This window comes from Haliotis asinina, chromosome 8 (assembly GCF_037392515.1).
Source record: "Haliotis asinina isolate JCU_RB_2024 chromosome 8, JCU_Hal_asi_v2, whole genome shotgun sequence".
Classification (NCBI taxonomy): Eukaryota; Metazoa; Mollusca; class Gastropoda; order Lepetellida; family Haliotidae; genus Haliotis; species Haliotis asinina.
Window position 1 is genome coordinate 42,305,450 of NC_090287.1, and position 129,496 is coordinate 42,434,945.

Below are 129,496 nucleotides of genomic sequence, written 5' to 3' on the forward strand. Positions count from 1 at the left end.
TCTCTATATAAACAAAATACTTTTGTCTCTCTGCGTATTCTGAAAAAGTATATGGAAACAAATCATTCTTTTGGTCATTTCAAAATATCATTTATGGAAGTTGCTTCACAAATTTGGTTTTCGTTACAAAAACGTAGGCTCAGAAAATAGATGTGCACTGTGCGAGAGGTCTGATATTGTTCGACTAAGAAACCAGTACTTACGCACAAATCGAAAGAAACGTACAGAGGGTTACGAGCCTGTATATTTGGACGAAACATGGGTAAATGCTTCCCATACCACAGGGACACAATGGTTCGCTAGCTCCTCTTCAGAGTCCTGTGCCAGAAAATTGCCACTTTTTCGATTGCCACCCTATCATTGCTATTTAAACCCAATAGAACTCATTTGGGGTATCATGAAATCAGATGTTGATTCGGACAACAGCGTTTTCTGAAAGTGGCAACACTGACTCCCATTGCACATCTCAAGTGGTAACCAGATAACGGCTTTTGAGATGACCCCATCTTCACAACAGACGCTTGTTGATTACCTGTCTGTACTACTAGCAAGTGCCCCCAACCCCACCCCCCACCCTTACTTTGGGAAGACGCCATCTCTACCACAATTGTTTGGTCCGGCTTGGCCCGAGCTCTCAAAAGCAACTTGACCCGGGCTAAAAACCTAACACGCGTATACTGTTTTGCGTTTACATTTACAGATGACTATTCTATATACGTAAATACCTCTTACTCAGTCACAAAACGTAGTATTTGAAGCAAGCACGTTGCTTAAAGTCAACCCTATTTTCTAGACATTCTCAGTAAAGGCACAGTATCACAAGATTTCGGTCAGACTTGGTCAAAGCTCTCAAAAGCCGCTTAAACCTAACTCATCTATGTAGAAATGTATTTATATCCTTAGATTGGTATCACATCCACCTAAATATTACTTTATCATGTTATCAAATGCAACATGTAAAGAAAACTGGTCCTTTAAAGAGAAGCCCCTTTCTCACTCCATCCTCAACATAGCCTCTATCAAAAGTGTCAAGTCTCTGTTCGGCACGACATACCTCGGCCTCTCAGAAACAACTGAAACCAGCTTGTGGAATGCCTATTAAACAATCGGTTTATAGGTATGCATTTGGAGAAGGTTAGGGGAGACACTGGGGGGTTAATGAAAACATACTTCTTCCACTGCTCTCTATAACTTAGTGTGAATTTAGAAAAAAAACGAAGGTTGTTATATTTTCAGAAGGATATTGAAATACACTTTTACGTTAAAAGTACAACTACTGACATCTCAAATGAATCTCTCTATCTTGGTGTACCTCTCACTGGTAATGGTCGGTTCGTTAGAGCAATCAAACGCCTTTGAGTACAAGCTAACAAGGCAATGTTTGTTATCTTCAAACGCATTCGTCAACTTGATATTCCGATAGACTGCCATTTGAAATTGTTTGATAATATTGTTGAACCAATTCTTCTCTATGGCGCCGAAGTGTGGTGGTTTGAAAATGTTGTCATCATCGAACGTGTCCATCTTAAACTTTGTCAGTATATTTTGAATGTGAAACAACTCCAGATTTTATGATATACGTTGAATTAGGTAGATACCCCATCAGTATATCCGTGAAAGTTAGAATTATATCAAACTGGGCCAAAATGTTATGTCTTAAAAACAAATTAAATACCATTTTTCGAATGTCATGTAAAATCTATATTCTTCAAATGCTTATTTTAATGTTCCATTGTTATCAAGTGTCAAGCGTATCATCCACGATACGGGACTGTATTATATTTGGCTCAGCCAGTCTGTACCTAAAATTGTTTGGCTTAAGAATAATGTACGGTTCACACTAATTGATCAGTTTAAGCAGGTATGGTAGGGCTCTGCTGTCGACTCATCGAACGGTTATTACTACGTAATGTATAAGCATTCCTTATTTTTAGAACCTTATTTGTGACAGTTACCTTATTGCTGCAGACACTGTTTAACTAAAATAAGAGTTTCAAACCACAGGTTTCCCATTGCAACAGGACTTTGGTACGGCATCGAACGATGTAATAGAACCAGCCAGCTCTGTACATCATCCGTATGCGATGAACTTCACCTTCTATTATACTGCCCAGCACTCAATGCCCTCAGACATCAGTTTCTTTCTCAATATTTCAATAAACATCCTACGATCTGTGTATCTAATGAAATGTGACTATTCACCACTTAACTCTAAAAATGCCATATTCATCAAAACTGGACTTTGCTCAATGTTTTTAATGTACATGTATATCAGATTGCTGTATGGTCTCTTTGTCACGATGTGTGATATTTGAGAATAAAATTTCTGTTCTGTTCTTTGATGCTTCTATTATCTGCATGTGTGTTCAGGAAAACAGGATTATCTGAAAGGCTTGAAGTTTATAGAAAAGCACCTCCAAGTAGCCTTTGCGTGGCAAAACTCATACGGTGAAAACAAGGTTCTCCCGATCCTGAGCTGGACAACCCAGTGACACTGTCGTGAGCGGGTTTTCATACTGTCGCACGTTCAAATTATGCAACCATAACATGTCACAGCCAATTCCGTAAGATGTCTCGTATTAGCTAACATCTTCTGATATTTATTACGTTACTGATATGTTTAAATCATGCCATGAATAACTCCAGTCGACTGTCTATATCGGTACTATTAATCATTGATATCTATGGTATGGAAAATGTACGGAAAACATCCTATATTCTGAACCACTAGAAAAACAATTCTTTCAAGTATTTCATGTAAATGGGTATAATATCTTCTGATAATTATTATGTTCATTATATGTTTTATTATACATATATCGATATCATGAAACAAACGTCTCATCTCAATTTAGCATTTCTAATTTAGTCAGTCATTGCATAGGTGTCCTCTCGTTAGCAAGACATCCCATTAGCCAGACACTTTATAACAACAATGTCAAAACTGAGTACACTCATTAAAGAAGTAATTAACCCCCCTCCTGAAAATGGAGTTGTCTTACTATGAACCGATCCAGAACAAAGGAAATAGAACAAGGACTCAAATACATTTGACCAATCCTTTATAATAATAATTGATAATGATTTTACACACATTCAGTTACAATTCATAATTCAGTCCATTTATCACACAGCAGCAGACTTTAGCCCATCTGTATCAGTTTGCCAGCAGCATCCAAGAACTGGAGTGGAGTCTTGACACTCTGGGAAAGCTGATCCTTGAGCCTGGAGAGCCGGTTATCAATGTCCTTGTACACTCGTTTCCTTGCTGGTGGAGCTGCACCTAGGTCTAACTGTGTTGCATGTCCATCTTTAACAAGAGTCATCAGAAGATGACATATCCCCCGGCCCCCACATGTTTGAAAGGACAAATCATCTCACAGTTACTCATTGTCTTTTTTAGACTAAGTTTGAATTGTTTCCATGGCATTCATGAAAATTATAAATACCGTATATCTGTGATCAGCAAAGTCACAATTTCAAGATCTGTCTCATATATCTGCCAAGATCTGTTGAAAGATATGAAATGGTTTTCGGGAACGAAGCCCATCCCTCCATTTTGAAACGTTTCCATGGAAACCAAGAAAATAATACGTCACAAAAACCTTTAAAAACCAAAAGGCACCACTTTGGGGTTTGCCACACATACCTGCCAAGTTTTACTGACAGATATTAAGAAGTTTCTGAGGTCTGCTCTGGAAATGAAACACACCTCTCACTTTTCAGACTAGGTCCAAAACGTTTCAATGGAAACCGAGAAAATAATAAATCGCAAGATCCTGTACATAGCAAAAGGCACCACTGTAGGTTCAGATTGATATATCTACCAAGTTTTGCAGAAAAATGTTGAATGGTTTTTGAGTTCTGCTCCGGAAACGAAGCCCATCCCTCCATTTTGAGACTAGGTCTGAAACGTTTCCATGGAAACCGAGAAAATAATAAATCACAAAAACCTGTACATAGCAAAAGGCACCACTTTGGGGTGTGCAACACATATCTGCCAAGTTTTACCAACAGATATTAAGAGGTTTTTGCATTCTGCCCGGGAAGCGAAACACACCTCTCACTTTTGAGAGTAAGTCAAAAACGTTTCCATGAAAACTGAGAAAAAACGTTAAAAAGAACGGTGGAGTAATCAATAACACTGGCGGCCCTGACAGGTCATTAAGGGCAACATTATGTTGATTGAATCACAACACCTATCTGATTGCAAAGAGACAAGGGCAAATTAAGCAAGCAGGATACAGGTGTAATTAGCAGGTGTATCAATTTCAGTAGCCTGCGCAATGCCAGACCGAACTCTGGGCTTCTTTCTCAGCAACGTGTTTGTTTCAAATGTACTATGTTTTGAGACTCTATAAATAACTAGTTAGGTAGATATAATACTATTCTTTGGATATATAGATACTTAACACTTAGCACTTTTGGGCGAGGCTATGTTGAGAATGGAGAGCGAAAAAGGCTTCACTTTAAGGGACCGGTTATCTTTACATGTTGCATTTTGTAACATTAAAAGGCGATATTTAGGTACAATTTAGGTACAATTTAATTACAATTGAAGATACTTAGGTTAGGTTCAAGCTGCTTTTGAGAGCCTGGGCCAAGCCGGACCGAAAGCTTGTGTTACTGTGCCTTTAGTGAGAATGTATGGAAAATAGGTTTCACTTTAAGCAACGTGTTTGTTTCAAATACAACGCTTTGAAACTCTCTAAAGCCGTATTTAGGTAGATATGATACTAAAGAATGGATTTAAATAGAATTTAAGATACATCTGTGAGGCGTAAGGTGCTTTTAAGAGCTCGGGCCAAGTCGGGCCGAAGAGAGACTTAACACTTTTGATCAAGGCTATGTTGGAAATTGTGAAAGACAGGTGCTTCACTTTAACGGACCAGTTATCTTTACATGTGGCATTCTGTAACACTACAAAGTGATGCTTATGTAGGTATGATACCAATCTATGGATTTAAATACACTTCAAGATACATTTGAGAGGTCAAAGATGCTTCTGGCGGAACGTGCCAAGCCGAACCGAACGCTTGTGATAGTGTCTCTGTTGAGACTATACAGAAGAGAGTGCTGCGCTTTGAGCAAACGTGTTTGCACATGCTCTACTAAGTGTTATTTAGGTAAATATAATTGCATTTTGTCTGTCATGTATACATGTAAATTTAAGCATTTGCGTACTCGCGGGCTTTCGGATTTGGGCTGAATTTATGCTTTTTTAGAATTCAGTGAAAATACATACGATTTTTGTGCGTGCGAATGCATGCTTGGTTTGATCCTTTATAACATAGTACAAAATGTTGTGATTTGATATATTTGCTTATTGTGTTATATCATAGTACAAAATGTTGTGATTTGATATATTTGCTTATTGTGTTACTGACAAATCTATACACACCGGAGGAATCGCAACACCTACATTTTTCAACCCATTCCTACACGTGTGTATGAATGACCAACATAATTATGCTAAAAACAAACAAATTTCAAAGTAGCGCAAAGTATATGTGATATCCAAAAGCCGTTTGGAAAATTGGACAATCTTTAAGCTATACTTAACCATTGCACACTGTACTCAGGGACAGACTGTAACATGTGCGTTGCCGGAGGCATTATTATTGTCTGTAGATTATGTCGGACACTTCGAAATATTAATGACCGTGAGTGGTCAACACAGTCTGTAACCACTAAATACCTGCAAAACATTTGACGTGTGGATACTGCTACAATATCACCAAAAATAAGTAATTCAGAGAGTCTACAGAAGGCCTATCTACATGTATATGCAAAGTCAAATAACAGATAACAAATAACACTCTGCCACTAATAAAGATTCAGAGAGACTCAGCAGTCCTACGTCTGTTTGAAGGAAAGATTACAATATTTTACTCGTAAAACTCTTCAACCTCAGGCGCTGGCCGTCAGGAAGTACTTCGGTATCAGCGGAATTACATCTTGGGGATGAGCCGACCGACTGTTGAGAAGATGTATATCAGCTCTTTAGCTCACGTAGAAGTAGCTAGTCCTGACGTCATCTTTTCCAAGGACAGCAAAGGTAACTAGTTTACCAGACTTCATTATCCCCCAAAGCGTGGCGAATGTACAGGGTTGAATCACTCCTCGGTTTGCCATGGAACATTCGTTTAGGTCTTTCACGGGAATGAAAACAGCTTGTTTCATTGTCCTATATGGCTGTTTGTAGTAGGTCTCTTAGATTTACCATTCTGTAGAAATCATTCAGGAACGCACTTCTGTCGAGGCTGTACGCCATATCCAGCTCATGCAGTTCAACAGATGAACAGACACGAATAACAGCTTTGGTTTTCCTTGTCCTGCATTGTGATTAAAGGCCCAGCATAAACATTTCTCTTGTTTAGAGAATGCACGGAGAGACTACTGGAGTCATGGTTTTGGTAACGTTACCATCAGTGAACAGGCAAGTGGAAAGCCTTGTTCCAAGTGGCACCAGTCACCTTGCCGTCCACTCAGTCTCCTATCTCCACTTTATCAAGTTGTGGTGTTAATGTTAAGAGGATGCTACTGGAAGGCCATATCTTCCCTAATAGTGAAGGTGCATTTAGGATAAATACGGGTAAGGATTCTGTGTCTTCTGTTTCTTATGTCGTAAGTTCACCCTTCAGTTGAAATCATCTGAAGTTGATCAGGAATCTGTACATCCAGGCTTTGATACGTGTTTGTTTCCTCCATGTGAAGCTCAAAGGATCAAGTCTCCACGTTTCAAAAAGAGGTTTCTGAATTGCTCGAATATTGTTAGCTTTTATGTATTTGCAGTGAATGTCCACAGCTACAATGCTTTGTTTGATGGCCATACATATTCTACTCTTTGCTCTTGGGTCCAGAACACCATAGCTAGTTGTGCACGTGACAAGAAACTAGCTCACCGCTTGTGAAGAGATCAGAGATAATCTCAGTTGAAGGTACATATGTCGGTCTACAACTCTGTTAGCAACAGGCAGTTTGAAGTCTGAGGATTGTTACAGTATATTCATTCAGTACAGGACAGTGATGCTGTCTCACCAGAAGGTAACTGTTTCAGTTGACAAACTCTTTCATCGAAACGAAAACATCTGGATACCTTAACACGCAATTGCAACAACCATTTTTCTCTTGCAGGAATTGAAGTACATCATGCCAATAATTTCTTGTACAAGTATCTTTGTAGTGATAATGGATGCCGAAATAACACGTCACATATCTTTACTGAAGTCAAACAGCCATCACACACTAGCATAAGTATGGTGCTCAGGAGGAAAACAAATCGTGGGCTTGGCGAATATGTGATTTGAACACTAGTACCCATAACGCAAAGTTAGCATACACTGGAGAACGATCCTAGCAAAAGTAGGGGATGATACACTGCATAGACAATTATGATGCCGCAGGGTATTCTACATTCACAACAATTAGACAACTTTCTGGAAGCAATTCATGCAAGGGAAAATTATTTTTAAGGTTCCAAAGTTTGCCCAGTAGTTTATCAGATTAGTTCCACTAGATACCAGAAACATAACCGTAATGTAGACGTTACAGGTGCAGAAGGAGACACAGACACGGTGTATATTTCAAAAGCATTTATTTCAGTCACTAGCCTGTAACACGTGGATCTAAACTGTTTTCTATGAAGTTGAGAGTCTGTGACGGCACACTCTTGTTGCTAGATAGCATACGACAATAACAACATGGAAACACATCAGTAGCAGGACACCAATTTCAATAAAGATCGAGTAAATGAGTAAATATCACCTCATTGTAAGTTCACCTCTGAATAGCAGAGTCATCTACCTTACATAATCGCCCACCTGAGGGGTTGGACACACAGTGGGAAATACTCCCTCTGAGAGCCACAATAATGTCCTTGCATGCATGTCAGCTTTAGATCTCGGTATCCATTGACAAGCATTAACATATATATTATTCATATTTATTTATAAGTATATATTTTAAAGTTGCTCAACGTTCAGTATAAACATTTTAAATTATATCTTTAGATAAATATTGTAACTTTTAAAAAAGATTTAAAACAAAATATAAGTTTCAGACATCATCCAATCAGGATGAGGACATACAAGTATTACAAACAACATCAAAATATCCGACAAAAATGTTGCCATGTAACTGCCAAATTTAAGCCATTTCTGTTCTATCAGTAAACTTAGAATGAGGCAAATGCAGAAGGAACAAAATTAGTGAAGACTGGTGGTGTTGATCAAGGCAATGTCTTTATCCAGCTGGTTAGATGATCTTCAGACAAGTAATGAAAGCATTTGAGATCTGAATCATTATGGATACCGTAAATAGCACTTTGGTTATGTAGGCCTTGAAGTACTTGGACAGTTGGTGTGGTTTCCCCCTGCTCAACACCCCAGTCTTCCAACACTGAACCTTATGGGGAGCATTGTGGTACCCATTATACAGGCACCCCAGAATACTCAAGTTCAGATCTGTAGTCACATGGAGACAATTTTATTTTAGATAATTGATCAAGTCAGCATTTAGGAAAAGTCAAATGGACACATGATGAATAGTTACTGTACTCCTCCTCCAGTGAGAGTTCAGCCTCACGCGCCTGAGCAAGTACTTGAGTGAAACTGGGGTGCACTGTTGAGAACCCTGTCTCCCACTGCAACCAGGTCAGATCAAAGCACATATGCAATTTCAGAGATTCTTCCGAACAAAACCATGGCCAAATTTTTTATGTTGATGGAAACAGAAATAAGCAAGCTCTTTTGCTCAAGCCTGTTAAAATCTGCACTGTTATACAGAAACATATTATTAAGGAACAACAAATAGGCTTTCGGTCTGGCATACTGTGTAGTATTGTGCAAAGTACACTCCAACAAGCAACAATCTTTTTTTGGAGGGCTATGCTTGCTGCAAGGAAGTGGAGAGATGTCTTCAGGTAAATATTAACACTGTACGTACGCACTTCCTTATGTCTCACATGCCCCATCACACAACTTTATTTCTCAACAGAAAAAATGGCTCTGACATAATTTCATGCCAGGTTAGTTGATGAAGGCTGACTGTTGACATTGTCCCTTTGTGCACAGAGTAAAATGAACCATCAAAATAAATGTGGAGTTAAAACAGGACAATGTTATGTCAAGATAAAATAATTGAAGACATTGTATGCACAGTCACAATTTATACTACTTTAAAAATTGACTAAAATTATTGTATTGTATTATCACATTTGGCTTGCTGCGAGGCAGTACAACAATGTTATCAGATCTTACAGGATGAAAGGCTGATGATGATGCATGTCGTCCTACTGAGTGCTCCAGCACAGCACATTACCTACCCACTGTATGTACGCTGGTGTGTACCTGCCCCTTAGCAATCTCAGTCACTAATAGTACACATTCTACCCATCAAGGCGATCTCATCTCTTTGGCAAGCGAAAGGGAGTGCCAAAAGTTTCACCAAGTCATTGCTGACCAAGTGGCAAAAGGTTCCCTCCAATGTCCTAGGCTGATCCTGACAGGCATACAATATAACACAACTGAAAGAAACAGCTGAAATGTTATGAAATCTATCTGATGTACAGCAGCTTGTGTTCATGAGGACAAGCTGTCAGCATGGCATGTGTGAAAGGTGGCTCATGGGCATTGGTCTCATGGTGGTGGTGTGTGAAGGAGATGAGACAGGGCGAGACCACACAGTGCAGGCGACTGAGCATGTATGCCAACTGTGGTGGTGGTAGGATACCAAGAGACAGGGAGAGATGCACCGACATGCAAGAATGCTGCGTATGGTAAGCAGGGTTGTGGTAATAGGGTCAATAACAGTTTAATGTTGCTTCAAGATTATTTCACTTACATGTTGTTTCAATTGTTTCTTGCTCACATCTTGTACATAAGACTGACCACTTCAGTTCTTGCTGTATCCTGCTAATGCCGCTCCCAAATAACATTCTGCAACATCCTTGACTAACATGGTCGGTAATTGAACCACATACTTTCTGCTCTCATTACAAGATATCCCATCAGCTGAACCATGAAGACGGTCTGTTGTGAATCCAAGAGAGAGAGAGAGAGATGCATCACTACAAATACACTGCAATGTAGAATATGTCCGTGGGGTTTGCTGTTGTGGTTGAGAGGGAGAGATATCTCCAGGCAGGGAGCAATGGTGGTTGTGACTGTTGTAGTGGTCAAAAAGCGTTGTCAAGAGACAGTGAGAGGTCCACCACCCCAGAGACTGCTGCAGGATGATGTGGAAAGTTGGGCTGAGGATGTGCTTGTGCTCCTGTAAAGGTATTCATCATCCTGGAAAAAAAAACACACACACACAGACACACACGCACGCACGCACAAAAAAAGGGTGTGACCACTGCAGAGATGGGACAAAGAGAGGAAGTTGTACCACCACCAAGTTGCCATGGGGGTGCACAGCAAGCAGATGTCATGCAGAACAAGCAGACGTTGTGCAGAGCAAGCAGACGGCATGCAGTCCTAGGGGGTAGGGGAGAGAGAGATTGCTGCATCAGTTCTAGACAGAGTGATGGTACTGAAAAATGAGTGTTATGGTAGGGAGAAGAAAGACTGTTGCACCAGCTGTTGACGGAGTGATAGAACTGAAGAATGGGTGTTTTGGTGGGGAGAAGAAAGCCTGTTGCACCAGCTGTTGACGGAGTGATGGAACTGAAGAATGGGTGCTATGGTGAGGAGAAGATAGCCTGTTGCACCAGCTCTACCATGTGATTCCTTCTTCTATGACAATGAAAACAGAAACTGGCTCAACTCAAGACAGAAGCAATACACTTGTCACTTATACAGTGTGCTGGGAACTTAACAAAGAAATACAGTACAGTTCAGTCTCTGGCTCTCCTTGTTGATTAAACCAGGAAAATACATTCAACTTTTAGTGCATTCATGGTTTTAACATTAAATACTGTTCTTTGAGCAAGCCAATATGATATAGAAGTACCCTCTGTATGCTAGCTTTATTGGAAATACATCTCATATTGCACAAATTGGGATTATTCCCACCAGAAATAGCTGCAGGATTCGATTTCATTTCTGATTATTGAAATAGTTGACTAGAAGTTGAGCTCCAACAGAACAAAGTGTTTCAAACAGCAAATATCAAATGTCATCTACCTGGTTTAAGGTTTCTCTGGAAACATTCACACTTATAACAAGAACATGAAATACTGAGCTCCTCACTTAGCAAATGTTGTCTACATCAAATGAGACTATCACATCCTGATAGTCTGAGATTAAGAACCCTTCAAGAACTGCATTTTCTTCTTTCTCAATGTAAGCCATATTTATCACTCACAACTGTAACTACATTTTGGCCAGTAGAAAATAGTTCATTCATGAACAAACAATTTGAAAACATGAAAACTTATCTTTGATCCTGTTTAACTGACATGATCTCAGCATGTTGTTTTTTCCATTAACTCTTTATGCTGGTTAATTATTCTATTATTCTTTTCCTGGTTTAATGCTATAGTAGCAGATACTACAATTAACTCTACACAGAAGACAAAAACCACATTTGCTTAACTTCTGACCATCAGTACATAACCTACCGTTTGGGTGCAAAACATTTTCTTTCAGAAGTTATGAATGTATTCAGCATCTTCGCTCCAAGATACAGAAATAAATCACACTTAGTCTTAATATCAGCAATATTGACCCCACAACAATGAGTATCCCATATCGAGACTAATGCCCTGACTGGGATTCACTACAATCCTACATCTGGTTGGCCTCTGCACAACGACCATGTTGAACATGCACGCAAAGTTCCTGTGAGTATAAAACAATACTGTTACAAGTTGTTGATAGTCATACCCCTACTCAGTGTATGTGAGAGAGTCAGAGAGAGGAGAGAGGAGAGCATGGGACCAGGTTCAGTCTGTGAGAACACATGCCTAACAACACAATGCAGATTGGATATGCCTAGGTTATCTGTGGCCACTTGTATCAGGTGTATCATACCAAACATTTTTACAAATATTCATAATTTACACATAAAAAATCAACAGTCAAGGCCTGCCTAAAAGCCATTGTATTCACAAATATATTATATATAATAGAGAAATGGAAAAGATAGTGCACTCCTGTGAAAAACTTATTTCTCATGGCATGCCAAATGCACATTAAAGAGAAGATCAATATTTCAAGGAATAGCATAAAATAATGTTTAGCCCAATAATCTGACTTTTAAGTAACCATTAGTCAACAAATGTTTGCAGAACTAGACAGTACATACATATATATGGGCCTGGAGTATGATGTTAAAGTTGTAACATCTTTAGTCTCTTTCCATGAAATATTGGTCCGAGTCTTTAATATGCATGTAGCTACAGCTTTCATAAACAATTATTAATAATAATAATAACAGGAACACAACTGTCTCGATGCTAAAATACCCATATTGCACATGAAAAGTCAGTACTCTGACAATGCATTTAGATGAAGGACATCTTGCAACAATATGACAATACTAGCCCTGGACTTGATGGCAAAGCACAATTCATATGAATAGTCATCACCTTCTATGAAATATGTTTTTTCACAAATAACAATTTACCTATAGAGTACTGAATTACATCTAAATGTGTAGTAATTGGTAGTCACTGAATGGATAAAAAATCCTTGTCAGAAGATGACTGGCGTTGCTTTCAGCTGCATGGTTACAGCAGTAACTTCGTTCATTTGGGAGGTTTGTCCACCATCTTTGTCAACAAGACCAGGGGAGAGTTGTTGAGATAACAGTATTAAATGTAAAAAATAGGTCACATTGCAAGATGGCCACCACATTGATATGTAGCCCACAGGTCTGCCATGCAGGCAGGGACACTGAACAACAGACTGTATATTATGATTTGGCAAATTAATCAGGCTTTCCACCAACTTTCATTAACAATGGAGAAATGAGAGATTTTTAATGACGGTTGTCAGGCAAACTTGCACAAAAAATTGGACTTAGCATAAAAGAGGTTAGCTGACATTTTATGCCATAATAGAACATTCAAATGCAAAGCTCCTAACATCACTGGATTTGTACAGCTTTAAGAATAACATTCTCATATACAACAGAACACTATTGATTTACACCTTCCTGGAGAATAAATATATTGGGTAGGGGACAAGTAGAGGATATAATTATGCATTTTCTTCAATTATTTGAGGGGTATTTTATTATAAAATGCTGCCTCAGATTTCTCTGATAGCTCATTATCAAATCTAAGAGGCTCAACACCAAGGTTAAGAAAAGAGGAAAACCATCTGAAGGCAACAAAAGATGCTAGTGAATGGAGGGAGCTGAGTCATCTAGCTTCCAGGAGTCAGAAACTGCTTTGTTTTCACTGACTCCGGAACCAAGATAAACTTCATGGTAAGTCATTCACCAACTTAGTTAACAATCACTGCTCCGCTGTGAATCGCATTATTCCATGATTCTTAGACATCTGGCAGATACAGGCCAGCCTTCCATGCAGCCTCTTTATAAACAAATGTAGAAGAAATGCTGAGCATGTATTATGACGAGTAATACTTGATACCTTAGAGGAATCAGTCATAACAAAATGAACACAGGCTTAGAGTCAGCACAAACTCAATATCATCATGGGTAACAACAAAAGCCTTAACTATCAAGTGGTCAACGGGATCAAAACGTCTCATTCTCACTCAGGAAGAAAAACCCAAAACAAAGAAGACTTGATTTGAATAAATAAACATGTTATGTGGTGGAGCTGTCCAACAGTTGATAGACAATAAACCAAAGTTAAAACTGTTCCATCTTTGCCTCCATACCTCCTACACAGCATGAAGATATCTGGAGTGATTCTGGGGCCGTGGAATCAATAAATACAGGAGAGAGTGCCATCTGTAGCGGCTGAAGGACAGAGTGGCTGGATTTGTCCATCCTTCAGTGAGACGGCTTCACAGTTCAAACATACATCTCAAGATCACCAATGCTCAGAGTGAACTGGGATCCAATAAATAACTATGTAGGGCCATTGTGTGTCCATCTGTCTGTCCGTCTGTCTGTGGGAAGGGGTGCTGGTAGATGGGGGTGGGAGACACTAGTGCCCTGTCCCAACAGCTGAGGCAGCAGCACATGTGCCTGCAGCGCCCTCTATGTCCAGCTTGCCGTAATCGGGGTTGATGAAGGAGAATCCTCGGAACTCCTCCTGGTTGATGGACTTCACCATGGTAGGATCCATCGGTGTCAACACAGGCTCCTCCGATGTGAAGTCCCTGTCAAAGTTGTTGGCGTCTGTTTTGTTTCTCTGTCACACACAAAAACATTTCATGTAGAAAAACATTCAGAAGGTGGGGCACAAAGGTAGGAATAAAGGGCATCAATAAAAAAGCACCCCCCCTAAAATGCTTGAAAAATACTTCCTTGAAAATATTTTGTATTCAAAATTGCCTGTGAGTGAGTTTAGTTTTATGCCACACTCGGCAATATTCCAGTTATATGATGGTGGTGGTCTGTAAATAATTGAATCTGGACTAGACAACCCAGTGATCAACAGCATGAGCATCAATCTGTGCCATTGGTTGACACTTGTCATCAGTTGACCAAGTCAGCGTGCCTGACAAGCCAATCCCGTTAGTCACCTCTTACGACAAGCATAGTTGCCCTTGGTGGCAAGCTTGGGTATTTGTTGCAATTCTGTCTATTCCTGTCATTATCATGTAAGTCATACTTACAATTCTTGGTCTGAAGGGCGGTTTCACCTTCCGCTGTTCTAATGCCTCCCAGTCTATTTTCTCATGGAAAAACGGGTGAATGAGAATAGCTTTCTCACAGCCCTGGGTTTTAACACAGCCTAGTCGCTTTGCTGGGTTCTTTGTCATAAACTAGAACAAGAGAATTATTAAAATCTAAATATTTTAGATATTTAAATACTTACCTTACCATAGGTCTTATGCATATTACCTCAAGCTTCGCTAGAAGAGATCAGACAGTCGTTGATTCGCCATTCCCTAGATGGCTACCTCATGTAATCTACGAATGTAGTCACGGAAGTGACGTGATCTCCCCACTCGCGCAAGCGCGAACAATCCAAAAATCACTTTTACTGGCAACAGGAAGGTCCGAAGAGTCCAGAGTGGGGAGGAGCATCCAGCGTTGGGAGGGAGTCACCGCCCTATGGTAAGGTAAGTATTTAAATATCTAAAATATTTAGATTTTAATAAATTTTTAACTTACCTTACCATAGGTCTTATGCATATGGCTTCGACAGATGGATGGTGGTGTGGACTCCAGAGGACCATCCCTCAGCAACCAGTGCACATGCATTAGGAGAACCTGGGAGACCCATGTCAACAGTCACAGGACAAACCTGGAAGCAGGACAAAGAGTAACCCTAGGGAACTCCAAAGAAAAAACCGACGCACCCTGAAGGTGAGGTTAATCTTAAGACCAACGGTAAGAAACAGTGTTATTACCTAAAGGGCGGCCGGCCGGGTAAGTTGCTGGGCAACCACCAACGGACTGTAGTCCCTCCATGTCCTCAACTGCCAAGTCCCCCAGGTAGTGGGAAGCGAAGACAGTAGACCACTTCCAAAAGCAGCCTTCCATAGTTCGTGGCACTGTGCAATTACTATGGAGGGCCAAGGTAGATGCCAACGCTCTGATCTCGTGTGGGTTGTTCGCCACCGGATGAGGTAGATGCTTGGCATCAAAAACCGTCAGGATCGTAGATCGAAGCCATAAGTCGACTGTGTTCCTGTTCACCTCCCCTTGCAGGTAGTCGAAAGTGGGATGAACATTCTTTTACGGGAACGTCTCTTAGAAGCCAACTTCCGGATGTAACATCTGAGGGCTCGAACGAGACACAGTCGCACCTCCTCTAAGGCATGTTGTCCCAAGACTGAAGATGCAGGAGGAATGGAGAACAGCCTGTCTGGCTGTCCAGGAAGCTGATTCTTGGCCACAAAATCCCATAGGAGACCCAAGGAGGCTTGTCCATGCCTTGACTGCTCAAAGCGAACATGTGTGACGTCCAGGGCATGAATTTCACTAACTCTAGCCGCAGTAGCCAACGCTAGAAGGAAGACCGTCTTTTAGACGAAATACATGAAGGAGGCTTCCTCTCATACGGCTCATACGGAGGTCCTCTAAGATGTTGTAGGACGATGTTGAGGTCCCAAGCTGGAGGATGAAGCTTAACTTTCTGGTCCTCCAATTTGAAAGGCTTGAGTAGCGCAATAAGCTGTGGTATCTTGGAAATCTGTTTATCCGCTTTAATCGCCAAGAAGGAGTTCAAAGCCGACAGATAAGTCCCCAAAGTACTGCCTCTAAGATGCTTGCAGTTATGCAGGAACAGGAGGAAGTTCGCTAAAAACTGTGGAGAAGCTGTCATAGGATCTTGCGGTCTTGAACACAAAAACTCTCCAATGAGCGTCACTTGTCGTCATATAAGGACCTAGCGGACATACGATGCACACAAGCTAGGACGCTTGCCACTCACTAGCCCTTAACTCTCAATGCCTTCTGCAGATGACCCAACCGTGAAGATGAAATCTCAGCGGGTCCAGATGAAGCTGCCGACTGTGCGGATGTCAAAGCAGACGTAACTAATCTGGAAGCTGGTACGACTCTCTGCTGGTGAGAAGACGCAGGTCGGGGAAGCATGGCCTGGCTGGCCACCAAGGCGCGACCAAAGGCAGTCGCAGGTTCTGAGTCTGCTTGACCTTGGTCACCACTTCTGTGAGAAGGGCTGATGGTGGAAATGAGTAAGCGTCCAGACCTTCCCACGACAGGGACATCACATCAATCGTCCACGCCTGCAGGTCCACTGAGTGGAAATCCTGTGCTCCAGGGCGATTAACTTCGCCACTTGAGATGAGTACCCCTTGGCCCTCAAGACTTCACAGATGGTCCAGGCACAAAGATGAAATTGCGGCGGATCCAGGTGCAGTGTCCGATTGTGAGGATGGTACAGCAATTGGTCCCACTCTAGAAGCTGATTATTTGAAAGTGTTTCGACACACAATATTCTCTGTTGGTGATATACGTAGGGGGCGAGATAAGGCGTCTGCCATGAAGATGCAGGCTCCTGGTATGAGAGATACTTTAATTTGGAGGATCTGACTCGACCACGTCGAAGGGTAGAAACGACAAGAAGTGTAGTAGAGGTCGAGGCCTCCTTGACCCTTGATTACCTAGAAGGCTACCATAGAGTTGTCCGTAAGGATCATCAGTAGCTTGTCTCTCGGTGCTGTCAACCAATGATAGACATGCATCACCGCTTTCATCTTTAACTGGGTGATGTGAAGAGATAGATCTCCACTCTTCCAGAATCCTGCTGCAACCTCCTTGACTAGATAGGCACTCCTCCTTGACTAGATAGGCACTCAATCCTTGGAGAGACGTGTCTACCTAAAGATGGTTGTTGAATGACGGCTCAAATGTGTAAGTTCCTACGCAAACATTGACCAGCGCGTCTACCACGGGTGTGGTGTCGAGACGTCCAATGTCGTAAACCTGTCTTGAAATCATGATCCCTGTCATAGACGTAATAGTGGACGTCTACGTCTGATCATATCCTGAGGTGAAGTGAGCAAATCGAGTAGACATTATCACTGACACAGTGACAACGGGCAGAGTACAGCTTGTGTATAACATCGTCTTGAACTTTGACTCCCGAACCTGGGACGGCGATGTGATGAATTAAATCCCGCGGAGTTAGATCCTCAAGTCATCCAAGCTGACTTAACAGCCTGATAATGAAGTCCATCTCTCTCAAGAAAAGCTTGTATGCCGTGAAGAATGCGTCATTATTTGACTTCAGAACGACCACACTGTTTATTATGAATGTGTTGACATTTCAATGAAGTCTATTTAAAGCTGGCTGTCTGTCCGATCAGAAACTGCCATACATCGCTGCATGCCTCCTGACAGGCAGCGTTCAGACTAATGTTAGAGGATCTCTATGCCGACTAGAGGCATCCAATGCTGCTGTAGACTGCTAGTCTAGAGTGTAAACGACATCTTCCCATCGTAAAATGACTGTAAGTCACTGCAGACAACTTGCTAACACTAGAATAAAACAACACATTCTGCGCAGGGCGTTGTCCCTCGATGACCAATCAGATAGTAGATGTAACGACCCTGGGATCCTTTGCAGGGCGTTGTCTCTCGGGGACCAATCAAAATGTAGACGTGACGTCACCGGTGTAGCACATAACTGATCATCATGAAATCTTGTAAACGGTGTTTCCTTGCTAGCCTGTAGGCTTGACCGTAACCATGCTGTTTGGCGAGCACGTGTGTAAATGAGTAAAGCGTGCGAAAACTGTTCCGCCGCTTGAAACTGAAGTAGACAATAGCTTTCCAGGTAGATGTGTTGGCAATTTTTCCCCGAGGATAAATGCCGTCCTCTCTTGTAATCACGAGGTGTAGTTAGACGTGGCACTTAGTTGTTGTCTCGAAGAATCTTCGTGACCAAATGAGTAAAGCAAGTGAAAGAAAACTTTCTCCGCTTGAGGCTTATGTAGACAAACTGTAACGTAAGGATCTTCGAGGATGCGACCAGTCCCTCCAAAGGACACCCAGTCTCCCGCCTACCGGCATAGGAATACCTGGTAAGGTGATTGATCCTCGAGGCGTTGTCTTCAGACCAGTCCATCGCCGCCGCCGATGTAGCTGACGCCAGCGCAGAAAACGGCTTAAACATTTGCTTGAGTTCAGTCTTCAATGCCACCCGCTTAGAATCCTGCACTCTGTAAGAGTGCTGCGAGGAGCCCAATAACTGCTACAGAGATTCACCCAGGACAGCCACGCTGTTCGCGAAAACCAGGCTGTGTATCTTGTAATCTGACTTCCTGGACTTACACGCTTGAAATTCGGATTAGATGACAATTTCGCAAAGACCGCATTTAACAACAGCGGGATGAGTAGCTCCGGCGATAAATGAATTGCTGCAAGGTTGCTGGAATCAACCGAAGGCGAAGGGCAGTCCACTCGAAGACAACTGATAAGGGTAGTTAAGTGCCATCACCGTCGCCGTCGTCTCCTGCCTCCTCGTCGAAGTCCGGGCAAAAAAATCTGTTCCTCCCGGTCCTCCCAGGACACGGGATTCGAATCACGCCACAGTGTAGAAGACGAAGTCGATGCATGAGCAGCAGATTCCTTGGACGGGATTCAAGGTGGTTCCGGCTACCGCAAACGCCGAGATCTGGAGGAGCACCGAGGTGATATGGACTGGGATTGCAAGCAACGTCTTCACCTGGTAGTAAAGCGAGAGTCCTCATTCAAAAGGGCGACGCGGGGACCGTGAGCTTGACCGAGAGCGCCGACAAAGACTACTGTGGAGGGTACAGGATCACCAACTCCCAGGGAACCTGGAGCGTGATCTGCGCCGAGATCGCCCTTCATCCAGCTGTCGTGCAAAACCTCTTCCCTGGACAACGTATGCAACACCCTGGGTGTACGGTAAGGCGCAGGCGCTGGCGCTGGCACAGGGTCCGGCGTCGGCATAGGCGCTGGTGTCGGGATAAGCGCTGACGTCCGGATAGGCACTGGCGTAAGCACAGGCGATGGTGTAGACATAAACGCTGGTGACGGGATAAGCGCTGACGTCAGGATAGGCGCTGGCGCAGGCATAGGTGCTGGAGTAAGTACAGGCGATGGTGTAGACATAAACGCTGGTGTTGGGATAGGCGCTGACGTAGGCATAGGCGCTGGCGCAGGCATAGGTGCTGGCGGAAGCACAGGCGATGGTGTAGACATAAACGCTGGTGTCGGGATAGGCGCTGACGTAGGTATAGGCACTGGCGTAAGCACAGGCGCTGGTGTCGGCATAGGTGCTGGTGTCGGGATAGACGCTGGCATCGCAGCAGCACCGGGCGTCAGCAGGGAGCGCAGGAACCTCTGGACTTCCGGATGAGACAAGGCATCTGGATGAAAACAGATCCACGATGTAATCCAGGCGAGGTGGTTCCGGGGCATACAGCATACAGGCGTCACGGACGAACGCCCCATCCCAGGCGTCGGCACAGTCGCTGAAGGCGGTTGTAAGTCAGGGTCGTCCGGCAGAGATCCCAACGACCACGCTTGAGACGACATCCTTCTCTACTGCTGTGCAAAAAGCTTCTTCTTAGCCGCAATAAAGTCTTGAAATCCGCCACCAATAACGACTCGCAGTACTGGCAGCGTCCGTCAAAAGAGCAGGCTAGAGACGCACAATCCGGGCACCAAGGGTGAGGAACTTTCGCTGATTTCTGCCCCTAGCTGATAGTGTAAAACTGGCGAGACATACACAGTTAACTGTAACAAAACAAGACATAACAATGCGTGGAAACCAACGCTAGGAGGTAGAAAAAAACACCCCTACACCAGAAATGCAGCACCAACGCACCCCCACTATAAAGTAGGCACGCCCGTAAGCTCGTGACAGCGAAGGGCAAACAACCAGAAAGGCTACCTGCATACATCGCAACGTGGCACGAAAAAACGTATAAATGCAGTGAAACATGGGCAAAAATACTTATCGACATGGAAACCACATGGAGGAAGAAAAACCAGCAAGATATAATACCCCCACGGACGCCATGCCTCACTCACACACGACGCGGGCGAACCCACCCCGAAGTGAGAGAAAAAAACAAAACAACACGAGGTAGCAAAGTAAGTGCAGTTAAATGATTACTTACCTTAACACGCACACCTAAGGGATACAAACCATACCTACCCGTGAGGAACAACTTTATTGAACCACAAAGTAGGTAAACTAAGCGAACCAAAAAAACGTCCGAACAGACGAACGCTAGAAGTAAAAGTGATTTTGGATTGTTCGCGCTTGCGCGAGTGGGGAGATCACGTCACTTCCGTGACTACATTCGTAGATTACATGAGGTAGCCATCTAGGGAATGGCGAATCAACGACTGTCTGATCTCTTCTAGCGAAGCTTGAGGTAATATGCATAAGACCTATGGTAAGGTAAGTTAAAAATTAATCACATTAACGTTACATCCATGTTAGAGTGTTGAGATCTGATTGGTTCATAAGATACTGACAAAAATACTCCAAATTTTTTAGGTGGACAATACATCACTTAAACCCCAGATAACAGCTTGAATATGACTTTCTAGGAGGGGATAATAAATCTCTTGTACCTGCCAGGAAGCAAGACACCTTACGTTGATTCTGGGTAAACAGAATTCATGACTGTACAACTGAAAGGCTGTTTTATGTCCAAATCAGCAGGATTCCACCTGTATCAATCCTAACTATGAGCATCAACACATGCTATAGTGTACTGGACGACATACAATCAACTCAGTTGATCACACAAGTCTTGACCACAGAAGAAACTCTCACCCCTTTGAGAATGGCTACTGCCTCCTTGCTGAGCCAGACCGGATAGAGTACGTCATCGTGAAGTATAGACTCAAAGAGGTCATCTTCATTGTCTGCCTCAAATGGAGGCTGGCCTGCCATCATCTCGTACATGAGCACTCCCAGTGCCCACCAGTCCACTGATGCATCGTACTCCAGCTCTTGCAGAATCTGCCGAACACAATAAACATCAGTTTCTCTCACAAAAACGGTTTTGGGAATAAACAAATAAATAAATAAAATCACTACTCACTGTTCATAAAAATGTCAACAATTCACTTCATGGGTTGTTTGACTGTTGAATAAAACTTCATCATGGCTGATGAAACGTTTTGCTTGTGTGTGCACGTTGCCATCTAATACCACATGAAATACATTGTAATGGGTTTCAGTATCTCGTGACATTGCTTGTTTGGTTAAACTGACTGTTCAGCATACAACAAAGTGTGTTCTTGCATTATGACCAGAATATGATTTCAGGAACCTTAAAGCATTGATAGAACTTTCTCTATATTCATCTCACCTCAGGAGCTATATAGTCTGGCGTCCCACAGAATGTCTGTGTAGTTCTGTTCTCGAACATTCCCTCCTTGCACATACCGAAGTCAGCAATCTTACAGTGGCCTTCCGCATCAAGGAGAATGTTGTCTAATTTTAAATCTCTGTCAAACAACACAGTAAGGAACAGATATAGAAAATATTTTATGAGGGATATATTTTAAACATTCAAATGTCATTTTCAATCAAACATTTCTAAACAAGAAAATATAAAATAGTAACAACTTCATTCCGATTTTAAGTGTTTATGGATACTTGCAGGATTATTAACTACATATGAACAGTGTGAATTCAAGCAAACCTGACTCATTAAACATAGATGCAGGTCCCATCAATGGACATTCACACATAACTGGCCCCTGTACTTTTACCCTTACTGAATTTGTGTCTCAACAGCAGAGGAAGAGGAAAATATACCAATACAGACCAGAAGGTAAGGCCAAAATCCATTTATGGGCAAGCTTTGGTACAACGTGTGTAATACTCATATCTGGTTCCTGCCTTTATCTACCAGACGTGAAGACAGACTTACCTATAGATAATTCCATTTTTGTGTAAGAACATGAGGGCTAGAGTCACCTCAGCAGCATAAAAGCGTGCCCGTGGCTCGTCAAACTTGCGAGCTCTCTGTATTTGGAACATGAGATCGCCACCATTGACATACTCCATCACGAAGAACAAACGTTCCTGGAAAACACAGATCATGTGAAGTCTTAAAACATGAACATCCACTCGAGTGACAGACAATCTGTCATTAACTTTCCTGTCCATGTCTACTTCAACATGCTTCTACTTCAATACCTGCTTTGATTGATATGGAGGAAGGTCATAAAAATATACCTTTCAGACTATATGAAGCCTGGTATGATAAACCTTGTGGCAGGAAGCCATTTTCAAAGAATGTACTAGTTTCAGTCAGTGAGCAACTGACAATGACTGTCTACTACCTGCAGCATTGTTCATAAAACATATGTAACAAGTCTGCCATGATCACTGCTGCTGTGACAAAACAAGAACACCGATATCACTATGTCATGGCCAATAGTCATTGTAGACTATATAGCCAAAAGTATTAACTGCAGATGATTTAAGTCAGCATGGAGCACATACCTTTGTCTGGAAAGAAGAGTGTAGTGCAGTGAGGAAGGGGTGTTTAGCAGACAGTGCCAGTATCCTCTTCTCCGTCATTGTACACTCTACATCATCATCTTGTAATATCACATCTTTCTTTAACACTTTCACAGCAAACACCTCATCTGTACCCTTGCACTCAGCCAGCATCACCTGAACAACACAACATAGTTAACATGAGCTACATCACCTGAACAACACAACATAGTAAACATGAGCTACATCACCTGAACAACACAACATAGTAAACATGAGCTACATCACCTGAACAACACAACATAGTTAACATGAGCTACATCACCTGAACAACACAACATAGTAAACATGAGCTACATCACCTGAACAACACAACATAGTAAACATGAGCTACATCACCTGAACAACACAACATAGTAAACATGAGCTACATCACCTAAACAACACAACATAGTAAACATGAGCTACATCACCTGAACAACACAACATAGTAAACATGAGCTACATCACCTGAACAACACAACATGGGTTTACATGATTTACATTGCCTAAACAATACAACATTGGCTAACATGATATATATGACCTGCACAGCAAACCATGGGTTAACCTGAGCTACATGACATGCACAACACAACATGGGTTAACATGAGCTACATAACATGTACAACAAAATATGGGTTAACATGAGCTACATGAACTGGCCAACACAACATGGGTTAATATGAGTTACATCACCAGTACAACTCAACATGGGTTAATGAGTTACATCATCAATATAACACACCATGGGTTAACATGAGCTACATGACCTGGGCAACACAACATGGGTTAATATGAGTTACATCACCAGTACAACTAAACATGGGTTAATGAGTTACATCACCAATATAACACACCATAGGTTAACATGAGCTACATGACCTGCACAACAAGAGGTAACATGTGCTACATGACCTGGGCAACACAACATGGGTTAATATGTGTTACATCATCGATACAACACAACATGGGTTAACATGAGCTACATGACCTGAACAATGCAACAGAATAATGACACCATGTAGCATTTAGAGAAATTTAATTGTAGATAATAAGTTGGTGATGATATAAATTGTGGATGATTGCACTGAACACATGACCATACCTTCCCAAAACTTCCTTTCCCAAGTACTTTGATAAAGTTGAAGTCTGTGAGATGGTAACGCATGCGTGATCCACGCTCTTGTGATGGACTCCTAGCTCTCTGGTGGTCATTGGTAGCTGACACCATCAATGTGTCCCCCATAAACGTATGACGACCTGCTTCCATTAACACATCCTCATCTGCAAAAGTTATATTTTTTTTTATCAATTCAGTATAACAGTCAGAATGTTTGGCACAGTCTGATAGCCTGTATTTTCAATATATCAACAGACAGAATGTCTGGTACAATCTGTTTGCGTATATGTTCAATATATTAACAGACAGAATGTCTGGTAAGGTCTGCTAGCTTGTAGGTTCAGGTCTAGTTTAACATAATAACCATTAGAATACTTTAAACAAGCTGTTACTTTCGTGTAACAAGATAACAATTCCAACACCAAACATTCTCTATTTGTGTCTTCAATGCTTTCACATGAGGCTGTCACGTTTACTTACATGCATCTGGCATTGCAGGTATTGGTGATGAGTAAGATCTTTCATGAACTGTTGTAGGACTCTTGTGGGGAGACTCGCTAAATGAGGGCTGAAAAGCACAACACTGTAAAACATCATTGTACATCAAGAGTGCAGGTTCTCAATGTGCTTCTACTATTGTGTTTTCTGAGAATATGCTACTGTTTTAACAATGAACACTGCTGGTCAAAGCTCTGTATCTTGAATCTAGCAACATTACACACTTTGATTTCAGATAAGGTGTAATAGTAAAATAATCACCATGTGCTGTGTCAGATTGTGTAAATAACTTCTGAAAAATAGACTAAGTGATCATGTTCAGTTTATGTACAAGAGATATGTTACCCAGAGGTAAAACACACTAAAAAAAGATGTCTCCCTGTACATGTAAATAAAACAAAGCAGTTTCCAGCCTAAACTGGACAGTGTTACCTGACAAGCTGAAGACCTACAAAATATCACCTTATCTAAAGGAAAACAAATGTGAACAAGTGCCCTGTTTCAACAATGGGGCACGCACTCAATAAGAAAAAAAGCACACTGAAATTTCATGAAATTTCTATCTTCCAAATAAACAAATACTTGACAAATACTGGCCATATAAGAATATAAGGGAGGTCACTCTGATATTCACGCTGCAAACATTCATTACCTCCCTTTATACAGTAAGTTATTCCATGGTTTGGAAACCTTGTTCAGTAACAATTTGGACTGAAATGCAGAGAACTTAAATGCAAAGACAGTTGCCATACAACTGACAGAAAACAAGTCCAAAGGAATACATCCATGTTTTGTTCTATTATTTAATTAGCCTTGGAAACCATGGTTTTGCACAAACCATAGAAGTCCAGTGATATCCATGTTCTACTGACTTCATATGTGCTAATGTGCAAATGAACACAGCTTCCCCCCAACATATTGACAACATACAAACCTTCTTGGGCTTGCCACTGAGCTTGTCCCCCGAGATTCCTAAGTCGTGTAGAATCTGGGCCATATCCCGCATCCGGTCATTAATACCACAGTTATTGGCCACATTCTTTTGACAACGTTTGTGGATGTTCATTTTGCATGCTGTAACAAACACCATACCACTATTCACTCCTTACTGGTTTTACTGACAGATAAATGAGGAAATAAATTCATCACTTTCTATATCTCATCTTTAACACTTATCTAACCACCATCCACCCACACATGCAGAGAGACATATCACCATCCATCCACACATTCAGAGAGACAGACGGTCAATTGCAAACTTACAAACCAAAATATTTCTGGATATTATTTTAAGGGTAAAGTTATAATTATATTTACCTAAAGCTTAGTCAATATTACAACTAATTGAGAACTGGGTAGTTTGATAACATTTGTTTAGTTGAACATCATTTCAGTTTTTGCAAAAATCATGGCAAGAATGTATGTTTAAAACAATGCTTAAAATGTGTTTTGTACTGACCATCACATTGCAAGCCTTGCTTTATGATCCCATAGAGAAGCGAGCCACAATGGTCACAAAATGTGGGACGCTTGTAACTATGCACACAAAACCGATGAGGAACGTTGATATTGAACCTTGTGCCCGTGGCCTGAAACAGTAACGGTGCAACAAATCAACAGACAGTATTGGTGAAAGAGAATGCCAGAAATCTGTCTAGTTTTACAGACATCATCCTGAAACAAATTCAAAGCAGACTTATTGATAACCTGATACAGAATCTATACCAGGGAGACATACACACTCAACATACACCTAAAAACATAGAGCGCTCAAGTGTTGTCGCCCTACCCACATGGACCCATATTGGTCACTGATAACAACTGAGAAAAGTGTACTGTATGTCGCTTCGTATAAAGGTGGCCCCTTGTATAAAAATCAATGTACAAGCACATCATCACTGCATACACTGACTGACTGACTGACTGAGTTGGGCTTCACATTTCTACCCATCAGATCATCACATACACTGACTGACTGACTGACTGACTGACTGAGTTGGGCTACACATTTGTACCCATCAGATAATCACATACACTGACTGACTGACTGAGTTGGGCTTCACATTTGTACCCATCAGATCACTACATACACTGACTGACTGACTGACTGACTGACTGAGTTGGGCTACACATTTGTACCCATCAGATCACTATGCACACAATTCATATATTTTTTCCATTCGTACATTAATATGATGCTTGCTCACATAGAACTCTAGCACAAAGCACCATTTTGTGTGTTGACATGTATGACAGTAAAAATCATATTGGTTCGGCTTAACACATGATACAGTGAGAGAAGTAGTAGCTCACCTCATCCCCCTCCTTGGTGCAGCCTGGACACTTGGTGACCACAATCTCGTGACAGCGTTTATGAACAACACAAGTACAAACTGAAACACAAGTGGCAACAGCATTAAAACTTCAGCATTCATTCACGATTGTTGTATTAAGGCTATGTTCTCAAGTCTACTCCTTACATTAGCGATACTGTCATTATGAAACTTCATGATGCCACAAGGTCCCTGACCTAGAACCATCAAAGTTACTACTTAATGTAAACAATCACAAATCTCCATATGTCATGCTAGCTGAAACTGAAAATGGTTTTCTGATTAGTATTATAAATGTCATCAAACTCGTATAGTACTTCCTGTGTGAGATGTGTCAGCAAACAGTAGATCACCACACAACTAAATCAATTTGTTATTCCCTGACACCTGTAGTCATTCCAGTTCAAGTTTTTGAACACACAATCATATGACCATTTCCCCACTGTAGAACACAAATCTTCACAAAGAATTATGTTGCCTTAGATGCCAGGCTGACTGTTACCTATTGAAACAACACGAGTTCACAGTGACAATCGGCACCTACCTTGACACTGGTATCCCTGTTTCCCAAGCCCCCTGCAACACAACAGGATGTATTGTGGGTAGTCAGTTCACAGATGAATCACACACATACTTTCATATTTTCCTTTGCCTCACATACATAATCAACATCTTAAATTGAAGATACTTAGAAAACAACACAAACAAATGCTACACAGACAACTCAAACTTTGATCCAACACATTCCATATCTGCATGTTTGTGGCTACTTCACCATAGTTGCTGTTAACATATATTCATCATGTACTCGCTAATGCACCCAGCTGGGCTTAACAGATCCATGAATATTAAACCTACCATCAGGTTATATACTGTTTGACTGTGCATTAATACAATGTAACACAAAACAACTGTGTCCGGCATATCCTTTCCCTATGTAGTACACATTGTTACAAAGAGCTATTATATAGTGAAGTTATTCACCAATATTAATAACTGCCCATCTACCTAGTTTACCTCGTTCAACAAATTGTTTTGTTTGAGGGGCCATATTATTGTTTTGACTCTGCTATGATCACAGTACCAATGGATTTAAAATAAGTTAACCATTTTGCTTTTATACCAGTGACTGTGTTCACCAATAATGTTGGTTGGCTGTTTGATGCTAGTCAGCAATATTCCAGCTATATGGCAGGGGTCTGTAAATAATCAAGACCGGATCTGACAATTCGGTTATCAACAGCATCGGCACTGATCTACACAAATGGGATGTGATGGCACGTGTGAACCAAGTCAACGATGCTTTATGAAAAGCATGGACTGCTGAAGACCAGTTCTGTCATCTTCACAGGTTAGAGAATCATGTGAATAATATAAGCTTCAGTACTGTGAAGGGTCTTGTCTGCATAAATACATCTACAATAATCTACAAATGACAGCAAGTGCTTTCTTCAAATGACTAATATTTGTTTGATCACTTATCAAGTTTAGCAGGTATGGTTTGCTGGCAAAGACCATAGCATACACCTGAGCATGACTAGCACTGATTTAGAAATGTTCTTCTCTATTATCCAACTATCCAACCTAAATCACATTTAAGAATGTGAAATTATTTACAAATACTCATGAGCTGCTCTGCAAAACAGTGTTCTCAATACAGAAGTAAAAAGGTTTAGGCTTTACTGCCAGATGGGAGTACATGCCAGACAGAAAATAAAATGATGTCAGAGTAATTTCTGCCACTCTGACAGCTACACAATATAACAAAAAGTACTCCTCGTCTTGAAATGTGCTTCAATGCATTAACTGTGCAATGAATACCAACAATGTACACACTCAACACTTACCATATAAAATCCCTACAAAGTGAGCAAAATGTTGGTTGTCGTAAAATTGTTGCCATGAACTTGTGTCCGTTGACCTGGTGGACCCGCCTTCGCATAGCACCACGCCGCCGATTGAGCAAGCCATCTTTTTCCTTAAATACTCTTTCTCTTTGATCTGAAACATACAACATACCTAGAAATTAGGGACCCTCTGGACCTGATGTTTTGTTGGGTAATGTAAAATCCTGTATTAGTTAGATTCTGTGCCTACTGGCAGCATTTACAATGATCCTCATGCAAAAACCCTCTGTCGAATTATGTCAACGATGACATCACAATCTGCTTGCATATTTCAAAGCAAACACCACAATTTTCATGTCAACAGTTATCAACCCATCCTGTCCAGGCTGACAACATCATTCAATACGAAAGAATTTCAAGGTACAACTGTCAAAAACCCAAAAAGAGTTCTGTCATTCGTCATTCACCTTAATCTGAATGGATGCTATGAACAAAATTTGAAGTTCAATCATAAATCCAGACGACTGCCTGTACTTACATACATGAAAATCACACTGTAAAGTCAACTCTTATCTTTGTAAGAAGGGACCTGCACGCCAACAGCAGCTTCAACTCAGCCAATCAATTTGAAATGTTCCTGGGGTCAAGGACTGTCTAGATAGACCACAAAGCACTAGATTCTTATCTGGTGCCAGAAGGTAGACCAAACAATAACTGGCACACTAGCCAAATAATCGAGTGTGGACCAAACAACACAGTGATCAACAGCATGAGCACTGATCGGTGCAATTGTGAACTGATGACACATGTCAACCAAGTGAGTGAGTCTGGACACCTGATCCTGTTTGTTGAACGTTTCAACAAGCATTGGTTACTGAAGGCCAATATTATAACCTGGATGATCAAGGGTAGAATTTGATGGACACAGACTGAGATACATACCTTTCTGTGCTGTGGACCCTACGGTGGCTTCCTCTCTGTCCAGCTGGCGATCTGAATCATACAGACATATCACTAAACACAAGTCAGGAAATTAAGTGCAATGCACAACACTAAAAAATGTACATAGTTTCAATGATCATTGGGGGTAGTGCTAGAGGCAGAGAGTGGGATGCAGTGCTACAGTGTACAGCAGCAGAGCTGGAGAATCCATAGTGTGGTGTATGGTCTCTTACAACGGGAGTACTAGGATAGGTACACCTGTCCTAGCACTACAAGGCTACATCTGTCCCAGCACTACGCTGTTACATCTGTCCTAGCACACTGTTACATCTGTCCCATACGTGACTACACCTGTCCCAGCACTATGCTGTTACACCTGTCCCAACACCACACTGCTACACCTGTCCTAGCACTACAAGGCTACTCCTGTCCCAGCACTACACTGTTACATCTGTCCTAGCACTACATGGCTACACCTGTCCCAGCACTATGCTGTTACACCTGTCCCAACACCACACTTCTACACCTGTCCCAGCACTTCACTGCTACACCTGTCCCAACACAAAACTGCTACACCTGTCCCAGAACTACACTGCTACATATGTCCCAGCACTACACTGCTATACTTGTCCCAGCACTACACTGCTACATCTGTCCCAGCACTACAAGGCTACACATATCCCAGCACTACATGGCTACGTTTGTGGCATGAGCCAAATGCAGTGCTCGAACTGGCATTTGAGTGTACATGTCACCTTCTATATTGCACAAGAGGAAGGTCCCTCTGTCCTAAGGTTGAAAGCATGTGAAGATTTGAGACTCTCTGAAGGTACCCTGAATACCAATGTCTCTACATCAAGTAGCAGGGGGGCAATCATTGAGGAATTCCAGGACATACATCAGGGGCTAGGCTATCTAAAAGATGTGTACCAAGATAAGCTTGACCCAAGTGTGAGCCCTGATATATATGCTCCCAGTAAGGTCCCCATATCTTCTGTATGGTTAAAGTGGCTTGGTATTACACTGCTTTCAATAAAATGCTGAGGTCACACCAGAAGTGGCCTTGACTCATGGTATGCAGGTGGGGAATTGAACTCAAGTTGTCTGCTTAACGAGTGAACACTCTAACCACTCCTTTACCCCATCACCTGTTAATGTTAGACAAGAGAGGTTGTAACATTGGTGCCAGAACAATTGTGTTTGCTTGAAATGCAATGGTGGTTTCAGAGAGGAAAATACTCCAATCCAGAAAGAGATGATGGATGCAAAATCCTGAAATAGGATACACCCAAGTTAAATCCATCACATGCCATATCAGACAGTTATATTTTGCAAAACTATAGGTATTGAACAAGTCACATCATCAAACTGCCTTGCAGAGTACATTGTACAAATACAGTGTTACTTCTACACAGCATCAAGATGATAAAAATACATGGAGAAAGAAGTCAGCATTTTTAGCTAGCAACTTGATGGGCAGTCCTATACACAGGTTGTCCTAAATGCATGTGCAATGTGGAACAATTCTTTCCTTGGTTTTATCCCAAATTTGTCAATTTCTGGATTTCTGATATTAAATACAATGGATAGATTAATCTATTGGTCTCAAAGAATAGTGTAAGCTGATGGTAAATGTAACGAAATGTGATGTAGTATTGTTTTGGATGTGACAAACCAACACAAGGACCATGTATACACAACATGACTGCCACCATGTGACCAAAAAGTCATACTAAGGGACCTGTCATTTAGAAAATTAGTACTAATGCTTACATTTAACAACATCATTTACCTTGATGTTAGAAATTATGAAGAAATGATGTGGCTTTATTCAGTGTCTGAGAACAATATTTCAAGACACCACATCTGGGATAATTGAGATTCAGCAATATACTTGCCAGTCTTTCTCAGGGGAGATCTCACAAACACTAGACAAAATACAACCATCTACCACTGGAGACAAACAACCCTTTAACACTGGAGAACAAAGGACTCTCTACCTCTGGAGAACAAACAACCCTTTAACACTGGAGAACAAACGTCTCTACCACTTGAGAACAAACAACCCTTTAAACACTGGAGAACAAACCATCCTTTTCAACACTGGAGAACATATAACCCTTTAACACTGGAGAACATACAACCCCTGAACACTGGAGAACAAACAACTGCTCTACCACCAGAGAACAAACAACCCTGTGACACTGGAGAACAAACAGTCATGGAACAGTGGAGAACAATCAACCCTCAAACAGTGCAGAATAGTGATGTTCCAGCTAATAATCGAAGAATGGTCGCAGTGACCAAACGACCAAGCAATCAATCACATTTTCTCATAATCAAACACAAACCATATTGGAACTATATTCTTTGTCTTTGAAACACTTGGCTATGGAACATGTCTTCAAAGTTGTAAGTGCCTGAATCTTGTCAATTCTCAGAAAACTCACTTCACTCACTGAAAAATCATGACTGAATAGTTCTTGAAAACCCCAAGAAGTTTACATTCAAGTCATCACTTCAAAGCAGCAACTTGCATCACATATCTGCAATGACAACCTGGATAGGAAAATCTGAAAAATGATGCTAACCAACATTTTTTAAATGACTGTTTTCAGTAATGAAGCAATTATCAGCTGTGAGATTTCAACCAATTCCCAAAACTAGAGCAGAAAAAACAACAATCTAACTGTAGAGAACAAACATCCCACTATCGCCAGAGAACGAAAAACCTACTGACACTGGAGAACAAACACTCCTCTGACATTGGAGATGAAACAACCCCCTAACACCGGAGAACAATCATCCCTCTAACACTGGAGAACAAACACCCCTCTGACATCGGGGATCAAACACCCCTCTGACATTGGAGATCAAACAACTCTCTAACACAAGAGAACAGACATTCCTCTAACACTAGAGAAGTTACACCCCTCTGACACTGAAGAACAAACACCCAACTAACACCAGAAAACAAACACCCAACTAACACCAGAAAACAAACACCCAACTAACACTAGAAAACAAACACCCAACTAACACTCCTCTGACACTGGAAAACAAACACCCCTCTAACACCGGAGAACAAACACCCAACTAACACTAGAGAACAAACACCCCTTTGACACCTGAGAACAAACAACCCTTTTAACAGTGGAGACCACACAACCATCTACCACTTAAGAAGAAACAACCCTCACACACTGGAAAACATGTACCCCTCTGACATTGGAGAACAAACACAATTAAAACACTGGAGAAGAAACAGCCCTTCTAACACTGGAGAAACAAGATGTCAAAGTCATCTTTATGGCAAAATACACTTCATGAACATGTCAACTCGATATAATATGTCCAATGTCTTGGTGTGTGTATATACATGTAGCAAAGTAGAAGGAAAGTATTCAAAAGCTTTTGAGTTCTGATCCACGAAAGATCACCAAATTCACTCAGTCAAATGTGAAGAATAAACAACCCTCTAACCATGTTGAGAACAAACAACCCTTTTAACAGTCGAGACCACATAACCCTTTCACAGTGGTGAACAAACAACTCTCAACAACTTGACAACAAACAACCCTCTGAGACTGGAGAACAAACAATCCTGTACTAGTGGAGCAACACTACCAGTGGAGACCACTTAACCCTTTATCAGTGGAGAACAAACAACTCTCCAGCACTGGAGCACAAACTATCCTTCAACAATGGACAACAACCCTCTACCACTAAACAACAAAGCACCCTCTGTCACTAGAGAACCAACAGTCCTCTGACACCGGAGAACAAACAACCATCTAACCATGCAAACACTGGAGAACAAACCACCATTTAAAACTGGAGAACAAACAACCCTCTACCACTGGACAACAAATGAAGGTCTACAACTGGAGAACAATCAATGTTCAAACACTGGACAACAAACAACCCTCTACCACTGGACAACAAACAACCCTCTACCACTGGACAACAAACACCCCTCTACCACTGGACAACAAACGACACTCTAGCTCTGGAGAACAATCAACCCTGTGACACTTGAGAACAATCAACCCTGTGACACTGGAGAACAATCAACCCTGTGACACTTGAGAACAATAAACCCTCTGACACTGAAAATCAATCAACACCTCTAACAAACCCTTGTCCTCATTGCAAAAACTTATTGTAAATACTGATGAGGGAAACCAATAATAAGTATGTACTGCTTTTAGTACTACTATTCATTATATATATTTATAAAAAAAAGTATCTGTACATATCTAAATCAATCAACAGTTTTGTATAATAAAGATCTGTACATTTCTAAGTTAATCCAAAATATTTTATATATTCAAAATAACATAGATTCATTCTATTAGCCCTGTTAGCTGTAACCATTCACTTCCACTTCTATTGTACTGTCATAGCATTGTGATGTTATAAACATTGTGACATCATAGGCAGAGTTAAATGTAAAGTTTGACCTGATGATGGGGTTAGAACAAGCCCTAAAACGTTGTAAGTGATAAATTCAAGGAGTTGTTTTCCATAAGATTTGCCCTGTGTTCCTACACCAAGTTCTAAATACCTTTGAAGAATCGCCTCTAACACTGGACAACCACCCTCTAGCAATGGTGAACAATCAACCCTCTGAACCAATTACAATGCTTCAACAAGTCAGATCTTAATAAACATTCTTAGGCCAAACCTTATCACCTTTCTTTATTTAATGTGACCAATCAAACCGGCATAATTATAAGAAAATATAACCAAAATATTATATATTAATACGTATTTAGAACAGATGTCCTTCGAATATTGGAACACTGTCTTTCAGCACGAGAATGACTGGAAAGATGTATTTAGCTATTACAGAAATGACTGCAAGCTCTTAGACGTTCAATACAGATTTATAAACAGAATGGTTTATACAAAAAAAGAACTACTGAAATTGAAGTTAGCTGATGATGATACATGTACATTTTATAAAATTGCCTCAGGATTTATATCACATGTCTTCATTGAATGTGAAACTGTTTAGAACTTTTGGCTTAAAGTCTAAGAATTCCTGAATGATAACCTCCAAACCAATATGAAACTATCTAAATTAATTATCATGTTTGGACTGCCCTCAGATATTCAAGTAGTAAATCACATTTTACTACTTCCAAAAGGATTAATCTATACTTCAAGCCTTAAACAGCAGGTTATATCCTTTGCTGAATTTCTCAAATTACTGAAGGACATATGCTATATCGAAAGGGTCATCATAATGAAAAATGACAAACATTGTTGTTTTACTAAGATATGGCAACATTTAGATACAATAATTCGACTTTATAATTTAGAATATATACAGCTTAACATACTCTAACTAATATGCCCACCACAGTAATAATACTTTCACAGAGCTTTTATCTGTCTGTGTATGAGCACCCTGATATGTGTATACAGTTTTGTTTTAACTTGATGATGTACATGCCAGCATGTCATTCTTCTAAATGTACATGCAACTTGAAATGGAATGAAAAAGATTTTTTAAAAATTACAAATTTATTTTTTAAACAATGGATGTATCTATGATTTATTGAAAATATAAAGTGATAAGAATGCCAACGTACCAACAAAATGATCATTATCCCACCCTACCAACTTTGGGTATCTGTGCTGAGTGCATCCTACTACAGAGCCTGACAGAAGAAACTACACATTCATAACACTGTAAATAAAAACTATAGATCATTCACTTAAACACACTCAACATTAGTGCTACAAATATTACGCAACATATTCAACCAAATGTGTTTTTGTCTTTTTTATTGTTACCTGTTCAGAAAAAAATCATAAAAAAATGTATTCTCATGCTTTTGTGAACACCATCACAAACTTGTTTACAGTAAGTGCAACTTCTATATAAACTCTTGTAAAAAGCTTTCACTGTTCTTGATTGCAGCAGATTGCCACATCAAGGTCTATCCTCTATTCAAGGCCACTTGGCAAAATGGTGAAAGACAGTCAGATAAACATACCATTAATCCTGTTACTTAAAGTATTTCTGTCCATGTGAAACATGTGATGTGTTCTTTATTGAAGTGTATATGAAGAGCTGAATAGTGTAAATCATGTTCATGACTTGAAAGATCATTTTGGATGACAGACCCAACCAGAAGTACACCATACATTTGGTCAGGACAGAACTCACTTGACTGGCTCAAAGTTTATGTCATTACTTTGGTACGATCCACAAATACCTTTACAAGTCTTGAGTGACATGAAGAAACTGTGCCATCTCTTCTTTAAACAGTTATGTGTCCATCTTATAAATTGAAAAACATCATTTATGTATTTAATCTACATTTGTACTAATTAAAAGTATGAGAATTTCAGGCATTTTATCCTTTCATCACTGAATTCTTGATGACCTTCTATAAATAAGTCTGTGAATATCACATTTTGTGAGAAATCACACTGAAGTTTAAATTGTCATAAGCAAAGACAAAAACATAGACAATCCTTTTCGACATAATTGAAGTTTTAACAGCATTTGTATATGTGAATGAAATGTGGCTAGTTTAAAACTATCAACATTAGGTCTGTGACAAATATATGTAAAATCAGTTTAACGGCTATCATATAGCTGTGTTAATTTGTTTAGTCAAATTTGTGTCTGATATCTTTATTTCATGAAAAAGAGTGAGTGAGTATGATTTTATGCCACTTTTAAGAATAGTCAAGCAGCATTACAGCAGGGGACATAAGAAACAGCTTCACACATTGTACCTATGTGAGGAATCAAACCTTGAAAAGTGAACAGTTTAACCACTAGGCCACCCTTACTGCCCCTTCATTAATGAGATGGCTGAATGAAATACAACTTGTTAAAAGAACATGAATTTCTTAAAAAACATTTACAAAAATATGAACGATCAATGAAATGTGAGATTCAAATGAATAACTTTTAAGCACATGTAAAAGAAAAATACTACTCTGACCTGTGTGACAATAAATGGAAGCTGTCGTGTAAACACCAGCTCCAGATACATAAAGAAACTAAAGGGATTTCAATGCTGGGATCTGACTGAAGGATCATGTACAGGTGTTCTTTCCTATTCTCAGCAATGCACCTATACAATGAGAGAATATAGTTATACATTGTGAATGTTTACCAGGCACGTCAGTGATTGATATCATGAGCTTGGTTCCCTTAGGTAAAAGACATGCTGGCCACCAGGTCTCTGGGCCTAAGCAACCATTACAACAGCCATCCCTTCCACACAGCATATCCTTACAATGGGTTTCTATATAAAAATCATTATGCTATGGTTTATGGTATGCATTTAGCAATATCAACATGCATGTACAGACATAGTAAATATGGCTTCCTCACATATTGTTGTAATGCTACCCACATAACATGGGATTACACCTTGTTAAAACGTTCTAAACTGCTCCTTCAAGAAAACAAAATAAAAAAATTGCTACTCTTAACATGCTAAATTCATACTTTCTGAAAAAGACATTGCTGAAATCATTTTAAACTGAAAGTCAACATCAACATCAGTTTTTCATCTAATTTTAATGTCATCATAAGAAATTAATAATTTGCCAATAAAACATGATCAGCTTGGAATGACTGAGTTGAATGACTTCCCAAATGTAAAGTTTTCCACAGTCTATATCCACAGCACTGATACACTATGTCCAGCTTCAGATGCGGGTGAACAACAGCAATCATTCTTGTCAGAAGTGGTTCTCATTCTTACACGCCAGTGTGGAAGGAAAACATCAACAGAAGCATGAGTCCCCATTTACCTCTCCTCAAAATGGCTACAAACATGCATGACAATTATTACCATTTGCGGAGTAACAAACAAAGTCATATATGACAACCACCAACAACACAGAAATATGACAATACATATTTGGCAACATTCAGCATAACCCTTACTAGATGTTCTAGTCCATTACAATGGCTCTATCAACAAGCCATGACCACCAAACGTATCACACCCATGGTGTCTAAGCAGTCCTGCTGTCAGGAGCAACTGCAAACTTGTTTTCAGTCAACAGGGAAGTAAAATAATAATTTTCATCTTGTGTGGTTTAGATCACCATATTTTGTGAATATCCAGGTCATGAAGACAACAATGGAAGTTTGTTCAAACTTCAAAGGACATAAATAACCCTGCTGCTAGATCATTATTTTTAGGATGAAAAATACCACTTCCAGCTCTGGGACAATGACTCCAGGCTTCAGTGTAATATAATATTTATCTCTGATGGCAATATGATACATGATAACACTCATAAAAGCTTGACACATGAAGAGAAAATATACCTGTCGTCAAATTAATGAAAGGTGGCCTACACAAAATATATTTTGAAAATTTGAGTCAAATGATAAAACATGGGCATCAGACCTTTAGTAGATGCCATAGATACCAAAGACAAACGATATTATAATATTCCCATTCGTAACATTAGGCAATAGCTGTGTGGAACTGAGTACATCATTCTGGAAGGTGTTTCTACAATTACTGTATAAGTAAACAGAAATTTGGTTAAAGAATATGTTTTATTCAACGCGAGATGTTTGCTTTTATAAATCGAGCAGTGTTTAAAAAATATCAATACATGTATTAGTAGTGTTGACGATACTGTCGTCCATCAACAATTCACTCTTTCAGTCTGAAGAATAGTATCCCGTTATGTAATAAATGCATGCAAAACACAGCTTACAAACATAATCTTCTTCCTAATAATAAATAGAAACTGTAGTTTGGTGAAAACTTTAGACTTAAGGAAATATAGCAATTGTGCATTATTGATGGTAAAGAAGTATGCTGGTAAGCATTAAGAGAAACAAACACACAAACCATGACAGGCATTAAATCTTAAATTGTCCCAGCTGAGACACTAAATGTATACACTACATTATCATATCAGTATTTATATATATCCTGCAGCTGATTAATCTTATGCAAGTGATGAACAATATTACATATGTTTAGCAGAAATGTTTCGCATCAAAACATAAAATTCACATAAACAACCCAAACCTACACAATACTAGTGATGCTAGTTTGTTTGGTAGACATACACTTGTCATTTGCTGCTGGTCATTTCTTGCATATTTCCTGCATTTTTAACATACCAAATACATTAAATCACAGGAAGGCATTTACCTTCAATATCACAGGCTTTAACCAGTATTATTTTTCCAAAAGATCACAATTTTCACTCTATATTAGCATGACCACAATTTGACCTACTAATATTTAGGTTAGAAATTGACCATGCATGAACTCTTGCTCAGGAAGCTGGGTTTGTTTATGTGCCACTGCTGCACACTGTCCTGTAAGGTTACTAAGGTAAGATCTCTGATCTGTCGGGTTCTTCATGAGATCTGGTGTAAAATATAATCGTAGATGCAGTTTAGTCAACGCTTGCTTTCTGCTCATTAACATAAACACTGCTTCGAGCGACGACACGGGCTTTACCGTCATTGCCTCTGCAAACTCCCTTTCAGCGCCCACCTACTGCCTGCGATCTAGTAAATACCGTATCTGGGGCAAAAAATAAAAGAGGATATTGGCTGGAAAGGTGACGGATGGTTACAATCTATATGGATGGCGGTGTGTGATTCTCAAGGCATTTGTATATGTTAATGATATAGGAATATTTACCATCGGAGGACGAGCCATTCAGTTCCACTAGGACGTGAACCTTCCCTGTTGGTTCCAAGTCAATCTGCAAACAACATAAACAAATCAACCTAATGGGGGTCGCAGGCGAAATAAAATTCGATGATAAATTTGTGAAATTTGTGGAAATGTATATGGTTATTGAAGCATTATTAATATTAATGATCGGGGTTGGTAGTACACGCGGGCGAGCAGCGGCTGATCTCCACGCTAGGCGGAGGTTGAGATCGGCACTGACGCCACCAGTAGTCGGCATCATCTTCAATCCACCCATCGGATATTAAATGACCACCCTAGTACTACAACCTACCCATATATCTGCCTTTTTGTCCACCAGATCCTCGAATAAAATGGTGCAATTCGCGACAAATTCGTCAGGCGGAATTGCCGCATCATGAAACACAGTTAGACCGATGTTTTGTCCATTGTGCACCTCGGCGACAAAATCCTCATTCCAAATTGGGCGACATGTCTTTGCTTTAGAAGTCGTTCTAGCCACAAACAACTCATCAACGTTTATAGACACATATGGATCTATGAGGGTCACTGCTTTGTTGGGGCCCATTTGATGGCGTAGGGCAAAGTCGGTGGGTCTGAGATCCGACGCCTCGCATACCTTTAACTTGACAGAGCCATTAAAAAACACCATTTTCGGCCTAAGCCGCCCATACATCCAATGAAAAAACACACGTTAAGAGCACGTCGTCGCTGTATCCAACTCTCCAAGCGACACAGAATTCCAATATGAGGCACAAATCCTCCCCAAATTGACGACACAGAGCTGTAGATTATTACGGAAGTTGTAATGTGAATTCACCTACAGGGCCCATTCCCTGTACTGAAAATGCAAGGCTCATACGCATGCGCAATAATTATTAGTCGGCGACCTTTGAACTCTGCGATCGGGAGCATGGAACTGCATAGCAGTACTTGATTGCAATATATTGAAATAATGTAGAAATGTATAATATTTTCTAACAATGTAAACACGTGTTCAAATGTAGGTCTAGATACAGACGTCTAAACATGTATGAACACATGTGTTCTGACAGAGTTAGCAAAGGTAAAATTAAACTTCGATCTGACAAATTCCTCGCTTTATCCGTTGTAGCGTTGTTGTTATTGACTGAACAGTCTTTAGAATAAACAGACAATAAACTACAGGTGATCAATATTCAACTAGTCATTTGAACTTTCAACAATTTATCACAGTAAATATGATTTTACAACTTGTTTTACGTTATTTTGCACAAGCGTATGTACAACACGCCGGTAGAGTTTGGTGTATGTTTATACTTACCAATATCGTATAATTCCGACATCCGGAAATTCTCATGAAGTAATGTTGGTTGTATTATTTCGGTATTCACTATGCATTTTCTGTGTAAGGTCCTACTACGACATGCTTGTAATATAAACTTGACATGCTTAAATAACATTCTCGTGACATTGCAATATAACTGTAAGACCGATCTTTCACAAAATTGTTACCAAGAATATTAGACAAACAAGTTAAAGAACTGTTAGATTATAACATATTGTTTATTATGACCTCAGAAATTAGGGTATAAGCTAATTTATTCCCACAAAAAAATAACGTTTCATACAGTGTTGTACAGTGTACACAATAATATTTTTCAATTGTCAGTGACGTCATCTTGACGCAGTAAAATTAAATTCAATGTTGAGGCTTAAAAGTTTTCATACAATAAATATGTATAAAGTTTATTTATTTATGTTTTTTAATCTTTATTTTTTGTGAAAAAAAATGTGTTATGCACCATCGGATTCTAAAAAAGGACAATGATATCACGAAAGATTCCATTCGGAATACATTAATAGGAACTTCATGGTTATAGCGGATGGAGATATATCATCTCGACTCAGATTAACAGTAGACGCGCAACTCGAGGACATATCGTGTATACCAAACTCAGTCGCTGTTACTTGACACGATTAAGCTGATGTCATTCACAGGTTATATATATATATGAATTTATTTACCGAGTCACGCGGCCACGAACATGTAAGAGGCGACTGATGGTTGAAGTGGTCGGAATTGCGTGTCATCGTACCCAGGCGGCGCGAAACGTGGCTTGTAAGTGCAGTCGCTGCTTATACTTGCCCGCCTTGTGTTCTGTTGTCACGGATCGCTCGGCCGAAATGATGCTCCACTGTGCGTTAAAAATCCAACAAACACAAAACGTGTGCAACATCAAATGGAATGAAAGTTTATTTTCTGTAATAATATAATGGGATACCATGATCCACAAAGTAATGACGCAGCACGAATTTCCCTCCTACGCGTTTCCACTATCTTAGGGAGTGATTATGGTTATTTATCTGTATATATGTACTACTGTACACCCCCAGTCCGGGCGTCCCCCAGATGTCCTGGGGCGAAAGGTTGTAACAAGAAGGAGAACAGCAATATTATGTATATTGTAGGATTTGGCCCTGTTTATATGGTCATCTACTATTTCTCTGGGCTCTCTCCTTCTGTTAGACACCCTTGTAGTTAACTGAGTATCCCATGAGCTGGCTGTATAAACCACACACTACAGTACCAACTCCGCTCCACGTGAAACATTGCTTTGCTTTTTGTATGGAGGGGATGAAGGGATATCACAAAGATCATCCTCTTTCAACCTGGTAGCCCTCACACCCTTTTTGAGTATTGTTTAATCTAACACTTGTGTGAATGGATGACAGTAACACCACCCGTAGTGACGTCACTTATGAGAGAGCATTGCTACGTAACCGCACTTCGCCTGTCATTCGTGGTTCGATTCCCGGTTGCCCGTGTTTGTGTTTGTAGGGCTCCCAGCACCAAGCCGGTGCTGCTGGGTTTCACTGACGTGGTAGTCGCCTGGCACACTTAGTCTCTGATCGTAATAAACAAAAGGAGTTCCAGGGAGACCAGAGATCCAGATTTCCTGAACATGAGGAAAGCTAGACTTGCTTCATTTAAGGCTTCAGCATTGTAGAGAGTTTTATGCAGTAGGGGAAATAATGTGGTCCAGGGACTGTGAGACAGACTAGCATGAGGCATGTAGCATCGCCTCGAACGTCCCTCCCACATGAAGCTGAAACCCCTTGCTGCAGCAGGAATACCGCTCACAGCGTCGGAAATACTACCGACTCACTCACTCACTCACTCAAAGCAACACATGTATGTCAGATAGCCTTTTCTCCTCCTTTACAGATATCTACTGTAAGTTTACCTAATATCGCCTACACAGATATCTACAGTAGGTTTACATAATATCGCCTATACAGATATCTACAGTAGGTTTACATAATATCGCCTATACAGATATCTGCTATAGGTTTACCTAATATTCCCTATACAGAGATCTACTATAGGTTTACCTAATATCCAAACATGTGTTTAGGTGAGTGTTGACTTGTAGCCAGTGAAGCTGTGGGTGTGTGCGCCAGTATTCCCCCAAACATTGCCTGTCCCTGTTTGCATGATGAAATGTGTCCATGTTGAGCATTTCCAGTTGTTGGTCTGTGGCCTCTCTCCTGGCACGCTCCGATAAACAAGAAACGTGTGGCCGCTGTCTGTACGTGTATACATACACGATAGGGTGTGACACAATGACGGGCGCGGTCGCGAGGAAGAATGCCGAACTGTGACTGTAAGCTACATGTCGATCACAGTCACTCAGCTCGGATACGTATGTATCCCGTTTCACCTTATACTGTTGACAGATGGTTATGTCATGAGCTATGTCATATGAAAACTTGGTCATTTGGACAGGCGTACTGACACTTTATGCTTAGGTATTGGGGTAACTAAATGTTAAGATGCGCTTCTTAGGACCAACTTACACAAACCAGTCAGCTCCAGACAGTCACTGCAATATGTTTGGGTGTTTGATCACTCCCTGTACATTCCAAACATTGCTCTTGTCACAACCACAATTACAAATGATCTAATGATTGACAGGTTTGGTGGTTTCAAGCCCATCTTTGTTTAACTGGATTACTAAGTCTGTAGGTATGTTATGGAACGTCATGGCAGTGTTGATAGTAGACATTGCGATCATGATGCGATGACAGTTACATAGCCATTGATAATAACAATAATGATGAGGGTAATAGCTTACATTTATCACATGCTGCTGTGACGTCACATGTACGTGTGTAGAAGATGTGTGTATGAATAAGATAAGTTATAACTAGGTTGAATATTGGAATAAGACACAATGTAAAGTTCACCTGGAGAACGTGTGACAAAGTATGAGACACATATCTACCATCCCCGGGCTACTGGCTGGCATGGAGGTCTGTCATACAGAATGAAACCTGTTCCATACACGGCTTCCTGCTTCCTTACCAACGTAGATAGGAAGAGTTGATACGTGGGTAATTGTGGCGGAATATAGGCTTGGCTACACTTCATATATCATCGTGTCCCATTTGCAGAGGCCCAGTGTCATGACTGTACTCACTAGATTGTCTGGTCCAGACAGTTATTTACAGTCTGTTATCATACATATGATGGGATATACATGGCCCCAGTCTACAATATACCATGTAGGGCTCAGTATACAATATACCATGTAGGAGGACTCAGTATACAATTTCAAGGGTGGTCTCTCTTGGTAGGTGTTGGAGGGTGGACAGATCAGGTTGGTTGGCTGAGACAGGGTGGGTGTTCGTGAGGTGAAGCATTCGGAGTGGCGGGGCCAGGGTAGGTGTTTTGGGGTGGAGGGGTCGGAATGGTTGTTGGTAGGGTTGAGATTCGTGGTGGGTGTTAGTAAGGTCACTGCTCGGGGTGGCTGACTTGTTTGATAGATCGGTGGGTTGCTGGGCTTGCTGTTTGAATCAGATTGTAGCAGTCTCAGACATGCTGATAAGCAACATAAAGGTACCGTGAACAGGTTTAATTTTGTATAGCTATAGACAGGAACAGTTTACAGAAGTATATATGCGAGTGATACTTACTATATCTGTATTGTAAACCCTCCCTCCCCCTGTCTCAATCCCCTATGACGCCCACTGAATATCAAAATATCAAACAGTCGTCCTTGAAGTACGTTAATCATATTTCCCGAGCATGAAAACTATTCCTCTGCTCACTATATGGCATGACGTGTAGATGGTCCTCCCACGGTATGTGGACGTGATAATACCATAAATCACACAATGTCAGGTACATGTATGACCATGAGGTATGCTTCCCCGGGGAAAAGTGATGTGTGAACATGATGGATAATCAGGTTAAGGTGCGATCGAATATTACACTTAACGCATTGAATAATCTTGCACGACTCATGACATCTTATGTCAGTGTCGACCCGGGAGCGCCACATTTGAATTTAGGAGGAATATACATCGGGGCCTGTAACGGTAGATACACTAGTCATTATTATCTTTATTCACTTTAAATTTACAAATATTTTGAGATATGTCTGAGTTAATCAATGTTGCCGTGATAATAATGAACGTTTTGAGAGTGCATAACTACTTGCACTTCCACTGATCATAAGTGTTTGTACAGCAATCGCTCTTGAAAGATGATTTGTGTATATGAAATTGCATCTGTACGATTATCAAAAAATTCAAAAGCGCCTAGAAACAACACTAACAACTGTGTGATGAAAGATGATTTTCAAAATTAATGGTCTACAGTTATTTTTCGACTTTCTTGAAAAGCTTCAACATGAAGTATGACACGCACGTGTATGGGGTTACTGCGATGTGCACGTGCATCCCATGCCTTGTGTTTAAGGGTGGTGATGAACTGAGCCAGTGAGTATGGTTTTACACCGCTGTTGCAATATTCCAGCAATATCGCGGCGGTGGACACCAGAAATGGGGTTCACTTTGTACCCACATGGGGTATGAAAGCCGGGTATTCGGCGTGACGAGCGATCGCTTTGAACACTGGGATGCTCCGGTGGTGATAATGGTAGTGCGTTCATAAGATGTCTGCCTTTTTGTTTTATACATATTTTATTCGAAAATGAAATGGATTGGGCACAAGTTATCCAACTTAGGAAAGCCCTCTCCAAGAAGATGCATATGTCATAATTACAATATTATTACACTGACAACAGGGATTTGTGGCAATAATATATACAAGAATAAACTACAAAAATCTTTTGGTTAGCTTAATATATCTATGTACATGTTCAAATAACAATTCGTTTTCATGAAGTGACAGAGTAGCATGACCAAACAACAACAGCTCTAAATTAATGGGTATGAGATGTTTAACGACAGTATTTACATTTACAAACAATTCTTTACGCTGCGTTGTATATAAAGAACATTCTAAAAGGTAATGCCATGAGTTTTCAAAAGAACAGCCACAAGAACAAGAAGCCTCTGGTCTTAAATTAATTGTGAATAAATCGTAATTTAACTGACTTGTATTGTACCTTAGTTTTGTGTGGAGAATGTTTAATTTCCTTGTACCAGACGAAAAGAAAGATGTGGCTACAGTTATTTTACTTTGAAGTTTTAATTTAAAACCTGTTAAAGAATCTATTTGTCTTACTTCTATGGGGATATTGTTCCGCATTCTTATCGTAGATGGAAAAAAAAGATGATGAGGGAAGATTCAATCTAGTAAATGGAAGGGAGACGTTTAAAGAGTTGCGGAGGTTGGAAGGTGATTTTTGGCCTACATATGTAGGTAATAATTCCTGAAGGTAAGATGGTTTAATATTGTGAAGAATCTTATAAAACAAGCACAGTTTTCTAATTCTCCAACGTTCACTAAGAGTTTCCCAACCAGTTTCAAAATACACGTGACCACGAGAAGTATATTTTGGAAGTCCTGTCACTATACGAGATGCTTCTAACAGTAACTGTTCTAGAGAGTTGGTTTGTTCAGTTGTACAAAGATCCCACAATTCACACGCATATTCAAAATGAGGACGAATGAAAACAGTGTAAATCTTATTAAGCATTGTTCTTTTTAACAAAACTTTGACTTTCTCTTGGAATTTATCATTTTGGAGGTTTTCTTTAAAATATCATTAATGTGATGAGACCAGTCTCCATCTGAAGATAATTTTACACCAAGATGTTTATGAAAAGGTGCAGTTTTAATGTTACAGCCGCTAAGATGTAAATTGTCTAGCTTGTCATTTGCTATTGTTGAGAACAATACAGCTTCAGTCTTATCAGGGTTATATTTCAGTAACCAGTTCTTAGCCCAATCACTTACGTTTTCGTTCATAGTTATTTGTAATAATTGCATGTTATTGGAAGGTGCACCGAGTAATGTGTCATCAGCAAACATTCTAGCTGAACAATTTAATACACCGGCTATATCGTTCATATACACAGTGAAAAGAAAGGGACCCAAGACTGAACCCTGTGGGACTCCGGCTTGAAGTGTTCTCGAATGAGATATTGTGCCATTCACAAAAACAGATTGGGTGCGTTTCCTTATGTAAGTAGCAAGCCAAGCTAGTAAGTCACCTTTAACACTATACATATCCAATTTCAATAATAGCCCTCTATGCCAGACACGATCAAAGGCTTTAGAAAGATGACAAAACACCATACAGTAGTTTTCTTTGTTATCAAGTGATGCACATATATTGTGGTAAATTTCTATAAGTTAATGCACAGTAGAGTGGCCATGCTGAAATCCAGACTGATATTTGTACAATAATTTGTTGTCAAGAAAGTAGTTATTTAGATGTTTTAAATCAACCCTTTCAAATATTTTACCGACACCTTTGTCTGCCTTTGAAAAGTTTGTTGACGTTATTACATCCTATCCAAATTGAAAGTTCACTTCCGCTACATTATAAAGAGACTATTTCTGTATTTCTCGTTCATAACATCATTTGACGCTGACATCAACTGTGCATTTTCTATTCTGTTTATCGGGATGCATCATTTATATCATAGGGCGTATTTATGCTCATGCATTTCTGTATATCTCGTTTATTTGATAAAGCGTATTTTACCAAGGTATTTCTCTGTGGTTCGTTGATATTATATCACGTATTTTTACCTCTGTATGCCTCGTTGATATCATAAAACGTATTTCTACTACTGTTTATCAGCATGCATCATTTATATCATAGGGCGTATTTCTACTAATGTATTTCTGTATACCTCATTTATATGATAAAGCGTATTTGTACCAATGTATTTCTCTGTGCCTAGTTAATTTGATATTATAAAACGTACTTCTACTTCTGTATGCCTCGTTGATATCATAAAGCGTATCCTGCTACCGAATTTCTGAATGTCTCTTTCAGGTTATTTTGACGTATTCCTGGTTCGCGGCTAACCTGTGCAATCGACTACTGCAGGAACAAGTACATGGCCAGTTTCCAGTAGTTCTGGAAACATGAACGTCCTTCATACAGTTCACGACTTCATTGCCAACAAGAAGATAAAGCCATCAATATCCCCAACAATGGCAAAATACTCATGAATGTGTCTATTAGTTATGATGATCTCAAATGTTTTGGCAAAGCGGAAGGAAAGTATTGAAGTTCTGGTCAGGAAAAGAGCACACCCACCAAATTCAGTCAACTCGAACTTGTTACCATGGAAACGCAATAAAATACTTTAGTCAGAATTCCAAAACTACTAAAAGGCACCAGTACACCACCAGAACTATCAGTGTGCCAAGTTTGGTGAAGAAATTGTGAACGGTTTTGAAGTCCTGTTCCGGAAAACACAAATGTGCACGGACGCACGGGAAAATATCCCGCAAAACGCGTTGCGCGAGATTAAAACCAAAATATTTGAGCAATTTTAATTATATGCATATAGAAAGGAATTTCAAACGCATCATTGTCAATATATATTCATTTTTCTGTTCAACATATATCTTCAGCACTATCTATAATTTAATATGGTAGCTGTGGTTAACCTATATAGCCCAGAGGCGTATTTGCAAAAGCAACCTTTGCTATTTAACGAGACAAGAAACTTTCAGAAATAAAAATATGTGTAAACCAATAGCATAATCCGTCGATTTTTTATATTCAGTAGCGTCAGTTTAGGTCCATACACTCAAGTGTCCTGCTAATGAGCGAAGATGTTCATGCACTGTCAAAAGAGGAGCCAGTTTACACCACATTCCCTCAAGAGTTATCTCCCTTGGCGGAAGCAGCAGTCTGTTGTGGATGAGCAGTTTGTTATGTCATCATTTGGACTATGGCGTCTGTCATTAGAAACTCAACCCAAGTAATTACGGTGGCGAGGAGGTATTAATGCAAATAGTTTGTAACTCTGTCCGTACTTCAACAGTTCTACTTCGAAATATTTCCAAAGTTCATCCTTCTTTGCTGCATTTTTAGTTCGACAGGAAATAACAAACTTTTCTTGTGATCAACTATTCAAGTATTTCAATACCAGACACGTATAGTCACGTATAGACACCAAACAATAGAAGCGGTGACACCAGACTGAATGTTATTGTAGCAGTCGTGGTGGCAGTTAACTATTTCGAGCCTTCTTTGCAAAGCTGTAGTGACTTCTGATGAAGTAAAATACATCTTTGCATCCTCTATAATAAACGTAATTTTTATTCCTCAAAACCCATTTTCTGTAGTGATTCCACACTGCAAAAAGATCACTGAAGGTCTGGGTTAGAGTTGGTCTTCAGTAACCCATGCTTGTTGTAAGAATCAGCCAACAGGATCGAGTGGTCAGGCTCCCTGCTTTGGTCGAGGGTTCATGATGGCTCATCGGTTCATGATGGCTTAGATCAGTGCTCATGCTGCTGATCACTGGATTGTCTGGTACAGACATAATTTACAGACCACACCATAAAGATATTTTGCATAGTGCAGTGTTAACAACCAACCAATCACTGATATGTTTATTCCCGATATGTTTGCCAACAAACCTAACCCTACTCTAACAATCAACATACCCTACTTTTTGGGCACAACATGAGTTTGACATTTAAAGTCATATTCTTGTCAATATGTGGAGTTGAGCAAACCAACAATCAAAAGTGGCTGTGGACATGTAAAATTGATTGTTACTTCAGATTATGAAATGAATTATTTCCTCCAAATGGTTCCTATGGTTAATATGGTTGTAGTGATTCCACAAGAGAAAGCTTCACCACATAATCTATAAGTATGTATGTAGTTTTTAATGGGTAAGAAAACCTGTTACACACAAACTATATTTACTACGTTTTCATGTGAATGAGCAGCAGAATATATGTAACATAATATGAATTTATTATTATGTATATTATTATGCATAAAATTGGATGAAGAAAAGGTCTATAATTATTCATAGGTATTGAACAAGCATGCATTTTGAAGTCATGAGCAGAATCTGACTGAAGAGAGGATATTGTATGAGTGCCCATGTCATACTCTGTTTTCAACACAAGTCCCTAATTGTTGGTGTTTCCCAAGTGAGAACGAGGATATACCAATATTTAGGCACAATTGTTGTAAGCATAGTATGTTATGGGCACTAATATAATATTCTGGATGTAATCCTTGTGAAGAGAGAGGTCATTCACCTAATATGAAAATTGTCCCTTCAGAGTAGTCAGCTGGTCAGTCAGACGTCAACAGAATTTCCAACAGAATACACGAACAGTGTCTGGATCTAACCTAAAAACAGCTAGTGATGGAGAAGGTCTGAAACTCAGTGACAGCTGTGTTAAGGTAAGCCATTGTTACACCTCTAAACCAGCTCATTACAACACAGACACAGCTATCTCAGTACAACCACAGACAGTTATCTCAGTGTCTATGCTTTTACCAATCACACCAGTACAACACACACAGCAGTCTGGTGACCGAGCAAACTAGTGTAATATGTAGTGTATTTAATGAATAAACTTTCTCTTGAGTGTATTTCAGAATAGAGAAGTTAGTCAACTTGTCAACCAGAAGTGCCCAAGATGTTCTTAATAATCTAGATAGAAACATGAAATGTTTTTCTCTGTTACATACACATGTGCACTCACTCACACATAAATGCACCAGCCGACTGAGAACAGCAAGCTAAAGTGATGTGTCATAGTTGTGAATTTCCTCGTGCAGCAACTGAAGAAGCTAAGTGAGAGCGAGGCGACATGTTTGCGGGTGATTGTGGAAGGAGGAGGCTGTTCTGGCTTCCAGTACAAATTCCAGCTGGACTCCAACATGGTTGAAGGGGAGGACAGGTGAGGAGGATGCCTGGCACTTGTGTATTTTAGTAACTAGAAAGTGTAAGTGTAAAGAAAGCTCCTGATGCTCATGTGTTGTAGCATGGTGAGGGGGACACCTGACACTTGTGTCATGGTGAGGGGGACACCTGACACTTGCATGTTGTAGCACGGTGAGGCGGATGCCTGGCACTTGTGTTGTAGCATGGTGAGGGGGACACCTGACACTTGTGTGTTGTAGCATGGCGAGGGGGACACCTGACACTTGTGTGTTGTAGCATGGTGAGGGGGACACCTGACGCTTTGTGTGTTGAAGCATGGTGAGGGGGACATCTGGCACTTGTGTGTTGTAGCATGGTGAGGACACCTGACACTTGTGTGTTGTAGGATGGTGAGGGGGACGCCTGACAATTGTGTTGTAGCATGGTGAGGGGGACACCTGACACTTATGTGTTGTAGCATGGTGAGGGGCACACCTGACACTTGTGTGTTGTAGCATGGCAAGGGGGACACCTGACACTTGTATGGTCTAGTGCCAATTACTGGGAACATTTTTTTTCCAGGAACAAAAGTGTTAATAACATTTCTAGGAGTCCAGGTGGCCCAGGTGGGCATTTGTCAAAGGTGCCACAAGTTGTGTTGTGTCCATATGACATGAAACTGCTATTGTAGGTTTGAATCCTTGACTTTATTCTGACATTAAGCTGAGATGTCACGCTATAACTGTTTACCTTATCCTCAGACATGCATACCATAAATACATTATTATCCTACACAGCGATATAGAAATGAGTTCCATCCATGCGTCTGCCACACTTTATCCAGAGCAGGATCATTATATTTGTGAAGATACAAGATATACCATACACATTTTCCCCTGACAGACACATCATGAATGTATCATTATATCTCTGAACATTCAGGGTATACAGTGTACCATTCCCCTGAGATAAATATCCTGAATGGGTGATTGTTTCTTCACAAATTCAGTGATCATTTATGTTTGGTGCATGATGTTTACTGCTCATGTTTGTTTCAGGGTGTTTGAGCGAGATGGCGTGCGGGTTGTTGTGGATGAAGATTCCATGGAATTTCTGTCAGGCTCTACTGTAGACTACCATGAGGAACTTATAAGATCTGCATTCAGGATTATCAACAATCCAAAAGCTGAGCAGGGCTGCTCCTGTGGGGCTTCCTTTGCTTTCAAGTTGTGAGTTGTGAAACAGTGATGGACAATACAACAAGCATATATGTTATCTGTGTACTGTACCATCATTCTTGCTACAGCATCTTGGAATTATGATTTGTTATTAACAGTGTAGGGTATTCCAGAGAAGCCAAGAATACTGTGGTCTATACCAAAAATTAGAAATATTTCTCAATAGATTGCATGAGTTACAGCACTTGATTGAGTAACCCTCTTGTGTTCATTCGTGTCAACAGAATAATCAGACCATGTCAACCAGTGTACTGCTATTGGTGGAATGGTCAATAGAAGAATGGTGGTGGCTTCTGATGTAGTATCAGGCTGAGTGATGGCACTGATTTTTATTGTGGTATACAGTTTTTGTGTGTGTGAATGATTAAATGCACAGAATGTGAAAATTCTATAATTATAAATGTAAAAACCAGTGAGCATACTCTGCTTCCAGGATGTACATAGTACACATACTAGTTTTGACACTATTCTTTAAATGATAAAACACTGTTCAGATATTGCAGAATAAAGTGAGGACATGATAATATTTTCACATGGAATTTGTGAAGTTTCTTCTTTCTAGTCATTTGTGTTGTAGAAATAATACATTTAGTTTGTGAGGCTGCAACATGTTGCTGAGTATATGTATTGGGAAGTTGACTGACTTTGGCTTTTATGGGTGTTTCCAGCAATATTCCAGCTATCTTACTACTGTGGTGTTGGTCAGTTGAAAAAAATGACATTGACATCACTGTATATTTGATTGTGCGAAAAGTTATTTATAATAAAAGTTATGTACAGAACCAACTTTTATCCTTTCTCGTCTCACAGCACATGAAAGGTAACTATGCCGTTACATAAGTTTGTAATCAAATAAGAATATAATAATGTTTATATTTGTTACACATGTTTATTTTGCAAAATACAACTGAACCAGATTTGCAAAAACGATTGCACTTTCACAATACAATGCCCCTTCAACCTGAAGAAAAATATGGAAAGATTCAGCATTTCTGAACACTAAAGTTATTTTCCAAACAATTGCCATGAGATGTGTGAAAACATCTACACTCTCCATAAATGAGTGTTTGATTTTTATTTAAATGCTTTTACTAAAACATATGTTGAAATGTGACAAAAGGATTTGTACCTGTTATACCTGTGTATGACTCACTCCCTGCAAGCAGGCAGGCATCGTGTGATCCCACACACAAAGCCATGACCACTCTGGGTAGCTAGCATGCTTCACCAACAAAGCAAACAAACATCTATAAAATTCCTGGCCCTTCTAACTATAATTAACACGCATAACTACAGGATACATACATGTCCTGCAAACCACAAAAGGAAAAGTAAACCTTGGAAAGGAAGTCTATTCAAACATTCAGCCTCTCCATAAAATTCAACTGCCCATGATCTGACCTTGGGGGGAAGATTGTCATTGTATGTTACACAAGTTGCATCACATGTCTAGAGGGGACTGTTACACTCTTTTAAACTGTCTGTATCATATGAAAAGGGTGTGTAAACTGTTCTCAAAGCAATAACTGACAAAGCTGCCTCAACTCTGCTTGCTTTATTCTGCTGTGGTAACACAACCATGCTTGTAAGCTGTGATTGGACATTTCTTATGTTTGTACACACATGTGCTTATGTTGAAATGTGAACAGATGGGACTTATGTAAGCCTTTTGGTGTGATCAGTGTATGAAATAAGCCCAAACCCCAGCCAGGCATAAGGGGTAGTCACTTCCAAATGTTACTTGCCCAAAATGGATTTTAGCAGAGTAGACAATAACTCACTTTTAACTCAGATGTATGGAACATGTTTTGACCAAATGTTGACCAAACCATACTGCTGGCTAGATGTACATTTAGACCATCCATCAGAAATCTAGACTGTCTCAGATAGTTGGATGTGCCTTACTTCACACTTTGCTCTATATACTGTTTTGCATAATTCCAATGATAGGCTGCATCAGCTGTGACAGTGAGGTGTGTGGCAATATACCTTTACGTGTAAAAGTGACCAAATTGTTAGTATTTCAATAAGGCTTTGATGACCACATTTTGAGGACAACTACACAAATGGAAACAGTTTTTCACATTTAAGAATATTTTCTCCATGAAACATTTCATAGCGTATATCATCCAAACACCAAAAAATGAAATGTGATGAAAAGCACATGAAGGACTGACAACTATAAGATGTGCTATGCAACAGAGTTACTGGCTTCGAATCACTGACAGTCACCGAATCATGGTCCATGCATACAATCTCGGGGTTGAATTCATCTTCTTTCACTGTTTCAGCAGTTACAACTCTGATAGTAATGGATGATGAGAACTACATAGAAGACAATGTCTATGAAAGTCATCATGCAGCAAAGAAGAACCTTGTCTGATCTTTAATCTTACAGTATTAATAACAGATTTGTCATAAAGTAACGGACACTTCGATCACGTTCCATTTAGTCTTTATCAATTCTTAGTCAAAATCATGAAACAGACATGAGTAGGTGTCTCCCTGACAACTACATCATGACAGAATGTTTGGTGACTCAAGACTTTTGATACTACACTTAGTTATGTATGGGATTACTTTTTTCGCATAAGGTGGCCCGTGAAGCCCACACTCAGCCCGTGAAGCTCACACTCAACCCCTGGAGACTACACTGGCCTGTAAAGCCCACACTTGGCCCATGAAACTCACACTCTGCATGTGAAACCCACACTTGGCATGTGAAGTGCCATCTCTGCCTATACACTAACACCTCATATGCTAAAATAGGCAGTAACAGTGACAAGACACACTCTCAACTCAAGATGAAACAATATATGCACTGGGTTACAGCTCCATGACATCTTCACATCACTGTCTACTAAGGACACGATTTTCATGTTTCTTGAAACGACTGTTTGAAATAACTTCTTAAAATCAGATTTTGCTTGTTTACTGGTTGCAAGTTTAATAAAACAGGTCAACCTGTATGTATTGTGTAACAGAGCATGGTTACTTGTTTCCCTCCTTTCACTTCCTTCCCACTTTATCACAGTTGTCAATATTTCTTTCTCTTCAGGCTTTTGACTTTGCCTCTTCCACAGTCCTCTTCACCAAGTTCACACACTTGCTTCCTCTTCTGGCGGGTTTTGATTGTAGTCATCTGTACCTGCTGGTCTGACTTCCTACACTTTCTCCTGTTGATTCTGTGTGTGGGACCATCAGGCTGTTCACTCTTCACATTGCTGTCCATGTCAGCACTGCCTGCAGTGTCACCACTTACTTGTAGGTTGTACACCATGGCAAGTCTGTTGTCCAGGTCACTGATGGAGGTCTCAAGTCTATCAATGCGGATGTTCTGCTCAGATATGATTCGAGTCTGTTCCTGCAGTTTGCGATCCTGTTCCTGTAGTTTCTTCTCCTGCTCCATGTTAATCTTCCTCTGCTCTACCATCTTGTTCTTCTGTTCTGTCAGCTCCTTCTTGTATGACTGCACACTACCACTTTGCACACGCATCTGATGCTGTAGACGGAGGAGCTCCTGTCGCAACGACGGCATACGCATGGGCGTTGAGAAGTGTACCATGGAAGACGAGGAGCCTGCACAGAAAGCAACATGATCAGATATTATCAGGGACATAAACGTAAAAATGACCTTCCTTGACATTACTGCTGTTGTGATCCAACTGGTCATGGGTTCATGGTAAGTCCAAATATTAATAACATAAGTATCACAAGTGTGGATTTATTATTCCAGCAGTCACAGTTTAAGTACATCACTGCTGATTGGTGTTGTGTTGCATGATTTTTGTGTGATGTTGTAGTGTGTGGTTGCTCTACCCTGTCTAGTCACTTTGGTGTTATGTGTTATTTTCCATTCTATCCACCTCAGAACATGACTCCGTTTCAAACAGTCAGACTATATATATTACATGATGACATTCTTCACAATCACAAAAACCAGTTAGACATTGTTGTTTTGTGTGAGGTGCATTCACAAGGACTGTGACCATGATAAAAGAGACTTCATCCTGGTGATGCCCTGTCATCTAGGTTCAGGAAAAAACCCACAGATTTCATAAAAACTGTAACATTATCAAGGTATCAGCCTGACTTGAATCCTACCAGTTTTTATTGTTTAACCTTCTCCAGGAACAGATTGATAATCATTGAATATTATCCATGACAAGACAAGTGTTTGTCTACCTTGGTCTGGAGAGAAGGGATCTGGCAGGGCAAGTGACAGAGAGCCTGCAGGCAGCTGGTGTTTGAGTGCTGGGATGATGTGTTCTTCAAAGTGTTCCATAGCCATGGAGGAAATGTCACGGAGCTCCTGTAGGAACTCATGAGCTCTGGGAGGCTGTGACTTCTTCTCCTGCAACTTCTTCAGCAGTGTGAACAGCTCATCCAAAACCTGGTGGCAACATGCACAGCTAGGTTATCCCATAAAAATCATGTTACAAGAGATACATCTGTATACATGTAAGCAGCATTCAAAATACCTGCTTGCTCGACCAGCCGGGATGGCTTATTTTCAACATGGGCTGCCAGATTCTCAAATTCACCTGCTCAACGGTCAGGTTACATGTTAAACATGTGTATGAAGATATTCATCATATTTCAAGAAAATAAATCATTACTAATTTGCTCGTAAAAAAATTGGATGATAAAGTACTTTGCTTGTCAAACCTAAACTATTTGCAAGCAGGTAAGTTTTGGTCAGGGCTGGTAAGTTCTACATCTAACCAGCCCAGTGGTCCAGTGTGAATGTTTGCGAGTTTCAAACCATGCCATAAACAGATTTACATTAAATCCCCATTTAAACCCTAAAATGAGATTCTACACCTAGAAAAGCATGGATGCCATGTAGCAGGCAGTCATCATACAACTGAAACAATATCCCCATAATAGCTTTTATACCTTACAATTCTAGTTTTAACGTTCAAATGACCCAAAATTAAACAGCCATCTATAATTATATCACATGTTCTAATGTTAAAAGTGAATGACTTCCTGGTACTATAATAACAGATGATGGTTTGCAAATTACTGCACTTCCTACGAACTCAAAAAGAATGTCACATAATTCTCAAACTCCAAAATACATAAACTTAGGCACTGATTGTAAAAGAATACCTTACACAATGCAGAGGCTGAAACATGCCTCTTCCTCCGAGGAACCTCCCATCCTTGATTACCAATCAAGAGTTATCTGTCCTTGATCAATTTAAATACTTATTTTCAGCCTTGATATTGTTCATAAGTTGGTTTACTGAGAAAGTGTAATCCAAAATACAACATTTGTTCAAGATGGTGGAAAGATGGGTGACATCAGAGTACTAATTCCCAAAATATCTAAATTCATGTTGATTTATTTCATATCCTTCTACAAAACTTTGCTATGCTTCACCAACAGGCAGTAAAAGGGGCTGCAGTCGGCATTGCTGGAACCTGCTGGATGAAGCTATATACTGGAGAAAACCATCTTCACTAATCAGATGATGCAGTGAAGCTGCATCTCAACCTGTTCTAGGGAAATATCATCTAGGATCAATGCCATAAGCATATGGATCACTATCAGATTTAGACATCTTGTGGGCAGGGGGTACCCTGGAGCAGAAACAGATATGACCACGCCCAGGCCTACATACATTGCCTAGGATGAATCAACAGAGACCATGCCCTACCTTGCCTGGAATGAAGCAAGAGAGAACATGCCCAGTGCTACCTACTTTGCCTGGGATGAAGCAACAGAGACCATGCCTAGTGCTGCCTACTTTGCCTGGGATGAAGCAACAGAGACCACGCCCAGTCCTACCTACCTTGCCTGGTATGAAGCAACAGAGACCATGCCCAGTGCTGCCTACTTTGCCTGGGATGAAGCAACAGAGACCATGCCCAGTCCTACCTACCTTGCCTGGGATGAAGCAACAGAGACCATGGTCTATGTACTTGGAGTAGGTCATGGAGAGCAGCGACAACCTGGTCTCCACTGCCGAGAGGATGTCCACATGGCGGGACAGTTCATGGTTTCGTCGCTCTGACTCCCGGCGTGGCAACTTGGACTTCACCTCCTTCTGTATCTGTGCGTGAAACTTGTCAATGTAGTTAAAGCCCTGTGTAAGTAATTCCTGGCAGCAGCGGTTGAAGTACTGGCACACCTGAAGCAATCCAACATCTGTCATCACACACCTGAAGCAATATCACATCCGTTATCATCCATCTGAAGCAATCCCAAATCTGTCCTCACACACCTGAAGCAATGCCACATCTGTCATCACACATCTGAAGCAATCCTACATCCATCATCACACACCTGAAGCAATATCACATTTGTCATCACACACCTAAAGCAATCCCACATCTGTGAGTGCATGAGTTTAGTTTTACGCCACACTCAGCAATATTCCAGCTGTATGGCAGCGGTCTGTAACTGATCACTGGGCCAGCCAATCCAGTGATCAACAACATGAGCATCGATCTGCACAATTGGGAACCGATGACATGTGTCAACCAAGTCAGCGAGCCTGACCACCCGATCCCGCTAGTTGCCTCTTACGACAAGCATAGTCGCCTTTTATGCATCACAACTAAAGCAATCCCATATCCGTCAACACACACCTGAAACAATCCCATATCCGTCATTATACACCCAAAAGCAATCCCAAATCTGTCATCACACCTGAAATAATCCCATATCTGTCATCACACCTGAAACAATCCCACATCTGTCACTACACACCTAAAGCAATCCTAAATACATCATTACACACCTGACGCAATCACACATGCTATCACACAACCTGAAGCAATCATGATAATGTTCCTACAGTCCCACAGCTACCTAACAGTTTTTTGTTCTGCATGTTTGATTTTGTGTATACTGGTATGGAGGGGTGGAGTAGTTGCCTGCGCTGGTACTCCAGATATGTACCTAAGGTTTATATACTATATACATGTATGTACTATTGCAAAAATCAGTAAAATGAAAGCAACCTCTACCCTAAATGGGAGATGCATCCCTATTTGAAAGCCCATTCAGGTTTGCCTCATACCTAAACTGTATGTATGTCATAGAATATCCTTGATATTTTATATTGTATAACAGTAGAGATCTACACATTGAAGAAAATCCACCATGTTTGGAAGCAAGGAAACATAATGATGGTTAATACTCTGAATTGGTCTATGGAACATCATTGAATACAGAACTTTTCCTATGGCATATATAACTATCTGTAGCACCCATACCATCAATGAACCCTCCTAACTGTGTTATAGTGCTATTCAAGATAAAGGCTTCTTTTATACTCGATGTTTTCAAGGTATTATTTACAACCCTTTCAAGACTATTGTAATCCTTCCCACGTACCTTTATCCTAGTGTTAGAGTGTTGTTACTCAGTATTCTTTTATGAAGTTTGCCCCATGATCTTAAGTACATTTTTCCACTCACAAAAACAGAAATTTGTAACATCATACAAGTATGCCAAGGTTGCCTGCATTGTGAGCGAAAACAGAAGGTCTAAAAAGACCACGATCCTTCTTACTCTGTTCACACTGTGAAAACACACTACACATACCCGACGAGCTTCACTTATTTCATGGTAAGTGAGATATGACAGCACATTCTGTATGATGTGTTCCGGCAACTGTAAAAGCGTACAGGGTCTCTCTTCCATACTACGAGATGGCTCAGCCATAATATAAATTATTTGAAGGGAGACAACTCTATGTTATTCCTGACGTGTTTGTTTTCTGAGTCGAAAAGACACACGGGAGTTTTCAGGTTGCTACTGGTACGTTTGTAATTTTAATTCCTGTGCCTTTTCAGTTGTTCTTGTTTAATTATTTATTATTATTCAATGTAGCCAACCAGAAAAAATATTTTCAAAAATATACAAAAATAATTGCAGTGCTTAGTACTTGTAAATGTTTGCAATTTCTGTATGTTGTTTTTTTATGCCAAACTCCCCCACCCCTACCAAACAAAAAAAAAAAAAAACCCGAATAAACTAAACCAAACAAAAATGTAAACTAAGTTGTCAAGAACTTTTCCTTTTCAGTGATTCTAATTGAAAAAGGGAAAGCAATTCTTGTATCCTCCGCTTACTTCAGCAAACAGAGTTAGCTTGTTGTGACTAGTAAACACCCAAGTTTATAAGCAACACTCTACACTCCGCCTTTTTCTAGTTCCGAAAGAGATTCTAGATTCTGATGATATCCATTCAACCTCAGTATATTTTAAGTAAATGCCACTTTCCCAGAATCACTTGACAAGAATATGAATGTGTGGTCAAGTGCATGAACATTTACAAAGTTCACATGTGCAAATAAATTCTCTTGCAATATATGAAGATTTAGGTAGCTGTACTGCGATACGTATTGCGATATACTGGGAACGTAAGTGTTCGACAGTGAGTAAAACTAATTGTACGAGCCAATACCAGTTTCTTCAATATAAGTCACTGAACATATAAACTCACGGGCAAGAGAATGTGAATCCTTTCCAAGTTGTTCCTTTTAGGCCGACCCGGTTCGCCAACACTCTGACCGATCACGCGCCCAAACGCAGCATGCTTGTTGTGCAGAAGTACCTGAATTTGCAAATAATGGCAAAACGTGCATCGCGAATATTTTGTAAAATGCTTGGCGAGAATTGGTAAAAGAATGCAGCGAATCGTTTCCCATACATCTTAGATGACAGAAAACCACCGAAATTATGCCACGGATAACAGCGCAAGAGTGTGAAAGGATCATAGGTATGAGGCAGATTGTCGCTAACAACAGCCATACTGCAATGACTCTAACTGTACACGTACTTTCCAGCGTTCGAAATAATCGCCAGCCCGGATGCCCAGCACCGGTCGTTATTGTATCGCCCCGGCAGCTTCAAATATTTACTGGCCCTTGTGGACTTCAGTAAATTGTTGAATATTTCCCATATTTTTATACTTTATTAGCATGGAGGAATCACCTCCAGCCTTTAACAAATAAAAAATTCACAATGTGCCATAGTCTTTACCAATGGTTGTGTAGAAATGGCGTGAAACTGTGCACAGTGAAGTCTGTTTTGATTTTATTGGTTTGATTTAAACAAAATGGGCCTGCAGATTTTATTCAGCCTGCTGGCGGCAGCAGGCCCTGATGACCAACTGGCAAATTACAGTATTGCAAACACTGCGTGGTATCATCATCATCATGATGATGCTCCAACAATACAGGCAGACCGGCAACACCCAAAACAGGCCACGATGAGGCAGACCATATGTGGGACGTCCCATCAGGAAGACCGCCATCTGTACTCTTCGTTCGCGCAATCGGGTCATTACAACAACGGAAACGGCTCTTGGACATGTCATAAGTAGAAGTACCGTGGTACGACGTCTGCCTTCAGCAGTCATCAGAGTTTGACGTCCTCTGCGTGGAATGGCATTGACACAGAAACATCGTCGTCGTAGGTACGGTGGACAAGGACTGTACGTCCTTGGCTGGTACGAAATTGGCAGCGAGCGGTTTTTACAGACGAAAGTCGATTCACCATGTATGAAGAGGGCCGGGTGCGATTATACCGTCGCAGGGGAGAAAGACTGTGTCCAGGAAGTGCATCCCTTTGAAGCAGGCGGCGTGATGGTGTGTAGAGGAATTTGTGGGAACCAACGTACACGACTGGTCGTATTACGTGGAAACTTGAACTTGTTGAACTATGCTTTTCCTACCCCTCTGTCCATTGCATGACACGTTTTCTTCTTGTGTTAGTTTCTCACAGACTCTGTTGATGTATTGTCCCAAATGCTGGCTTCATTAAATGTACTGTAAGTTAAAAACATTGTATGTTTTGCTTTGATTATATCGATCATTAACAGGAGTGTTCACATTCTTTTGCCCACTAGTTTATGTTATGGTTCTGATAACAGCAGTCTCAAAATTCTATACTCTTCAATAAAAGTAGAACTGTACTTTCAATGTACGAATGTCGAAATTGGGAGATATATGGGATTGAATCAATGTTGATACAATAATAATGGATGTTTCGAGAATGCATCACCGCACTGATTTCATTGAAAGCAAAGCTGTTCGTTCAGTTATTCCCCTTGTTGGGTGACTGGAGTATGACATGAAAATTTCAGGTTTACAACTGTCAGTCAGTAATGTGTGATTGGACCCTGAAAACCCTGACCATGCCCAGATGCAAGAAAATTATCGGAAAAAATGGTCTAGAGGGGTGTATCGGCCTGCCTGAAAACGTCAAGATTCATAATGACACCTCATGCACGTGTAAGAGGCTCCCACGTTGTGCACGTGCTTCCGATGCATTGTGTTTGCGTGTGGTGATAACGTGAAATGATGCTGCATACACAAGATGAATGTCATTGTAATGTTCCTCAATGGGCGTTCTTTCTTCCAGACTTCAAACTTCAGGTTCCTCTACGTTTTTGAAGAGAACATTTTCTATAAAAAAGAGAATTCACAAAATGTAATAAAATTAATAATTTTTCTCTGATGATACGTGTATGTGTCCGATATAGGATCCCTATCTTTAGAAACGTGAGCAAAACCACTCAAACCCATCCATTCGTTGTGCAAATGACGTTAGTGCCAAATCAGGTTTTACACGTGCAGTCGATCACGTGATCTTTGCATCAAAGGTTTCTTCATTTGCACGTGTTTTCATTGGACTCAAGAATGACAAAAACCACTTTTGAACCACAGTTCTAATGGTACTTTAAATGCCACGATTGTCAAATGTGCAACGTGAACGTGCTGTTGGCATGTTCCAAGCGGGAAGATCAGTTATTGATGCTGCAAGGGCAATGGGATGCAGCCGTCGTTATGTGTATGACTTGCAAGCTCGTCTACAACATACTGGCACCACTTCTGATCGCCCAAGGTCGGGTCGTCCATGTGTGACGTCACGAGCTGAAGACCATCAAATCGTCCTACGTCAATTACGTGACAGATTTCTGCCGGCTACATGAACAAGGACTGAGGTGTTTAGAGGTCGACTCTCCTCACAGACCATTCGAAATCGGCTGCACGCTGCCAATCTTCATTCTTGACGTCCACATCGTGGGCCAATATTGACACCGTTTCATCATCGTCAACATCTGCTGTGGGCCCAACGTCACTTCCGATGGTCCAGAGAGACTGGAATCCAGTCGTCTTCAGTGATGAATCCAGGTTTACCCTTGGATTCGCTGATGGCGGCCGTAGAGTCTGGAGACAACGTCGTGAACGGTATGCCCTATGTTGCGTAGAGAAAGTCGACAGATTCGGGGATGGAAGTTGTGTGGTGTGGGTGCTTTCTGTGGGAACAACCATTCCCAACTTCTGGTCATCCGTGGAAACCTCACAGCTGCTGCTTACCGCGACAAGGTGCTCATCCTTCAATGGTGGCTCATGGCCCAGGTCTACCGTTCCAGCATGATAATGGTTGGCCGCATACCGCCATGTTGACACGAAATTTCCTTCAAAACGCTGGAATCAAAGCCATGGACTGGCCATCGAGGTCCCATGACCTTAATCCAATATAGCACGTTTGGGATACATGTGGGAGAAGGCTTTGTGGTCTTAGGAACCAACCTCTGACTGTGCAGGAACTTGGCTCTGCCCTGCAAGAGCAACAGCAGAACCCCCAACCATGTGTTCAAAAGCATCAGGCAGTCTATGAGGAGACGGTGTTTGGTAGTGGTGCATGCGTGGGGAGGCCACGCACAATATTGAACTGGGAAATTACGAATGTTTATTCTTGTGATTTGACATTCTGTATACCCATATTTTGGAACGGCGGTGTAGCCTAATGGAACTGATTGGGGCACTGCCATTGTAACGAGTACATCACACAGATCTCAGAAATGAAATAATAACAATTTAACCATCTTACCATCTCTTGTTCTTTCATAGTGCCCTGAAGTAAGAATGTGATGTTTCTTTTTTGACTCAGTATAGTTCTATTTTCTCTGTTATACAATTTATAGAGTTACAGTTCAGTGTGCCTTTTTGTCACTGAATAACGAAGGAAAACATTCGTAGTGAATGAATTCTGTGTAGATTTTAATTTGAACCATAAGATTATCACAAAACCTTCCAGTATGTTCTTTACCCAATATACCAGTTCTTAGAAAAACCTTGTAGAAAGGAACACACAATTACATACAACTAAATGGCATAACATAAGAACTAAACTTTATTCAAAGGTAATAAAACAAAAAAAACCAACAAAAAACATCTGCAGCTATTAGAGACATGCTATGGTTCACACTGTGCAATATTATTGCTATAATATAGAGGAACAGTAAGTGTCCAGACGTGCAAGGGTGTCTATGACAGTTTTCATCCAGTTGTACTAACTCCAGTGTGTGCATGCACATGTAATGATTTTAAAGCACTGATGGAATGAAAATAATGACCCTGTTGCTTGGCATTTGTTTGAAAATATCTACATGCTGCTGTATGTATAGATTTGATTACACTTATATCATTAATACTTATTAAAAGCCCTGTGAAATATACATTTCCTTAAATATAAATACAACCAATATGTACATTTTGATAATTTATTAATGACAGAAGAAATGAATTCTTTGTTTGACACCAAATGCAGGACTAGACCATATTAATGCAGAGGCCAGACATACAGTTTGTTGTCTGACAACTGCCTCACTAATGACGGGACACTATATCATGCATGTATCAATGAATCAAGTACCTGAAACTGTGAGATTACTATCCAACACAGATTCTCTATGAACAAATTGAAAATGGGCACACAGGCTTCTATTAATTCTCAAAGTCATCAGTAAATCATTACTTCAAAAGCCCAGATAATTTTATTCACAATGTAATCAATAAAATGTATGACAACAGCCTGGGTGTAGTCAGATGTTTGTTGGCACATTCATATATTCCTCAGGAATACTAGCTACAGAATGAAGGGTAAAACAGCTTTTCTACTCTTGGGATAATCTTCAAACTTCTGTCTGTACCACCTGCAACATGGACACATCACAGATTAATTGTCACTGGAGTGACTACAGCATGGTATTGGTGATACAATGTGATCCACAAAAAATGTGACTATATTCTTTATGCCTATAAGAACATATTGACATAATGAACAGTAATCATTGTTGTGTATGAGAGTACTACCTCCATTACATTACACCTACCAAACTTTTACTTTGTCTGACTGTACCATCTGATTCACTGCAAGATATAAACAGTTGCCAAGAAAGTTGTATTTTGAAAGTAGCAACTGCACCGGCAGAACTCTTTCCCTAAAACAATAGCTCTATTTCTCTATTTACCTAATTTCTGGAAGGTGTGATCCTTCACAGATGGAAAAGTCTGAGTTTTGGTTAGGACACATTATCTGACCTGACTTCATGTCTGGTTCTCTGATGGCAAAGTCAGTTTCACCTCCTGATGTATCCATTCACCAGAACCATAGAACGCTCCATGTGCCTGGTGGCCGCAGCAGTTAAGTTTCCCCAAAATGTAGTGCACTGTGGGTTTTTGGCTATTTTGTCTCTCTTTACGTCTTGTTATGTCTTGCTAAGTTTTTCTCACAGTCTATCATGGTATCAGGAAGTACACAGGATGAAGATTTAAGAACAGTTTTCTTCAGAGACTTAAACAACCAGCTCATCACTGGATGCCTGCTGCAATCCAGGTTGAAGAAACCTAACCTGCCTGCTACTCTCATCCATTTCTTTCATCCTGGTCATGGGCAATGTAATTTTGGTAGGAACGGTGCCCATGATATAACAGCTGTACTTGTTCACAATCACCAACTGGTTGTCTGAGAGGGAGATGAATTGTGTGTCTTGACACGCAGGAAAACTGTAGCGCAAATAAGGTTGCACAACCCAGAGAAAATGACCACTTTTTTTTTATGCGAGCGAAGCGACCAAAAGTTGGCGACAACCTTCCCTCAATTTGTGTCGAAAAATATTTTTCACGTCAAAATATAATATTGCCACCATCAAAGGTACACCCCATTTTCTCCCTGGGTTGTGCTCTCAGATCCCAATCCAAGATTCCAATCCCACATTTAATAATTACTCACATGAAATATATTTTATTCAACATTCAACACTCAACCACTCAGGGCATATCAGATTGTTCTTTGCCTCAGTTCCCCCTGCCAGCTTCCAGTTGAACATCAGCTTCTTTGATGAGGTATCCCATCATTCTTCCTCTTGAGCATATATCATGAACTATTTCAGAAGTACATCCTTCTAGGCAATTGTCAATAAATGGCTTGAAGTTGATGATAACAGACTTGTCTGTAATGTAATGGAGGTAAGGTACTGGGAGGAGTATTATTCAATATAGTCCATGAACTGACTAAACTTAGATGTAAGGAGTGCTTCACACTCACCGATGGTGTTGGCAGGCACGTGGGCCGATATTACATGTGGTAAAGACAGCAAAGCCCAATGCTGGGAGGGTACAACTGGCTATGGCAAAGCCCCACCATTCCAGAATCTCGCCCAGGAAGTTAGCACCAGAAACATATTCAAACATCCCTCCTGTAGCAGTAAAAACAGATGCTAAGCGACACCAGAATACTCATGCAACCATACATGCATGCTAGAAATACCACACACACACACACCATACAAGGAAATCAGTGATGTTGACTATCTACTGAAGCAGTGCACATCATTTTCCACATCAGATCTAGAGCACTATGATTTTTCATCTTTGGATTTTACAATGCAAATATATCATGGAAATCAAAAGAGCATGACACTGAAACACCAGCTGCAGTTCAAGACATTTGATTATATTAAAATATTCTTGAAGGACTTGAAGGATCCCTGACAATGATTACCTTGGGGTACCTTGTAACAGGTTTCTCCTGGTTGACGGAGGTTCCTCAGTATTGAGTCAGACTGAATATTGATAAACATCCCTGAGAAAAACATCGCAATGCCTGAAAGGAAATTGTCAGTTACTGGTAAGAATAGTTTATGCTCTACTGTGTTTTCAAAATTTCAGAGTAAGTAAGTTCATTAATGTTTCCTATTAACAGTATTTAATCAGTATAAAAGGTGAGTGAGTGAGTGGGTGAATTTAGTTTTATGCTGCATTCAGTAATATTCTCACTATATGGTGGTGGTCTGTAAATAATCGAGCCTGGACCAGACAATCCAGTGATCAACAGCATGAGCATCGATCTGTGTAACTGGTAACCGATGATGTGCCAACCTAGTCAGCGAGCCTGACCACCCCATCTCGATAGTTGCCTCTTATGACAAGCAGGGTCACCTTTTCTTGCAAGCTTGGGTTGCTGAAGGCCTTTTCTACCCCGGACCTTCACAGTTCCATATAAAAGGGTGTCAGAATTATACAAGAGAAAAGCCGGTACTCAGAACAACATCAAATTTTGGGGCTCTATCACACAATCTGTGATTCTGGGATACTAAGGGACAGGAAACTGTATAGGTAATGCCTCAGAGGACTTGATCACCATGCGCTACTGCTAATCTGACACACACTTCAGAGTTGATGGAACAAAGATAGATTTACAAGCTCTGTCCAGAAGTAGAAAAATATGGACAGACACATCAAGTACCTTAGATCCTAACAATACGAACCTGTACAACAATAAACATTATTATGAAATATATGAACCTTAAATAACAGACAAAGCAGCAGTGATTACTGTTAGTTTCCTATCATTGGTCTGTGTTGTGACTACTGTTTGCAGACCAACTTTTTCAGGTGGATCCACCTAAGTACCGATGAACATAGTATTCCGCAATGTGTAATTTATCTGGTGCATTTATTTTAACTGATACCTGTCTTAATAAATCAAAACAAACTAATTCAGTGACTGACTGATCACATACCTAGAATGAAAGTAGGTTTCCTCTCCCAGTCAGCACTGAAGTCAGCATACTTGAGCAGGTAACGTCCCTGTATATACCCGTTAGTTGCACAGAACGCACATGCCATAAGGAATGGCACCAGAGGTGTAGCTTTGCCTCCCTTTATCAGTATTGAAAAAATGAATGTTCTGCAAAGATGAAGCATCAATAATGTCAATGATGTATTTCTCAATATCTGCCAATGTTAGTTATACTGAGCTGTTACCTTCACCAGAGAACATGTGTCATTTGTGTATTTAACAAAGTCACTCAATGCCATGTTGCTTACCTGGCTCATACTGACATCTGTACACTGGTAAGCAACATATATAGTACGAAATATTACATCTATACAAATTAACTGTGTAGGACAATGCAGATTAATATATTTGTATTAATGTCACTTAATAGAGGCATATTTAGACCTACCAAATATCATCACAGTAGGTGCAGTCTAAAACTGAAATAATTCACAAGTTCAGACTATGACAACCGGGACAATTCTGTACTACTGTATATATCTTTTCTACTTTTCTCATCTTTATACTAACGGAATTGGATATTCTGACTCGTTGACTTGGTTGACGTATGTCATCGTATCCCAATGGCACAGGTCGATGCTCATGCTGTTGATCACTGGACTGTTTGGGCCTGACTAGATTATTTACAGACCACCGCCATATAGCTGGAATATTGTTGAGTGTGGCGTAAATCTTAACTCCCACACCTCTACACACAAATGATTCAAGTTGACTTCAGAGTGACAGCGAGTAATGAAGGGGAAATAGTGTATTTGGTAATAAACCTTCCCACAAGCAGATGTACTTAAATGCAGTAATGATGATGTGACAGAGTTTGTTTTGTTTTGGAGTTACACTGAATGCTGTTATCAGCATCTTTGATCACCTGAGTGGTGTGGGTTCATAGTGGTGTGATGAAAGGTGTCTACTCGACCAACAGCTGATGACAGGCCTTCCAGCACTGATAAATCTGTCATCATATCATCCAGACTACTGATACAGACTTTATTCTGTAGATGGAGTCCCAAACTAACTGACAACTGAATGCACACTTATTTATATGGTTTACAGAGTCATCTTACCAATTTTCTTGCAAGCAAACCAATAGACACTTGAGAATTAAGAGAAAAAATTGGACATCAGGTTCTGAACAATGACAGCTTAATCCACACGAGCTCCATGTTTGATGCTGGCTGCACTGAATATGTAACTTCAGACTTTACCTACAAATGGATGGATGAATGGATGGATGGATAGTAAAGACAGCAAATAGTGCCGTGTTGACATGATCATACTAACTGGTTGACCATCACATGCTGAGCACTATGAATATCATTGCTAACTCCGTATATGGGATGGTTGCTATTTCTATATTAAGCATGGCAAGTATTCCATTATAAAAAAGAAGTGTTTATGTTAAACATGTACATCAGAATTGTGCAACACTTATCACGACCTACTTAACACTACTGAAAATAACAATGTGTTCATACATTATTGAATACAATATCATTAACCGATTTCAAGAAACAAGAAAGATTACAATAGTGGAATAATATGTTGTAAAGTTATAATTAAGTAAGATAACATTGTTCCACAGTGTGATAGAACATGAGATATAACAGCAACTTTTGTCTGCCGTTTGCTTTGTCATACGTACCTTTGGAAATAATGAATAAGAAACATGCCGAGGATTATTTTGTTTGGCAAACTATGAATCTTGGGGGAGTCTGCAAATGCGAGGAGCAGTAAGGGCACAGCGAAGGAGGGCAATTCTTGGATCACCCAGGCAACATTCGCCTTCAAACCAACTCCCCAACCTTTCCGAGAATAGCGGCCATACGGAGCACTGACAACCTGTAGTGACACAGCAACAAGTACTCCCGATACCAAGAACATATATGACACATAGTATATCAACTGCAGTTCGTTTCCAGCGAGGTAGTGGACATATCTCCATGCGTCGTCTGCAAACGCCATATTGCTTTGATGACCCACGAGAGGTCACGAGATTTTTACACTCCGCTGTAGACTGGTTCCCGTTCGTTCCTACACATTTGAGCTTGGTAAGCGCAGAGACACGAGCGGTTGATATGGGAACTAGTGTACGCAAAGTAGCAGGAACAGGTGTAATCTTTGAAAGGTTCCCGGTGGTTATTGTGACGACAAAACGAGCGTGTAACGAAATACCCGCAACATTTAAGCCTCGTTTTACAATGATGTGGATCCTGTAGTCACAATATTATGTCGCAAATATCATTGCCGGATCCGGGGGAGCGGATGGGGATATGAGTGGGGTTGTTGTTCCAGGGGATTGTTCCCCAACCCCGCTCCATTTTGTTCTTGAAAATGACTAATGATATCACTGAAAGTTTACTTTTTGCCTTTCTTGGAGCGTTGGAGCTTCAGTGGGGCTTCGGTGGTCGAACCTCCTGAACACCCTCCTTTCAAAATTCCTGGATCCGCCGCCCATGAATATATACCGCTCCTTTCAAATACCACGTATTGCCTTGACAAGTTTTCGGACAAAATTAATTGACGTTTGAGGAGGAGCAAATCGTATGGATTGACAACATTTTTATTGCAATAGATGCGACGTTTCTGTGTTGACGCTAACACCGTTGCCAATTAAGTGATACACAGCATGTACAAGGAGAATTTATACATGAAGGGTACCATTGACGATTGTACAGATGTTCATTTTCATGTATACACTGTCGATTAGGCAAAATGAAAGTTACTTCTGAAAAAGTCATCTTGGGGAAACATCAGTTTAGATTTATAATTAATCATGATAATATGCATTCATCTGTTTATGCATAGACAACGTGATAAGTATTCTATGACAGTTAAAAAATATAGCTTATATAGAGAACAAAATAAATTATTGTCAAATAGTTAAAGCACACAAAACATGCTCTTCTTGTGACCCGATGCTCAACAGTTTCTCAATCTTCCAACCCCAAGGTATACCAAAATATGAGATGCTGGGGTCTAAGGGCTGACTTTGGATAATGGACAAACAAAGCAGGACATTCTAGACATTTTACAATATTTGTGACATTCGGGATTGGTGCATATTACGGATCAAAATAGACATTTTCTACTGATTTCCAACTGTATATATTTTATTCAGCATATTTACACCACTCATATTTCTTCCAAAATGAAAAACGAATATTTCTGTTTCATTGACGATCGGTAAATGGAAGGTACAAATCAAATGGGTGTGTAAATGCAACTATTCTTTGAAAGTATTAAAATTTAATGTATGTGTATTAAATGAGTGCAGTGACGATGCAAGTGCTGCAGACCAGTTGTTGATAGCCAAAATCCACCCTATTCTCCTGATCTGACTCCACTCTTCCATCTGTTCCCAAACAAAATAAATCGAACCCATTTCTACTCAAGCGATGACGTTATGGCAGTTGTGGTCAGCTCTTTGGAAAGTCAAGGGGGTGGGGGGATGGGGGGTATAATTTCTCCTCTCCCGTCAGCAAAAGTGTATTGATGGTTATGTTGTGGAAATAATTATTATGGCTTCTGCTTTCTATTTATAACATGAATTTTCTCTTCAACGGCATTGATTCATGAAGGGAGATAACTCCCTCACGCCTATCGATATTCCTAGCAGACACGAACGCTATCTGGGTCCCGGAGATCAAACTCAGGACTCTTATCCTGCTCACTTCAAATTGCGGGATGCCGGGAACCATATTCCTAACTTTCTGGTCTCTATTAAGGAACCATCAAGGATTTGTGCGGCAGAAATTCAAAGTGGAAAAGTGAGTATGGATTAACGCCGCTTTCAGCAATATTAGAGGCAATATCACGGCGGACGGACACCATACTGGACTTCGTACACTGTACCGATAACGGAAGTCGAAGCCGTGCCTTCGGCAAGACGAGCGAACGCTTTAACCACTTGGCTACCAAGCTTCCCATAGCTTGCCTTTTATACATGTCACAGTATATATGGACACGACCGGTATGTCAGTTTCTACACATTTTCGAGTCTGGTACCGCCTAATACTGTGATTTGTCTTGCTCAGACTTGACATCATTCAAAGTAGCATATGATAACAAGGACATGATACTGTTAACATTTCAGGAACTGTCTGTGATTCCAGATGACACAGAGCTGGTCAAATAAGTGCCACTCTCTCTTCACACAGAATCTTCGTGCATATCCCATCCATTTTCACAATCATTACAGTCGCCATGTTCTCATGCAGGCTTGAGTATATGCTGGTTCTGTCTGCAAGGGTAGCCAATCATTGTTTCCAATTCCACATGGACCTCCCGTATCTATTCCGAAACACACACACCGTTGTTTTACCTCTGTGTAGCATCTGGTCGTCCCTTCTAATATGAAGGTCGGACACGTCAGAGGATAAAGGCACGAGCTTTTATCTGGATGACAACTTCTTTACCTGATGAAGAAGTAAGAATATACTTCGAAATATCGTGACCCTTCACAATAAAGAAGTTGTCATCCATAAAAACAAAAACCAACTCGTGCCTTTATGTGTATCACTTCTAAATGCCATTCAAAGACTATGTCAGAGGATATCTTTCCCTGAAATGGTCCTTGGGCCTCTTCTATAGCCTTTCGTGTTCCCCCACCCTCAATACGCATTTACAACTTCACAGGACGATAACACTATAGTGTGTAAGTGAGAAATTATCCTAATATTTCTATCTTCTGCCATCCTATTATTGTAAGAGATTTACCGTAAACGTTACTTGTACTTACAAGTTACATGCTCATAAAAGGCGGACTACAACCTGTCATTATAGTAGATTATGTTTAATTGACAGACAGACAGACAGGTTTATTTCGTAGATATGGCCGTGAGGCCAATAGTACAAAATGACATCTTGTGTTAAATTATTGCAGAGCGCCTGGACAAGATTTTATTTACAAAAATTGCAAGACGGAGTATAATTGTTTAATTGCAGTATTACTTCATGTTTGTTTATCAAATATATAAATGTAACTAAGTGTTTTCTTACATTTGTGGGGACATAACCTTCACTCGTGTTGCAAGATGTTTGAAAGATGTTGAAAAGCTTTTCCTTTTTGTGATTGGTCCAGACTGGATTATTTACAGACAAACGCCCAGTCTGTCTTACAGTCCCTGAATAACGTTAATTTCCTTACAACCTAGCCCTCCTTGCAATGCTAAGGCTCTGAATGAAGAAACTCTTCACTGCCCCAGGTTCAGAAATGTCGGACTCCCTGGTGCTCAGTGTGCGAAATAGTTTCCAAATTGTGCTAGCCCCTAGCTGTGCTTGAAAATTACTAGCCCGCAAAACAATTCACTAGCCCGAATTTTGAATGAAGAAACTAAGAAACTATTGTGACAATAGATGAAAATAAGATGCTGGCGACGTGGCATGGGTTTGATCTAGACGTTCATATCATGGACATTTTATCACTCCATAATCTTGCAGGATTGATTGAAACTTTATTCCATTAAGACACAGATTGGGCACGAGTTCTCCAACTTAAATTAGCCCTCTCCACATAGTTACAACAGTGTTATTACAACAAATTTCAGCAAGAGGCAGACAAAGGGTAAAGTTATTTAAATCGTTTAGTGTTGTGAATGTAGCTATGTACAGATTTAAAAACATTCTGATTTTCACTAAGCGAGAAACCTGCATTGCTATGTGAGATGAGATTAATATCAGTGAATGCTCTATAATTCACAATATTTCCTAAGCAAGTTAACATTTGTTCTCTTTGAATTATATATAAAGGACATTCAAGAAAATAATGAAAAGCATGTTCACAATATGGCCACACTGACAAAGTGCATCTAACACTAATCATAATTAAGTGTACTTGTCATATATCGTAATCTTGTATGCAGAACATTTAGCTTCCTTTCCCCATTTGAGAAGCATACGAGCGCACATTTTTGTTTCACATGAACTGCAGTTTTAAAAGACATAACAGAGTTACAATTTCTGATAGCTAAAGGGGATGTTAGTCCACTGTTTAACTGTTGGTGGTAAAAAGGATAAAGTCAAATATATAAGTCGTTTACAGGATTGAGTGTAATTACTGGAATTTCTTAGCTCATAGTTTGTTCGATTACCTACTACAGGGGGAGTAAAACTTGGAGCAAGGCCTGTATTTATCTTATAAGTTAACGATATTTTTTTCACCCTTCTTCTCTTCGATACTAATTCCCATCCCGTTTCAACGTATAATTATCTGTATAGAGGACGCATACCTCAGTAGACCAGTAACTATACGAGCCGCTTCAAGTTGTAACTTTTCTAATTTCCTTGAATGGAGCACCTGTCACATACTTCAGGTACGTACTCGAAATGTGGCCTTATGGTTTTACAGTATGTATGTTTGACAATGTTGTTCTGTTCAGGAGACACTTGAACGTTCGAAATGCTCCAATCATTTTAGAAGTCTTTTTAACAATACTTCCAATGATAGTGTTACATGAAAAGGTTAGTTCCAAATGTTTACGAAAGTGAACTGTTTTTCCATGACAATTGTCAAGTTAATGTCTGTTTGGCCATCTTTCATTGTAATAGCATCCGTTTTTGTCCGGATCATAAGAAATTAGCCAGTCCTTTGCCCAATTACATAATATTTCTAAATTTTCACTCATTATTCTTTCCATCAACTGCTTTTCTTTTCACAAAGCTCCCAGTGATGTTTCGTCAGCGAAAAACCGAGTTATACAATGTAGTTTATCTGCTATCGCGTTTACATACACAATGAAAAGAAAGGTCCTGAAACTGATCCCTGTGGAACTCCTGCTTTTAAAAACCAAAGACTTAGATAACGAGCCATGAACAAAACCTGACTGACTGCGGCCGCTTACGTAACTGTCAAACCAATGAAAATATGCAAGTAAGTTTCCACTTACTCAGTACCTCTCCAGTTTAAGCATAAGCCCTCTGTGCCAAACTCTATCAAAGACAATGATACCATACAATAGTGTTCTTTGTTATCAAGTAATGTACAGATTTGGTTATAAATTTCAACCACTTGTTGTACAGTAGAGTGGCCTCTCCGGACTCCAAACTGATATTTATATAACACGTCATTTGACACGAAGTAAATGTAAATATATAAAACTCTTTTAAACCGACGGAACATGAAAGTGAGTGAGTGAGTGAGTATGGTTTTACGCCGCTTTTAGCAATATTCCAGTGAGAGTACGGCGGGAAACACCAGAAAATGGGCCTCACACATAGTTCCCATGTGGGGAATCGAACCCAGGTCTTCGGCGTGACTAGCGAACGCTTTAATCACTACGCTACCCCACCGCCCCCGATCATGAAAGTGAGAAGTGGCGATATTTTGATACAATTGAGCATGGATACTCTGCAGCCCTCTATATAGGCTCTCTGAATTCAGTGATTTGAGTGATTTGGAACTGAGTGATCACCCTTCTTGAATGGGGGCATATTTGCATATTTCTATTGGCTAGGATATGTTGATGCATGTTAAACTTCAACTCCTTTATTCTCATAAAAACCACCATTGGTGGTACAAGAGCAAACAATCGACAATATTAACAATATAAATATAAACATGCGTCATGATGATGTGTCATTTACGTAACAATTCATAATGATTTTCTGTAAGAATTAAGTGACATACATTTAAAGAGATAATGGAATTCGTCCCCAACTAAGTTGCAGTTGCATTATCTACATATTCTTTCTTCCCTCGGTATGTTCTGCCTTCTACCTGTTTCGATCGGAAGGTTTTAAGGTTTAAGGTTCTAAATTTCAAAATAGGGATGTGTTATAGATTTTGGAAATACAAGATATTTTTCAAAGGACAGTGTTTTTTAAAAGTATTGATAATAGAATCCCTTGGAATTGGAACGTTTATCGTTTTGCCATTTTTGAATAAACTGATGTGTTAGAATTTGTTTTGTTTTTAATACTAAGGACTTTGTATAACTTGCCGAGGGATTTACGTGTAATTCGGATAAACCGATTCTGTCTAATATATGTTTTATGGAGTGTAACCAAGGATATGCTGTAGAGTGTTGTTCATAGTCATGACTAATATATTGGTATAAAACATGAGAAAGTTTGATAGTCTCAGCTGACGCGAGTTTATGCCAAAAAGACAACATATTGACATACATTCTTATGTTTAAAGGGATTCTACCTAATTCGCCATAAACCATAAAGTTTGGGATGGATTTTCTAAGGCAATTTTTAGAAACTTCAAATGAACACTTTCAATACGTTCTAGTTTCTCATGTGTTTCTCTAAAACAATATAGACTTATAGACTCGACAGTTTTTCTAAGTAACTGATGACTAATCTGTTTTGGTCCAGCAGCTTTCTTGAAAGGTAGACATGTAATTATGTCGGAGATCTCATTAACTTATTATAATGTTATCTGTAGCGGCGTCTTGCAGGATTATAAAGTGTGTTGTAACATAAACGTCACATGCAACGTAAAATACAACTTTGCAGATTCTGATACCTTTCGGTATGCACTTACCGACACAAATCATCAAAAATGACAATTCAACCTATAAAGCTGAAAAAACGCGATGAAAAAAAAGCCCGCGAAATTGGAGTTCAAACGATTCACTAAATTTCCCCCAACGCTGGGGAAAAAAATGGTTTCGACAGTTGTGCTGCACTGCGCCCATGACTCATGCGCAGTGAATAGGTTTGCGGAGCTTGAAACAGTATGCATGCGCGGAGTATGATGTCGTGAGCAGTTGTCTAATCTTGGTTGTGTAAACAAACAAGTAAATAAACTACTCGTTACATAAAACAACCTTGTTGATTGTGGTAAGCAGTCTCTGTCACAGAGAAAGATCAATGTCTGGTTTATTGACACCTGTATGTCTGCCTACCTGTCTGCTAAAGACAATATGCAATACACAGCTTCAATCATTGACCACATGCAATTTGAACTTAACTCCTATCAGGCTATACGTCAGAAACAAAATAAATTGATTTATGACTCGTGCACCCGAGTCTTGTCTCTGCCACATTATGTATTTAGGCAAGTGTGATACTTACTTACGTGCTTATGTCTATGGGTTTGCAAACAAACTACATCCATTTTTCTCGGATATACTGGATCTGACGAAAACTGGTGTAAACCCTTGTCAGTTTCAAGTCCTGCTTTATACTTGGACGAATGACAGTTTCCAGCCACACAGATTTCACCATCTCTACTGAAATGATTTAGGATTGGACCGAACGCAAATTCAGAGAACATGTATTTACAAAACCCAACACCTCTGTATACATTCTTCATGGATAACAACTTCTCCCAGTGTATATGATGTTGTTTGACAACTGTATATGAATCCATACTGAAAAGACGCATCAAGTACAATAAAAGAAGAACCTTACATTCTTGTGACTCGACATACTTCTAAAATGCCCATCAAACAGATCATCATTCTGTACACACAACGAGCACACGTCGGGTTCTCCTTTTCAGTTTAAATGGATTTATTTGTTACAATCAAAATTAACCTCTTCGCCAACGCAAAAAAAAGAAAGAAACAAAACAAACCCATCAATGTGATCATAAGTCACTTTCATCGCTAGAATACAGACCTGATCAACAGCTGCTGTACATAACCATTGCCAGAGTTATCGTTCGTGGTGCCACTTTGATGATTTTATAGAGGGCGCCACAACTCGGTTGGTACATAAGTCAATAGAAAGGCTGGGTCTTTACATCGTCAGATCGAAGCACACCAAACTGACAGTGTTGTGACCTCGCCCAGGGCTCACTTTACGTTCGTCGCTCTCCCGTTTGGCTGTTTACATCATCAACTCTCACTGGTTAACATGGATAAGGAAGATGGAAGCGCTAACTACAGGGGCAATGCCACCACCAATGCCTCGAAAGGACCAACTTTCACAACGGAGAAGAACAAGAATAAAATGGCAGCGAAAACAAACAAAAAGTGGGTTCGCCTCGCCACAGTTCTCGCTTATGTACTTGCAGTGTCCCTAGCCGCTATTGTGTTGGCCACGTACTACAGTTTGATTTGGAAGCCAAAACTGAACAAGATGCCTTCCACATCAGTAGCACATACCACCACCATCCCCGCCCCAGAGAACTTCGGCGTTACGCAGGTTCACGACTCCAATCTCACCATGTCTGTAGGCACCCCAGCCGCGGTTAGTTCGGGTCCATAGGATGGGAGAATTCTGCGGTAAGTGGTATTCATTGTTTATACTATGTCAGTGAAAAGAAACAGTATTTTGTCGTTTCTGATAACTAAAGTGTATCGTCGGATCATCATGCTATATGCCGGCAGTGGTTACTCGGGCTGAACAATACTGTGACAGTTGTGTCACGCAGACGTAGTACATTATTGAATGGTGGCTTGTGTTGTAATGTAATGTTATTTTTTAAAAGTAATTGCAATGAACATGCTATAGTCTGAACAACAGATGTCCTTCTGAGTCTGAAATCCAAACCTATAACACGATGATGATTTGTATAGAATTTCTACAACTGACAGCAGTCCACCCTTTTGTGTGTAACCTATGAATACACAATTTAATTGAGAAAGTGGTCAAATGTAACATATTATATTTGGGATTACAGTTTTTCACTAAAGTACAGATATCCCAAAGCGAGCTGAATTCGATATTCAAGTGATTTCGACGATTGCATTTGCTGGCGCTATATCGGGGGAGTACGTGCGCGATCGGAGTACACAAAGAGTTTCATCTGTAGGGCGGATGCCCAGTCGCTGTCGTGAGGGTATCTTCCCATAAGACAGGCGTCCTAAAAGACAGACTGTTTAAAACTACACATTTTATGGTTGGTTGCATAAGCCTTAATAATAATGGTATGTGACCAGATAAAAAATACGATATTAGGTATTAACTAAAGTTTTACTGATTTATGTAATGAATTACGATTTTGAAATTAAGACATATTGCAACTGGTTTGGGTGATATATGGTATGAGCAAGACTTTAATGTCTCTTATTCTTTTCTTAACAAAAAATGCATTGTAAATAAATAGAGCTACATTGTGTTGTTTTGCTGGTTCTTGCAGGAAAGTAGGGAAGACAATAGACATTGACTTGAAATAGAGACACTTGTGGCAGATACTTGTTTCTTAGATTTTCATACACAGGACAAATAGACCTAAAATGGAATTCGTCTTCAATAAAGTAACAGAATGGACATAATCTTTGGGTTTTCTCCACAGACACATTATCTTCCATGGTTAATCAGTAAATCATTAAGGCTGAGGCCTAATCTTAACCATATAAAAGCATTGTGAACATTAGTAGCAAAGGTTAGTAAGATAATGCTCTGGCTCAAGCAACGACTTAAATGAAGGTTATGAATCATATCCTGAACTTTCGTATCAATAGCCAGCATACAAAACTATCAAATAAACATATTCACAAATACAACCAGAACCACATCTAAATAGTGGCATGCGAATGTGAGATGTCCAGTTATTCTTTCCAAGATAATCAAGAGGTAGAAGTATATGGAAGGTTTTCTAGGTAAATGATGTACAGGCATATTAATTTTTTTTATACCAATTTTTTAAACACTCATCACATCACACATGGAAAGGCCACTGATATGACTGACTGTCATATTAAGGTATTGATACATGGCATCATTCAGCATGTTTATTATCAACATAAGGAGAGAATCCCATCCTATTGGTAAAATCAGGTGTATCTAGACATTTTGCCAATTTACAATTTGTATTAACTATTAAAGGAGAACAGTAGACACAGGCAATGTGTGGACATTAATATTTCAATTCAAGTAAAACATGAATGATATGTGCAAACATTTCTTCAATGATATATAAAACCAACTTGCCACTGCAGTCATCTCAGGATTAGCAGACACATGTATATAAACATAAATACGTGTATGTCCAAAGAATTTCTTTATTATGTGACAGACACATGATTGTGGTCCAAAGTGACATGCTTTCTTATGTAATAAAATAGCTTCTCCTGAACATCGGGTTGAACTTGTGTTTGTGTTTAAATACAAATTTGTGCTTGTTTTGTGATATTTGTTGTGAAATAGAACAAAATATGAGACACAAACAGTAATAAGTTCATAAGCCGTACTGCTTCATATGTAATGTAATGTGCTGTGATCATTGATGATCATTACTTTATGAAATAGCTAGTAGGGCAGAAATTTGAGTGTTCTGAAAAATCTTGTGGATGTTTCTGTAAACTATGTTTAAACAACCAAGGAGTCATTTTGAAATCCAAAACTTATTTCTTTTTTGGTATGACATGAAAATTGAGTAGTTGCTGTGTTACTAACTGATTAATTGATTAAACATTCTCTTTTATTACCTTAACATACAATTGGATGTGTCCATTTGATATTGGCTTGTGAAGTGTAACCCCTCTACTGTATTCTGCATTAAGATAGTAAGATAAGGTGTATTGAATCTTGGCCATTTACTTTGCCTTTAACCGAGTCTCTTGATAGTCTGTATTTACATGAGGTTTCAATGTATTGCCATAATTGCTTGTGTACAAGGCTGCAGGTGTGGTTTATATTTACAGTTACTTATGCTATCATTCACATTTTATTCGTAGCGTTCTTTGTTTGGATTTTTCACTCTCCTTTGGTCCTAGTCTAGTTGGTTTTACAAAAAAAAACAAGGGTATGCCCTTTCAGTCTGCTCTTAATGTTGTGTCAGTTGACAGTTCATTACAATGACTGAATAAGCAGGATGTACTCCTGTGGATTGGTTGCAGCAGTCCAGTGTTCATGAACATACCTACCAGTACATCATGCACACATTTTGTGAAACTAATATAAATATGCATACATGCATTTTGTGTTAGCATGTTGAAATTAATTGCGCATATTTTGTAGTTTAATTTTGAAAGTATGCATTCAGCCAAGCAGGGCTTCTTTTGTTTCATTTATTGTTTTATTTGGCCTGTTCTTGGTAGCGAAATGGACAGTTATTTCCTTTGTTGTTTCAGGTACATTCATCTCCAAGGTAGTCTGCCCATAGCCATGGATGGAAGATGGTGGGTGTGGTATCTTGTCAGTTATTAGTCCCTTGTGATGACATTGACTATCAGCCATCTTGTCACCTGTCTCAAATACATCATTGTATCTATTATACCTTACGCCATCATCTTTGTCAACTCTGGACCTGTAGGTATGGCCTAGTGACTTCTTTGGATAGACAGCAATAATGTTCTGGCACGATGGTGACTTTTGGGAGAGTTGTAGGGAGTGACCTTCCTATGAGACAAGCCTGGGTCACAGCATGCTGTCGCTGAAGTGTGGCCCTCTTGGAGTGTCAACACAAAGCAATGTCCTAAATATCGGTATTTATGCCACAATACATAACATACAACATCAGTACCTTGTTCATACATGAACGAGATTGGTGTTTATGAAAATGTTATGCCCAGGATGCTGCATGTTTAAAAAGATGGTTTGCTCATAAAACTTTTTGACTAATGACATTACTTGCATACCCAAACCTGTAAGTAATGTTCTTTATAACTTCTGTTGAGAGTGTTGTACTGTCTGTGATGAAATTCTGATGTAGGGAAAATGAAAAAAATGGATGTTTTCTAACATCACATGTTTTTATTCCCTGTATGTAGTGCTGGCAGTTCGACAGTGGTATCCAGCATGACATGCCGTTACTGGCCCAAGATGCAGATAGGATCCATGTCATTCAGGACTCCATGCCATAATGTCTTAGTGATTCAGTATTCTTTTAGTGCTTGCTGCAAACAGTTGATCAGAAACAGGAACACATGGCTGTGTTTTGTTAGAGGAAAGTGTAAGGAGGATAGATACTGCAACATCTTTAAGTTTTCTTTTAAGTCTTCATTGTTAATTTTAAGAAAAGGTTATGGGAATTTTAGTTAGTATTAACACATGATTGAGGAACAGCATAGCCAAGGAGAGTTAATCATTCATCCATCATTTCATTTCAATGTAGATCTTGCCAAAATACAAAGGAACAGCCCAACTTCCAAGTGTGTCGGTTAGAAAGAAGGATGTGTTTCAACAGGTATGAGGGTGACTAGTTTGTGCAAGGGGTTTATTAGCGTTGTTTTAGTCACATTAATACTGCTATATGCTTGGCAGTCCATGTGTAGCTCCAGTCTGCTCATGGATACTTATGAGTTTCAGCTCCAACTTTGTGTGAGCTTAGGTATTCATGCATTGGGCACATTTTGCAGTATGAGTCGATAAGAGCAATTAGATCTACTAATTTAGTTTGCTTGATACTTTTCTCATGTTTTTGGGATTGTTTCTTGGATTTGCTTTAGTCTTAAGACGTTGTTTTTATAAGTTTGCAATATAGATAATTGCTTTATGTCATGTGTGACCTTAAGTTAGATGATTCATTCAACATAATTATGTGTGATAATTATTGTATTATTAACTGTGATTGGGGGCTGGCTAATGTCACAAGGAATGTAAGGTTACCATTATGGTGCCAGGATACAAATGTTGAAATTGGATTAGTATTAATAACCTCTCAGTTTTCATTGGATTTCTTACACAAGCCAAAGAAGGCCATTTTGCAATGATAGTTGGAAGTGGCTGATGACAATAAGTGAAAATTTAGGGGTAAGCAAACAATCTCCATGATTTTGACAGTGAAATATATCCTTTGATAATGATGTCAGTGAATTATTTCCCTAGATGACAGTGGTAAATTAATGGTTACTGTGCCTTCATTTGGGAAAGCTGTGACTGAGTCAGTAATGCCAGTAGACTGTCAAGTTTCCAACTTGTACTTTTGAATGCCAGTTTGTTTTATTCAATACATATGCTACATCAAGTGATGTCAGGTTGTTGTTAAAAAATTACAATATTACATAGTGTTTGACCAGTGATAAATGACAGCACAGTGGATGACTGTATTGTGAGATTATTTCTTTGCGGAGTGACTAATAAGAACTACCAGTGTATCAGTGTTTGCCCTAGACATGAAAATATAGGAGTCATCATGACCTTCTGGTGTCATGAGAGGGAGTCATGGACATGTTTTTGGGACTCAACTTCAGTATGGAACTTCAATCAAGACATCAACTGTGATTGTGTAAGAATGAAAAAAAATATAGAGGGTAAGGCAGCTGAGGTACTTAATCAACATTGTGCAGTTAACTGGCCAACCATAAAATAAACAAATTACAAGCCTATGTTATTTAACTTAAAGCCCAGTAGCTTTGTGTCAACAATGACACAAAGTGGGTATTTGAGATTGTGTGTGTCTCAAATATACAGGTTTTCTGCTGTAGGGCAAACACTAAGTCTGACATGTATGTCTGACATGATCATCGATCATCTGTTCTTTCAGTTACTTTGTGAACTTCATGAATCCACTGACAATCCAATGTCCACTGGAGAGTGTATGGATGTCAAATGATAGTGCCATGATGTGGGCCAGCAGTGTCAACACAGCACTGTAAACCCCTTCCAGGTCTAACAACTACATTGCTTCGTACTTCTCAATTTCACTGGCTCGTTGTGTTCCGTTCTGTTCAGCTATGAGATATACTTTACCATATTGGATCACTCCAGCTGTAATGTTAAAAAGCATTACATGCAACAATATTTAATAGATTATTCCAAAAAGGCTTCTTATAGGGACTTAGTTATGGATATTTTATTATCATTGACTTTGCCCAGGTTGTGGTGTGTTAGTACTTGAGAGTACTTCCTGGTCACACAAGCTATGTTTGCCAAATGGGGGTTTAGTTACAGGCTGACAGTGCAGAATTTCCAGCATATGTACAAAACAATCTCATCTTACTGGCTGGTGACTGTTTTCTAAACTTAGTGACACTGAAATTCCAATGATTCACATCTGTCAATGAAAAATGTTATGAGTCTGGTTACAAGCAAGTTACAATAGGTGTAATAAACCACATCACAGGCATACACATCCATATATGTTCCATTGTAGCAGGAAGTGTTTTAGTGAGGACATTACCTGGTTGAGCATGTTGAGGCAGGTACAACACATGGTGAGCTGTTACAATTTTACAAATGGTAACAGTTTCATCCAAAACTTAACTGGTTGGCACACCAAAAAAATTATATTATTTTGTTTGATAATTCACACTCACTTTGGTTTCAGTAATGGTTTACTAATCTACTCAAGGAGAATATTGCTAACACTATTGGACTATTGAAATGCCAGGGGACCAGATACCTATGAGAGTAATCAGTATGCAACAAATCAGATATTTATTTTAGTGTTACATGTTGTTTCTATGTGCACAGAATGTTTTATTTAAGGTATACTGAAGTTTCTGTTATATCTTTACATCAAACCTGTATATATTCTCCCAGAATTTGTGACCAGTTCATATATGAAATATGTGGTTATGTGCAATAAATGAATTATGAACTGTTTACAGTTATCTATGTTTATACCAATAATCTTTCTTAGGTGTTTGCATTATTCATCATGTGTACCAACATTTTGGATATCCTTGTTACAATCAGTGTTTTGTGCAATATTTTGTGGTCCAGTTGTTAAGACAAGTTCTTTTGTATGATGGACACTCCCAGGCATGGTCTTGGAGATGCAGGATCCAATGGTACTCAGGTTGGATCATGTTTGTTATTTTTTGTGATGTATTTTGACTCCATAATGTATTACAGCATTTATAGTTGTGGCATGTTGCATTTTTGTTATAAATGCATGCTATGTGCAATATTAATAGAATATTTAGAATGATTATTCAGCTCTTTATCTGAGATTTTTTCCTGTACTGTTTTTATTATCATGGCTTTACAACCATATCTGAAATATTACAAAACTATTGTCAATTCTGATTAAAATAAATGTGAGTGTTCTTACAGTACTTGTGTGTTAACTGATTTGCCTGTGGTGACTTAATAGGTAAATTATGTTCATTATTACAATATTTATAGTGTCGTAGTATGACATGTCATTGAAGCATTTCTCTTTATCCTTAGTTCCTTCAAAACCCAACAAAGGCATCTTTAAAGACCATCTTCCAACTAACAGCTTAATACTGGGTGCTATACAATTGTACTTTTTAGATCGATGACCCACGTAAATTGGCGAGTCAGCATTGTGTAAACATGACCCGAAGTACCTCACCAGCTGGTATATTTGCTGCGCTTTAGTATGGGATGGCGACTCTTTGTGTGGGGTTACTGTATGTTATGTAATACTGTCTAATGCAGCGTTTCATTAGTGGCCGTTTCCATAGTAGTCTGGCCAAGCAGACAAAGGAGTTTACATCTCCATGACAACGCCTTCAATAACAAGTAAGCCTTATCTCATTCCGGGCGTGGTCTCACTACATCATGTTGACTGCATTAAATCCATTGACTGAATGAGCAAAGCTTGCGTGTCGGGAGTCCCTGCAATCACGATGTATTGACTGTCCTCCCCACAAGGGACTGTCATGGGCGTGGAGGTACGAAACACAGGTTAAATGTTGTATAAGGTTAGCAGAATAGCATACAATGTTCAGCAAGTATTACATGGACATTATACAGTAAAACTTGAATAGTTTCTAAAACGCTCCGTATCAGACTTCAGATAAAATATTGCCCATTTACTGGACTGATTAATTATAACGTGTGTGGTGACTTCTGTTTACGATTCCTATCGAATCCATGAACAACCGTGTCCAATCCGAAGTGGACTAGATATCTTTGCATTTCGATCATAGACTGAAAATAAACATTTCACGGAACCCAGTGTGTTGATGTGTATGTAAGTGGCGACTTTTACGTAGACTGGGAATGCCACAAGAGGTGTGGTTCAGCGAGTGAGAATGCCACAAGAAGTATGGTTCCGCTAGTGACATGCCACCTGACTAACTATCCTGTTTCATTGATGCTCCACTCCTGGGCTACGTGGAGAAGTGCAGGCGGGTAAGAACAGCCTTTGTCCCAGTACGATCATGTACGGTCATAAATGCCTGGTGTTTATGTGTTTGGCAGATTGCAAGTGAACATTGGAGCAATACAAGTTCATGTATGATAAATAATATCGAACGCTTCTTCTGCTGACATCGCTGCGTGTATTGTCGAACACTTTATTGCGGGTGACAGATTGGAAATACTGTTTATCAATAATACGGTGTCCGGTCGTTCCTTATGTACGCCAACGCGCCCATTAGCTCACAACCTGACTGCGAGAGATCAAAATTTAACTTTTGACACACTCTGGCATCACATGACTCTAATAGGACGCCATTCACCTACCTAGTGCTATAACCAACAGATAATCTCTATTTTTGTAGAGGAAAAAACACAGGCTACCTTATACATGTATACACACAGAACTTAATTAAAGAAACTATGTGACACCAAACTTCTTTGAACCTGAACAGGGAATTTCTATCAGTAACACTTTGCAAGTCCTCAAAGAAACTACCATATAATTTATGTTACAAAATACGTATTTAAATTGTTATATAATATTAAAAAGTTCGAATGAGTTAATGCAACGCTGCATTAAAGGATAATACGTCTTTTATTTCATCAGTAGGAAGCTAGAGTGATTGCATATGCCAGAAGATGTATAACACAGGCCGAAAATCGTCGAAAAGCTGTTCCTTTTAACACCACCTCTTGTTTTAGAAATGGGATATGACTTCGATTTTCCGCTGGAGTGGTTTTCCTAGGTTGCCCTGTGGTCCTTGGCGGTCCTTGGCAGCTCCTGTATTTTCCGGATAAGTCTACTGATGACAGAATGGCAGTAACCAAGTCGACGCACAATGGCCTTGAAGCACATCAGTTGCATACATACCCGCTATCTGTTATTCGAGTCCCAAGTCATGTCGCCTTGTTAACATGTGTGGATGAAACGGGTGACATATTCACACGTTTTGTACCCTCGCCAGTCCGAGATACCGGTTTTTGTTTGTGATAAGAGCGGATAGTACGCTTCACATGCACGTGGACTGCATTTTTGCAACCCCCTTCAAGTTGAATGTTTTTGATTACCTAGGATGGTATCACTGACATCTCGTCATCACTGAGGCATTACAACAAGGGGTACGTAATTACGTACCATGCATATGCAACATACTAGTAACTGAATCGGTCCTAGAGAAGTAAGGCAGAATGTTAGATCAATCACGAACAGCATCGTTACATTAGAACACCGGCACATACATGCCAACTGCACAACATGAACAATATATTAGAACATTTTAGATCTGCATCGGTGGAAAATTTGACAACAACAATGAACTGGAACAACGTCAGCTCGACAGCAGTAGAAAGATGGACACAACAACAATATATTGGAGTAACGTCAGCTCCATAACAATAGAAAGATGGACACAACAACAGCAATATGTTGGAACGTCAACTCGACAGCGGCAGACAGATGGACACAACGACACCAATATACTGGATCAACGTCAGCTCGACAGCGGTAGACAGATGGACACAACGACACCAATATACTGGATCAACGTCAGCTCGACACCGGTGGACAGATGGGCACAACGACACCAATATACTGGATCAACGTCAGCTCGACACTGGTGGACAGATGGGCACAACGACACCAATATACTGGATCAACGTCAGCTCGACACCGGTGGACAGATGGGCACAACGACACCAATATACTGGATCATCGTCAGCTCGACACCGGTGGACAGATGGGCACAACGACACCAATATACTGGATCAACGTCAGCTCGACAGCGGTAGACAGATGGGCACAACGACACCAATATACTGGATCATCGTCAGCTCGACACCGGTGGACAGATGGGCACAACGACACCAATATACTGGATCAACGTCAGCTCGACAGCGGTAGACAGATGGGCACAACGACACCAATATACTGGATCATCGTCAGCTCGACACCGGTGGACAGATGGGCACAACGACACCAATATACTGGATCAACGTCAGCTCGACAGCGGTAGACAGATGGGCACAACGACACCAATATACTGGATCAACGTCAGCTCGACAGCGGTAGACAGATGGGCACAACGACACCAATATACTGGATCATCGTCAGCTCGACACCGGTGGACAGATGGGCACAACGACACCAATATACTGGATCAACGTCAGCTCGACAGCGGTAGACAGATGGGCACAACGACACCAATATACTGGATCATCGTCAGCTCGACACCGGTGGACAGATGGGCACAACGACACCAATATACTGGATCAACGTCAGCTCGACAGCGGTAGACAGATGGGCACAACGACACCAATATACTGGATCATCGTCAGCTCGACACCAGTGGACAGATGGGCACAACGACACCAATATACTGGATCAACGTCAGCTCGACAGCGGTAGACAGATGGGCACAACGACACCAATATACTGGATCAACGTCAGCTCGACAGCGGTAGACAGATGGGCACAACGACACCAATATACTGGATCATCGTCAGCTCGACACCGGTGGACAGATGGGCACAACGACACCAATATACTGGATCAACGTCAGCTCGACATCGGTGGACAGATGGGCACAACGACACCAATATACTGGATCAACGTCAGCTCGACATCGGTGGACAGATGGGCACAACGACACCAATATACTGGATCAACGTCATCTCGACAGCGGTAGACAGATGGACACAACGACACCAATATACTGTATCAACGTCAGCTCGACACCGGTAGACAGATGGACACAACGACACCAATATACTGGATCAACGTCAGCTCGACACCGGTGGACAGATGGGCACAACGACACCAATGTACTGGATCATCGTCAGCTCGACACCGGTGGACAGATGGGCACAACGACACCAATATACTGGATCAACGTCAGCTCGACAGCGGTAGACAGATGGGCACAACGACACCAATATACTGGATCAACGTCAGCTCGACAGCGGTAGACAGATGGGCACAACGACACCAATATACTGTATCAACGTCAGCTCGACAGCGGTAGACAGATGGGCACAACGACACCAATATACTGGATCAACGTCAGCTCGACACCGGTGGACAGATGGGCACAACGACACCAATATACTGGATCAACGTCAGCTCGACAGCGGTAGACAGATGGGCACAACGACAGCAATATATTGGAACAACGCCAGCTCGACACCGGTAGACAGATGGACATCACCACATCAATATATTGGAAAAACGTCAACTCCACAGCAGTAGAAAGATAGACACAACGACTGCAACGCATTGGGACTGTGCACAGTAGAAGAAAGAAACGCATGGTAAACTTTGACCATGACTATTCAAACACTCGCGCGTCTATCAGTAAAGCACTAAGGTGATCGTAAGCGCCTAAGGTAACCTTAGTGCTATGCTAGAGAAAGGGAGTTAAGGTTAACATCAGTAAAGGCTGTTTCGTGAAAGGAACTCCATTTCTCCAGTCTTGTGTAATCCAATTCATTGTGGACATGAGCAGGGGTTAAAGAACGAACAAACTCAGTTTTTTTGGTACTCTTTTTATCACTGCATATGAAAGACTTCTTGTTAGTCATAAGCGGAACACCATTCTATTTTTTTTAAAAAAAACCCAAACTTGTGGTTAGTTAATAACAAGCGCTTAGACGGTTGCTAAAAAGCCGTCTGCATCTCTCTCGCCCGCAAACGAAACCACAGACAGGTTACTTAGCTCTGTTACCAGAGCCCTGAAGTGACGCCATAGAAGGAACGATTTTCAGTTGTATAGAAAATGGAAGCTCGTCATTTTGCTGATTTCTCGACGTCACCAAAGACATGCCGAATTGTTGAGTTGTTGTTTGTATGTGCGAAGCGAGCGTTGTGGAAGCCTGTGATATATCGGATGGTTCGCCCACTACCACGCTTCCAGGATAGAAAATGGAGTTCAAGTTTCATCGAGTTTATAAAATCAAGACTTCTTACTACACATTGCTGACCATAAGGATTTTGCATGAATATAACGCTCTCTTCCTCGGAAGCGAGGTTGTGGTCGAATTGACAATATTTTCGTAAGTAATATATTGACCCCCGCCTCGCTTCCAAAAGTGAAATTGTTATGTTATAAGCAATATCATGTAAAATCCTAATGTCCATCAATAAAATATATATTTTACTACTAGTGAAAAGTAATTTCAATTTTGTAAGTCGTTGAAAACAGACTGAAATAGCATTTATCCTCCGAAATGGCGCCGCCATTTTTGAAAATAACGACTTCTTCCACGGAAGCAAGGTGGGGGTTGAAGTGACATTAATATTGCAAGCAATATTATATTGCCCTCCACGTCGCTTCCAAGAGTGAAATTGTTATGTTATAAGCGATGTCATGCAAATTCCTATTGTCCATCAATAACATACATATTCTATTACCAGAAGAAAGTAATTTTGATTTTGTAAGTCGGTGAAAACAAACTTAAGTAGCATTCATCCTCAGACAGGGCGCCGCCATTTTTGAAACCGTGAAGTCACGGACTAAAGTCAGTTTTGAATTAATGACATTATGGTTTGTTTTCATCAAGTTAAAAAATCAAAACTACTTTCTACTTGTAGTCAAATATGTATTTCAATCATGACCAAAAGGAGTTTGCATGACACAACCTGCAACATAACATAAGCGAGGTCGGGGTCGAAGTGAAAATACTGCGCGATAAATTTCTTCACTTGCTAAATTTACTTGGTTTGCAACGTTCACTCACCAGTATGTAGAAACTTGTCAATATACGTCTTTATATTTGGTCTCATAATCCTAATTAGCTTACAATCATACTTGTATGCATTTTGAAACTTAATAAAAAGAAACGATCTGCGAATGTATAACAGGAATGTAATATCTAGACATTTTATAGTTTGCCTATATGAATCATTATTTGCACGCACGCCCTAGTGTATGTCGTCTGTATCATTACACTTCACGCCGAAAACAATGATTCTATTGAAAGCTATGACAACTTAATAAAAACAGAATGCAAATATTAAAATTAAAACAAATTAAAGCTATAGGAGCAATGTCAGGGTATTATTACCTTGTTCGAGGAATGTATCCATTAATATCCACAAAAACGAGTGATATATAATTCATCTGCAGATTTCCCAAGTGATGTGTCCTTTAACAGTCTAATATATGAAAACGTGATGTATCGTTTCAGGATTTTCACATTGCTCTATAGTCTCACTGGTCACCTAAGATAGCACACCTGGCAACTAACTGCATAAAGTGCGTCATTCCTTTAATAAAGTAATTTAGTGAGCCAATAATGAACAATCAACCAATGTATTGGCGGTTAATCCTTTGAAAGAAGGGTGTTGTTTTTACATAGACAAAGACACGACAGAGTGTATTCAGTATAGATTAGTAAATGTACATACATAAACACTACCTTTTGACAAATCCTCCTTTTAAATCCGCATAAAACTAATTAATCAATCCGCGTGTTATCGGTTAATCCTTTGATCGATCCAGACACAAGAAATGCCAAATGGGGACCTTTGTCGGGTAATCTAAGTCTCGGTACCACAAATTATACCTGTTATAAATTCATTAATTGAGCATCAAGTGAATGATAACAAATAACGTGTGGGTTTGTACCACCTAACACGGATTACAACCTACCGACACCAAGTGATTTTGACAGAATCGTCTATGAAAACAAGGGTTGTAACTCGGAAACTAGGCAAAGTAGGAGACAAAACTGAATGATAGTAGATTGTGAGAACATATAGCTTTAATTTCTCACAACAGCTGTAGCGATTTCAGGTTTGTACAAACCTGTAAACGGAATAGTTTACCCAATGAAATGTAGATGAATTCTGCATAGACCCTCATATCTATACCTACTATTGCATCACCGCTCTGATTGGTTGAAATTTCGTTTGCGGCTGAGAATTGTGCACTGTTGTCAAAAAGGTCGATTTAAGGTAATTAAAGATCGAAATGAGCACTTTATTCCCGTGTACAGAGCCAAATGCTTTTTGAACGTCGACAAAGATACAGTAACGTGTGCCACCTTTCTTTCTTATATACTTATAAGTTACTGAATGTAGAATAAAAGCTTGGTCTTTAGTAATATAACCTTCTCCAAAGCCGACCTGGGATTCAGAAATGATACCTTGTGTATCTACCCATAACTTAATTCTGTCATTAATAATGGTTTCAATCACATTATTCCGTTACTTCTTTAATGCTATCACGGATATGTACCCACGTGAAAACATGAGTATGACTAAAACGAACAAAACATATGAACAGCAACCCAAGTGGTTTGACAGTGAATGCCAGCAGCTTAGGAAAAATGAATATAATACTTAAATTCAGGAAAACAAACAACTGTGGGCATTGCCAAAAATATGTGGATGCTGTGAGGGAATTCCAAAGAGTTTGTCTTGGCAAAAGGACAAAGTATGGTAAAATGTCGAAATTGTTTGGTAAGGATTTTCTAGGGTTCCGTAAACAAACACCGAATGTATTTGCGAGATATCGCCTTTTATCACCTTCAGTATATGCAAGTAAGTGTCCCCCTGTTCTCTTTATGGACAGGCTTTTGCCGCAGTCAATGACAAATGTAAAGTAAAAGTCATAAAAAAGATGTCTTGATATGAAGTTGCCGATGTTTAACATTTCACAACTTATGCAACAAACCTGGTTAAGTAAGAAACAAACTTGTATTTCATGTAACCTGAATCAAAGGAAAGTTGTTTCGTTAAAATGGCGCATAATCCACAAACGGGTTAGAACACGTTAGTGACTTATGGAAACACTGCATGCGAGAAAACAATCCACCCATTTGCAAAGAACCCAGCTCAAGCACCCGGCAATGCACGTGCTGCGAGCCTAAAGCCAAAAATACGTTTTTCCGTTTTCCATGGAATCTCCATGCAGATACCACCACATGCCTGAATCCATACACTGTCACGTCAAGGAAAAAAACCACGAAACCTCAATACATCACAGCAATGCCACGTTTAAGTGTAGAAGGGAGGGAGAGAGTCACTGGTATGGTCACGATGGGGAAGCCAAAGTCTCGTATTGCAAGCACCTTTGAATGATCAAGTCCGACTGTCACTAACTCGTGCCAGTGGTACCACCTGACTCTAGACCCTACAATAGACCTCAGAGAGGCAGACCAAACGTCACAGTCCCCGGACAAGATAGGTTTGTGCGCCCATTACGCAGTCGGTTCCCGGTTCCAATGAATCTGCAGCAGTGACATTGGTTCTCCGGGGAAGCCGACACACAGTGAGAAGATGACTGCATCATATCGATATAAATATCTGTTAACATGAATATAACGTAAAAGTTCGTTGTCATTTTACAATACACCAAAGTAGGTGACAACTTTCTTTTCATCGTCACTTCATGTCTGCAGGTGATCATCCCAGAAAGTGACTGTTATCACAATACATTCCTTCCGTCGATTTTAAGGACCATTAACTTCACTCTTGTGGTGTGTAAGTAAACACTGACATTTCATATCCATTCTGATTACACAAATGTTTCACATATTAAAGGCCTAATGAGATTCACTGGATTGTCTAGTCCGGACTCTACCGTTTACAAACCACTGTCATATAGCTGAAATAATGCTGAGTGCTGCGTGAAACTGAACTCACTCACCTTGTTGTGGTGGCGTGGCCTTTTACTGTTGCCTACTTTCATAACTGGAAATGGACAAAACGAGTATACACACTACCAACATGACATTGAATAGTATTTGTTATGCAATCCGGGTTAGAATTGACCTTCAGTAACTTGTGCTTGTCAAAGGAGGCGACCAACAGGACTGGGTGGTCAGGCTCGTTGACCTGGTCGACTCATGTCATCGTATCCCAATTGTTTAGATCGATGCTCGTGCTGTTGACCACTAGATTGTCTGGTGTTTACAAACCACTGCCATATAGCTGGAGTATTGCTGAGTGCTGCGTGAAACTAAACTCACTCACCTTGTTGTGGTGGCGTGGACTTTTACTGTTGCCTACTTTCATAACTGGAAATGGACAAAACGAGTATACACACTACCAACATGACATTGAATGGTATTTGTTATGCGACACTCTTTCTTTACATTAATCATGTTTAGAAAGATTGTAAATCAGGATGCAAAAATAAGAGTAAAGTCGTTGTCCCATTTGAAGTTTATTAGCAATAAATCCGAAGACACACGATACATAGCACTGAAACGGGTAAAACAAAGCACTTCTTTGCATAAAACCATCAAACAGTATTGCAGGGAAGTTTATCTTTTCATCTTGAGGAATCCAAAAAGGCAGTCTGAGGGCGTTGTGTCGTCATCGTCTTCAGTCAAACTGCACAACTGCTTCCTTTTGCTGGATACCTTCTTGACAAGTGCTTTTTTAGAACACCTCCTAAGTAAGTTGAAATCCATTTTAGGTTTTTTGGTGGGTCGCTCGGTATCATACACTGCAAATAAAGTGGACTGCTTGGTCATCATCTTTTTCCTTAGTCTTTCCTTTTCTTGGAGCGCGCATGGTCTTCCCTGGATGTTGAAATGGGTTTGGGGAAGTCTTAAAACATCGTTTAATCGTTTTAAGACACATTCGTTTCTCAGCTTCTCATCGTCCTCCTCTGTCTTCAGTCTAAGAGATGTCCTTTCCTTTAAATGTCTGCTGAATCCTCTTTGGACATTTCGGCGACGACGATCACATTGAACCTGTCGTGCTGTGGATGTTAGCAGAGCCAATTCTGATTGGAGTTTCTGTAGGGGTTGCGTGAAATGTGGATCACGACAATCGTTTTCATAGTCGTTGTCACTGTCATCTGTGAAAGAATAATCCACCAGTCGTGATGTAGAAGCATTGTCAGCAAAGTTGAAATTGGGTGTCATCAAAAAGCATGTTTCTGTTGACCCCAAAGAAGTGTAGATTATTTCCGAACGGCGCTTCATTTTCAGCTGTGGAAAGGTAGTTTGTGAAATGAAAAGTTGGTACAAGCTGCAACAATGGCCAAGATGCTAATGGTTTACATGCCCAACTCCACGTCTTATATAGAAGCCTTGTTTAAGCTGAAATAAACGGGTTCGTCAAATCGTGCACGTTAAGAATGAAGGTATGTTTTCACAGGAAACAACCACCTTTGTTCTAATTGTGGAGAGACATCAATACAGACAGATTACAATTCATTATGAAGCAAGTTACATTCTGAAAAGATGGACGGGTGCAATTTTCGTCCATAACAACACCACTCCAGCAGATTGGTATAGATTGGTTTAAGTACTTGTCATTGTTGAAATTATTTGATTCCATACACAGACCTGTAATCCGTTACGCGTTTTCAGAAGATGGAGGCGCTAATCTGTTCAACTCTCCAGTAGCTTCAGGAGATTTAATTCAGTACGTAATTGTAGTTGTGTAGGATTTCTTCCAAATTGCTACCGGTAACCTAAGCATTGCATCTGAAGAAATCACCAGCTTTTGCCATTGTACAAATTGCACAAGGGCTGGAATGTAATGTTTATTTGCACGTTTGCAAATTATTTCAATCAAGAGCCACATGGTGTGTAAGTGTGTGTGTGTGTGTGTGTGTTTGTGTGCGTGCGTGTGCGCGTGCTTGCCCCAGATAGGCACTGAAAAGCGCACTTTCTCTCTGTTATCCACCGAGATTGAAAAGACCAAACAAGGTACAACATGACATCTGCATGAATTGCAAGTAATGTTTACCCCATAAAGAACTGAGTAATAGTCTCATACAGTTGTGCGATCCCAAGAGCACAGCGCCGTTGTAAAAGCTATGGGTGTGTGTATAGCAATTATCTCTCAACCTGGGACTGATTATTTACTGATTGAGGGTCAAGGCCTGATTGAGTTAACTATTCAGTGTCATTAAACTGACATAGATGGCAAATTGTTATTGCCTTGCTCAAGTTAAAACGGAAAAGGAGTCGAATGTGTCATACTTTACTAAACTTCTTACTTATGTATTTAATGGTACATGAACATTTATTTCATGATGCATGTTCCAGTTCATCGTCTAGGTTACAGGAGTTGGCAGTTAAAAGGTGCAATCCATTTGAATATAGGTTTATCTGAGTTTAAGCCACTATCGTGACATGTCGAGGTTTCTACATTGCTTCACACTCTTTTGATATCCTCCATTGTGCATTGTTTGGATTACATCTAGATGTTTGTTGCAAGTAGATTTCATTGAAACCTTTTTGGATTGTAAAATGTTCAGATTTATATCTACCCCTAGTGTGTATGATTTGTCTGATTATTGGATGTGTAAAGGTGCATATTCTTATTGTGTAGTTGGTGTTCCAGGTTAAAAAAACACGTCCCACTTACTATTGTTAATTGTGTGGACCATATTGTTAAGCAAAGAGAAGCGTTTTACCTATGGAAGGGTTAATGCGATTGATATGGGTTTGAAATCACTGCATTTATTCTGCTGTCTGGGATTAGAATGTTAAGCATATAGAGTATGTTTTTTTGATACACAGATATATATCCAAAGTTGTCATGCTTTGCAAGCAAACTCAGCAAGAATATGTAAACATATGAAGTCATTAACTTCTGTCATGGTTTTAGGAACATATTTTAGCTATGTCAAAATCAGCCGTGACAAACCGCTTGCAGTGAGCTTTTGCGAATGTTGCATTGCATGTGTCAAACGCTCTCAGTAATGTCCATGCTTCTTCAATTTTGGTAACACCAGTTTGCAACCATTTCTTTTGTGGTGACCCTTGAAGATCCGGGTTAGAATTGACCTTCAGTAACTTGTGCTTGTCAAAAGAGGCGACCAACAGGACTGGGTGGTCAGGCTCGTTGACCTGGTCGACTCATGTCATCGTATCCCAATTGTTTAGATCGATGCTCGTGCTGTTGACCACTAGATTGTCTGGTGTTTACAAACCACTGCCATATAGCTGGAGTATTGCTGAGTGCTGCGTGAAACTAAACTCACTCACCTTGTTGTGGTGGCGTGGACTTTTACTGTTGCCTACTTTCATAACTTGAAATGGACAAAACGAGTATACACACTACCAACATGACATTGAATGGTATTTGTTATGCGACACTCTTTCTTTACATTAATCATGTTTAGAAAGATTGTAAATCAGGATGCAAAAATAAGAGTAAAGTCGTTGTCCCATTTGAAGTTTATTAGCAATAAATCCGAAGACACACGATACATAGCACTGAAACGGGTAAAACAAAGCACTTCTTTGCATAAAACCATCAAACAGTATTGCAGGGAAGTTTATCTTTTCATCTTGAGGAATCCAAAAAGGCAGTCTGAGGGCGTTGTGTCGTCATCGTCTTCAGTCAAACTGCACAACTGCTTCCTTTTGCTGGATACCTTCTTGACAAGTGCTTTTTTAGAACACCTCCTAAGTAAGTTGAAATCCATTTTAGGTTTTTTGGTGGGTCGCTCGGTATCATACACTGCAAATAAAGTGGACTGCTTGGTCATCATCTTTTTCCTTAGTCTTTCCTTTTCTTGGAGCGCGCATGGTCTTCCCTGGATGTTGAAATGGGTTTGGGGAAGTCTTAAAACATCGTTTAATCGTTTTAAGACACATTCGTTTCTCAGTTTCTCATCGTCCTCCTCTGTCTTCAGTCTAAGAGATGCCCTTTCCTTTAAATGTCTGCTGAATCCTCTTTGGACATTTCGGCGACGACGATCACATTGAACCTGTCGTGCAGTGGATGTTAGCAGAGCCAATTCTGATTGGAGTTTCTGTAGGGGTTGCGTGAAATGTGGATCACGACAATCGTTTTCATAGTCGTTGTCACTGTCATCTGTGAAAGAATAATCCACCAGTCGTGATGTAGAAGCATTGTCAGCAAAGTTGAAATTGGGTGTCATCAAAAAGCATGTTTCTGTTGACCCCAAAGAAGTGTAGATTATTTCCGAACGGCGCTTCATTTTCAGCTGTGGAAAGGTAGTTTGTGAAATGAAAAGTTGGTACAAGCTGCAACAATGGCCAAGATGCTAATGGTTTACATGCCCAACTCCACGTCTTATATAGAAGCCTTGTTTAAGCTGAAATAAACGGGTTCGTCAAATCGTGCACGTTAAGAATGAAGGTATGTTTTCACAGGAAACAACCACCTTTGTTCTAATTGTGGAGAGACATCAATACAGACAGATTACAATTCATTATGAAGCAAGTTACATTCTGAAAAGATGGACGGGTGCAATTTTCGTCCATAACAACACCACTCCAGCAGATTGGTATAGACTGGTTTAAGTACTTGTCATTGTTGAAATTATTTGATTCCATACACAGACCTGTAATCCGTTACGCGTTTTCAGAAGATGGAGGCGCTAATCTGTTCAACTCTCCAGTAGCTTCAGGAGATCTAATTCAGTACGTAATTGTAGTTGTGTAGGATTTCTTCCAAATTGCTACCGGTAACCTAAGCATTGCATCTGAAGAAATCACCAGCTTTTGCCATTGTACAAATTGCATAAGGGCTGGAATGTAATGTTTATTTGCACGTTTGCAAATTATTTCAATCAAGAGCCACATGGTGTGTAAGTGTGTGTGTGTGTGTGTGTGTTTGTGTGCGTGTGTGCGTGCGTGCGCTTGCCCCAGATAGGCACTGAAAAGCGCACTCTCTCTCTCTGTTATCCACCGAGATTGAAAAGACCAAACAAGGTACAACATGACATCTGCATGAATTGCAAGTAATGTTTACCCCCCAAAGAACTGAGTAATAGTCTCATACAGTTGTGTGATCCCAAGAGCACAGCGCCGTTGTAAAAGCTATGGGTGTGTGTATAGCAATTATCTCTCAACCTGGGACTGATTATTTACTGATTGAGGGTCAAGGCCTGATTGAGTTAACTATTCAGTGTCATTAAACTGACAAAGATGGCAAATTGTTATTGCCTTGCTCAAGTTAAAACGGAAAAGGAGTCGAATGTGTCATACTTTACTAAACTTCTTACTTATGTATTTAATGGTACATGAACATTTATTTCATGATGCATGTTCCAGTTCATCGTCTAGGTTACAGGAGTTGGCAGTTAAAAGGTGCAATCCATTTGAATATAGGTTTATCTGAGTTTAAGCCACTATCGTGACATGTCGAGGTTTCTACATTGCTTCACACTCTTTTGATATCCTCCATTGTGCATTGTTTGGATTACATCTAGATGTTTGTTGCAAGTAGATTTCATTGAAACCTTTTTGGATTGTAAAATGTTCAGATTTATATCTACCCCTAGTGTGTATGATTTGTCTGATTATTGGATGTGTAAAGGTGCATATTCTTATTGTGTAGTTGGTGTTCCAGGTTAAAAAAACACGTCCCACTTACTATTGTTAATTGTGTGGACCATATTGTTAAGCAAAGAGAAGCGTTTTACCTATGGAAGGGTTAATGCGATTGATATGGGTTTGAAATCACTGCATTTATTCTGCTGTCTGGGATTAGAATGTTAAGCATATAGAGTATGTTTTTTTGATACACAGATATATATCCAAAGTTGTCATGCTTTGCAAGCAAACTCAGCAAGAATATGTAAACATATGAAGTCATTAACTTCTGTCATGGTTTTAGGAACATATTTTAGCTATGTCAAAATCAGCCGTGACAAACCGCTTGCAGTGAGCTTTTGCGAATGTTGCATTGCATGTGTCAAACGCTCTCAGTAATGTCCATGCTTCTTCAATTTTGGTAACACCAGTTTGCAACCATTTCTTTTGTGGTGACCCTTGAAGATCCGGGTTAGAATTGACCTTCAGTAACTTGTGCTTGTCAAAAGAGGCGACCAACAGGACTGGGTGGTCAGGCTCGTTGACCTGGTCGACTCATGTCATCGTATCCCAATTGTTTAGATCGATGCTCGTGCTGTTGACCACTAGATTGTCTGGTGTTTACAAACCACTGCCATATAGCTGGAGTATTGCTGAGTGCTGCGTGAAACTAAACTCACTCACCTTGTTGTGGTGGCGTGGACTTTTACTGTTGCCTACTTTCATAACTGGAAATGGACAAAACGAGTATACACACTACCAACATGACATTGAATGGTATTTGTTATGCGACACTCTTTCTTTACATTAATCATGTTTAGAAAGATTGTAAATCAGGATGCAAAAATAAGAGTAAAGTCGTTGTCCCATTTGAAGTTTATTAGCAATAAATCCGAAGACACACGATACATAGCACTGAAACGGGTAAAACAAAGCATTTCTTTGCATAAAACCATCAAACAGTATTGCAGGGAAGTTTATCTTTTCATCTTGAGGAATCCAAAAAGGCAGTCTGAGGGCGTTGCGTCGTCATCGTCTTCAGCCAAACTGCACAACTGCTTCCTTTTGCTGGATACCTTCTTGACAAGTGCTTTTTTAGAACACCTCCTAAGTAAGTTGAAATCCATTTTAGGTTTTTTGGTGGGTCGCTCGGTATCATACACTGCAAATAAAGTGGACTGCTTGGTCATCATCTTTTTCCTTAGTCTTTCCTTTTCTTGGAGCGCGCATGGTCTTCCCTGGATGTTGAAATGGGTTTGGGGAAGTCTTAAAACATCGTTTAATCGTTTTAAGACACATTCGTTTCTCAGCTTCTCATCGTCCTCCTCTGTCTTCAGTCTAAGAGATGCCCTTTCCTTTAAATGTCTGCTGAATCCTCTTTGGACATTTCGGCGACGACGATCACATTGAACCTGTCGTGCTGTGGATGTTAGCAGAGCCAATTCTGATTGGAGTTTCTGTAGGGGTTGCGTGAAATGTGGATCACGACAATCGTTTTCATAGTCGTTGTCACTGTCATCTGTGAAAGAATAATCCACCAGTCGTGATGTAGAAGCATTGTCAGCAAAGTTGAAATTGGGTGTCATCAAAAAGCATGTTTCTGTTGACCCCAAAGAAGTGTAGATTATTTCCGAACGGCGCTTCATTTTCAGCTGTGGAAAGGTAGTTTGTGAAATGAAAAGTTGGTACAAGCTGCAACAATGGCCAAGATGCTAATGGTTTACATGCCCAACTCCACGTCTTATATAGAAGCCTTGTTTAAGCTGAAATAAACGGGTTCGTCAAATCGTGCACGTTAAGAATGAAGGTATGTTTTCACAGGAAACAACCACCTTTGTTCTAATTGTGGAGAGACATCAATACAGACAGATTACAATTCATTATGAAGCAAGTTACATTCTGAAAAGATGGACGGGTGCAATTTTCGTCCATAACAACACCACTCCAGCAGATTGGTATAGATTGGTTTAAGTACTTGTCATTGTTGAAATTATTTGATTCCATACACAGACCTGTAATCCGTTACGCGTTTTCAGAAGATGGAGGCGCTAATCTGTTCAACTCTCCAGTAGCTTCAGGAGATCTAATTCAGTACGTAATTGTAGTTGTGTAGGATTTCTTCCAAATTGCTACCGGTAACCTAAGCATTGCATCTGAAGAAATCACCAGCTTTTGCCATTGTACAAATTGCACAAGGGCTGGAATGTAATGTTTATTTGCACGTTTGCAAATTATTTCAATCAAGAGCCACATGGTGTGTAAGTGTGTGTGTGTGTGTGTGTGTGTTTGTGTGCGTGTGTGCGTGCGTGCGCGTGCTTGCCCCAGATAGGCACTGAAAAGCGCACTCTCTCTCTCTATTATCCACCGAGATTGAAAAGACCAAACAAGGTACAACATGACATCTGCATGAATTGCAAGTAATGTTTACCCCATAAAGAACTGAGTAATAGTCTCATACAGTTGTGTGATCCCAAGAGCACAGCGCCGTTGTAAAAGCTATGGGTGTGTGTATAGCAATTATCTCTCAACCTGGGACTGATTATTTACTGATTGAGGGTCAAGGCCTGATTGAGTTAACTATTCAGTGTCATTAAACTGACATAGATGGCAAATTGTTATTGCCTTGCTCAAGTTAAAACGGAAAAGGAGTCGAATGTGTCATACTTTACTAAACTTCTTACTTATGTATTTAATGGTACATGAACATTTATTTCATGATGCATGTTCCAGTTCATCGTCTAGGTTACAGGAGTTGGCAGTTAAAAGGTGCAATCCATTTGAATATAGGTTTATCTGAGTTTAAGCCACTATCGTGACATGTCGAGGTTTCTACATTGCTTCACACTCTTTTGATATCCTCCATTGTGCATTGTTTGGATTACATCTAGATGTTTGTTGCAAGTAGATTTCATTGAAACCTTTTTGGATTGTAAAATGTTCAGATTTATATCTACCCCTAGTGTGTATGATTTGTCTGATTATTGGATGTGTAAAGGTGCATATTCTTATTGTGTAGTTGGTGTTCCAGGTTAAAAAAACACGTCCCACTTACTATTGTTAATTGTGTGGACCATATTGTTAAGCAAAGAGAAGCGTTTTACCTATGGAAGGGTTAATGCGATTGATATGGGTTTGAAATCACTGCATTTATTCTGCTGTCTGGGATTAGAATGTTAAGCATATAGAGTATGTTTTTTTGATACACAGATATATATCCAAAGTTGTCATGCTTTGCAAGCAAACTCAGCAAGAATATGTAAACATATGAAGTCATTAACTTCTGTCATGGTTTTAGGAACATATTTTAGCTATGTCAAAATCAGCCGTGACAAACCGCTTGCAGTGAGCTTTTGCGAATGTTGCATTGCATGTGTCAAACGCTCTCAGTAATGTCCATGCTTCTTCAATTTTGGTAACACCAGTTTGCAACCATTTCTTTTGTGGTGACCCTTGAAGATCCGGGTTAGAATTGACCTTCAGTAACTTGTGCTTGTCAAAAGAGGCGACCAACAGGACTGGGTGGTCAGGCTCGTTGACCTGGTCGACTCATGTCATCGTATCCCAATTGTTTAGATCGATGCTCGTGCTGTTGACCACTAGATTGTCTGGTGTTTACAAACCACTGCCATATAGCTGGAGTATTGCTGAGTGCTGCGTGAAACTAAACTCACTCACCTTGTTGTGGTGGCGTGGACTTTTACTGTTGCCTACTTTCATAACTGGAAATGGACAAAACGAGTATACACACTACCAACATGACATTGAATGGTATTTGTTATGCGACACTCTTTCTTTACATTAATCATGTTTAGAAAGATTGTAAATCAGGATGCAAAAATAAGAGTAAAGTCGTTGTCCCATTTGAAGTTTATTAGCAATAAATCCGAAGACACACGATACATAGCACTGAAACGGGTAAAACAAAGCACTTCTTTGCATAAAACCATCAAACAGTATTGCAGGGAAGTTTATCTTTTCATCTTGAGGAATCCAAAAAGGCAGTCTGAGGGCGTTGTGTCGTCATCGTCTTCAGTCAAACTGCACACCTGCTTCCTTTTGCTGGATACCTTCTTGACGAGTGCTTTTTTAGAACACCTCCTAAGTAAGTTGAAATCCATTTTAGGTTTTTTGGTGGGTCGCTCGGTATCATACACTGCAAATAAAGTGGACTGCTTGGTCATCATCTTTTTCCTTAGTCTTTCCTTTTCTTGGAGCGCGCATGGTCTTCCCTGGATGTTGAAATGGGTTTGGGGAAGTCTTAAAACATCGTTTAATCGTTTTAAGACACATTCGTTTCTCAGCTTCTCATCGTCCTCCTCTGTCTTCAGTCTAAGAGATGCCCTTTCCTTTAAATGTCTGCTGAATCCTCTTTGGACATTTCGGCGACGACGATCACATTGAACCTGTCGTGCTGTGGATGTTAGCAGAGCCAATTCTGATTGGAGTTTCTGTAGGGGTTGCGTGAAATGTGGATCACGACAATCGTTTTCATAGTCGTTGTCACTGTCATCTGTGAAAGAATAATCCACCAGTCGTGATGTAGAAGCATTGTCAGCAAAGTTGAAATTGGGTGTCATCAAAAAGCATGTTTCTGTTGACCCCAAAGAAGTGTAGATTATTTCCGAACGGCGCTTCATTTTCAGCTGTGGAAAGGTAGTTTGTGAAATGAAAAGTTGGTACAAGCTGCAACAATGGCCAAGATGCTAATGGTTTACATGCCCAACTCCACGTCTTATATAGAAGCCTTGTTTAAGCTGAAATAAACGGGTTCGTCAAATCGTGCACGTTAAGAATGAAGGTATGTTTTCACAGGAAACAACCACCTTTGTTCTAATTGTGGAGAGACATCAATACAGACAGATTACAATTCATTATGAAGCAAGTTACATTCTGAAAAGATGGACGGGTGCAATTTTCGTCCATAACAACACCACTCCAGCAGATTGGTATAGATTGGTTTAAGTACTTGTCATTGTTGAAATTATTTGATTCCATACACAGACCTGTAATCCGTTACGCGTTTTCAGAAGATGGAGGCGCTAATCTGTTCAACTCTCCAGTAGCTTCAGGAGATCTAATTCAGTACGTAATTGTAGTTGTGTAGGATTTCTTCCAAATTGCTACCGGTAACCTAAGCATTGCATCTGAAGAAATCACCAGCTTTTGCCATTGTACAAATTGCACAAGGGCTGGAATGTAATGTTTATTTGCACGTTTGCAAATTATTTCAATCAAGAGCCACATGGTGTGTGTGTGTGTGTGTGTGTGTGTTTGTGTGCGTGTGTGCGTGCGCGTGCTTGCCCCAGATAGGCACTGAAAAGCGCACTCTCTCTCTCTGTTATCCACCGAGATTGAAAAGACCAAACAAGGTACAACATGACATCTGCATGAATTGCAAGTAATGTTTACCCCATAAAGAACTGAGTAATAGTCTCATACAGTTGTGTGATCCCAAGAGCACAGCGCCGTTGTAAAAGCTATGGGTGTGTGTATAGCAATTATCTCTCAACCTGGGACTGATTATTTACTGATTGAGGGTCAAGGCCTGATTGAGTTAACTATTCAGTGTCATTAAACTGACATAGATGGCAAATTGTTATTGCCTTGCTCAAGTTAAAACGGAAAAGGAGTCGAATGTGTCATACTTTACTAAACTTCTTACTTATGTATTTAATGGTACATGAACATTTATTTCATGATGCATGTTCCAGTTCATCGTCTAGGTTACAGGAGTTGGCAGTTAAAAGGTGCAATCCATTTGAATATAGGTTTATCTGAGTTTAAGCCACTATCGTGACATGTCGAGGTTTCTACATTGCTTCACACTCTTTTGATATCCTCCATTGTGCATTGTTTGGATTACATCTAGATGTTTGTTGCAAGTAGATTTCATTGAAACCTTTTTGGATTGTAAAATGTTCAGATTTATATCTACCCCTAGTGTGTATGATTTGTCTGATTATTGGATGTGTAAAGGTGCATATTCTTATTGTGTAGTTGGTGTTCCAGGTTAAAAAAACACGTCCCACTTACTATTGTTAATTGTGTGGACCATATTGTTAAGCAAAGAGAAGCGTTTTACCTATGGAAGGGTTAATGCGATTGATATGGGTTTGAAATCACTGCATTTATTCTGCTGTCTGGGATTAGAATGTTAAGCATATAGAGTATGTTTTTTTGATACACAGATATATATCCAAAGTTGTCATGCTTTGCAAGCAAACTCAGCAAGAATATGTAAACATATGAAGTCATTAACTTCTGTCATGGTTTTAGGAACATATTTTAGCTATGTCAAAATCAGCCGTGACAAACCGCTTGCAGTGAGCTTTTGCGAATGTTGCATTGCATGTGTCAAACGCTCTCAGTAATGTCCATGCTTCTTCAATTTTGGTAACACCAGTTTGCAACCATTTCTTTTGTGGTGACCCTTGAAGATCCGGGTTAGAATTGACCTTCAGTAACTTGTGCTTGTCAAAAGAGGCGACCAACAGGACTGGGTGGTCAGGCTCGTTGACCTGGTCGACTCATGTCATCGTATCCCAATTGTTTAGATCGATGCTCGTGCTGTTGACCACTAGATTGTCTGGTGTTTACAAACCACTGCCATATAGCTGGAGTATTGCTGAGTGCTGCGTGAAACTAAACTCACTCACCTTGTTGTGGTGGCGTGGACTTTTACTGTTGCCTACTTTCATAACTGGAAATGGACAAAACGAGTATACACACTACCAACATGACATTGAATGGTATTTGTTATGCGACACTCTTTCTTTACATTAATCATGTTTAGAAAGATTGTAAATCAGGATGCAAAAATAAGAGTAAAGTCGTTGTCCCATTTGAAGTTTATTAGCAATAAATCCGAAGACACACGATACATAGCACTGAAACGGGTAAAACAAAGCACTTCTTTGCATAAAACCATCAAACAGTATTGCAGGGAAGTTTATCTTTTCATCTTGAGGAATCCAAAAAGGCAGTCTGAGGGCGTTGTGTCGTCATCGTCTTCAGCCAAACTGCACAACTGCTTCCTTTTGCTGGATACCTTCTTGACAAGTGCTTTTTTAGAACACCTCCTAAGTAAGTTGAAATCCATTTTAGGTTTTTTGGTGGGTCGCTCGGTATCATACACTGCAAATAAAGTGGACTGCTTGGTCATCATCTTTTTCCTTAGTCTTTCCTTTTCTTGGAGCGCGCATGGTCTTCCCTGGATGTTGAAATGGGTTTGGGGAAGTCTTAAAACATCGTTTAATCGTTTTAAGACACATTCGTTTCTCAGCTTCTCATCGTCCTCCTCTGTCTTCAGTCTAAGAGATGCCCTTTCCTTTAAATGTCTGCTGAATCCTCTTTGGACATTTCGGCGACGACGATCACATTGAACCTGTCGTGCTGTGGATGTTAGCAGAGCCAATTCTGATTGGAGTTTCTGTAGGGGTTGCGTGAAATGTGGATCACGACAATCGTTTTCATAGTCGTTGTCACTGTCATCTGTGAAAGAATAATCCACCAGTCGTGATGTAGGAGCATTGTCAGCAAAGTTGAAATTGGGTGTCATCAAAAAGCATGTTTCTGTTGACCCCAAAGAAGTGTAGATTATTTCCGAACGGCGCTTCATTTTCAGCTGTGGAAAGGTAGTTTGTGAAATGAAAAGTTGGTACAAGCTGCAACAATGGCCAAGATGCTAATGGTTTACATGCCCAACTCCACGTCTTATATAGAAGCCTTGTTTAAGCTGAAATAAACGGGTTCGTCAAATCGTGCACGTTAAGAATGAAGGTATGTTTTCACAGGAAACAACCACCTTTGTTCTAATTGTGGAGAGACATCAATACAGACAGATTACAATTCATTATGAAGCAAGTTACATTCTGAAAAGATGGACGGGTGCAATTTTCGTCCATAACAACACCACTCCAGCAGATTGGTATAGATTGGTTTAAGTACTTGTCATTGTTGAAATTATTTGATTCCATACACAGACCTGTAATCTGTTACGCGTTTTCAGAAGATGGAGGCGCTAATCTGTTCAACTCTCCAGTAGCTTCAGGAGATCTAATTCAGTACGTAATTGTAGTTGTGTAGGATTTCTTCCAAATTGCTACCGGTAACCTAAGCATTGCATCTGAAGAAATCACCAGCTTTTGCCATTGTACAAATTGCACAAGGGCTGGAATGTAATGTTTATTTGCACGTTTGCAAATTATTTCAATCAAGAGCCACATGGTGTGTGTGTGTGTGTGTGTTTGCGTGCGTGTGTGCGTGCGCGTGCTTGCCCCAGATAGGCACTGAAAAGCGCACTCTCTCTCTCTGTTATCCACCGAGATTGAAAAGACCAAACAAGGTACAACATGACATCTGCATGAATTGCAAGTAATGTTTACCCCCCAAAGAACTGAGTAATAGTCTCATACAGTTGTGCGATCCCAAGAGCACAGCGCCGTTGTAAAAGCTATGGGTGTGTGTATAGCAATTATCTCTCAACCTGGGACTGATTATTTACTGATTGAGGGTCAAGGCCTGATTGAGTTAACTATTCAGTGTCATTAAACTGACATAGATGGCAAATTGTTATTGCCTTGCTCAAGTTAAAACGGAAAAGGAGTCGAATGTGTCATACTTTACTAAACTTCTTACTTATGTATTTAATGGTACATGAACATTTATTTCATGATGCATGTTCCAGTTCATCGTCTAGGTTACAGGAGTTGGCAGTTAAAAGGTGCAATCCATTTGAATATAGGTTTATCTGAGTTTAAGCCACTATCGTGACATGTCGAGGTTTCTACATTGCTTCACACTCTTTTGATATCCTCCATTGTGCATTGTTTGGATTACATCTAGATGTTTGTTGCAAGTAGATTTCATTGAAACCTTTTTGGATTGTAAAATGTTCAGATTTATATCTACCCCTAGTGTGTATGATTTGTCTGATTATTGGATGTGTAAAGGTGCATATTCTTATTGTGTAGTTGGTGTTCCAGGTTAAAAAAAACCACGTCCCACTTACTATTGTTAATTGTGTGGACCATATTGTTAAGCAAAGAGAAGCGTTTTACCTATGGAAGGGTTAATGCGATTGATATGGGTTTGAAATCACTGCATTTATTCTGCTGTCTGGGATTAGAATGTTAAGCATATAGAGTAAGTTTTTTTGATACACAGATATATATCCAAAGTTGTCATGCTTTGCAAGCAAACTCAGCAAGAATATGTAAACATATGAAGTCATTAACTTCTGTCATGGTTTTAGGAACATATTTTAGCTATGTCAAAGTCAGCCGTGACAAACCGCTTGCAGTGAGCTTTTGCGAATGTTGCATTGCATGTGTCAAATGCTCTCAGTAATGTCCATGCTTCTTCAATTTTGGCAACATAAGTTTGCAACCATTTCTTTTGTGGTGACCCTTGAAGATCCGGGTTAGAATTGACCTTCAGTAACTTGTGCTTGTCAAAAGAGGCGACCAACAGGACTGGGTGGTCAGGCTCGTTGACCTGGTCGACTCATGTCATCGTATCCCAATTGTTTAGATCGATGCTCGTGCTGTTGACCACTAGATTGTCTGGTGTTTACAAACCACTGCCATATAGCTGGAGTATTGCTGAGTGCTGCGTGAAACTAAACTCACTCACCTTGTTGTGGTGGCGTGGACTTTTACTGTTGCCTACTTTCATAACTGGAAATGGACAAAACGAGTATACACACTACCAACATGACATTGAATGGTATTTGTTATGCGACACTCTTTCTTTACATTAATCATGTTTAGAAAGATTGTAAATCAGGATGCAAAAATAAGAGTCAAGTCGTTGTCCCATTTGAAGTTTATTAGCAATAAATCCGAAGACACACGATACATAGCACTGAAACGGGTAAAACAAAGCACTTCTTTGCATAAAACCATCAAACAGTATTGCAGGGAAGTTTATCTTTTCATCTTGAGGAATCCAAAAAGGCAGTCTGAGGGCGTTGTGTCGTCATCGTCTTCAGCCAAACTGCACAACTGCTTCCTTTTGCTGGATACCTTCTTGACAAGTGCTTTTTTAGAACACCTCCTAAGTAAGTTGAAATCCATTTTAGGTTTTTTGGTGGGTCGCTCGGTATCATACACTGCAAATAAAGTGGACTGCTTGGTCATCATCTTTTTCCTTAGTCTTTCCTTTTCTTGGAGCGCGCATGGTCTTCCCTGGATGTTGAAATGGGTTTGGGGAAGTCTTAAAACATCGTTTAATCGTTTTAAGACACATTCGTTTCTCAGTTTCTCATCGTCCTCCTCTGTCTTCAGTCTAAGAGATGTCCTTTCCTTTAAATGTCTGCTGAATCCTCTTTGGACATTTCGGCGACGACGATCACATTGAACCTGTCGTGCTGTGGATGTTAGCAGAGCCAATTCTGATTGGAGTTTCTGTAGGGGTTGCGTGAAATGTGGATCACGACAATCGTTTTCATAGTCGTTGTCACTGTCATCTGTGAAAGAATAATCCACCAGTCGTGATGTAGGAGCATTGTCAGCAAAGTTGAAATTGGGTGTCATCAAAAAGCATGTTTCTGTTGACCCCAAAGAAGTGTAGATTATTTCCGAACGGCGCTTCATTTTCAGCTGTGGAAAGGTAGTTTGTGAAATGAAAAGTTGGTACAAGCTGCAACAATGGCCAAGATGCTAATGGTTTACATGCCCAACTCCACGTCTTATATAGAAGCCTTGTTTAAGCTGAAATAAACGGGTTCGTCAAATCGTGCACGTTAAGAATGAAGGTATGTTTTCACAGGAAACAACCACCTTTGTTCTAATTGTGGAGAGACATCAATACAGACAGATTACAATTCATTATGAAGCAAGTTACATTCTGAAAAGATGGACGGGTGCAATTTTCGTCCATAACAACACCACTCCAGCAGATTGGTATAGATTGGTTTAAGTACTTGTCATTGTTGAAATTATTTGATTCCATACACAGACCTGTAATCCGTTACGCGCTTTCAGAAGATGGAGGCGCTAATCTGTTCAACTCTCCAGTAGCTTCAGGAGATCTAATTCAGTACGTAATTGTAGTTGTGTAGGATTTCTTCCAAATTGCTACCGGTAACCTAAGCATTGCATCTGAAGAAATCACCAGCTTTTGCCATTGTACAAATTGCACAAGGGCTGGAATGTAATGTTTATTTGCACGTTTGCAAATTATTTCAATCAAGAGCCACATGGTGTGTAAGTGTGTGTGTGTGTGTGTGTGTGTTTGCGTGCGTGCGTGTGCGCATGCTTGCCCCAGATAGGCACTGAAAAGCGCACTCTCTCTCTATTATCCACCGAAATTGAAAAGACCAAACAAGGTACAACATGACATCTGCATGAATTGCAAGTAATGTTTACCCCCCAAAGAACTGAGTAATAGTCTCATACAGTTGTGCGATCCCAAGAGCACAGCGCCGTTGTAAAAGCTATGGGTGTGTGTATAGCAATTATCTCTCAACCTGGGACTGATTATTTACTGATTGAGGGTCAAGGCCTGATTGAGTTAACTATTCAGTGTCATTAAACTGACATAGATGGCAAATTGTTATTGCCTTGCACAAGTTAAAACGGAAAAGGAGTCGAATGTGTCATACTTTACTAAACTTCTTACTTATGTATTTAATGGTACATGAACATTTATTTCATGATGCATGTTCCAGTTCATCGTCTAGGTTACAGGAGTTGGCAGTTAAAAGGTGCAATCCATTTGGATATAGGTTTATCTGAGTTTAAGCCACTATCGTGACATGTCGAGGTTTCTACATTGCTTCACACTCTTTTGATATCCTCCATTGTGCATTGTTTGGATTACATCTAGATGTTTGTTGCAAGTAGATTTCATTGAAACCTTTTTGGATTGTAAAATGTTCAGATTTATATCTACCCCTAGTGTGTATGATTTGTCTGATTATTGGATGTGTAAAGGTGCATATTCTTATTGTGTAGTTGGTGTTCCAGGTTAAAAAAACACGTCCCACTTACTATTGTTAATTGTGTGGACCATATTGTTAAGCAAAGAGAAGCGTTTTACCTATGGAAGGGTTAATGCGATTGATATGGGTTTGAAATCACTGCATTTATTCTGCTGTCTGGGATTAGAATGTTAAGCATATAGAGTAAGTTTTTTTGATACACAGATATATATCCAAAGTTGTCATGCTTTGCAAGCAAACTCAGCAAGAATATGTAAACATATGAAGTCATTAACTTCTGTCATGGTTTTAGGAACATATTTTAGCTATGTCAAAGTCAGCCGTGACAAACCGCTTGCAGTGAGCTTTTGCGAATGTTGCATTGCATGTGTCAAATGCTCTCAGTAATGTCCATGCTTCTTCAATTTTGGCAACATCAGTTTGCAACCATTTCTTTTGTGGTGACCCTTGAAGATCCGGGTTAGAATTGACCTTCAGTAACTTGTGCTTGTCAAAAGAGGCGACCAACAGGACTGGGTGGTCAGGCTCATTGACCTGGTCGACTCATGTCATCGTATCCCAATTGTTTAGATCGATGCTCGTGCTGTTGACCACTAGATTGTCTGGTGTTTACAAACCACTGCCATATAGCTGGAGTATTGCTGAGTGCTGCGTGAAACTAAACTCACTCACCTTGTTGTGGTGGCGTGGACTTTTACTGTTGCCTACTTTCATAACTGGAAATGGACAAAACGAGTATACACACTACCAACATGACATTGAATGGTATTTGTTATGCGACACTCTTTCTTTACATTAATCATGTTTAGAAAGATTGTAAATCAGGATGCAAAAATAAGAGTAAAGTCGTTGTCCCATTTGAAGTTTATTAGCAATAAATCCGAAGACACACGATACATAGCACTGAAACGGGTAAAACAAAGCACTTCTTTGCATAAAACCATCAAACAGTATTGCAGGGAAGTTTATCTTTTCATCTTGAGGAATCCAAAAAGGCAGTCTGAGGGCGTTGTGTCGTCATCGTCTTCAGCCAAACTGCACAACTGCTTCCTTTTGCTGGATACCTTCTTGACAAGTGCTTTTTTAGAACACCTCCTAAGTAAGTTGAAATCCATTTTAGGTTTTTTGGTGGGTCGCTCGGTATCATACACTGCAAATAAAGTGGACTGCTTGGTCATCATCTTTTTCCTTAGTCTTTCCTTTTCTTGGAGCGCGCATGGTCTTCCCTGGATGTTGAAATGGGTTTGGGGAAGTCTCAAAACATCGTTTAATCGTTTTAAGACACATTCGTTTCTCAGCTTCTCATCGTTCTCCTCTGTCTTCAGTCTAAGAGATGCCCTTTCCTTTAAATGTCTGCTGAATCCTCTTTGGACATTTCGGCGACGACGATCACATTGAACCTGTCGTGCTGTGGATGTTAGCAGAGCCAATTCTGATTGGAGTTTCTGTAGGGGTTGCGTGAAATGTGGATCACGACAATCGTTTTCATAGTCGTTGTCACTGTCATCTGTGAAAGAATAATCCACCAGTCGTGATGTAGAAGCATTGTCAGCAAAGTTGAAATTGGGTGTCATCAAAAAGCATGTTTCTGTTGACCCCAAAGAAGTGTAGATTATTTCCGAACGGCGCTTCATTTTCAGCTGTGGAAAGGTAGTTTGTGAAATGAAAAGTTGGTACAAGCTGCAACAATGGCCAAGATGCTAATGGTTTACATGCCCAACACCACGTCTTATATAGAAGCCTTGTTTAAGCTGAAATAAACGGGTTCGTCAAATCGTGCACGTTAAGAATGAAGGTATGTTTTCACAGGAAACAACCACCTTTGTTCTAATTGTGGAGAGACATCAATACAGACAGATTACAATTCATTATGAAGCAAGTTACATTCTGAAAAGATGGACGGGTGCAATTTTCGTCCATAACAACACCACTCCAGCAGATTGGTATAGATTGGTTTAAGTACTTGTCATTGTTGAAATTATTTGATTCCATACACAGACCTGTAATCCGTTACGCGTTTTCAGAAGATGGAGGCGCTAATCTGTTCAACTCTCCAGTAGCTTCAGGAGATCTAATTCAGTACGTAATTGTAGTTGTGTAGGATTTCTTCCAAATTGCTACCGGTAACCTAAGCATTGCATCTGAAGAAATCACCAGCTTTTGCCATTGTACAAATTGCACAAGGGCTGGAATGTAATGTTTATTTGCACGTTTGCAAATTATTTCAATCAAGAGCCACATGGTGTGTAAGTGTGTGTGTGTGTTTGTGTGCGTGTGTGCGTGCGCGTGCTTGCCCCAGATAGGCACTGAAAAGCGCACTCTCTCTCTATTATCCACCGAGATTGAAAAGACCAAACAAGGTATGACATCTGCATGAATTGCAAGTAATGTTTACCCCCCAAAGAACTGAGTAATAGTCTCATACAGTTGTGTGATCCCAAGAGCACAGCGCCGTTGTAAAAGCTATGGGTGTGTGTATAGCAATTATCTCTCAACCTGGAACTGATTATTTACTGATTGAGGGTCAAGGCCTGATTGAGTTAACTATTCAGTGTCATTAAACTGACATAGATGGCAAATTGTTATTGCCTTGCTCAAGTTAAAACGGAAAAGGAGTCGAATGTGTCATACTTTACTAAACTTCTTACTTATGTATTTAATGGTACGTGAACATTTATTTCATGATGCATGTTCCAGTTCATCGTCTAGGTTACAGGAGTTGGCAGTTAAAAGGTGCAATCCATTTGAATATAGGTTTATCTGAGTTTAAGCCACTATCGTGACATGTCGAGGTTTCTACATTGCTTCACACTCTTTTGATATCCTCCATTGTGCATTGTTTGGATTACATCTAGATGTTTGTTGCAAGTAGATTTCATTGAAACCTTTTTGGATTGTAAAATGTTCAGATTTATATCTACCCCTAGTGTGTATGATTTGTCTGATTATTGGATGTGTAAAGGTGCATATTCTTATTGTGTAGTTGGTGTTCCAGATTAAAAAAACACGTCCCACTTATTATTGTTAATTGTGTGGACCATATTGTTAAGCAAAGAGAAGCGTTTTACCTATGGAAGGGTTAATGCGATTGATATGGGTTTGAAATCACTGCATTTATTCTGCTGTCTGGGATTAGAATGTTAAGCATATAGAGTAAGTTTTTTGATACACAGATATATATCCAAAGTTGTCATGCTATGCAAGCAAACTCAGCAAGAATATGTAAACATATGAAGTCATTAACTTCTGTCATGGCTTTAGGAACATATTTTAGCTATGTCAAAATCAGCCGTGACAAACCGCTTGCAGTGAGCTTTTGCGAATGTTGCATTGCATGTGTCAAATGCTCTCAGTAATGTCCATGCTTCTTCAATTTTGGCAACATCAGTTTGCAACCATTTCTTTTGTGGTGACCCTTGAAGATCCGGGTTAGAATTGACCTTCAGTAACTTGTGCTTGTCAAAAGAGGCGACCAACAGGACTGGGTGGTCAGGCTCGTTGACCTGGTCGACTCATGTCATCGTATCCCAATTGTTTAGATCGATGCTCGTGCTGTTGACCACTAGATTGTCTGGTGTTTACAAACCACTGCCATATAGCTGGAGTATTGCTGAGTGCTGCGTGAAACTAAACTCACTCACCTTGTTGTGGTGGCGTGGACTTTTACTGTTGCCTACTTTCATAACTGGAAATGGACAAAACGAGTATACACACTACCAACATGACATTGAATGGTATTTGTTATGCGACACTCTTTCTTTACATTAATCATGTTTAGAAAGATTGTAAATCAGGATGCAAAAATCGTTGTCCCATTTGAAGTTTATTAGCAATAAATCCGAAGACACACGATACATAGCACTGAAACGGGTAAAACAAAGCACTTCTTTGCATAAAACCATCAAACAGTATTGCAGGGAAGTTCATCTTTTCATCTTGAGGAATCCAAAAAGGCAGTCTGAGGGCGTTGTGTCGTCATCGTCTTCAGCCAAACTGCACAACTGCTTCCTTTTGCTGGATACCTTCTTGACAAGTGCTTTTTTAGAACACCTCCTAAGTAAGTTGAAATCCATTTTAGGTTTTTTGGTGGGTCGCTCGGTATCATACACTGCAAATAAAGTGGACTGCTTGGTCATCATCTTTTTCCTTAGTCTTTCCTTTTCTTGGAGCGCGCATGGTCTTCCCTGGATGTTGAAATGGGTTTGGGGAATTCTCAAAACATCGTTTAATCGTTTTAAGACACATTCGTTTCTCAGCTTCTCATCGTCCTCCTCTGTCTTCAGTCTAAAGAGATGCCCTTTCCTTTAAATGTCTGCTGAATCCTCTTTGGACATTTCGGCGACGACGATCACAGTGAACCCGTGGTGCTGTGGATGTTAGCAGAGCCAATTCTGATTGGAGTTTCTGTAGGGGTTGCGTGAAATGTGGATCACGACAATCGTTTTCATAGTCGTTGTCACTGTCATCTGTGAAAGAATAATCCACCAGTCGTGATGTAGGAGCATTGTCAGCAAAGTTGAAATTGGGTGTCATCAAAAAGCATGTTTCTGTTGACCCCAAAGAAGTGTAGATTATTTCCGAACGGCGCTTCATTTTCAGCTGTGGAAAGGTAGTTTGTGAAATGAAAAGTTGGTACAAGCTGCAACAATGGCCAAGATGCTAATGGTTTACATGCCCAACTCCACGTCTTATATAGAAGCCTTGTTTAAGCTGAAATAAACGGGTTCGTCAAATCGTGCACGTTAAGAATGAAGGTATGTTTTCACAGGAAACAACCACCTTTGTTCTAATTGTGGAGAGACATCAATACAGACAGATTACAATTCATTATGAAGCAAGTTACATTCTGAAAAGATGGACGGGTGCAATTTTCGTCCATAACAACACCACTCCAGCAGATTGGTATAGATTGGTTTAAGTACTTGTCATTGTTGAAATTATTTGATTCCATACACAGACCTGTAATCCGTTATGCGTTTTCAGAAGATGGAGGCGCTAATCTGTTCAACTCTCCAGTAGCTTCAGGAGATCTAATTCAGTACGTAATTGTAGTTGTGTAGGATTTCTTCCAAATTGCTACCGGTAACCTAAGCATTGCATCTGAAGAAATCACCAGCTTTTGCCATTGTACAAATTGCACAAGGGCTGGAATGTAATGTTTATTTGCACGTTTGCAAATTATTTCAATCAAGAGCCACATGGTGTGTAAGTGTGTGTGTGTGTTTGTGTGCGTGTGTGCGTGCGCGTGCTTGCCCCAGATAGGCACTGAAAAGCGCACTCTCTCTCTATTATCCACCGAGATTGAAAAGACCAAACAAGGTACAACATGACATCTGCATGAATTGCAAGTAATGTTTATCCCCCAAAGAACTGAGTAATAGTCTCATACAGTTGTGTGATCCCAAGAGCACAGCGCCGTTGTAAAAGCTATGGGTGTGTGTATAGCAATTATCTCTCAACCTGGAACTGATTATTTACTGATTGAGGGTCAAGGCCTGATTGAGTTAACTATTCAGTGTCATTAAACTGACATAGATGGCAAATTGTTATTGCCTTGCTCAAGTTAAAACGGAAAAGGAGTCGAATGTGTCATACTTTACTAAACTTCTTACTTATGTATTTAATGGTACGTGAACATTTATTTCATGATGCATGTTCCAGTTCATCGTCTAGGTTACAGGAGTTGGCAGTTAAAAGGTGCAATCCATTTGAATATAGGTTTATCTGAGTTTAAGCCACTATCGTGACATGTCGAGGTTTCTACATTGCTTCACACTCTTTTGATATCCTCCATTGTGCATTGTTTGGATTACATCTAGATGTTTGTTGCAAGTAGATTTCATTGAAACCTTTTTGGATTGTAAAATGTTCAGATTTATATCTACCCCTAGTGTGTATGATTTGTCTGATTATTGGATGTGTAAAGGTGCATATTCTTATTGTGTAGTTGGTGTTCCAGATTAAAAAAACACGTCCCACTTATTATTGTTAATTGTGTGGACCATATTGTTAAGCAAAGAGAAGCGTTTTACCTATGGAAGGGTTAATGCGATTGATATGGGTTTGAAATCACTGCATTTATTCTGCTGTCTGGGATTAGAATGTTAAGCATATAGAGTAAGTTTTTTGATACACAGATATATATCCAAAGTTGTCATGCTATGCAAGCAAACTCAGCAAGAATATGTAAACATATGAAGTCATTAACTTCTGTCATGGCTTTAGGAACATATTTTAGCTATGTCAAAATCAGCCGTGACAAACCGCTTGCAGTGAGCTTTTGCGAATGTTGCATTGCATGTGTCAAATGCTCTCAGTAATGTCCATGCTTCTTCAATTTTGGCAACATCAGTTTGCAACCATTTCTTTTGTGGTGACCCTTGAAGATCCGGGTTAGAATTGACCTTCAGTAACTTGTGCTTGTCAAAAGAGGCGACCAACAGGACTGGGTGGTCAGGCTCGTTGACCTGGTCGACTCATGTCATCGTATCCCAATTGTTTAGATCGATGCTCGTGCTGTTGACCACTAGATTGTCTGGTGTTTACAAACCACTGCCATATAGCTGGAGTATTGCTGAGTGCTGCGTGAAACTAAACTCACTCACCTTGTTGTGGTGGCGTGGACTTTTACTGTTGCCTACTTTCATAACTGGAAATGGACAAAACGAGTATACACACTACCAACATGACATTGAATGGTATTTGTTATGCGACACTCTTTCTTTACATTAATCATGTTTAGAAAGATTGTAAATCAGGATGCAAAAATCGTTGTCTCATTTGAAGTTTATTAGCAATAAATCCGAAGACACACGATACATAGCACTGAAACGGGTAAAACAAAGCACTTCTTTGCATAAAACCATCAAACAGTATTGCAGGGAAGTTCATCTTTTCATCTTGAGGAATCCAAAAAGGCAGTCTGAGGGCGTTGTGTCGTCATCGTCTTCAGCCAAACTGCACAACTGCTTCCTTTTGCTGGATACCTTCTTGACAAGTGCTTTTTTAGAACACCTCCTAAGTAAGTTGAAATCCATTTTAGGTTTTTTGGTGGGTCGCTCGGTATCATACACTGCAAATAAAGTGGACTGCTTGGTCATCATCTTTTTCCTTAGTCTTTCCTTTTCTTGGAGCGCGCATGGTCTTCCCTGGATGTTGAAATGGGTTTGGGGAATTCTCAAAACATCGTTTAATCGTTTTAAGACACATTCGTTTCTCAGCTTCTCATCGTCCTCCTCTGTCTTCAGTCTAAAGAGATGCCCTTTCCTTTAAATGTCTGCTGAATCCTCTTTGGACATTTCGGCGACGACGATCACAGTGAACCCGTGGTGCTGTGGATGTTAGCAGAGCCAATTCTGATTGGAGTTTCTGTAGGGGTTGCGTGAAATGTGGATCACGACAATCGTTTTCATAGTCGTTGTCACTGTCATCTGTGAAAGAATAATCCACCAGTCGTGATGTAGGAGCATTGTCAGCAAAGTTGAAATTGGGTGTCATCAAAAAGCATGTTTCTGTTGACCCCAAAGAAGTGTAGATTATTTCCGAACGGCGCTTCATTTTCAGCTGTGGAAAGGTAGTTTGTGAAATGAAAAGTTGGTACAAGCTGCAACAATGGCCAAGATGCTAATGGTTTACATGCCCAACTCCACGTCTTATATAGAAGCCTTGTTTAAGCTGAAATAAACGGGTTCGTCAAATCGTGCACGTTAAGAATGAAGGTATGTTTTCACAGGAAACAACCACCTTTGTTCTAATTGTGGAGAGACATCAATACAGACAGATTACAATTCATTATGAAGCAAGTTACATTCTGAAAAGATGGACGGGTGCAATTTTCGTCCATAACAACACCACTCCAGCAGATTGGTATAGATTGGTTTAAGTACTTGTCATTGTTGAAATTATTTGATTCCATACACAGACCTGTAATCCGTTATGCGTTTTCAGAAGATGGAGGCGCTAATCTGTTCAACTCTCCAGTAGCTTCAGGAGATCTAATTCAGTACGTAATTGTAGTTGTGTAGGATTTCTTCCAAATTGCTACCGGTAACCTAAGCATTGCATCTGAAGAAATCACCAGCTTTTGCCATTGTACAAATTGCACAAGGGCTGGAATGTAATGTTTATTTGCACGTTTGCAAATTATTTCAATCAAGAGCCACATGGTGTGTAAGTGTGTGTGTGTGTTTGTGTGCGTGTGTGCGTGCGCGTGCTTGCCCCAGATAGGCACTGAAAAGCGCACTCTCTCTCTATTATCCACCGAGATTGAAAAGACCAAACAAGGTACAACATGACATCTGCATGAATTGCAAGTAATGTTTATCCCCCAAAGAACTGAGTAATAGTCTCATACAGTTGTGTGATCCCAAGAGCACAGCGCCGTTGTAAAAGCTATGGGTGTGTGTATAGCAATTATCTCTCAACCTGGGACTGATTATTTACTGATTGAGGGTCAAGGCCTGATTGAGTTAACTATTCAGTGTCATTAAACTGACATAGATGGCAAATTGTTATTGCCTTGCTCAAGTTAAAACGGAAAAGGAGTCGAATGTGTCATACTTTACTAAACTTCTTACTTATGTATTTAATGGTACATGAACATTTATTTCATGATGCATGTTCCAGTTCATCGTCTAGGTTACAGGAGTTGGCAGTTAAAAGGTGCAATCCATTTGAATATAGGTTTATCTGAGTTTAAGCCACTATCGTGACATGTCGAGGTTTCTACATTGCTTCACACTCTTTTGATATCCTCCATTGTGCATTGTTTGGATTACATCTAGATGTTTGTTGCAAGTAGATTTCATTGAAACCTTTTTGGATTGTAAAATGTTCAGATTTATATCTACCCCTAGTGTGTATGATTTGTCTGATTATTGGATGTGTAAAGGTGCATATTCTTATTGTGTAGTTGGTGTTCCAGATTAAAAAAACACGTCCCACTTACTATTGTTAATTGTGTGGACCATATTGTTAAGCAAAGAGAAGCGTTTTACCTATGGAAGGGTTAATGCGATTGATATGGGTTTGAAATCACTGCATTTATTCTGCTGTCTGGGATTAGAATGTTAAGCATATAGAGTAAGTTTTTTGATACACAGATATATATCCAAAGTTGTCATGCTATGCAAGCAAACTCAGCAAGAATATGTAAACATATGAAGTCATTAACTTCTGTCATGGTTTTAGGAACATATTTTAGCTATGTCAAAATCAGCCGTGACAAACCGCTTGCAGTGAGCTTTTGCGAATGTTGCATTGCATGTGTCAAACGCTTTCAGTAATGTCCATGCTTCTTCAATTTTGGCAACATCAGTTTGCAACCATTTCTTTTGTGGTGACCCTTGAAGATCCGGGTTAGAATTGACCTTCAGTAACTTGTGCTTGTCAAAAGAGGCGACCAACAGGACTGGGTGGTCAGGCTCGTTGACCTGGTCGACTCATGTCATCGTATCCCAATTGTTTAGATCGATGCTCGTGCTGTTGACCACTAGATTGTCTGGTGTTTACAAACCACTGCCATATAGCTGGAGTATTGCTGAGTGCTGCATGAAACTAAACTCACTCACCTTGTTGTGGTGGCGTGGATTTTTTCTGTTGCCTTCTTTCATAACTGGAAATGGACAAAACGAGTATACACACTACCAACATGACATTGAATGGTATTTGTTATGCGACACTCTTTCTTTACATTAATCATGTTTAGAAAGATTGTAAATCAGGATGCAAAAATAAGAGTAAAGTCGTTGTCCCATTTGAAGTTTATTAGCAATAAATCCGAAGACACACGATACATAGCACTGAAACGGGTAAAACAAAGCACTTCTTTGCATAAAACCATCAAACAGTATTGCAGGGAAGTTTATCTTTTCATCTTGAGGAATCCAAAAAGGCAGTCTGAGGGCGTTGTGTCGTCATCGTCTTCAGCCAAACTGCACAACTGCTTCCTTTTGCTGGATACCTTCTTGACAAGTGCTTTTTTAGAACACCTCCTAAGTAAGTTGAAATCCATTTTAGGTTTTTTGGTGGGTCGCTCGGTATCATACACTGCAAATAAAGTGGACTGCTTGGTCATCATCTTTTTCCTTAGTCTTTCCTTTTCTTGGAGCGCGCATGGTCTTCCCTGGATGTTGAAATGGGTTTGGGGAAGTCTCAAAACATCGTTTAATCGTTTTAAGACACATTCGTTTCTCAGCTTCTCATCGTTCTCCTCTGTCTTCAGTCTAAGAGATGCCCTTTCCTTTAAATGTCTGCTGAATCCTCTTTGGACATTTCGGCGACGACGATCACATTGAACCTGTCGTGCTGTGGATGTTAGCAGAGCCAATTCTGATTGGAGTTTCTGTAGGGGTTGCGTGAAATGTGGATCACGACAATCGTTTTCATAGTCGTTGTCACTGTCATCTGTGAAAGAATAATCCACCAGTCGTGATGTAGAAGCATTGTCAGCAAAGTTGAAATTGGGTGTCATCAAAAAGCATGTTTCTGTTGACCCCAAAGAAGTGTAGATTATTTCCGAACGGCGCTTCATTTTCAGCTGTGGAAAGGTAGTTTGTGAAATGAAAAGTTGGTACAAGCTGCAACAATGGCCAAGATGCTAATGGTTTACATGCCCAACACCACGTCTTATATAGAAGCCTTGTTTAAGCTGAAATAAACGGGTTCGTCAAATCGTGCACGTTAAGAATGAAGGTATGTTTTCACAGGAAACAACCACCTTTGTTCTAATTGTGGAGAGACATCAATACAGACAGATTACAATTCATTATGAAGCAAGTTACATTCTGAAAAGATGGACGGGTGCAATTTTCGTCCATAACAACACCACTCCAGCAGATTGGTATAGATTGGTTTAAGTACTTGTCATTGTTGAAATTATTTGATTCCATACACAGACCTGTAATCCGTTACGCGTTTTCAGAAGATGGAGGCGCTAATCTGTTCAACTCTCCAGTAGCTTCAGGAGATCTAATTCAGTACGTAATTGTAGTTGTGTAGGATTTCTTCCAAATTGCTACCGGTAACCTAAGCATTGCATCTGAAGAAATCACCAGCTTTTGCCATTGTACAAATTGCACAAGGGCTGGAATGTAATGTTTATTTGCACGTTTGCAAATTATTTCAATCAAGAGCCACATGGTGTGTAAGTGTGTGTGTGTGTTTGTGTGCGTGTGTGCGTGCGCGTGCTTGCCCCAGATAGGCACTGAAAAGCGCACTCTCTCTCTATTATCCACCGAGATTGAAAAGACCAAACAAGGTATGACATCTGCATGAATTGCAAGTAATGTTTACCCCCCAAAGAACTGAGTAATAGTCTCATACAGTTGTGTGATCCCAAGAGCACAGCGCCGTTGTAAAAGCTATGGGTGTGTGTATAGCAATTATCTCTCAACCTGGAACTGATTATTTACTGATTGAGGGTCAAGGCCTGATTGAGTTAACTATTCAGTGTCATTAAACTGACATAGATGGCAAATTGTTATTGCCTTGCTCAAGTTAAAACGGAAAAGGAGTCGAATGTGTCATACTTTACTAAACTTCTTACTTATGTATTTAATGGTACATGAACATTTATTTCATGATGCATGTTCCAGTTCATCGTCTAGGTTACAGGAGTTGGCAGTTAAAAGGTGCAATCCATTTGAATATAGGTTTATCTGAGTTTAAGCCACTATCGTGACATGTCGAGGTTTCTACATTGCTTCACACTCTTTTGATATCCTCCATTGTGCATTGTTTGGATTACATCTAGATGTTTGTTGCAAGTAGATTTCATTGAAACCTTTTTGGATTGTAAAATGTTCAGATTTATATCTACCCCTAGTGTGTATGATTTGTCTGATTATTGGATGTGTAAAGGTGCATATTCTTATTGTGTAGTTGGTGTTCCAGATTAAAAAAACACGTCCCACTTATTATTGTTAATTGTGTGGACCATATTGTTAAGCAAAGAGAAGCGTTTTACCTATGGAAGGGTTAATGCGATTGATATGGGTTTGAAATCACTGCATTTATTCTGCTGTCTGGGATTAGAATGTTAAGCATATAGAGTAAGTTTTTTGATACACAGATATATATCCAAAGTTGTCATGCTATGCAAGCAAACTCAGCAAGAATATGTAAACATATGAAGTCATTAACTTCTGTCATGGCTTTAGGAACATATTTTAGCTATGTCAAAATCAGCCGTGACAAACCGCTTGCAGTGAGCTTTTGCGAATGTTGCATTGCATGTGTCAAATGCTCTCAGTAATGTCCATGCTTCTTCAATTTTGGCAACATCAGTTTGCAACCATTTCTTTTGTGGTGACCCTTGAAGATCCGGGTTAGAATTGACCTTCAGTAACTTGTGCTTGTCAAAAGAGGCGACCAACAGGACTGGGTGGTCAGGCTCGTTGACCTGGTCGACTCATGTCATCGTATCCCAATTGTTTAGATCGATGCTCGTGCTGTTGACCACTAGATTGTCTGGTGTTTACAAACCACTGCCATATAGCTGGAGTATTGCTGAGTGCTGCGTGAAACTAAACTCACTCACCTTGTTGTGGTGGCGTGGACTTTTACTGTTGCCTACTTTCATAACTGGAAATGGACAAAACGAGTATACACACTACCAACATGACATTGAATGGTATTTGTTATGCGACACTCTTTCTTTACATTAATCATGTTTAGAAAGATTGTAAATCAGGATGCAAAAATCGTTGTCCCATTTGAAGTTTATTAGCAATAAATCCGAAGACACACGATACATAGCACTGAAACGGGTAAAACAAAGCACTTCTTTGCATAAAACCATCAAACAGTATTGCAGGGAAGTTCATCTTTTCATCTTGAGGAATCCAAAAAGGCAGTCTGAGGGCGTTGTGTCGTCATCGTCTTCAGCCAAACTGCACAACTGCTTCCTTTTGCTGGATACCTTCTTGACAAGTGCTTTTTTAGAACACCTCCTAAGTAAGTTGAAATCCATTTTAGGTTTTTTGGTGGGTCGCTCGGTATCATACACTGCAAATAAAGTGGACTGCTTGGTCATCATCTTTTTCCTTAGTCTTTCCTTTTCTTGGAGCGCGCATGGTCTTCCCTGGATGTTGAAATGGGTTTGGGGAATTCTCAAAACATCGTTTAATCGTTTTAAGACACATTCGTTTCTCAGCTTCTCATCGTCCTCCTCTGTCTTCAGTCTAAAGAGATGCCCTTTCCTTTAAATGTCTGCTGAATCCTCTTTGGACATTTCGGCGACGACGATCACAGTGAACCCGTGGTGCTGTGGATGTTAGCAGAGCCAATTCTGATTGGAGTTTCTGTAGGGGTTGCGTGAAATGTGGATCACGACAATCGTTTTCATAGTCGTTGTCACTGTCATCTGTGAAAGAATAATCCACCAGTCGTGATGTAGGAGCATTGTCAGCAAAGTTGAAATTGGGTGTCATCAAAAAGCATGTTTCTGTTGACCCCAAAGAAGTGTAGATTATTTCCGAACGGCGCTTCATTTTCAGCTGTGGAAAGGTAGTTTGTGAAATGAAAAGTTGGTACAAGCTGCAACAATGGCCAAGATGCTAATGGTTTACATGCCCAACTCCACGTCTTATATAGAAGCCTTGTTTAAGCTGAAATAAACGGGTTCGTCAAATCGTGCACGTTAAGAATGAAGGTATGTTTTCACAGGAAACAACCACCTTTGTTCTAATTGTGGAGAGACATCAATACAGACAGATTACAATTCATTATGAAGCAAGTTACATTCTGAAAAGATGGACGGGTGCAATTTTCGTCCATAACAACACCACTCCAGCAGATTGGTATAGATTGGTTTAAGTACTTGTCATTGTTGAAATTATTTGATTCCATACACAGACCTGTAATCCGTTATGCGTTTTCAGAAGATGGAGGCGCTAATCTGTTCAACTCTCCAGTAGCTTCAGGAGATCTAATTCAGTACGTAATTGTAGTTGTGTAGGATTTCTTCCAAATTGCTACCGGTAACCTAAGCATTGCATCTGAAGAAATCACCAGCTTTTGCCATTGTACAAATTGCACAAGGGCTGGAATGTAATGTTTATTTGCACGTTTGCAAATTATTTCAATCAAGAGCCACATGGTGTGTAAGTGTGTGTGTGTGTTTGTGTGCGTGTGTGCGTGCGCGTGCTTGCCCCAGATAGGCACTGAAAAGCGCACTCTCTCTCTATTATCCACCGAGATTGAAAAGACCAAACAAGGTACAACATGACATCTGCATGAATTGCAAGTAATGTTTATCCCCCAAAGAACTGAGTAATAGTCTCATACAGTTGTGTGATCCCAAGAGCACAGCGCCGTTGTAAAAGCTATGGGTGTGTGTATAGCAATTATCTCTCAACCTGGGACTGATTATTTACTGATTGAGGGTCAAGGCCTGATTGAGTTAACTATTCAGTGTCATTAAACTGACATAGATGGCAAATTGTTATTGCCTTGCTCAAGTTAAAACGGAAAAGGAGTCGAATGTGTCATACTTTACTAAACTTCTTACTTATGTATTTAATGGTACATGAACATTTATTTCATGATGCATGTTCCAGTTCATCGTCTAGGTTACAGGAGTTGGCAGTTAAAAGGTGCAATCCATTTGAATATAGGTTTATCTGAGTTTAAGCCACTATCGTGACATGTCGAGGTTTCTACATTGCTTCACACTCTTTTGATATCCTCCATTGTGCATTGTTTGGATTACATCTAGATGTTTGTTGCAAGTAGATTTCATTGAAACCTTTTTGGATTGTAAAATGTTCAGATTTATATCTACCCCTAGTGTGTATGATTTGTCTGATTATTGGATGTGTAAAGGTGCATATTCTTATTGTGTAGTTGGTGTTCCAGATTAAAAAAACACGTCCCACTTACTATTGTTAATTGTGTGGACCATATTGTTAAGCAAAGAGAAGCGTTTTACCTATGGAAGGGTTAATGCGATTGATATGGGTTTGAAATCACTGCATTTATTCTGCTGTCTGGGATTAGAATGTTAAGCATATAGAGTAAGTTTTTTGATACACAGATATATATCCAAAGTTGTCATGCTATGCAAGCAAACTCAGCAAGAATATGTAAACATATGAAGTCATTAACTTCTGTCATGGTTTTAGGAACATATTTTAGCTATGTCAAAATCAGCCGTGACAAACCGCTTGCAGTGAGCTTTTGCGAATGTTGCATTGCATGTGTCAAACGCTTTCAGTAATGTCCATGCTTCTTCAATTTTGGCAACATCAGTTTGCAACCATTTCTTTTGTGGTGACCCTTGAAGATCCGGGTTAGAATTGACCTTCAGTAACTTGTGCTTGTCAAAAGAGGCGACCAACAGGACTGGGTGGTCAGGCTCGTTGACCTGGTCGACTCATGTCATCGTATCCCAATTGTTTAGATCGATGCTCGTGCTGTTGACCACTAGATTGTCTGGTGTTTACAAACCACTGCCATATAGCTGGAGTATTGCTGAGTGCTGCATGAAACTAAACTCACTCACCTTGTTGTGGTGGCGTGGATTTTTTCTGTTGCCTTCTTTCATAACTGGAAATGGACAAAACGAGTATACACACTACCAACATGACATTGAATGGTATTTGTTATGCGACACTCTTTCTTTACATTAATCATGTTTAGAAAGATTGTAAATCAGGATGCAAAAATCGTTGTCCCATTTGAAGTTTATTAGCAATAAATCCGAAGACACACGATACATAGCACTGAAACGGGTAAAACAAAGCACTTCTTTGCATAAAACCATCAAACAGTATTGCAGGGAAGTTCATCTTTTCATCTTGAGGAATCCAAAAAGGCAGTCTGAGGGCGTTGTGTCGTCATCGTCTTCAGCCAAACTGCACAACTGCTTCCTTTTGCTGGATACCTTCTTGACAAGTGCTTTTTTAGAACACCTCCTAAGTAAGTTGAAATCCATTTTAGGTTTTTTGGTGGGTCGCTCGGTATCATACACTGCAAATAAAGTGGACTGCTTGGTCATCATCTTTTTCCTTAGTCTTTCCTTTTCTTGGAGCGCGCATGGTCTTCCCTGGATGTTGAAATGGGTTTGGGGAATTCTCAAAACATCGTTTAATCGTTTTAAGACACATTCGTTTCTCAGCTTCTCATCGTCCTCCTCTGTCTTCAGTCTAAAGAGATGCCCTTTCCTTTAAATGTCTGCTGAATCCTCTTTGGACATTTCGGCGACGACGATCACAGTGAACCCGTGGTGCTGTGGATGTTAGCAGAGCCAATTCTGATTGGAGTTTCTGTAGGGGTTGCGTGAAATGTGGATCACGACAATCGTTTTCATAGTCGTTGTCACTGTCATCTGTGAAAGAATAATCCACCAGTCGTGATGTAGGAGCATTGTCAGCAAAGTTGAAATTGGGTGTCATCAAAAAGCATGTTTCTGTTGACCCCAAAGAAGTGTAGATTATTTCCGAACGGCGCTTCATTTTCAGCTGTGGAAAGGTAGTTTGTGAAATGAAAAGTTGGTACAAGCTGCAACAATGGCCAAGATGCTAATGGTTTACATGCCCAACTCCACGTCTTATATAGAAGCCTTGTTTAAGCTGAAATAAACGGGTTCGTCAAATCGTGCACGTTAAGAATGAAGGTATGTTTTCACAGGAAACAACCACCTTTGTTCTAATTGTGGAGAGACATCAATACAGACAGATTACAATTCATTATGAAGCAAGTTACATTCTGAAAAGATGGACGGGTGCAATTTTCGTCCATAACAACACCACTCCAGCAGATTGGTATAGATTGGTTTAAGTACTTGTCATTGTTGAAATTATTTGATTCCATACACAGACCTGTAATCCGTTATGCGTTTTCAGAAGATGGAGGCGCTAATCTGTTCAACTCTCCAGTAGCTTCAGGAGATCTAATTCAGTACGTAATTGTAGTTGTGTAGGATTTCTTCCAAATTGCTACCGGTAACCTAAGCATTGCATCTGAAGAAATCACCAGCTTTTGCCATTGTACAAATTGCACAAGGGCTGGAATGTAATGTTTATTTGCACGTTTGCAAATTATTTCAATCAAGAGCCACATGGTGTGTAAGTGTGTGTGTGTGTTTGTGTGCGTGTGTGCGTGCGCGTGCTTGCCCCAGATAGGCACTGAAAAGCGCACTCTCTCTCTATTATCCACCGAGATTGAAAAGACCAAACAAGGTACAACATGACATCTGCATGAATTGCAAGTAATGTTTATCCCCCAAAGAACTGAGTAATAGTCTCATACAGTTGTGTGATCCCAAGAGCACAGCGCCGTTGTAAAAGCTATGGGTGTGTGTATAGCAATTATCTCTCAACCTGGGACTGATTATTTACTGATTGAGGGTCAAGGCCTGATTGAGTTAACTATTCAGTGTCATTAAACTGACATAGATGGCAAATTGTTATTGCCTTGCTCAAGTTAAAACGGAAAAGGAGTCGAATGTGTCATACTTTACTAAACTTCTTACTTATGTATTTAATGGTACATGAACATTTATTTCATGATGCATGTTCCAGTTCATCGTCTAGGTTACAGGAGTTGGCAGTTAAAAGGTGCAATCCATTTGAATATAGGTTTATCTGAGTTTAAGCCACTATCGTGACATGTCGAGGTTTCTACATTGCTTCACACTCTTTTGATATCCTCCATTGTGCATTGTTTGGATTACATCTAGATGTTTGTTGCAAGTAGATTTCATTGAAACCTTTTTGGATTGTAAAATGTTCAGATTTATATCTACCCCTAGTGTGTATGATTTGTCTGATTATTGGATGTGTAAAGGTGCATATTCTTATTGTGTAGTTGGTGTTCCAGATTAAAAAAACACGTCCCACTTACTATTGTTAATTGTGTGGACCATATTGTTAAGCAAAGAGAAGCGTTTTACCTATGGAAGGGTTAATGCGATTGATATGGGTTTGAAATCACTGCATTTATTCTGCTGTCTGGGATTAGAATGTTAAGCATATAGAGTAAGTTTTTTGATACACAGATATATATCCAAAGTTGTCATGCTATGCAAGCAAACTCAGCAAGAATATGTAAACATATGAAGTCATTAACTTCTGTCATGGTTTTAGGAACATATTTTAGCTATGTCAAAATCAGCCGTGACAAACCGCTTGCAGTGAGCTTTTGCGAATGTTGCATTGCATGTGTCAAACGCTTTCAGTAATGTCCATGCTTCTTCAATTTTGGCAACATCAGTTTGCAACCATTTCTTTTGTGGTGACCCTTGAAGATCCGGGTTAGAATTGACCTTCAGTAACTTGTGCTTGTCAAAAGAGGCGACCAACAGGACTGGGTGGTCAGGCTCGTTGACCTGGTCGACTCATGTCATCGTATCCCAATTGTTTAGATCGATGCTCGTGCTGTTGACCACTAGATTGTCTGGTGTTTACAAACCACTGCCATATAGCTGGAGTATTGCTGAGTGCTGCATGAAACTAAACTCACTCACCTTGTTGTGGTGGCGTGGATTTTTTCTGTTGCCTTCTTTCATAACTGGAAATGGACAAAACGAGTATACACACTACCAACATGACATTGAATGGTATTTGTTATGCGACACTCTTTCTTTACATTAATCATGTTTAGAAAGATTGTAAATCAGGATGCAAAAATCGTTGTCCCATTTGAAGTTTATTAGCAATAAATCCGAAGACACACGATACATAGCACTGAAACGGGTAAAA

At 40.0% G+C, this 129,496-nt stretch overlaps 4 protein-coding genes and 1 long non-coding RNA gene across 6 annotated transcripts; 2 read left to right on the plus strand and 3 right to left on the minus strand.

Annotated features, from left to right (window-relative positions):
* Window positions 1-13,165: 13,165 nt before the first annotated feature.
* On the minus strand, window positions 13,166-40,316 carry LOC137295442 (calcium-independent protein kinase C-like). 2 transcript variants are annotated; one of them, XM_067826815.1, is made up of 16 exons: window positions 39,781-40,316; window positions 39,453-39,516; window positions 29,788-29,838; window positions 28,846-28,999; window positions 27,543-27,574; window positions 26,979-27,058; window positions 26,125-26,254; window positions 25,600-25,739; window positions 24,648-24,735; window positions 24,153-24,331; window positions 23,009-23,182; window positions 22,431-22,585; window positions 21,864-22,002; window positions 21,323-21,511; window positions 14,703-14,852; window positions 13,166-14,275 (listed from the first exon to the last, which is right to left on the minus strand). In XM_067826815.1, the coding sequence occupies exons 1-16, from the start codon at window positions 40,141-40,143 to the stop codon at window positions 14,069-14,071; spliced, it is 2,295 nt and encodes a 764-aa protein (XP_067682916.1). In that variant the 5' UTR covers window positions 40,144-40,316; the 3' UTR covers window positions 13,166-14,068. The 2 variants fall into 2 exon arrangements, with proteins under 2 accessions (XP_067682916.1, XP_067682915.1); XM_067826814.1 differs by having other exon boundaries at window positions 13,978-14,275; window positions 24,648-24,750.
* An 8,225-nt stretch (window positions 40,317-48,541) lies between these two features.
* On the plus strand, window positions 48,542-52,587 carry LOC137294085 (iron-sulfur cluster assembly 2 homolog, mitochondrial-like). The gene is made up of 4 exons (XM_067825025.1): window positions 48,542-48,670; window positions 49,978-50,101; window positions 50,483-50,604; window positions 51,626-52,587. The coding sequence occupies exons 1-4, from the start codon at window positions 48,621-48,623 to the stop codon at window positions 51,798-51,800; spliced, it is 471 nt and encodes a 156-aa protein (XP_067681126.1). The 5' UTR covers window positions 48,542-48,620; the 3' UTR covers window positions 51,801-52,587.
* Window positions 52,588-52,674: 87 nt separating this feature from the next.
* Window positions 52,675-59,515, minus strand: LOC137294084 (F-box only protein 28-like). The gene is made up of 4 exons (XM_067825024.1): window positions 59,367-59,515; window positions 57,697-57,945; window positions 55,991-56,198; window positions 52,675-55,384 (listed from the first exon to the last, which is right to left on the minus strand). The coding sequence occupies exons 1-4, from the start codon at window positions 59,484-59,486 to the stop codon at window positions 54,843-54,845; spliced, it is 1,119 nt and encodes a 372-aa protein (XP_067681125.1). The 5' UTR covers window positions 59,487-59,515; the 3' UTR covers window positions 52,675-54,842.
* Window positions 59,516-64,590: 5,075 nt separating this feature from the next.
* On the minus strand, window positions 64,591-69,904 carry LOC137294066 (3-oxo-5-alpha-steroid 4-dehydrogenase 1-like). The gene is made up of 5 exons (XM_067824999.1): window positions 69,342-69,904; window positions 67,644-67,810; window positions 66,623-66,724; window positions 66,167-66,317; window positions 64,591-64,772 (listed from the first exon to the last, which is right to left on the minus strand). Exons 1-5 carry the CDS (start codon window positions 69,659-69,661, stop codon window positions 64,706-64,708), a joined length of 807 nt encoding a protein of 268 aa, XP_067681100.1. The 5' UTR covers window positions 69,662-69,904; the 3' UTR covers window positions 64,591-64,705.
* A 7,451-nt stretch (window positions 69,905-77,355) lies between these two features.
* Window positions 77,356-84,540, plus strand: LOC137293530 (uncharacterized). Its single transcript, XR_010957485.1, has 2 exons — window positions 77,356-77,877; window positions 80,671-84,540. It is a non-coding gene; the product is annotated as an uncharacterized lncRNA (long non-coding RNA).
* The last annotated feature ends 44,956 nt before the right edge of the window (window positions 84,541-129,496 follow it).

Bases quoted from the DNA above. Each gene is read 5' to 3' on its own strand.
- LOC137295442 (XM_067826814.1), bottom strand. From the start codon at position 40,143: ATGTATGGGCGGCTTAGGCCGAAAATGGTGTTTTTTAATGGCTCTGTC. The intron at 27,059-27,542 runs GTAGGTGCCGAT...CTTGTGTTTCAG, and splicing joins ACAGGGATACCAGTGTCAAG to TTTGTACTTGTGTTGTTCAT. The intron at 24,332-24,647 runs GTAAGTAAACGT...TAACTTTTGCAG, and splicing joins ACCTGCAATGCCAGATGCAT to ATGAGGATGTGTTAATGGAA.
- LOC137294085 (XM_067825025.1), top strand. From the start codon at position 48,621: ATGGCGTCTGTCATTAGAAACTCAACCCAAGTAATTACGGTGGCGAGG. The intron at 48,671-49,977 runs GTATTAATGCAA...TTGTCCCTTCAG, and splicing joins GTAATTACGGTGGCGAGGAG to AGTAGTCAGCTGGTCAGTCA. The intron at 50,605-51,625 runs GTGAGGAGGATG...TGTTTGTTTCAG, and splicing joins ATGGTTGAAGGGGAGGACAG to GGTGTTTGAGCGAGATGGCG.
- LOC137294084 (XM_067825024.1), bottom strand. From the start codon at position 59,486: ATGGCTGAGCCATCTCGTAGTATGGAAGAGAGACCCTGTACGCTTTTA. The intron at 57,946-59,366 runs GTATGTGTAGTG...GGATTGCTTCAG, and splicing joins AAATAAGTGAAGCTCGTCGG to GTGTGCCAGTACTTCAACCG. The intron at 55,385-55,990 runs GTAGACAAACAC...CTTTCTGTGCAG, and splicing joins TCCCTTCTCTCCAGACCAAG to GCTCCTCGTCTTCCATGGTA.
- LOC137294066 (XM_067824999.1), bottom strand. From the start codon at position 69,661: ATGGCGTTTGCAGACGACGCATGGAGATATGTCCACTACCTCGCTGGA. The intron at 67,811-69,341 runs GTACGTATGACA...TCATCTTTGCAG, and splicing joins CTTATTCATTATTTCCAAAG to AACATTCATTTTTTCAATAC. The intron at 66,725-67,643 runs GTATGTGATCAG...ATTTCCTTTCAG, and splicing joins GAAACCTACTTTCATTCTAG to GCATTGCGATGTTTTTCTCA.